The sequence below is a fragment of the Bos grunniens genome, chromosome 7 (assembly GCF_055505025.1).
Source record: "Bos grunniens cultivar Pamir isolate PY7600 chromosome 7, Bosgru_T2T1.0, whole genome shotgun sequence".
Taxonomy (NCBI): Eukaryota; Metazoa; Chordata; class Mammalia; order Artiodactyla; family Bovidae; genus Bos; species Bos grunniens.
Window position 1 is genome coordinate 101,408,790 of NC_141171.1, and position 144,179 is coordinate 101,552,968.

The 144,179-nt window shown below is 37.8% G+C and overlaps 1 protein-coding gene and 1 pseudogene across 1 annotated transcript; both read right to left on the bottom strand.

Annotated features, from left to right (window-relative positions):
- Positions 1 to 4,748: 4,748 nt before the first annotated feature.
- SLCO6A1 (solute carrier organic anion transporter family member 6A1) lies at positions 4,749 to 118,883 on the bottom strand. The gene is made up of 13 exons (XM_086413282.1): positions 118,352 to 118,883; positions 103,293 to 103,553; positions 95,478 to 95,663; positions 93,776 to 93,881; positions 81,806 to 81,927; positions 80,629 to 80,741; positions 65,784 to 65,928; positions 53,819 to 54,014; positions 36,555 to 36,708; positions 28,995 to 29,182; positions 14,740 to 14,804; positions 12,265 to 12,402; positions 4,749 to 6,649 (listed from the first exon to the last, which is right to left on the bottom strand). Exons 1-13 carry the CDS (start codon positions 118,716 to 118,718, stop codon positions 6,432 to 6,434), a joined length of 2,259 nt encoding a protein of 752 aa, XP_086269408.1. The 5' UTR covers positions 118,719 to 118,883; the 3' UTR covers positions 4,749 to 6,431.
- LOC147370041 (elongation factor 1-alpha 1 pseudogene) lies at positions 9,138 to 10,519 on the bottom strand (annotated as a pseudogene).
- Positions 118,884 to 144,179: the final 25,296 nt, after the last annotated feature.

Genomic DNA, 144,179 nt, shown 5'->3' on the forward strand with positions numbered 1-144,179 from the left:
CATGTATGGATGTGAGAGTTGGACTGTGAAGAAAGTTGAGTGCCAAAGAATTGATGCTTTTGAACTGTGGTGTTGGAGAAGACTCTTGAGAGTCCCTTGGACTGCAAGGAGATCCAACCAGTCCATTCTGAAGGAGATCAGTCCTGGGATTTCTTTGGAAGGAATGATGCTAAAGCTGAAACTCCAGTACTTTGGCCACCTCACGCGAAGAGTTGACTCATCGGAAAAGAGTCTGATGCTGGGAGGGATTGGGAGCAGGAGGAGAAGGGGATGACAGAGGATGAGATGGCTGGATGGCATCACTGACTCGATGGACGTGAGTCTGAGTGAACTCCAGGAGTTGGTGATGGACAGGGAGGCCTGGCATGCTGCGATTCATGGGGTCGCAAAGAGTCAGACATGACTGAGTGACTGATCTGATCTGATCTGATCTGATTGTTCCATATACAGTTCTAACTGTTACACTTTGTCCTGCATACATTATTCTCAGCAGACAGGCAAGGTTGACTGGTATTCTCATCTCTAAGACTTTTTCACAGTTTGTTGTGATCCATATACAACTATAAATAATAAGTTATTTTATGTTATGCACATTTATATATGTAACTTGAAATTTGGCATTTTTGTTCATTTTATTTTTAAATATTCATTTTGACAGCTCCACCTCAGTTTCACCATTTAATAGCAATTGGTTTCCATTATAAAAATATCACATAATGCATTTATGTTATCTTACCAATTACAATTTTTATTGTTCCCCTATTTCCTCATACAAACCATTACTTCTATGAACATTTCTTAGCATGTCTCTTTCTGAACATATGTAAGGGTTTTCTAAGATGTATACTCCTAGGAATGGAATTTTGGGGTTACATGGTATATACACTTTCAACTTAGAACATAAAGCAAATAAGTGTTCACAATGCTTCTACAGTTTCACACTTCCGCCATATAGAAGTGTAAAAGTGTAAAAGTGAAAAAGAGAAACTCTATTTGTCCAAATTCTCAACAAGAGATCTTGTTATGTTTTTTAAATTTTTAATTCTGATGCATACAAAATGACTCAATTTTCAATTATATTTTCTCAGGGTATATGCCCAGGAGTGGGATTCCTGGGTCACATGGTAGTTCTATAGTGTTGTATCGGTTTACATTCCCACCAACAGTGCAAGTGGGTTCCCTTTAAGATTTAATATTGTGTTGATGCCCATACTACCTAAAGCAATCTATAAATTTAATGCAATCCTTATCAGAATACCCATTATATTTTCTACAGAACTAGAACACACAATCCTAAAATTTATATGGAACCACAAATTGATCCAGAATAGCCAAAATAATCTTGAAAAAAAATAACAAAACTGGAGGTATCATGTTCCCTGACTTCAGACTATACCACAAAGATACAGTAATCAAAATCGCATGGGACTGACACAAAACAGAAAGTACAACAGAACAGGATACAGAGCCCAGAATTAAGCCCAAACACTTACAAACAACTAGTCTATGACAAAGGAGGCGTGTCATATAAAATGGATAAAAGATAGTCTCTTCATAAATGGTGCTGGGAAAACCTGCCATCAACACATAAAATGATGATATCTGAACATTTTCCCACACCATATACAAAAGTAAATTCAAATGAGTTAAAGACCTAAATGTAAGCCTCAAAGCAAAACAAAAAAACTCCTAGAAGAAAACATGCAGAACACTTTTTGACATAAATCATAGCAGGATTCTTTTGAGTCTGTCTCCTGAGGCCAAAGAAACAGAAGCAAAAATAAGCTATTCCTACCTAATTAAATATGAAAGGTTTTTCACAGCAAAGAAAACCATTGACAGCCTACCACGTGAGATAAATACTTCCAAATGATATGGCCAATAAGGGGTTGATATCCAAAATGTATAATCATTTCCTACAACTCAATACCAAAAAACCGAACAACCCAGTTAAAAAATGGGCACAAGACCTGAATACACATCTTTTCCAAAGAAGACATATGAATGGCCAAAAGGCACATGAAAAGACACTCAGTATCGCTAATCACCAGAGAAATGCAAATCAAAACCACAGTGAGACAGCACCTTGCATGAGTCAGAATGGCTATCATCAAAAAGTCTACAAACAACAAATGTTGGTGAGGGTGTGGGTAAATGGGAACTCTAACACACTTAGAAGGCAAGTGGGAGCACACCCTGGGAGGACAGTATGTTGGTTTCTCAGAAAACTAAAAATAGAACTGCCATGTAATTCAATAACTCTACTTGATATATATCCAAAGGGAAAAAACAAAAAACAAATCACTAATTCAAAAAGATACCTTCACGCAGTGTTCACAGCAGTACTATTTACAACAACCAAGATACAGAAGCAGGGACTTCCCCGGTGGTGCAATGTTAAGACTCTGAGCTTCCAATGAAGGGGCCCTGGGCTCAATCCCTGGCCAGGGAACAAGATCCTGAATGCCATAATAAATAAAAAATAAAATAACTATACTATTTTTTTAAAGATATAGAAGCAAACTAGGTTTGTATCAACAGATAAATGGATAAAGAATATGTGTATGCATGTATATCCATATATACCATGAGGGATCACTCAGACCTAAAAAAGAATTCTGTCATTTGCAAAAACATGAACAGACCTAGAGAATGTGATGCTTAGTGAAATAAGTCCCAAAGAGAAAGACAACTATTTTATGTTATCACTTATATGGGATTTGAAACAAACCAAACAAAATCTAAAGTCATAGAAAAAGGATCTGATTTGATCAGGGGCAATTAAGATGGTCAAAGACGCAAACCTCCAGTCGTAAGATACAGAAGTACTGGGGATGTACACCACGTGATGACTACAGTTAGCACTGTGTCACTGAGAGTTAAGAGGGAAGATCCTAAGAGTTCTCATCATGAGGAAAAAAACATTGGCTCTTTCTTTGTTTTTCTTCCTTCATTCCTCTTTCTTTCTTATCTATATTAGACGACGAATGTGACTGCGGTAAACTTACTGTGGTAATCACTATACCATACGTGTGACTCAAGGCATCGTGCTGTACACCTTAACCTTACACAGTGTGCGTTGTGCCCGGCTGTGTCTGACTCTTTGTGATCCCCTGGACTACTGCCTGCCAGCCTCCTCTGGTCATGGAATTTTCCAGGCAAGAATACTGGAGTGGGTTGCCATTTCCTACTGCAGGCCAGCTCTTGTGTTTCCTGCATTGGCAGGCAATTCCTTTACCACTGTGCCACCTGGAGCCCAACCTTATACAGTACTGTGTGTCAATTATATCTTAAAGCTGGGGGGAAAGGGGGAATAAACTCTTAGTGCTGAAAAGGAAAATGTTCTGTTAATAAACCAGACCTTGATGCTTTTCTAGACTATATATGTAAGGTTAAATGCTAAATGTTAAATCAAGAAAGCATCAATCTAGTTTACATAAGAATCCAGAGAAGAAAAAGATTGAAGAGACAGGATAGTCATAGGTATTAAGACTTTGGTGAAAATGCAACTTAAAGAGCACAAATAAACTCATCAATTCTAAAACATAAGCACTCTGCTGTAACACCAGGTATTGTTGTTTAGTCACTAAGTTGTGTCCAACTCTTTTGATCCCATGGACTGTAGCCTGCCAGGCTCCTCTGTCCATGGGATTTCCCAGGCACAAATACTGGAGTGGCTTGCCATTCCCTTCTGCAGGGACAGAACCCTTGTCTCTTGCATCTCCTGTATTGGCAGGTGGTTCCTTTACCAATGAGTCACTAGGGAAGCCCAGTATTAAGTAGGCTTTGCTTAAAAATGTCCCTTCAGGAAAAATCAAGCACCCAAAATAATTAGGCTGATGGAGAAAATACTGTAGAGGTAAACCATTCAAAAACCTATGCAACTTTGTAACCACAGTCCTAACAAAAATAATCACAATCTTAATGAATTTTAGCTTAGCTAAATCTCTCTAGCATTTTCACCCAGCATCACAGTCAATCGGTACTTTAAGTTTTAAGGCTGGGGCTCACCTCCCTCCTTTGAGAAGTAGTTCCTTGAGGGCACCAACTGTCAATAGAAAGCTGTTTCATCAAAAATTTAAATTTAAAATCTGATATTTAAAAATGTCTTTGCAGCTTCTTCATCTGCAGTTGCAGCTTCACCATCTGCAGTTGCAGCTTCACTGGATACATTAACACTCTAGAATGTGTACTGATCCTTGATAGCATTAAAATACTCAAAATTGATTACAAAGAAAAGTATTTCAATAGGATTTTTAGCTGGCCTTTTTCCTTAAGACTAAGGTTTTCTCATTAACATTGAGAAGCTTCCACTGATTGTTTTAAAAGCTGCTAAATTGGTGTTAACCAGTGACTTTGGGGTTATATTTTCTCTATCAATCCTCTGTGAACTAGTTTGCAGCATAGAAACACATGTTCTATTGTAGCAGAATATTATATGCAAATTCAAGTCCTAACACTACTCTCCAAATTGTTATAATCTTTACTTTTACTCTACTTACGCAAAAAATACATATATAGATATTTACACATAAACACAGAAACATACTACAGGTTCCTTCAAAATGGATCAGAATATTATTATCTTATTTCCTCATTGCATAAATTTTCAAATAATATTTTTGGACAATATTAAGAAAGAATATAAATACCTTACAATTATTAACCTGTAATTCTAGGAAAACCTATACTGTACATTGGTGTTTAAAATCCTACATACATTAAAAACATAAGAGAAACACTTTATAGGAAAGTACTTTATTATGAAAATACAAATCACCACAGATTACATTTCTACTACTTTTGCAATCACATGTGATTTTCCTTTTCTGAATGTAGCACAGCAACAGATCTTGTAGAATCTTTAAAGGAAAAACTTCTGTTTTCACATTCTGATCCTCAGATATTCTACTATCCTGCTGGTTCAAACAGAGAACAGTCAAGTTTCACATAAAGGCAAGTTTATAGATTTTCATAAATGCATGTTACAGCTAGGTAGAAAAACGTATAGGAAGATATGAACACTCCCTGCTTCACATTTCCTTCTGCCAGCCAAGACCATGAATAGGGCCATGTCTGCCTTTACACACAGGGTCACTGACTAATATGAATAACAAAGGAGAAATTTTGTCAGTTGTTCATTCTCCCAAGAGAACAAAAGCAACATTGTAGAGAAGTTTTTGTTTCATAACAATTTTATTTTTTAATAGTTGGAAAATTGCTTTATAATTTGGATAGGTATTAAATCATGTATGAAATAATTATATCAACATTTTTCTATTGAAACACATTTAAGCTTAAGAAAAACTCCACAAATGGTTGGCACGTTTTCTGCATTCAGATTTGAACATTTCTTTAAGTGAAATGATTATGATTAATCATAAAATTAAATACAAAAACACAAAAATGGATATCAACTGAGGTATCAGTAGTCTTTACCAATAAAATTCAAGTCAAGAAATTAAGTAAAACAGAGAAGTATATGATCATATTGAATTTCATGTCTACTAATAGTAAAGAAGCGTGAAAATATGTATTGTAAACTGGCCAACTGACTGTTTGGATAAATTTTCTGAGAAAACCTTTCCATTACCAAATAAAGGAAAAATGCTAATTTTTAAATAGTTTGACATGTCTCCTTTTGGAGAGCAAATATGACTTTCATGTAAATATTTATTGTATGAACTGGATTGGCACATCTAGTCTTATTTTGAAAATTATTTATAAATATGCACAGCCCAAAGGAAAAGTAGCAAGAATAAACTACATGAAACCTAAATAATTCTGCACAAAAAAGGGAACGTGTTAGTTCTTCAGTTGTGTCTGACTCTTTGCGACCTCATGGAGTGTAGCCCTCCAGGCTCCTTTGTCCATGGAATTCTCTAGGCAAGATTACTGGAGGGGGTTGCCATTTCCTTCTCAACGGGATGTTCCCAACCCAGGGGTTGAACTGGGGTCTTATTTCTGGGAAAGACTGAGGGCAGGAGGAGAAGGGGACGACAGAGGACAAGATGGTTGGATGACATCACCGACTCAATGGACGTGAGTTTGAGCAAGCTCCGGGAGATGGTGAAGGACAGGGAAGCCTGGCGTGCTGCAGTCCACAGGGTCGCAGAGTCAGACATGATTTAGAGACTGAACAACTCCCTCACTGCAGGCAGATTCCTTACCATTTGAGCCACCAGGGAAGCCCAATCCTACATAACCAAAGACCAATAATGAATATATAAGACATCACTGCAGTTACAATTAACTTTCGTGTATTTTCTACTTTCACGTCATCTTTTTCTTTCAGAGTATGACCTTTCTATTGTAAGTATTAAATATGTGTGATATCTTTTAAAAATGCAAAACATAGACTATATTATTATTTTATACTCAAAATAATAAAACTTATAAGATCACATGAACTTATTAAACATGTAGTTATATTAAATTATTTTAAATTTTATTAATATCCAATAATATCCCATTGATAGATTGACAATTGTGTAATTCTTACATAATGTTGATTCTTCTCTTTCATTTTTTTTAACTCTTGGATTCTTCACAGCTGTAGCCAAGACATCACTATTTTCCTGTGGTAGATTTCTATATAGGCTCAATGCAACAGCATTAAAGAAAATAGTAGCTACTTTGCAGGTAAAACCTGAATTTGAAAAAAAAAAATACAGTCATCAGATGCATCAATTTATGTAGAGCAAAATGTTTATGGAAAGAAAGATATTTACCAAAGAAAAGGTGAACATATTTCATCTCTAAAGTTACCAATTTTCCAATTGTAGAATATAAGTAATGTCATAAACTTATATCAAGTTACTTAAAGGAAAATGTGTTTAAATGTTTGTAAAACTTTTTAGATTTCTTAAATGTATGACCCAAGAAAAATGCAAAGTATATTACTATTTCACAGAATGTATTAACTCTAAAACATAAAAATACATTTCTACTTTCAAAACTAATTATCAGTGGAAACTGGAAACTTTTAAAGTCACTTCATGCAACTTTACTCTTTTTTGAAATATATATAATTTTCTAAATGCCAACAGAAACATTTTAGAATAACTAATTGACTATGTTTAAGTTTTTAAATTCATTTTCATTTTTCAAGTTTCAGAAAAGTATAGGCATTATATCAAAGTACTTGAAATTTGGATGCAAATAACCCTGTTAAAGTAAAAAATATTTTATAGCAACAATATCAATTATAGTGGTTTCAAAGATAAAATAGGAAACATTAATGAGTCTATATCATTTGTAATAATACATTTCAAACATTTATTTATAACAGCCAAACAGGGCAAACAGCCCAAATATCCATTAATAAGAGCATGAATAAACTATAGCATATTCAAAAATGAAATGGTATTCAGAAATTTTTAAAAAGCACAAACTCCTGCATAGAGTAACATGGATGAATCTCCCCAAAGTGTAACATTAAGCAAGACAGGTGAAATCTGCCCCGCCCCCAGCATATATTCTATTCCATTTCCATAATTTCCAGAACCGGCTAAACCAAGGTTTTGTAATAGAAATATGAAAATGGCTTATCTGTGCAGAAGGAAAACTGACTCGAAAAGGGCGTGGGATGAATTTCTACAGTTGTTTTGGATGCGGCTTGCACAGGTGCACCCAATTATCAAAAGCCTGACATGGAACACCCACGACATAACCATATGAACTCCTGTGTTAATTGTAGTGAACTCAATCTTATTTTTTTAAAAAACAGTACCACTTGATACATTTTTCACAAACTAAATAGCGTGACCAGCATTTGGATGAAGAAAATTAAGCATTGCCAACACACCAGAAACCCTTCTCATATTTCCTCAAAGTCACTGATGACAAAAGTTTAATCTTATTTGCTTTGGAAGAATATTTATAGCAGGTTAAAATTCTGTAAGTGGAGTCATACAATACATATTCATTTGCGTCTAGTTTCTTTCCTGCAACATTATGTGATTCATATTTTATGAAGTTGTGTGCTTTTAAATTTCACTGTTTCATAATATTCCATTGTTGATGTTATCACAATTTATCCATTCCATTGTTTTATGAATATGTATATATATTTAGCTTCCAGCCTCTAAGCCTCACATTTTAGATTAACTCGGTTCAGTTCAGTTCAGTCGCTCAGTCATGTCCGACTCTTTGCAACCCCGTGAATCGCAGCATGCCAGGCCTCCCTGTCCATCACCAAATCCCAGAGTTCACTCAGACTCACGTCCATCGAGTCAGTGATGCCATCCAGCCATCTCATCCTCTGTCGTCCCCTTCTCCTCCTGCCCCCAATCCCTCCCAGCATCAGGGTCTTTTCCAATGAGTCAACTCTTTGCATGAGGTGGCCAAAGTACTAGAGTTTCAGCTTTAGCATCATTCCTTCCAAAGAAATCCCTGGCACTCTCAGCCGCCACCCCTGACCTCAGACGTGGAGTAGCTCCTCTCTGCGACTTAGATTAACTACTTAATAATATTATAAGTGTGAATGCACAGCCTGATAACTGGGAATCTAAATGACATAGATTTACTTATTATTTATGTAACCATACAAAATTTTATATGCAGCAGGAGCTTTTATACTGTAAAATCTGACCTCACAAACTAGCTTACATATAAAACATAGTTACTCTTTACTCATCTGTCCTAACCTAGAAAGTGTTGCACCGATGCTTTTTAAGATGTTCTTAAAACAGATGAGTTCTCAACACAAAATTAACAAATCTGAAGCACCACCCTAGAAATACAAACCCATGAATATAAAAATTGTTTTACCAGAAACAGGTTATGAGCACCTCTTACCAAAGTAGTACTACAGGGAGTTACAATGTTGACCCAAAGAAGACACTGGTTTCTCATTAAGCTTTTTATTAATGGGTCTCAAATTCTGTGACAGATTTTTGGTCAAGTTGTTTTCATTAAAAAATACTGATTTTAAAAACTAATAACTTAAACTGCCACACACAAAACACATGGTCCACAAAAATATTCTCCTTTCCTTCTGAAGGTTTTACAATGCATTGTTATTAACCAGTCTTTGGCTATTAAACTTAAATGGCCCATTGAGACAAACAGTTCTGAGACCATACTTCCACCACTGATTAAGACTTGGGGTGGCAGGTATTGGGGATAATATTCATTCAACCTTCCTTCTGAGCTTTCTGGGCAGACTTGGTGACCTCGCCAGCTCCAGCTGCCTTCTTGCTCACTGCTTTGATGATACCCACAGCGACCGTCTGTCTCATGTCACGCACAGCAAAACGGCCCAGGGGAGGAGAGTCAGAGAAGCTCTCGACACACATGGGCTTGCCGGGAACCATATCAACGACAGCAGCATCGCCCGATTTCGAGGATTTAGGGCCATCTTCCAGCTTTTTCCAGAACAACAATCAATCTTCCCCTTCAGCTCAGCAAACTTGCAAGCAATGTGAGCTCTGTGACAGTCCAGCACAGGTGCATATCCTGCACTGATCTGGCCTGGATGGTTCAAAATAATCAGCTGGGCTGTGAAGCCAGAGGCTTCCATCGGTGGGTCATTTTTGCTGTCACCAGCCATGTTGCCATGACGAACATCTTTGACAGACACGTTCTTGGCATGGAAGCCCACATTGTCCCCAGGAATGGCTTCACTCAGTGCTTCATGGTGCATTTCTGCAGACTTCACTTCAGTCATTACACTGACTGGAGCAAAGGTGACCCCCATGCCAGGTTTGAGAACATCAGTCTCCACACGACCCACAGGGACAGTACAAATACCACCAACTTCATAGACATCCTGGAGGGGCAAACGCAAGTGTCTGTCTGTTGGGTGAGTTGGTGGCAGGATGCACTCCAGAGCTTCAGGCAGGGTGGTTCCATGGGCATTGCCATCCTTACGGGTGACTTTCCATCCCTTGAACCATGATTGCTGTTAGCACTTGGCTCTGGCATGTTGTCAAGATTTCAGCCAGGAACTGGCACAAAAGCTACTGTGTTGGGACTATAGACAATTTTCTTAACGTAGGTGCTGACTTCCTTAACAATTTCCTCGTATCTCTTCTGGCTGTAGGGTGGCTCCATGGAACCCATTTTAACTCCAACAATTAGTTGTTTCACACCCAGAGTGCAGGCCAGAAGGGCATGCTCATGCCCGCTCTTGGAGATGCCAGCCTCAAATTCACCAGCACCAGCAGCAACAGTCAGGACAGCACAGTCAGCCTGGGAGGTGCCTGTAATCACGTTTTTGATGAAGTCTCTGTGTCCAGGGGCATCAATGATGGTAACACAGAACTTGCTGGTCCCAGATTTCCACAGGGAGATAGCAGTGATGATACCATGCACGTTCAGCTTTCAGTTTGTCCAAGACCCAGGCATACTTGAAGGAGCCCTTCCACCTCGGCAGCCTCCTTCTCGAACTTTTCCACTGTTCTCTTGTTAATCCCACCACATTTGTAGACCAGATGGCCAGTCGTGGTAGACCTCCCTGAATCTACGTGTCCAATGAAGACACAACAATGTCGATGTGGGTCTTTTCCTTTTCCATTTTTGGTTAGGTTTAATGGTGGTTTTCAAGACACTTGTGTCCTGGAGGCAAACCCGTTGTGAAAGTGTTTTATGACTCTTTGATTATCCACTTTTCTAAAGAGTTCTTTCCAACATTTTGTTCATTTTTCTATTACGTTATATATCCTCTATTTATTGGTGTTCTGTGGGTTTTTTTTAAAAAGTATCTTGGACATTAGTTCTTTTTCACCTTTTTACTTTTTCCACTGTCTGCTAACATTGTGGTTATCTTTTCTGTCTCTCAGCTGTTTCTTTGGATGATCAAATTTTATTAATTTTATAGCTTGTGCTTTTTGTATCCTTCTTTACGCAGTCTTTTCCTACTTCAAGGTTGTGAATATATTCTACTGTTAATCTCTCACATTTGCTTCAGTGCATCTAGAAATGATTTTTGTGTATAACGTAAGGGAGGGATCAAGATACATTTTTCCAGATATGGAGATATAAAGTAATCTATTACCCTTTAGTTAAAAGACCACCTTTTTACCCGCCTAGTGTCTCCTTTGTCATTATCAGATGAGTGTGCAAGTGTGGGTTTACTTCTGGGTTCTCTACTCTGTTCTATTGGTTAATGTGCCGACACTCGCACTAATACCCTTTTGTATTGATTATTACAAGTTGATAGTAGGTTTTGATATCTGGTGGCATATACCTTTCAATTTTGTTTCTTCTTTAAGATTCTCTGGATAGATCTTAGTGCTTTGGCTTCCCATATGAATTTCAATTCCCTTGTCAATTAAAAAATTTCCTTCTGGGATTCTGTGACCACACCAAGGCTATACATTAATTTAGGAGAGGCGGTATTTTTAAATCTTCTTATCTGTAATCGTGATACATTTTTTTCATTTATTTAGATTATGATTTCCCTCAAATAAATTTTATATTTATCCGTGTAGAGGTTTTATACAACTTGCAACAAATTTTTTCTTGGTACTTGATTTTTAAATGTTACTGTATTTTTTAGATTATTTCTGTATTTGGTTGTGCACATGATTTCTGTGTATTGATTGTATACTAAGCAACTTTACTAAATTCATGTATTAATTCTAATATGCTGTGTTTCTTAATTTGAGTGCTAATGATACATATGCTCACTTTATAAAAATGTGTTCAGCTATACATTTATAATATGTGCTCTTTCTTTATATTTTCTATAAAAATTTTACCAAAAAACTCAAACTTGATGAAGTTGGTTGATGAATTTCCTTGCTACCAAAGAGAACCGACAGATTGATAAAATACATTTTTCCTAACTTTTTTGAGTGATAAAACTTTTGAGGATTTGGTGAATGCCACAGTCTTCCTCTATAGCAGATTCACGACTGTACAAACAGAATTTTAGGATTTCAAAATTACACAAAGTTTAACATGGGCTCCCAGCATTCCTGGATCCCTCTTGAATAAGTTTTGCCCTAGAACAGTGGTGTGCACAGAACTTTCTGTGACGATGGCAGTGTTCTACATCCGCACTCTCCTACAGGGGCACTGGATGTTTAATTGCATTAGATTAACAGAAAACAACTTTATATGTGATGCAGCATTTCAAATACTTACATAAATTCCATAGTAATTTAGTTTCTAAAATATTTTGTATATAATAAGGTTTCTTTAATAATTAAAGTATCCACTTGTTGTTAGTTTATTATGACTATGCCTTACTCCAAACAGCCATAAGTTTTAAAAAACAATTTTACTTCTTGACATACTTCAATAGATATCACTTACATACTGCTACCAATAGGTAGGCCATTTTTGTCTTGTAATAGATCCAACAATTTCCAGTGCTTCCACAGCGCTCAGTATCCCGAAAGATGCAAGAAGTTTCTCTTATTATTTTAAAAATTACTGGTCCAGGTAGAGTCCCTATCAAAAATGCAATGATGATAAATTCTCCATGAAAACACTGTAGGCTGGAATCAGAATGATTTTTATCCCAAACTTAAACTTATATACTTAGCCATCATCACTCTAAACATACCATTTTAAATTATCTAAGAATTTATTTTTTAATAGGATTGTTAAAAAATGGAAACACAATTGTGTGTTTTTGAAAATCCTTATTCTTGTAGATATTAAAAAAAAAAAAAACTAGCAGATTCTCATCTTAGAATGGTATGCATGCTCTTCTTTAGTTCAGTGGTCCTCAACCTTTTTGGCATCAGGGACCAGTTTCAGGGAAGACAGTCCTCCCACAGATGGCGGCAGGGGATGGGCCTATGACTCAAGTATGTGACATTTACTGCGCCACCACTGATCTCACAGGAGGCAGAGCTTAGGTGGTCATGTGAGCAATGGGCTATGACTGCAAATACAAAAGAAACTTCACTTGCTCACATGCCGCTCATCTCCTGCTGTGTGGCCCGGTTCCTAACAGGCCACCAAACAGTACTGGTTCATGCCCTAAGGGTTAAGGACCCCTGATCTAGTTGACATCTCAACATTTTTATTAATTTCTGAATTAAAAGTTTAAGAGGAAGTATTTAAAACAGAGATTCTAAATACTGATTTTGTGAATCCAATGTATCTCCCAAAAGATTTAAAATTCTGAAATTTTCAATGACTGAAAAATTAGTTTTAAAATGCAGTGTGTTATCTGTTATGTGTCAAGATATTGAGAGAAATAACTGAAAAAGTAAATTCTTAGGTATGTTCATAGCAGCCCTAGCTTCAGAAGACCCCAAATCTAGAGGCATACTTGTGTGCTGCCTGAGGGAAATCTCTGTATACTCACAGAGAAAACATCTTCCCAGCAACAGTATCACTTTCAGATAAAAGTGAATGAAATCTTTAAAAAAATGAATAAGTAAGTAAATAAATACCACTCCAAAGACATTAGAGATAGGTTCTCAGAACTAATATATCTGGGTTCTCAGAACTAACATATCTAATGACTAACCTTCTTGCTTAAGAACTTGTGAGTTCTCATGTGTCATGACTTTGATGCCTATCAAAGAAAGCTACCCATCACCAGATTTCCCAATCCCAGGGAGTGCCGGTACTCTGTCTACAACTGCTCAAAGTGAAATGAGGCCTATTAACTCAATTTTTTTTTTCTATTTCCCTCCATGTTTTTTCCAATCCATGATAAATCTTTGTAACACTAACTCCAAGTATATCTTGGATAAGTTGATTTCTCTTTTTCATTACAACCCCCAGAATCAAATTTAATATAACTCAGACTAAGACTTCAGCAAACACATTTATCTTTTATAAATACTTCTCTCCAGCAGCAAAGTTATCTTTTAAATGTAAATCAGGTAATATCTATCAATTGCTTAAATTTTCTGAGACCTAGAGACAGTCATATCTAAAAGATCATCACCTTGTCCCACCCTCTATCATTCAAAAATGTACCAGCCTCACTGGCTTCATTTCTGAGGTAGGAAACTGTGCCCTTGCTCTTTCTTATGCTCCCTCTACCATTCAGAATCTATCTTTATCCATTGGATCATTGTCCACCATTAAAATATGATCTAATTTTTCTCAATCAAAATAGCTATTTTGAATTCTGAATACTGAGCTAAGAATTTCTTAGATTCCCCATTACAGCCACATTTAAATTTTTCTACATTCTTGATCCTAATTACTGTCTGTCTTTGTCTTCAACCCAGTCTAATCTTGTTTCCTTACCCCACCAATATTTTAAATCAACTTCTTGAATCAGAGCTCCTAATATAGTCTTCATGTGGACTTGAAAGCTAGTTTTTGCACTTTAAAAAAGCCTGAAGTACAGAGTGCATCACCATCACAAAAATAAATTTGTTCTTTGTATGTAAATCTTTTAAAACATCAGATACAGTATCTTTGGTAATGAAAAAAATTTAAAGCACTAATCTAGGTTAATGATTTCTCAAACACGCAAGAATGTAAAATATAGTTTCTGTGGTTATATGTGCTTTGTTTCAGCTTACCAAACCATTTGTATAAGCTTGAAGAATATATTTCTGATCAAAAAGATTTTCTTCTAGTTGAGTAAAAAATTAATATACATTTTATATGACAAGATGGATTTACATTAAGTATTATCTTTTTATACTGTCTCCTAAATTCTGTAAAGCATCTCCCCATTCACTTGTTTTGTCAGTTTATCCTTATTATCATTATTATTTGTTTGAAATTCTATATATACATGTTGACACATATAAATCAAAAGAGAAACAATTCAATTCAATTCAATAATAGATTGCCAAAAATCCATACCACATATTCTCAAAATCACAAAGGTCATACCCATGGCCAGAGGACGCTGTTTGTCAGACACAATCCTGCAAGCAAATAGCAATGATATCATCAAAACAGCATTATAATTAGCTGTAGAGAATGCTTACTAGGTTCAGGGGTAATTTTTTTTCCCCCTGTGCATCCATTAGACTAAGAATCTTTAGCCAGTTGACAGAATTCAGTCTGGTTGAATTAATTACAGCTCTTCCCATTTCCCCATATTTTGCCAACCAACTTTAAAACTTCTTACACTTCTCAACGAGGAAGCATTTATGGCCCAAACTCTCTGCTCCAGTCTTTGCTGGAAAAAGTGTAGCACTACCTTTCCTACTCCTCATTTTTCATTCTGCGGGGCAGTTGTCTCAGATGTCTTCCTTTTGGACCCATGAGATTCATCCTCTACCTTTCTCTCCCTTGCTCTCTGCCTTGGGAATCTGACTTGAATGGACTTCGTCAGCAGGTTCTCTTGCCTCTGGCTACTGGTTGGGTTCTGCCAACGCTGTGCTCCAGAGTGAGAAAGGAAAGTGACGTCAAGGTCTTCAGCCCCAGGTTTCCTCCCTGAAGAGTTTCCCACGTTGACTGGGTCTCTAGGCAAAGCAGTCCCCGCTGCAGGTCTCTCCTCTTCCCACTCGTGTTCCCCTTGGGTGTGGGATGGTAAGAGACCTGAAGCTGTATACTTTGGGTTGCCTTATACCCTGCCCACATTTTAAATAGCCACTTTATTCAACCTTACTTGTTCTAACTGGAGAGTGCCATCTCTTTTCTGTTGGAAATCTAAATTTTACCCTCACTATTCAAAAGTTGAAATAAATGAAAAAATAACTTTCTAAAAATATATATAAAGAATGAAGATCTCTGTACTTTGTATGGGTCAAACTAAGTATTTGTTTTAAAAAGAAATCATAATGCATAATGTCACATATTAGTAGTTAGGAAAATAAACTAAACTAAAATAAAAGTAATCAATCTTTGAACATTTTCAAAAGTAAAAAAATCAAAGCTACATTTAAATGGATATTTAAACAAATCCTATGCATATCCTTTATTTCCTTGTTCTGGAACTTGAATAATAAACAAATATGACCAAGATTGTCACCTAGAAATGACTCAGTGTATTAAAATTCAGCATTTGGACAGTATTTTACGACTCTTTTGTAAAAAATAACTCCACCTGTATCAACCTGATAAAATTACATACTCTTCTCTCAAAAGTTTACTACTGGGAATATGAAACCAAATTTACCAATTTTTAAAGGATTTAAAAATGTTTTTAAATAAAAAATAATTCAACTGTTATTATGAGTAGATTCATTAAAGACATATAAAGGAAGTAAAGTGAATTTTTTTGGTATTTTATCTAAGGGGTAAGGCTGTGATAAGATGGTTTAAGAATTTCATGGAATAAACAAAACATGTATTAGTACTCTTTCAAAATGGAACAGGCAGTTTCCAATATCTCTGATAACTTCTAAATTTATATTTTCAGCCCATATTTTCTTAAGTTCTAGACTTCAGTTCCTATCTTACACAAAAGTTGCATCCCCCTCATGCCCCCTATCACAAGAAGTAGAATCATCATCCATGCAGCTTTCAAGCCCAAAATCTAGAATGAGGCATGCTTTAAAAAGAGTATCCTTTCCCACTTTCATCAAATCAATAATAAAATACTGTGATTTTTAAAAATAACTTTTTCCCCATCTCTGATTTTCTTAATCTCTAATTCCACTAACCTACTCCAAGCATGTATTTTTTTTTTTGCATGAAGAAAATGAAACAGTTTCCTTACTTATCTCCCCCAAATCATTTTTAATTCTTTCAGCCCACTCTCTACATAGAGCCATAGTGATTTTTTTAAGGTAAAATTTTGATTATTTCATTGCCCCCCTAGGATCCTTCAATGGCTCATCAGTCTCACTGCACGCCACCTCACAACTTTTGCCTTTGTCATCCTCTTTGCTTACGTTCTATCACACAACACTCTTACAAAGCTGTTTCTTGCACTCAGCTCAGAGTCTTGCATATATTGTTCCCACTGTGTGAAATTCTCATCCCTCACCTTGAGGACTTCGTTAAAATGTGATTTCTTTAAGGATACCCTCTCTGAATCTCCAGACTAATTAAGATTGTCGCATAATTTTCTCCTGGCATTCTTCTACATTTTCTTTGCAGTATATTTTAATGTTATAATTAAACACTTACAAGTGAAACTACTTTTTTTTTTTTTTTTTCCCGGCCTTACAACCCTCCAAAGTCCATCAGAGAAGCAGGGACCTGGTCATTTCTATTCCTCTTTCAATTCACCGTTTTCCCTGAAAGTGCTCATCCACCTTCTAGCTTAAATCCATGGTACCTATCACAAGTGAGAAGAATACCAAGACATGCTAAAATAATGAGGAATGGAAGGGAAAGACATGAAGAACTAATTTTTCTTCATGAGCGCCTTGATGGAGAGAGAACTGAAAAATCATACTTCTCTGTTTAGACTTAAGCCTCACAGCTTCAGACAGGTCAAATTAGTCCAGAGGAAAAGGAACATTGTCTTTCTTTGTTATTGTTTTGTCGCCAAGTTATGTCCGACACTTTTGCAACCCCTTGAACTGTAGCACACCAGGCTCCCCTTTCCACAGGATTCTCCAGGCAAGAATACTGGAGTGGGTTGCCATTTCCTTCTCCAAGGGATCTTCCTGACCTAGAGATCAAACCTGCGTCTCCTGCATTAGCAGGCACATTCTTTACTGCTGAGCCACCAGGGAAATGCTACCCCTCATCAAGAACTGTAGGGTCGGTTTTAGATCCCTATTACATCTCTAAAAGCCCTGCTCTCTCTGGAATTGTAATCCCTCTAGTCCTCTGCCACCTTGTGCTTTAATATATTATCTCAGCTTTTCCAGTGATCTTCTGAAAGAGCACTGGCCTGCTGCAAAGTATTTCATCCTACATCACTTCCATGACATGAATTATCACTTGATAATGACGTCACAATTTAGGTATTTGACTCTATTATTATATTTTTAAAAAATAAATTTTGTTGAATTTGTATTATGATTATATGCTTTGGAAAGCTATAAAAAAGCACATACTAGAGAGACATACTTGTTTATACCCCAGCTCTCATCTACTTCCTTTATGCACTTAATTAGAATTTTACTTTTGTTGTATTAAATTCCTACATGGGTTGAGATCTATTTCTAAGCTTAATGTCATTCTATTCATAAATCAACACTATACTGCTTCAGTGTTGAGGCTTTATGGTGCATTTTAGCTTATGAGGATAAGCCTCTGTTATTCGTGCCTCTTTGTTTCAGATTCCCAAATCACTCTTGCTTATTATTTTTCCAAAAAAACTTTAAAATCAGGTTTTACACTTCAATAATTCTATTGGTATTTTCATTATCACACTAAAATTACACATTAACTTAAGGAGAATTGATATATTGGTGGTGCTAGGTCTTCCTATTCAATAATAGGGGATATAACCTTTCAAATTGTTCAAGTCAGTTTTTGTGACATTCAAGTGTGTTTTGCTTTATTTTGAAATTATTATTTATCTTGAAACTCACAGGTGGTTGTAAAAATATTAATAGTACAAAACATCCTGTGTACCCTCACCCAGCATCAGTAAATGGTGAAATCTTATATAACTGTAACTATAATATTAAAACTAGGAAACTGACATTGGCTCATTGCTGTTAACAAAACAATAGACCTTAATTTATTTTCATTTTTCAGTTTATAAATGTTAAATTTTTAAACTGAATTCGTGTGTTTGTGTGTGTGTGTAGTTCAATGTATCTGTTATTTTTTTATATTCTGTTACCTTACTAAACACTTAGCTAAAATGTACTGGCTATTATTTCTAATACAGTGTAAAAAAGAACTGGTAATATTGCTTTTAGAAGTTCTATTGTGGTGGGGTAGATAAGTACTGGAGTTCAAATCTCATCAAAAGTGAAGGATCTTATATTTAACATACCTTTCTTTCAATTAAATCCTCCTGAAAGACTATACCCTAGTATCAATCTTAGAATTGATAAGGTCTTTAAAAAACTTACATGGACAAGGAAATGGCAACACACTCCAGTATTCTTGCCTGGAGAATCCCATGGACAGAGGAGCCCCGTGGGCTACAGTCCATGGGGTCACAAAGAGTCATACATGACTGAGCGACTGATACTACTACTTAAAAGACTTAAACCTATCGTCAAATCAGCTAAGTTTTTGCTTGGTTTACAGGGAACTGTTCCTATCTACCTTTATTAATAAAGCTATTATAAGATATTTTTGGAGTTATTAACATTCAGAGTCTCTATTATTTTTTGGTGCACAAAATCTCACATACGATTAAAAATAAATACAGGTGTTTTAAGAGACAGAGTCAAGAGAAAAGTTGAAATTTAATAATCCTACAGAATATTCAGATACTAGATACCTGATAGATATTTTAAATTTATGGGACTAATAAGTCCAAGGAAACAAATGACAAGGTAGGGAATATTATCAGAGAACTAGTCTATTAAAAAGAAATAATTCTATAACATAAAAGTACACTAATTATAGTGAACTCATGCATGAATTTAAAAGCTAATAAGATACAGAGACAGCTAGAATTAGTAACCTAGGGTACATAACTGAAAAAGCAGGTGGAAATATGATTAATACATTGGAGATCAGTCAAAAAACTTAGGCTGAAGCGCAGAGCATAAAAACAAATGAAACTGAAAGTAACAGTGAGAAGATACACGGATATAGTGAAAGGTTTACAATTTGTGTAACTGATATCCAAAAGGTAAGCAGACTAAGAATGGAACAGAAGCAGTATGTGAATAGATAATAGTTAAGTATTTTCCAAAACCAGTGAAAGATACTGTGGTAGATAATTACCTGAGATGGCTATCATTGATTCTTTTTTCCCCTAAGACATGCACATTACTCCTGATCTCAGGAAGTGGAATCTAATCACCCTCCTTTTGAAACATGACTTTTTGGACAAACAGAATGCAGAAGAACAGCATTCTTGGACTTTCAACCTGGATCAAATGAAGCCTTGCAGTTTATACTTGTAGCTTATGCCTGTGTCTCTTAGAACACTAAAACTTGGGATGTTCCCTTTTGGAATTCTTGCACTTTGTTAGCAGACATTTAAGTTACATAGCAAAGCCACTTGGCAACAGCCCCACCTATGCTCCTAGCAAAATTCAGCCTAAATTATCAGCCATCTGGGAAATCTAGCCCAGTCATGCTATCAGACAACTCAAATGTTATGTGTCATCTGACCACAAGCTCAAGAGAAACCTCAAGCAAGAACTATTCTGTTGAGTCCAGTCAACTCACAGAACCATGAAATATGAGGAAAAATGTTGTTAAGTGATCAAATTTGGGATGGTTTGTTGCTGCTCTGGACTGACTTCCCTTCAAAATTTATATGCTGAAATTCTACCTCCAGTACTTTAGCTGCTGCTGCTGCTGCTGCTGCTAAGTCACTTCAGTCATGTCCAACTCTGTGCGACCCCATAGATGGCAGCCCACCGAGCTTCCCCATCCCTGGGATTCTCCAGGCAAGAACACTGGAGGGGGTTGCCATTTCCTTCTCCAATGCGTGAAAGTGAAAAGTGAAAGTGAAGTCGCTCAGTCATGTCCGACTTGTAGCAACCCCATGGACTGCAGCCCACCAGGCTCCTCCGTCCATGGGATTTTCTAGGCAAGAGTACTGGAGTGGGGTGCCATTGCCCTTTCCGCCAGTACTTTAGAATGTCGTCAAATTAGAGACAGGGTTTTACAGAGATAATTAAGTTAAAATGAGGTCAGTTGGATAGGCCCTAATCCAATAGAACTGACATTCTTATAAGAAGAGAGAGTCTGGACACAGACATTCACAGAGTGAAGATAATATGAAAGACTCAGGGAAAGACAGCATTGAAAGGCATACTTGAAAGTATGAGAAAAAATATATATATCAAGACTTCTGGGATGCAGCTAAATTTATACTTGGGTAGAAAAGGCATATATACCAACACACAGAAGACATAGGTGAATAAAATAAAAATACTAAAAATGCAGAAGCAAAATGATAGAAATTATAAAGATAAAAGAAGAATGATTTATTAGCCACATACACACACATTCAAATTTTAATTTAAAATATTCTCACAAATTCTAGGCCCAGGCATATCACAAATAATTTCTTCTAAAGATTTAATTAAAATACATAATAATAAAACCAGATTAATAATGATGCCCAAACCTAACAAGCACATTGATAAGAAGGAAAATTCTAAGGCAAACTTCAAAAAAAAAGGCAACCTTATTCTTGAAAATGGGGCTTCCCAGGTGGTACAGTGGTAAAGAATCTGCCTGACTGAAGGAAACATAAAAGACGTAGGTTCGATCCCTAGGTCAGGAAAATCCCCTGGAGGAGGAAATGGCAACCCACTCCAGTATTCTTGGGGCTACCCTTGTGGCTCAGCTGGTAAAGTATCCACTTGCAATGCAGGAGACCTGGGTTGATCCCTTGGTTGGGAAGATCCCTTGGAGAAGGGAAAGGCTACCCACTCCAGTATTCTGGCCTGGAGAATTCCATGGACTGTATAATCCACGGGGTCACAAAAAGTCAGACAGGACTGAACGACTTTCACTTTCCAAGGGAACTACAAAAAAACCTGCAACCTGTCACAGTAATGAACTTTTATCTCCCTCTAGTGATAGCCTTTAGCAATCAATCATGTAAAGATAAAAATAGCTTCAGCTTGCCAGCAGGGAACATAATTCTTCTGAAGCAACTTTGCAGCCTTGTGGGTTTTGCCTTTACAAACACCTGCATTTTATCTCTTTCTTGGAACACATTTCAACTCTTGCTCAAACCAATGTCTTCAGAACTGGAATTCTCAGACCACAAATAAAGCCTTTATTTCTTCGCAGTTCTACTGTGGTGAATTTTTTTCTACATTGTATACAAAATTGGAAGTAATCTACCAACTAACTATTAGAAATTAACATGAAGGCAGTCACAGGATACAAGATAAAAGCACAAGAATAAATTGTATGTCCTTCAAATCAGTAATAAACAAGTATATTATATTATACTGCTGCTGCTAAGTCGCTTCAGTCATGTCTGACTCTGTGCGAGCCCATAGACGGCAGCCCACCAGGCTCCGCCGTCCCTGGAATTCTCCAGGCAAGAATACTGGAGTGGGTTGCCATTTCCTTCTCCAATGCGTGAAAGTGAAAAGTGAAAGTGAAGTCGCTCAGTCGTGTCGGACTCTTAGCGACTGCATGAAAAACAGTTAGCTAGGAATGCACCAAAGAATTGATGCTTTTGAACTGTGGTGTTGGAGAAGACTCTTGAGAGTCCCTTGGACTGCAAGGAGGTCCAACCAGTCCATCCTAAAGGAGATCAGCCCTGGGATTTCTTTGGAAGGAATGATGCTAAAGCTGAAACTCCAGTACTTTGGCCACCTCATGCGAAGAGCTGACTCATTGGAAAAGACCCTGATGCTGGGAGGGATTGGGGGCAGGAGGAGAAGGGGATGACAGAGGATGAGATGGCTGGATGGCATCACCAAATTGATGAACATGGGTTTGGGTGGACTCCGGAAGTTGGTGATGGACAGGGAGGCCTGGTGTGCTGCAGTTCATGGGGTCGCAGAGTCAGACACGACTGAGTGACTGAACTGAACTGAATGGCTAATGAATAAAAGAAAATATGTTCAATAATATTAGTCCTATGAATAAAGAAATTAAGATTACAATGAAATATCAACAGTTACACAACAGTAGACTGCTAGAAGAACTTATGCACTTATGCAAATACTTAAAAAATTTATTAAAATGCTTAACATACTATGATTCATAAATTCTGTTTATACATGGACTCAACAGAAATGTATTCATTTTTTCCAAAAGACAAGTAAAAGCATGTTCATGGAAATAGTAATCATATTAGCCTAAAGTGGGAACAACATTAACTATAGAAAGAATAAATTGTAGTATATTCACACAATGGACTACTATGCTGCTAAGTCACTTCAGTTGTGTCTGACTCTGTGCAACCCCGTAGACAGCAGCCCACTAGGCTCCTCTGTCCCTGGGATTCTCCAGGCAAGAATACTGGAGTGGGTTGCCATTTCCTTCTCCAATGCATGAAAGTGAAAAATGAAAGTGAAATCGCTCAGTCGTGCCCGACTCAGCGACCCCATGGACCGCAGCCCACCAGGCTCCTCCGTCCATGGGATTTTCCAGGCAAGAGTACTGGAGTGGGTCGCCATTGCCTTCTCCCTATAAAACCATACTATACAATATGATAACTATTACCCACGTGTGCCTACTTAAATTTAAGTCAGTTAAAACTAAATACAATTAGAGTTCAGTGCTTCACTCACACTGACCGCATTTCAAATGCACAATAGCACATGTGGCCAGAGGCTATAGTGAACATCAGAGATACAGAACATTTCCATCATTTAAAAAAATCTGATTGGATAGCACTGCAATACAGCAATAAAACTGAATTTCTGCTATATGCAGCTATATGAATGACTCATAAGCACGTCATTGAGTAACAAAATGCAGACACAAATAATTATGTGCTGTATCCTCCTGTTTCTGCATAAAGTTCAAAAACAGGACAAATTAACCTATTCATTGCGGAAGTCAAGCGAGTGGTAATCTAAGGGATTAAGGATTTAGATAAGAAAGGAGGTGGAGGCAAAGTTTTTGAAATAGTTGAATTATCTGTTTCTTGAGCTGGACTCTGGTTACATAGATGTCTTCACTTTGTAAAAATCTATCAATCTATACTGGTAATTTAGCACAGTCTTCTGAAAATGTATTATGCTTCAATAGAATGTCTGTAAAAATAATATCAATATTTTCTGCACATATCCATATACAAACTGTTTATAACTGTAGGATAGTTTTTTGATGATGAAATAATGAGCTAATGTTTTCTTTCCTTGAGGATTTTTGTTTGGCTAGTTTTCAGGAGATGAATGCTACCGATGAGAAATTTGACTGAAAACATTTTTGAGTTCTCTCTTTTTTTAGATGACAAAAGGACTTTTTCTTCATTTTTAAATCCAATAATTTTACCACAGTATATCTCAATGTTGAGATATTAGATACTCCTTAAGAACTGACAGCAAGGCAAATTATAACCAACCAAGATATAACTGGATAAACTTTGATAAAATGTCTGGTGACTAGCATCAAGTACGTTAAACTTCTTATGTTATACTACTTAGATTGACATAGATTTAACCACTTACATTAACTGGTATACTTAATTAATTAATTAATACTAGAACTAAGACTAAGTGAACATAAGGGTGAGAAAATGAAATAATAATATCTCTTGTCTCCCCATCTATTAGGCAGCCATCAAGTTTTCCTTCTTTTGATCTTGACCCTGTTCACTTCTCCAATTTTTGTTAGTTGTATGTGTACACTGGATCTCCTTTTCCTTTCTTCTATATTTGTCTCTTCTCACTAATACATTTCTGACTCTTACTTTATATTCTCCATTCTCCCCCTTCTATGCCACATTTTTGTTCTTGTTCAGTAGCTTACTCGTGTTCGACTCTGCGACCCCATGGACTGCAGCATGCCAGGCCTCCCTGTCCTTTATTGTCTCCCAGAGCTTGCTCAAACTCATGCCCACTGAGTCAGTGATGCCATCCAACCATCTCATCGTCTGTTGTCCCCTTCTCCTCCTGCCTTCAATCTTTCCCAGCATCAGGGTCTTTTCCAATGAGTCAGCTCGGGCATCCTCTGCCTTTTCTAAATCCAGCTTGTATGTCTGGAAGTTCTTGGTTCATGTACTATTGAAGTCTAGCTGGAAGGATTTTGAGAATTACCGTGTTCCATGTGAAATGAGCACAACTGTATCATAGTTGGAATATTATTTGGCATTGCCTTTCTTTTGGGATTGGAATGAAAACTGATCTTTTCCAGTCCTGTGACCACTGCTCAGTTTTCCAAATTTGTTGATATATTGAGTGCAGAACTTCTACAGCATCATCTTTTAAGATTTAAAATAGCTGCAATTCCATCACCTCCACTAGCTTTGTTTGCAGTGATGCTTCCTAAGGCCCACTTGACTTCACACTCCAGGATGTCTGGCTCTGGGTGAGTGACCACACCATCGTGGTTATTTGGGTCATTAAGACCTTTTTTTTTTTTTTTTTTTACTGTTCTTCTATGTATTCTTGCCACCTCTTCTTAATATCTTTTGCTTCTAATAGGTCCATATTATTTCTGTCCTTTATTGTGCCCATCTTTGCATGAAATGTTCCCTTGGTATTTCCAATTTTCTTGAAGAGATCTCTAGTTTTTCCCATTCAATTGTTTTCTTATATTTCTCTGCACTATTCACTTGAGAAGGCTTTCTTATCTCTCCTTGCTATTCTCTGGAACTCTTCATTCAGTTAACATATAGTTATGCTTATATTTTTATTGGATTCATGGTAACATTGTTCTCGAGCATTTTCACTGTCTATAGCAAAGTAATGCTTAATAATTTTAATTTATTTTACTATAATTATTTGGTATAGAGAAAGGAATTCTTCCTTTTTTATCCATTTTTACTTAACCATATTTGAATAAGATGCATTTTCTTAAACTAGAGGCAGAAAGTTATGGGAATGGAACATGCAACAGGTTTCCAAGCTTCAAAACTGAAGAGATCTTCTCTGTTTATGTAGAGGAGGGGTTTTAATATAATCCCTATGTGCGGTTACACCATCTCAACTCCTGCACACCTGGCCTGCTTGCAAAGAACTTCTGTTGCCAGCTCTGAGCTTCTGAGATCTCTTCATATTTCTTGCTTTCCAAGGTTATGTATTCATTTATAGAAGGTACATTTTGCTGGCACTTTTTGAGATCTGCTGTCTGGACCTCCCAGGCATTTGCAAAGCTTTTCTCCCATTCTTTCCAAAAATAATCTGCTCTGACTTATCTACCTAGGTCTTACTCCCAGAACTTTCATCTTAAGGTGGACCTCTCACCTTCCAAGAAACAGTAATATATGCTGGAGATATTGAGATCTGTCAATTCCGAGACTCTCTCAACATTTGCTGTATCTTTTTGTGATAACATTTGTGATATCTTTGTGAATCTACAATCTGGTTCCTTGTTCTACTTCAATTTTGGTAATATTTATATGCAATTACAACTCTTTTTTTTGTCTCGTAACTGTACTAAAACAACATTGTAAGTGTGCTCATGTGTGTTTGTGTGTGCATACTTATGTGTTTTATTCTTCTTATTGCTTTGTATAGTTATCAGGAGAAGTGAGAAGATTCAGAACCAGACTTCTAGAAAATTACAATCATCTTTCTCATCTCACTGCTGAGAATATTTATTCAGAAGTTTCACATGAACTTTAAATGAGGCATGATCAATACTTTAATCATTATCTTCAATCTGAGCTTTCTCTTCTTGAATTTCTTATCTCAGTTAATGGATTATCATTCATTTAGTTCCCAGACTAGATATCTGGACATCAGTTCAGTTCAGTTTAGTCGCTCAGTCGTGTCCGACTCTTTGCAACCCCATGTATTGCAGCACGCCAGGCCTCCCGGTCCAGTGAACTCCCAACTCCCGGAGTTCACTCAAACTCACGTCCATCGAGTCGGTGATGCCATCCAGCCATCTCATCCTCTGTCGTCCCCTTTTCCTCCTGCCCCCAATCCCTCCCAGCATCAGAGTCTTTTCCAATGAGTCAACTCTTTGCATGAGGTGGCCAAAGTACTGGAGTTTCAGCTTCAGCATCATTCCTTCCAAAGAACACCCAAGGCTGATCTCCTCTAGAATGGACTTGTTGGATCTCCTTGCAGTCCAGGGGACTCTCAAGAGTCTTCTCCAACACCACAGTTCAAAAGCATCAATTCTTTGGTGATCAGCCTTCTTCACAGCCCAACTCTCACATCCATACATGACCACTGGAAAAACCATAGCCTTGACTAGACGAACCTTTGTTGACGAAGTAATGTCTCTGCTTTTCAATATGCTATCTAGGTTGGTCACAACTTTCCTTCCAAGGAGTAAGTGTCTTTTAATTTCATGGCTGCAGTCACCATCTGCAGTGATTTTGGAGCCCAAAAAAATAAAGTCTGACATTGTTTCCCCATCTATTTCCCATGAAGTGATGAGACCAGATGCCATGATCTTCGTTTTCTGAATGTTGAGCTTTAAGCCAACTTTTTCACTCTCCTCTTTCACTTTCATCAAGAGGCTTTTTAGTTCCTCTTCACTTTCTGCCATAAGGGTGGTGTCATCTGCATATCTGAGGTTATTGATATTTCTCCCGGCAATTTTGATTTCAGCTTGTGCTTTCTCCAACCCAGCGTTCCTCATGATGTACTCTGCATATAAGTTAAATAAGCAGGGTGACAATATAGAGCCTTGACAATAATATATCCTTTTCCTATTTGGAACCAGTCTGTTGTTCCATGTCCAGTTCTAACTGTTGCTTCTTGACCTGCATATAGGTTTCTCAAGATGCAGGTCAGATGGTCTGGTATTCCCATCTCTTTTAGAATTTTCCACAGTTTATTGTGATCCACATAGCCAAAGGCTTTGGCATAGTCAATAAAAGCAGAAATAGATATTTTTCTGGAACTCTCTTGCTTTTTCCATGATCCAGCGGATATTGACAATTTGATCTCTGGTTCTTCTGCCTTTTCTAAATCCAGCTTGAACATCTGGAAGTTCACAGTTCACTTATTGCTGAAGCCTGGCTTGGAGAATTTTGAGCGTTACTTTACTAGCAGTAATGTAGTACTACATTTTCCCACATTTTATACCAGGAACATCAAATTAATAACCTTGCCCTTTTATCCAAGCTAAATATTTCTCAATTATCATCTATTCTTTCTCTCTTTCAGTAGAGATAAATTCTAAAATGGTTTCCTAAGTTCTTTTCTTTGTTTCCAGTTTTCCACCATCAGCTCCAGCACCCAGACTATCTTCAAAGTAATCTATCTAAAACACATATTTGATAACTTTTACTTCTGAAGTCTGCTCTCTTTAATGGCTTTCTGGTGTACACAGAATAACATCATTCATGTTAACATGGCAGAGAAAGCCTTCCACGACCAGGCCCTTATCAAGCTCAAATCTCCCTGTCCAATTCACAATCATGGTACTCTTGCAACTAACTCCTTGCCAATATAGTTCACACACTTTTGCCTCTACATTCCCTACTCATTTTTCCTGTTGAGAACTGTCCCCCGTTTGCTTGCATTATGAGAGATCACTTATCTTTATGACTCAGTTCAAGTGCCACATTGTCTTAAGCATTTTCAAATCATCCTAGATAAAAATGACCATTTTTTCTCCTTTGTTCCCAGGTCACCTTGTACAAGCTTTAATCAAGGCATTCTAAGTGCTCACTGCACTCCTTTTTATGTGTTTTTCTCCTCCTATTAAACTCTAAGCAACATAAAGACAGGTCCATACAAGGTCTTTGTAGTTTCAGTCCCAGATACAGGTGAATAAACGAAAAGCCCATCTCATTTTACAGATATGTTCAAGTTTTGTCACCCATCTAAGCTGCAAGTGCACCAAAGACAGAGACCATATATGCCCAATTAGATCTTTCACTGGCATATATTTATTCATGTTTTCTAGTCTATTTTTCTAGCAGACAACAAATTGCTTCTCACGACCTAAGGATTTATGCTAGCCTTTTGAAAAAAATAATTTGAAAATAATGACCAATTATTCTGTTACTATGATAAAAATATCAAATATACTTCATATATTCAGGAGGAACAAATGAATAACCAATGTTTGTTTATTTTAGAATAATAATCAACTTATATATTAAAATTCCAAAATTCTAGAAGCTATTTTATGTTCCCTTATTGATGACACTGGTGTTTTCTCATAGTCAAATTGGCTAATATAGAAGTAAGTAGGCAATAAACATCTATAACCAATGAATGAACATTGAAATAATGTGTTAAAATTAAGATTTTTCCTATATCTATGAAATTTCCAGGTGCGTAAAATTAATGTTTAGTTTTAAATTAAACTAAATCTGTTTTCTACATACCTTCTGCAAATAAATTAGAGGATTAAGCACATACAAGAATTTTGAAAATATAACAATTTTCCCCTTGAGCAGTTGCTACCTTGAAAAAAAAGCTTAAATTATTTACTGCAATATTCTAAAAGCTTCCTAAAATTGTCTTTCACATGTATTAAATGAATAATGATTATGAATAACATATACACACCGAAGGATGGTCAGGATGCTTGGTACACCAGCAAAAGCAGAAAATACAATTGTAGCAAAGATAAAAGCAACGAACAAAGGTAATTTATAACACTTTGGATCACATGTCCCTTTTGTAGCATCAATAAAATCACCTTGATCATCTGAGGTTGTTAATCCTTCTTTAATGCAAGAACAATTGTAGTATGTCTATAAAAATGAAGATAGGAAACAATCTTTAGAAATATAATCATAAGGTAAAAGCTCTGATAGTCATAAAATAAAAATTAAATCATTAACTGTAGGGAGACTAGGCAGTTTTATTAGTAAATATTTTTTGCCGTGTTGCTGATATTTGTTGTTTTAGTCACTAAGTTATGTCCAACTCTTTTGTGACCCCATGGTCTGTAGCCTGCCAGGCTCTTCTGTCCATAGGATTTCCCAGGCAAGAATACTGGAGTGGGTTGCCATTTCCTCCTCCAGGGGATCTTCCTGACCCAGGGATTGAACCCGCATCTCCTGCATTGCAGACAGATTCTTTACTGCTGAGCCACCAGGAAAGCCCAATTAGTAAATATGCTTACATTAGATCATATGTTGTTAATTTATAAATTCAGGACTAACGATAAATAATATCAAGGCATTTTACCTAGCAAAGAATTGTGTACATGAGAATATACAATTATAGTTACTTAGGAAATATTCCATTAATTTAAGAAATTTCACTAAAAATGTTTATATTTAATTATACAATAACTGAGAGAGATATGGGTTGAGAATGAATAAGAAAAATATAATGAACAAAATGGAATTTTAGATGGGCTTTGAAATATGGAGAATTACTCAATTACAGACAGTTTTAGAACTGTGCTGAAAAGATGAGACTTTACTCTGTATGTGATGATGACAGGGCTGTTATCTATTAGGCAGAGGAGGCAAAGTGTGCCTAGGGCCCACAATACTTTCAGGACCAAAATAGAGGTTTTAATTTTACTGTCTTTTAAAATCAGAGAAAAAATAAATGTCATAATAAAGGAATATATTATAATGTATCAAGCCTGGATCATATTTGTCTTTATACCATTGCAGTTGAACATTAAATCAAATTCTCTCTCTCTTTCTTTTGTTTTAAGTGAAAGAAGAGGTTTACAAAGACAAAAGTGCCTAAAGTCAATGTAAGTCATAATGTAGTCCCTAATGAGAACCAATAAAACCTTCAGGTTGTTATTTTAGTACTGGTAATTCAAGAAAGATGAATAGGTGACATTTTCTAAGAAGAGCTAAACAGAGCTGGAGATACAAAAACTAGTAAGCAATTTGCTAATATATTGAGAAGATTCTAAATTAAATAATTTTGTTGTTCAGTCGCTAAGTCATGTCCAGCTTTTTGTGACTCTATGTACTGCAGCACACCAGGCTTCCCTGGGGAAATAAAGATGACTTGAACCTCAGTGATTCAGAAGATGATGGTACAAAAGTCATATCAGTTGTTTAGGGAAGCTGCTAAGTGGTTGCTGGATATGTTAAACAAAAATAGAAATATCCAAAGAGTAAATCATTCTTTCCGTCGTATTTTTTTTATAATGCCCTTGTACCAAACATCATTTTAGGTATTATTAAAACAGAGTAAACATACAACAGAAATCCCTGCCCTCATGTAGAAAATTTACTTGCATAATATAAGTGATTTTTTTATATAAAAAGAACCTTTAATGGAGCACACGGTGATGAATACTACGGAGAAAAAAAATAAAGGAAGGAAAAATCAGAGAGATGATAAGGATGAGTTTTACACAGTCAGGTAATGCCACAAAGATACAGTGATATTTAAGCAGAGGTTTGAAGAAGGTAAAGAAGTGAGCCATTGTGGCTATCTGAAAGAAGTATATTCCAGGTAGGAAAAACAAAATAGAAATTAAAAAGCCTTGGGACTTGAGCTTGCTTGACAAGTTCAAAGAAAACAAGGTGGAAAATTTGGTTGAATCAGAGTGGACATAAAGAAAACTAAGAGAAAACAAGATCAGAGTAATGAGGAAAGGATTTATACAGAAATTGGTAGGTAATTGCAAGAGCAGTTTAGAACTTTGGTTTATATTCTTAGCAATATGAAACCATTAGAGGGGTATATGTATAAGCGATATATTTAAAAAGACTACTTTAGCAGCTATATTGATATTACTGAACTGTGAAAGCAGAGAAAAGTTAAAAGGCTATTGAAATAAGATGCAAGTCAGTGGTGACTGGGGCCCAGGTATCAAAGAAAATGATGAAGATAATCAGATACAGCATGTATTTTAAAAGTAGATTTGAAGGGCCCTAGGGTAGGAATGCTTACCAGAAGGAGAAAGTCATATGGAGAAGGCCTCCCTGAAAGAAACTAAGATTTGCAGGAAAGGGCGGTCAGTCCAAGGCACAGAGAGGGAACCAAGAAAATAAACACAATGGCTTTACTTTCTCCTACCCCATCTTTCTGATTTTCTACTAGGACTTCTTACTAGCATATAGTCCAGTCAGAAGCTAGAGGGCAAAGGAACTCTCATCCTATAGTCCAGTCTTCTGGAACAATGAGTAGGGTAGAGAAGGTGCAAAGTAGAGATCTAGTGTAACAAACAATTGCAGGCCATGGAACCTAAGCTGACCAACAGGAAAAGTGAAAATATGAAGAAAGTTTAGTGAACAGATGATAGAATTACAAGATATTAGGCTCTGTGGAGTTATAACCAAAGAGATATAACCAAAACGGCAAAAGTTAAATTAAAAATGAAACATTAAAAAATATTCAATCCAAATAATAAAAGAGGAAGACAGATCTAACTCTACAATATCAATAATTACAATAATTGTCAGTTGTCTAAAAATGCCAATTGAAAGACAGACATTAACAGAAATGTGGAATAAAGCAAAAGCATATTATCCATGGGCTATGGGAGACACTTTAAACTGTTGGAAAATAAAATGATAGAAATAAGATGCACCATGAAAACAGCAAGAAAATCTACAGTGACTATTTAATACACAAAACATACTTCAAGAAAAAAAGTATTATCAGAGTTGGAAAGGAACATTTTGTAAAGATAAAAGAAACAACTCATCAAGAAGCTGTGACAATTATTAATGTTATGCACACAGTGAGAGAGTCTGAAAATGCATGAAGCCAAAATAGAGAAATAGATGATGGTATAATTATGTTGATATATTTTTATATATAATGTTTAGGATTTCATATATCATTACAAAGTATGCAAAATGATAAGAATAATCGGCTTAAAACTAGAAGAACAAACATAAGTAGGCTACTACAAATAGTAGACCTGAAAACAAGAACTTTAAAACAGTTATAATTAATATTTTCCAGAAAATAGAATGTAAATAGATAAAATATCTTAAGGAATGTACAGTTTCTCCAGGGGTTTGGATTCTGCAAAAACACAGTGTTAGAACTGAAAAATACAATGAGTAAACTTACCACCTCAGCTAATGGGTTTGACAGCACAGCAGACATTGCAGAAAACAGAAATAGCAACTGGAAGACAGGCCAATAGAAAATATCTAAACAGATAAAAGGAGATGGAAAATAGAAAAAAAAAAAAGCAAAAAAAAAAAGGATGGGACGCAGTAGAAAAGTCTATTTGTAGTCTAGTGTTAGGCAGAATTCTAAAATGGCACCTATGAATCCCACCCCTCTATTTTATAAACCTGCATAATTACTAGGTTGATGGAAACTGGTGAATTTTAATCCTCTTACTAAGTTTATGTTACATGGCATTGCTAAGAGGTGGTAAACCTCACCCAATCAGATAGTGTATATAAGCAACTGGGCCTTTCCCGAACTCAGAGATTCAGAGCATGTGTCATAAGTGAGATTCCTTTGCTGGCTTTGAAGATGGAAGGAGTCATGTAGCAAAGAAGGGGGGTGGCCTCTGAGACCTAAAATCGGCCCTTAGCAGACAGCTAACAAGTAAAAGGAGGCTTCATTTTTTACAGTCCAAAGGAACTAAATTTGGCCCATAATCTGAATGAGCTCGGAAGTAGGTTTTTCCCCCCAGAGCCTCCAGAAAGGAATATATTTCAGCCAATACCCTGATTTCAATCTGTGAGACTCTGAGCAGAGGACTGAGTGATGCCATATCTGGATTTCTGATCCTGTCAGCTAATAAATGAGTATTATTTAAAGACACTAAGGCTGTAATAATGTGTTACACAGCGATATTAAGCTAATATACAGTGCTTCCCCCTCCAATAAAAGAGGAAAAAATGAGGGAGAAACAATTACCAAGAATTTTCCGACTGTACAAAACAGCAACAAAAAGGGTATGGTGTGTGCTGTGTCTGACTCTTTGTGACCCCATGGACTGTAGCCCGCCAGGCTCCTCTGTCTATGGCGGGGGGTGGCCATTTCCTGCTCCAGGGGCTCTTCCCAACCCAGGGATCCAACCCAGGTCTCGTGCATTGCAGGCAGATTCTTAACCATCTGAGTCACCGGGGAAGCCCATAATTTACATAATTTATCAAAATTACATATGTCTGCAAGAATACTGAATATGTCACCCAAGGATACTGGAGTGGGTCGCCTATCCCTTCTCCAGGGGATTTTCCCAACCCTTTGATGTGGGGTTTCCTGCATTGCAGGTGACTTCTTCACCAGCTGAGCCACCAGGGAAGCCCAACAAAAAGGATATGTGTCCTTAAAAGTATATGGGGAAATAAAATATATATGACAAAAATAACACAAAGGAGGCAAATCAGTAAATGAAATTAAAATATTCTAGGGGTGTTTCAACTGGAAGAGACCCTAAGCCTGGCTTCTTGTAATCCTTAACACTTTGGACAATACTGACCTCCCTTCTCTATAAATAATTAGAATGAGGCTCCTGTTGAATGAGAGCAGTCTCTAGAAGAAGCTCCCTGAAACTGCTGTTTTATGATGAAAGCCATATCAGCTGCTGAAAAGAACTGCTGCTAAGCTGCTAAGTCACGTCAGTCGCGTTCGACTCTGTGCGACCCCACAGACGGCAGCCCACCAGGCTCCCCCGTCCCTGGGATTCTTCAGGCAAGAACACTGGAGTGGGTTGCCATTTCCTTCTCCAATGCATGAAAGTGAAAACTCAAAGTGAAGTCGCTTAGTCGTGTCCGACTCTTAGCAACCCCATAGACTGCAGCCTACCAGGCTCCTCCGTCCATGGGAGTTTCCAGGCAAGAGTACTGGAGTGGGTCACCAGTGCCTTCTCCGGCTGAAAAGAACTAGTCCCAGTGAAAAGATCATGAAGAAAAGCTAGAGATTTCTTTCATATCTATGTAAGGATAGTTGAAGGTCTTTGATAGCATGGAAAATAGCAATACATGTGGGTCTCAAAGAGACAAAACACTTGGAATATTATCAACATGAATAGCAGATATCTGTTTTCAGTTTTGGTAAAGCTGTGATTCTCTACAGAAAATTAGAAATCTTCAGAGGTGTAGTGTTTCCTACCACTCCTCTTGTAAATTTTTGCATAAATCTAACTGAAGAGCACTCAATTCTAACACATTTGACCCTGATCATACTTTGAATATGAACATTTAATCAGAATTATTTCAAAGTTGACATATTTTCATTGAAAAAAAAATTTCCAGAAGGAATTCCACTAACACAATTTAGACACAATAGTTTTTTATATATGTTTAAAGTTTTTTAAATATTTCTCTTATTTAATTTTCATTTTGTTAAAATTATGTTTATTGGTATCAGTTCTTTCCCCTTGAAGTTAATGTATGTTTTATCCATTAATTGGCTTCATCTGTATCAAATGGTACTAATCATAACATTTGCTATGGTCAGTTTTCCTTCAGAGACTTTATTGCGTTTCAAAGCTAATTGTCTTGGGTAATTTGTAAAATCTAATTTTTGGTCATGGAGAAGGCAATGGCACCCCACTCCAGTACTTTTGCCTGGAAAATCCCATGCATGGAGGAGCCTGGTAGGCTGCAGTCCATGGGGTCGCTAAGAGTCGGACACGACTGAGCGACTTCACTTTGAGTTTTCACTTTCATGCATTGGAGAAGGAAATGGCAACCCACTCCAGTGTTCTTGCCTGGAGAATCCCAGGGACGGGGGAACCTGGTGGGCTTCCGTCTATGAGGTTGCACAGAGTCGGACACGACTGAAGCAACTAAGCAGCAGCAGCAGCAGCAGCAGCATTAGCAGCAATTTTTGGTCAAAAATATTTCATTCTTTTAATTTTTATTCAGGATCAAATGTTATCACAGAGCACCAGCCTGGGCTCCCTGTATCATGTGGCAGCTTCCCACCAGCTATCTATTTTACAGATGATAGTGTATATATGTCAATACCACTGATATAAAAAAAAATGTTATCACACAGTTTGAGTCACTATTTTATGAATTACTTCATTATTCCTTAAGAATTAATTATTCCTTAGACAAATTAAATATAAAGATTTTTATGAAATAGAAACAAATCCCTAAAAGGGATTCCCCAGAAAAAGAAAGAGGGGTTAGAGCATTTCAGTGAGTGGACTTCTTGGCTCTTGAATATCCCATGGAATCAAAACACCAAAGTCAAACAGTTCTGCTTTATACTGTGGTTACAATATGAACACTTAAAAAATCATTTATTTAAAATAAGATTTTCCATAAGTTAATAAATTGTTGAAGATGGGTAACATATAGGAGTTCATTATGCTTGTCTACTACATTTAAAGTTTTCTATAGTAACCTATTTTGAATGGTTTAAAATATTTTAAATATATTTTAAAATATATAAATCATTTAAAATATGTAACAGTTTTTAGAAAATATAATATTTATAAATAACCATCTTAAATTTTAAAAAATTAAAGAATCATTTTAAACATTTAAGAAAAAAATTTTTAAGGGTATATAATCTTTTCAATATAAATATTCAATAAAAACTGAAGATACATTGTTAAATCATAGGCCAGAAAAAATACAACAATGAGGAACTAAAGTTGGTCAGGTATGTTATTATCTTGTAATAAAATTATCTGTTTGTGACAGCAAAAAAGAATATTGTGGTGTAGATATGAATAAATAAAGTACTAATAAAGTACTTTATTGCCCACTTGGGAAGATGGTATAACGTCCATATGTGAGGAAAAATGCTCTTTGTTTTTCTCTTCCCCTCACAAAGACTAGCCAGAGAGAGAGGAGCGAGAACCATTGAATAAAATGATGGATCCCAAAGTCATTCCTGGGCTTCCCTGGTGACTCAGATGGTAAAGAATCTGCCTACAATACAGGAGACCCGGGTCCCATCTCTGGGCTGGGAAGATCCCCAGAAGAAGGGAATCTTGAGTATTCTTGTCTGGAGAATCCTATGGACAGAGGAGCCTGGCAGGCTACAGTCCATGGTGTCACAGAGTCGGACTCCATTGAGTAACTAACACTTTCACTTCACTTACGGTTCTCCATAAGTCCTATGAATTGTGACCAATAAATCCACAATTTAAGAAAAATTTAAGAAAAGGGAAAATAAGGAGAAAAAAAGGATTTTATAGAGAGCAAGAGTAAAATGTAAACATCTATAAGATGGAGAGAGAGAAGCATAATAGAAGATAATAACCTTGCTAGCCTTTAATGTTTTAGACTGTGTACAACCTGCAAAGCAAGGAGAAAAATATCCAATATCATTTCTTCCACATGTAGCAGAATAAAATGCAGACGAGCATTTACAATGGGAATTGCAAGGAGCTGTCAGGTTTCCCAACTGCCCTATTCTGTAAAAAAAAGAGATTGAATGTAGTTATAATACTAGTGTATTATACATATTAACACACACATTGAGATATCAATGAGACCAATAAAATATGATTCTTAATTTTAACAGATTTAGGAATAACTTATATACAATAAACTGTACATATACAAGGTATAGAATTTGCATACACTTGTGAAATCATCACTGCAATCATGTTAAAGAACACGACCATCACCCGCAATGGTTCCCTCATGCTCCTTTGTATTAATAGTTCCTCCACCCCATGGCATCTGCTGATCTACTTTCTGACACTATTCATTACTTTCAATTTCAAAGCATTTTATGAAATGGAATCATACAGTATGTGCCCTCTTTTTGTCTGACTTCTTTCATGAAGTTGGTCTTTACATGGTCTTTGTATGGTCATATGTTTCCATGTCTCTTGAGTAACATCAAGGACTAGAATTTTTGTATCATATGGTAGGTGTTCATTTAACTTTTTAAGAAACTGTTAATTAGTTTTCCAAAGTGATTGTGTTATTTCATAATCTCAGAAAGAGTGTATAAGATTTCAACTGTTTCCTATATTTCTTGCCAACACTTGGAAGAGTCTTTTTCATTTTAGACATTCTAACAAAGATATAGTTTGAGAGTCCCTTGGACTGCCGGGAGATCCAACCAGTCCACTCTAAAGAAAATCAGTTCTGAATATTCACTGTAAGGACTGATGCTGAAGCTGAAACTCTACTTTGGGCACCTGATGCGAAGAACTGATTCAATTGAAAAGACCCTGATGCTGGGAAAGATTGAAGGCAGGAGGAGAAGGGGACAACAGAGGATGAGATGGTTTGATGGCATCACTGACTCACTGGACATGGGTTTGGGTGAACCCAGGGAGTTTGTGATGGACAGGGAGGCCTGCTGTGCTGCAGTCTATGGGGTCGCAAAGAGTCAGACACAAATGAGTAATGGAGCTGAACTGAATATGAGTTTCCCTAATGACTGATGCTAGACATCTTTCCATGCACTTATTTTCCATCTATATTTATTATTTGGTTAAATATCTGTTCAAATCTTCTCCCCATTTTTGTGGCTTTCTTATTAAGCATTGAGAGTTGTTAATATTAGCAAGAAATCAAGTTCTTTGTTAAACATATGATTTTCAAATATCTTCTCATAGTCTATGGTCTGTCTCTGCATTACTTTAATGGACTCTTTCAAAGAGCATGTGTTTTTTATTTTAATTAACTCCAATTTATCAATATATTTCTTTGCGGATCACATATCTGGTGTCATATCTAAGAAATCTTTGCTGAACACAAGTTCACGTAAATTTTTTCTCATATCCCTGGAACTGTATATTTTACATTTACAATCCATTTTAAATTATTAGCATTGTATAATATACAGATCAAAGTTTATTTGTTTAAATATAGATATCTAAGTGTTCCATAAACTGCATATGCACTCTATCATAAATCAATTATCTATATATGTATTTGTGTACTTTTGGACTTTATTCTGTTCCACTGACTTACTTGTCTATATTACACCAATACTACTTTCTTGATTATTGTGGCCTTATAATAAGTCTTAAAATTAAATAGTGTTAGTCCTCCATCTTTGTTCTTTAGAATTGTTTGTTTGTGGTTCTTCTAGGTCCTTTGCATAACTATATGAATTTAAATATCATCTTTCCAATATCTAAAGAAGGAAGCTCACTAGGATTTTGGTTGTGGGTACATTGAATACCCACATTAATTTTTGTATTAACATCTGAAGATTAACATCTTAAAGATATTGAGTCTTTTAATCCACCAACATTGAATATCTCTTCATTTTAAAATTTAGGTCTTGGAGCTCTCTGTACACGTTAGAAAGTAGGGAATTCAGTTTTATTTTTCTCCCTGTAGTGAATCAGTCTTTCCAGCATCTTCTTTTAAACAACATGTCCTTCCTTTGTCATTAAATTGTGATGCAATATTTATTGTATATCTAATACAGAGAGCTCCAAAAAATTAAAGACCTCAAGGCAAAAAGTTATAAGCTAATGGTAAATATTGTGGATTAATGTCTTTCTGACATACGAGGCAAGGAAGGACTTCTAAAGAAAAGTACAAGAAGAAATCATAAGGCCAAAGCTAATTAAGTTAACTGCATCAAATTAAGAAATTGTATTCACTGAAGCACATCATGATCAAAGTTGACAAACAGACGACAAACTAAACATTATTTGTTCTATCTAAAACTTATTTTTTTAAATGAATATCTAACATATACAAGGAACTCTTAAAAGATTAAAAAACAGGAAGCCCAAAAGAAAAAAAATAAATAAATAAATAAAATTTAGGTCTTTAATTTCTCTCAGCATGTTTTACAGTAATCATTGTATAGAGTTTTTACATCTTCTATCATATTTATCTTTAAAATCTTCTTTTTCTTGATACTATTGCTAATGGTATTGTTGTTTAATATCAATTTCAAATTGTTTGTAGGTAGTGTATAAAATACCAAAGATTTTTGAATACTGATCTTTTCTTCTACAGAATTTTTTCTTGCTTAATAGTATTGTTAACGTTATTTTTTAAGCTTTTCTAGTTTTATTGAGATATAATTTACACTTTATAAACTTAAGGTGCATAGCACAATTATTAGACTTACATATGCCATGAAATGATTACCACAATAAGTTTAGTGAGCATCCATCATCAATATAAAATTAAATAAAGAAAAAAAAATGTCCTTGTAATGAGAACTCTTAGAATTTACTCTAACAACTTTCATCTATAACATGTAGCTGTACCCCACTCCAGTACTCTTGCCTGGAAAATCCCATAGATGGAGGAGCCTGGTGGGCTGCAATCCATGGGGTCGCTAAGAGTCGGACACGACTGAGCGACTTCACTTTCACTTTTCACTTTCACGCATTGGAGAAGGAAATGGCAACCCACTCCAGTGTTCTTGCCTGGAGAATCCCAGGGACGGGGGAGCCTGGTGGGCTGCCGTCTATGGGGTCGCAGAGAGTCAGACACGACTGAAGTGACTCAGCAGCAGCAGTGTCTATTACATCCCTAGTACTTATATATAAATGGTAGTTTGTACATTTCCACTGCCTTCCTTCAGTTTCTGCTTAAAACCCTGCCTTAGTAACAAATGTGATATATTTTTCTGAGTTATTAGTTGAGTAGTTGGTTGGTTTTTGAAGCATAATTGGCCTACGACACTGTTAGTTCCTATTACACAGCATGGTGATGTGGTTTCCTATGCATTTCAAACTTTCCATCACACTAAGTCTAGTTACAACACATCAGCACACACAGATATTACACAGTTACTGACTATAATGCCCACACTGCACATTTCATATCCGTGACTCACTTATTTTGCAACTACAAGTTTGTACCTCCTAACTCCCTCACCTATTTAATTCCTGCCCTCAACTCCCTTCTCTCTGGCAAGCAGTTGTTTGCTCTCTGTATCTATACCACTTTGTTTCTGTTGTGTGATGTTTGTTCATTCATTTTTAAATAGATTCCACACATAAGTGAAATCATACAATATTTGCCTTTGAACATATTTAACTTATATTTAAATACCCTCTATTTCCATCTTTGTTGTTACAAATGGCAAGATTTCATCATTATTTATGACTAATATTCCACTGCATGTGTGTTGCATCTTTTTTTATACATTCATCTATTCATAGGCACTTGGGTTGTTTCTATACCTTGGCTATTGTAAATAATGCTGTCATAATTACTGAGGTGCATATATCTTTTCTAATTAGTGCTTTTCTTCTCTTCACCTAAATACCCAGGAGTAGAAACTAAACTTGTACGTATGCTTTGTATATATTGGATATAAATCCCTTATCAGATATATCCTTTGCAAATACCTTCTCCCATTCAGTAGACAGCCTTTTACCTTTTGCTGGTGCTTTCTTTTACTGAACAAAAGATTTTTAGTTTGATGTAGTCCCATTTGTTTATTTTTTTATTTGTTTTCTTTGCCTGAGGAGACATCCAAAACTATCACTAAGACTGAAGTTAAAGAGTGTACTGCCTGTTTTCTTCCAGTACTTTTGTGATCTCAGGCCTTACATTTAAGTCTTTAATCCATCTTGAACTTATTTTTGTTTATGGTATGAGAGAGTAGACCAGTTTGATTCTTTTGCATGTAGCTGCCCAGTTTTCCCAACACCGTTTGTTGAAGAAGCTGTCTTTTCCCCGTTGTATATACCTTCATTGTTGGAGCTTAATTGTCCATATAAGATTGCTTTTATTTCCACTGATTTATGTGTCTGGTTTTTGCCTGTGCTATACGTTTTGATGACTGTAGCTCTGTAGTATAGTTTGAAATCAAGGGAGCATGATTTCTTCTTTCATGAGATTATTTTGGCTGCTTAGGGTCTTTTGTTTCCTTACAAATTTTAGCATTAGTTGTTCTAGTTCTCTGAAAAATGTCATTGATATTTTTAGGGATTGCACTGAATCTGAAGTTCTCATTGCGTAGTATGGTCATTTTAACAATATTAATTATTTCACCCATTCAGTTCAGTTCAGTTCAGTCACTCAGTCGTGTCCGACTCTTTGTGACCCCATGAATCGCAGCACGCCAGGCCTCCCTGTCCATCACCAACTCCCGGAGTCCACTGAGACTCACGTTAACATGGTCTATCTTTCCCTCTGTGTATCATCTTCTATTTCATTCATCATTGTCCATTATAGTCTTCTGAGTACAAGTTCTTTACCTTCCTAGATATACTTCTAGGTGTTCTGTTCTTGTAATGCATTTAAAATGGAATCGTTTTCTTTTCCTTTTAATTTTTAAAATTGTATTTGTTTTTGGCTGTGCTGGATCTTCATTGCTGTGAAGTTGCGGTGAGTGTGGGTTACTCTTCACTGCAATGTGCAGGCTTCTCATCTCAGTGGCTTCTCTTCTTGCAGAGCACAGTCTCTGAGGCACACAGGCTTCAGCAGCTGTGGCCTCAGTAACTGCGGCTTGTGGACTCTCAGTGCACAGGCTCAGTAGTTGTGTCACAGCTTAACTGCCTCACAGCATGTGGGATTTTCCCAGACCAGGGATCAAACCGGTGTCCCCTGTATTGCAAGGTGGATTCTTAACTACTGGACCACCTGGGAAGCTGGAGATTGTTTTCTAAATTTCTGATAGAAATTAGTTAGTGTATAGAAATGCAACAGATTTCTGTGTATTAAATTTATACCCTACAACATTACCAAATTCACTGATGAGCTCTAGTAGTTTTTATATCCTGTTTTGAATCCTTTCCAGCCACTCTATATATTTTCATTAGAGTATTTAGAACATTTACATTTAAAGAAATTATTACTAGTATGTACTTTACCGTCATTTTGTTCACTTTGGGGGGTTTGTTTCTGTGGGTCTTTTTTGTTCCTTTCTCTTCTTTCGCTCTCGTCCCTTATGATTTGTGACTCTTTTTCGTGTTATGTTTGGATTCTTTTCTTGTGTGTGTGTCTGTGTAACTAAGAGATTTTTGATTTGCAGTTACCATAAAGTAGGTACCCACAGACAGAGACACATGTATCATTATTTTGTTATTTATCTCAAGTTCAAACACATTTTAATAACCCTGCATTTTTGCTCCACCCATGTTTCCTGTTTTTTACCTAGATTACATCTTTTTGTGTACCCCTTAACTATTTATTGCAGATATAATTTGATTAGTTTTGTCTTTTAGTCTTTCTACTGACTTACATGTGGTTGATTTACTGTCTTCCCTTCATATTGCCGTCACCAGTGAGTTTTTTCCTTTTCTAATTTTCGTGTTTCTAGTAATGGCCTCTCCTTTTTCAGTTAGAGAAGTCCTTTTAATATTTCTTAAAAAGCTAGTTTGGTGGTGCTGAACTCTTTTAGCTTTTGCTTATCTAACTTTTTATCTCTCCATCACATCTGAATAAAAGCCCTGTTTGGTATAGTATTAGGTTTTTTCCCTTTCATCACTTCAAATACATTAAGCCACTCCCTTCTGGCCTACAGAGTTTCTGTTGAAAAGTCAATTGATAGCCTCATGGGAGTTAATAATACTACTTTTAATATTGATTTCTACAGTTGTAGGTAGCATATATAAATGACATAGATTCTTGTAGATTTATTAGTATCTTACAAACTTGCTAAGCTCATTTTATTACAGTGTTTTTTTGGATTTTCTACATAGGCAATGGTGTTGACAACAGAGTTTTGCTTCTCATACCTTTTATTTTTTTCTTACATTATTGCAGTGGTTAGAAGCTTTATTTGGATTTTAAAATTGTCTTCTACTTGAATTTTTATCATATGGATTACTGGTATAATAACTGTGTTAACATTCTTCTCTGATAAGCTTAACATATACATCAGTTATGGGTCTGTCATTTTGCTAATCATTATGGGTTGTATTTTTCTGCTGATTTGAATTTCTTTTAATTTTTCAAGGGTATTTAGGTCTTGTAAATTTCACCATTTTGGAAACTAGATATTTTTGTATTTTTATAAATAAGCTTTGTTCTGGAATGCAGCTAATTTATAGGTAAATGCTTTTTGCCTTTTTGAGCTCTTGCTTCCAAGATTTGTTAGAGCCAAAGTAGTGCTCAGTTTAGAGCTAATTATTACCCGTTACTGAGGCAAGATCCTTCTGTATTCTATACGCTCTGTGATTTTGGAGGTTTCCCAGTCTAACTGGTCAGAACAGGCACTAACCCCAACAGTGTGTGTGTGGTGGGTTCTGCTTGCTTTAATTTTCCTTTGTAGCCTTAGACTCAGGTACTTTACTCGCATATATGCTAGTTAGTACTCTGCTTCATACTTCATCCTCTGTAGACACGCTGTGTCTTCTCGTATACTATCCTCTGAATTCTAGCTGCACTGATTTTTTCTGGACTCTCAGCTTAATTGCTTCAACTCAGGGAGTTTGACAGAATCTGTATGGTTCCCCCTTCCTGTACCATGACCTCAAAACCCTCTTAAGGCAGTAAGCTGGAGGAATTATAAGGCTCACCTTAAATTTTTCCTACCTCTCATGTATCACTGTCTTTCACTGACCAAGTCCTCTGTCATGTAAACCACTGTCTCAATTTTTGTCAAAATTTTGGTTGGCTTTTGTAGTAGGGGAAATGTGTTATTCCATCTTGGCTGAAAGTGGAAATCCAGAACAATTGCTAAATATAAATTTATAAGGAAATAAAAGGATCTTAATTTACATTATTAGTCATTTGAAAAAGTAGCTATATTTAAAATCATTTTTAAGACTATCATTTTTTTATTTATAAACTATGTATTTGAACCAATATAGGCAGCATGAACTGATTCTTGGTAAAGTGCATGAATTTATTGAGAGAATGTCAAAGAGCTCATAGAAATATGTAAGAAGCCTCAAAAAGTAGATTCTAAAAACCATCGTGAACCCTAAAAAGGCAAGCAAAAGTACATTATAGGACTAATCTTCTTAGCGAGATGTCCCCCGTGCCTCCACCCCCGGGATCTGATGCACTGCAGTATCCAGTTTTACACTGGCTGCTGCAGGTAATCTCTGGCTGATCATGGGCTTTTTTCTTACTTTCTCAAAAATCAAAATCTTGAGGGAGCAGTCCAATCAGATGAGCCTAACTCATACACCTGCTCATGAGAAGACTAGTTTGTATCTCCTTTTGGTTGATTTAAAGGGCTTCCCAGATAGCTCAATTGGTAAAGAATCTGCCTGCAATGCAGGAGAGCCCGGTTTGATTCCTGTGTCGGGAAGATCCACTGAAGAAGGGATAGATGAGTCAAGGCCCTGACTCACATGTACACTGAATAAGCCCCAAACAGGAGAGAGGATGAATATTAGGCACCAGGAAGGTATAGTTTTTGTATAAATTTGTAATATATATTGTTGCATTTAACTTGCTAATGTTTTGTTGATGCTACTGCATCTAAGTTTATGAGAGATATAGTTCTGTGTGATCCTTTTTTTTTTTTTACTGTCTTTGGCTTTGCTATCAGAACAATACCAGCCTCATCAATCAAGTTAGGAAGTATTCCTTCCTTTTATACTTTCTAGAAGATACTGTGTAGAATCACTGTTAATTCCTTAAATATTTGGTAGAATTCTCCAGTGAAATCATCTGGGCCAGCATATGTTTTAGGGGTACTTTGTAAACGGTGGATTCACTTTGCTTAATAGTTCCTTCTATAACTATTCAAATTATCTATACTTCATTTTGGGTGACTTTTTTTTCTGTTTTCGAGAATTAGTCCATATTACCTGTCAAATTTATATGCATGGAGTTACTTTTGGTAGGCCTTTATTCTTTAAATATCTATGAAGATAGATATTGCCTATTTTATTCCTCATAACAGTAAACTGTATGTTTTCTGCTTTTTTTCTTTGTTAATCTTGATAGTGATGTGTCAATTTTATTGATCTTTAAAAGAATAAGGTGTTTTTTTTTTGTTTGATTGATTTCTACTTGTATTATTATTTGCTTTCTTCTGATTCTTTTGAGTTTATTTTGCTCTTAAGTTCATGGGTAGGACCTTAAATTATTGAGGTATTTCCTATTTTTTACTGTGTGCATTTAGTACTATGAATTTCCCTCCCAGTCCTGTTTTAGTTTGGTCCCACAATCGCGGTATGTGGTATTTTCATTTTCATTCAGGTAAATGTATTTTCTGTTAATTTCTCTTCAGACTTCTTTGATCTGTGGGTTCTTAGAAGTGTGTTATGCGGTTTCCGAGTGTTTAGAGACTGTCTCATTATTGTTGTTTGATGACAGTTTGATTCTGCTGTGGTATAGTGCTCTGTATAGTTTCAGTTCTTTTATACTTTAAAGGTCTGTTTTGTAACCCAAAGTATGGCCTATTTTGCTATATATTCCATTTGTATTCAGAGAATAGGTATTCTGCTTCTGTTGACCGGAGTGTTCCATAAATATAAATTTGTTTAAGCTGACTGACTGTGCTATTCAGTACTTTTTTATCTCCCTTGAGAGAGGAGTAATAAAGTTTTCAAGTATATTTTTGGATTTATCTTTTTTCAGTTTTACTAGCTTTTTCCTCTTAGATCTTGAGTCTCTGTTGTTAGCTGTACACTTAAGTATAATTGTTTGCTCTTTGTAAATTGACCATTTATAATTTTGCAATGTTTCTTTATCCCAGTTTCTTTATCAATGTTTCTTTATTCTTGATTCTAAAGCCTGATACTAATATATTTATTTTAGATTTCTTTTGTTTAGTGTTTGTATGTTATGATTTTTTCATCTTTTGACTTTCAATATGTATGTCATTATTTACTGTAGATTTCATGTAGACTGAGTTTAGCTTAGGTTTACTTTTTTAAACAATCTGACAATCACTGCCTTTAAATAGGTAGGTTTAGATTAGGGATCAATGAATACACTCTATAAGGAGCCAGACAGCAAATATTTAGGCTTCACAAGACTTGTGCTGTCTCTTGTATATTCTCAGGTATCTGGGAGCCAACTGTGATCTTCCCAGAGACTGGGGAAGACATCAGACACCACCTTTGACTTCTCACTCTAGCCCACTACAAATGGCCAGTCTCCCTGGAAGGAGCAAGTACACATATCTGCCATCCCAGCTTTTCTGACTGCTGCCCAAGGAAGGAACAGGTCCTGGGATCACTTGGCTGTGATAGCCAAGGGGCCTTGTATTCACAGGACTGTAAACAAAAGAGCAGTTATTAATAGGCATAAGAACACCCCTCCTGCAGTGATAAACTCAAGCTTAGCACAGAGGGAGCAGGCAGGAAAAGCCTATCTCCCAGTTTCTCTCTAAAAGTAACCTAACTACATATTTTCTCCTCCACTGCTTAAGGATCCAGCTTCCCATCTGCCTGCATCTATGTGCCAGCTGCCATCCTCTCCCTTGGGCCACTGACACATCCCAGCCATCCTTAACTACTGGGGGTGACTACAGACAAAGAAGGACACCTGGGCAATCACAAAGATTTGATGAACAGCCAAGAACTCAGGGTTGGTTAAGTGATAAGGCTATTTAGTCAGTATAATTATAGATAAGGTTACTGTTATAGATATAGAGCTATGGGCTTCCCTCATATCTCAGTCGGTAAAGAATCTGCCTGCAGTGCAGGAGACCCAGGTTCGGTTCCTAGGTCGGGAAGATCCCCTGGAAAAGGAAATGGCAATCCACTCCAGTATTCCTGCCTGGAAAATCCCATGGACAGAGGAGCCTGGCGGGCTACAGTCCATGAGGTATCACAAGAGTCAGACACTACTTAGCGACTAAACCACCACTGTTATAGATAAGGTTCATCTAGTTATTATAGTCATTAAAATATAACTACAATAATTTGTTTATAGATATACAAGGTAAAAGGTACAAATTTTGACATCAAAAACATACATAAAATGCAGGGGGAAAGTGAAAGTGTAGAGCTTTATTATGCATTCAAGGTTAAGTTGTTATCAGCTTAAAAAGACTGTTATAAATATGCTTTCTATAAGCCTCATGGTAACCACAAAACAAAAACCTATAGAAAATGCACAAAAGAGAGAGGGAAAAGAGTCTAAGCACTAAATAAAATCACCAAATTACAAGGGAAGAGTAAGAACCAAGAAGAAACACAGGAACTACAAGACAGCCAGGAAACAGTTAACAAAATTGCAGTAAGTACATACCTATCAACAAAGACTTTAAATGTAAATAGACTAATTCCCCAATTAAAAGACATGGAGTATCTGAATGGATTAAAAAAACAAGCCCCATATTTATGCTGCATACAAGAGACTCACTTCAGATATAAGGACACATACAGACTGAAGTGATGGAAAATTATATTACATACAAATGGAAACCAGAATAAAACTGGGATAGCTATACTCATATCAGACAAAAAAGACTTTAAGACAAAGACTGCACGAAGAGACAAAAAGGTCATTTTACAATAAAAAGGGATCAATCCAACAAGGATATAACACATGTAAATATTTATGCACCCAACACAGGAACATCTAAACACATAAAGCAAATATTAATAGACCTAAAGGGAGAAATAGATGGCAATACAATAATACTAGAGGACTTTGACGTTCCACTTTCAGCAATGGATAAAACATTCAGACAGAAAATCAATAAGGAAACACTGAAATTAAGCCACAGGTTTGAAATACAAGACTCACCAGACATTTACAGGACATTCCATGTGATAATAACAGAATACATATATTTCTCAAGTGCACATAAAAATTCTCCATATATTATGTCACAAGTCTTCATGAATTTAAGAAGACTGGGATTATATCAAGCATCTTTTCCAACCACAATAGTATGAAACTAGAAATCATTTACACGAAGAGGACTGGAAAATTCACAAATATGTAAAGATTAAACAACATGCCACTAAACAGCCAATTGGTCATAGAATAAATCAAAAGAGAAATTTGTAAATACCCTGAAATAAAATTGAAAGCATACCAAAGCCAATGGGACACAGCAAAAGTATGAAGGTTCTTTAAAAACTAAAAGCAGAACTACCACAAGATGCAGAAATTACCCTCCTGGGTATACATCCAAAGAAAATGAAAACACTAATTTGAAAAGATAGGAATACATACACCCCAGTAAATGTTGATAGCATTATTTACAGTTGCCAAGATATGGAAGCAACCTAAGTGTCCATCAACAGATGAATGGATAAAGAAGATGTGGTATTTATATACAAAGAAATATTACTACTCAGTTATAAAAAAGAATGAAATTCTGCCATTTGCAACAACATGGATGGACCTAGAGGGTATTATGCTTTGTGAAATAAGTCAAACAGAAAACAAGTAACTCTATGTTATCACTTATATGTGAACTCTAAAAAAATAAAGAAAGCTGAGCACTGAAGAATTGATGCTTTTGAACTGTGGTGTTGGAGAAGACTCTTGAGAGTCCCTTGGAATGCAAGGAGATCCAACCAGTCCATTCTGAGGGAGATCAGTCCTGGGTGTTCATTGGAAGGACTGATGTTGAAGCTGAAACTCCAATGTTTTGGCCACCTGATGCAAAGAGCTGATTCATTGGAAAAGACCCTGATGCTGGGAAAGATTGAAGGCAGGAGGAGAAGGGGACGACAGAGGATGAGATGGTTGAATGGCATCACCGACTCAATGGACATGAGTTTGGGTGAACTCTGGGAGTTGGTGATGGACAGGGAGCCTGGCGTGCTGCGGTTCATGGGGTCGCAAAGAGTCAGACACAACTGAGAGACTGAACTGAACTGAACTGAAAAAATAAAATGAATAAATGTATGTAACAAAACAGAGAGACTCAAAGATACAGAGAACAAACTACTGGTTACCAGCAAGGATAAGGAAGGAGGGAGGGGCCAGATAGGGTATAAGACTGAGAGATACAAACTACCATGCATAAGAAAGCAATAAGGATATATTATACAGCACAGGGAAATAAGCTGTTATTTTATAATAACCTTAAAAGGATTATAATCTATAAAAATACTGAATCACTATTTTGTACACCTGAAACTAATATAATATTGCATATCAACTAGTTTTCAGTGAAAAAAAAAAGCAATTCTAAGAAATTCATATCAATTAAACTTTAGACGAAGAAAAAAGAATGATCTCAAATAAACAATCTAACTTTATACTTCAAGAAACTAGAAAAAGAATAAACTAATAAGTCCAAAACTAGTACAATAAAGAAAATAAATATCAGAACAGAAATAAATGAAAAAGAGCAAAAGAAACGATTAATAAAACTGAGTTTTAAAAATAAAAGATAAATAGAATAACATAGCTAGACTTGCAAGAGAAAAAAGGAATTAAATAGATCTAATTATAAATGAAAGTAGAGACATTACAGCTGATGCATTATAAATATAAAGGTCATAAGAGACTATTGTGAAGAATTATACAACAAAAATTTGTTCTTTCTGGTTTTCATCTTTCCTGTTTTTTTGCTTTCTCTGGTTTTCGGTATGAGATTTCATCTTCTCTCACCTGTTAGCATAGCATTTATATTGCTTTTTAAAAATGTTTTAATGGTTTTTCCTAGAATTCCCAATATAAATTTACAAGTTATTTAAGTTTACTTTCAAATAACATTATAACACTTCATTGATATTACAAGTACTTTATAAAAATATATTCCCAATTCCTCCCTCCCCTTTTATAAGACTGCTGTCATTTATTTCACTACCCATAAATTATAACCACTGAATACCTTAATGCCATGATTATTTTGAAGAATTAACCTATCATAACAATTAAAATAATAAAAATAAAAGAACATAGTCTACCAACATTTATATTCACCTCTAGTGTTCTTTGTTTTATATGGATCTATTAATGCATCTAATAAATCATATCATTTTTTCTGAAGAAATTCTTTACACATTTCTTACAAAGCAGGTTTACTGGTGACAATTCCATTATATTTTGTTTAAGAATATTTCTCCTTCACTTTTGAAAGATACTTTCATTGTTTATACCATTCAAGGTTCACTTTTTTCCAATCCTTCACATATTTCACTCCATTCTTTTCTTGCTTGCACGGTTATAAGTAAAGTTTTATTTCCTCTGGCTTTTATTCAAGATTGTTTTTGATTCTGCAGGTTGAATGTGATATGCCTACATGTAGATTTTTTTGTAATATTAATCAATTTTGGTATTCCTGAGCTTCCCAAATATATGGTTTGGTGTCTGTCTGTCATTAACTATGGAAAATTCTCAGCCATTATTACTTCACCTATTTCTTCAGTTCTTTTGTCTCCTTCTTCTCTTTCTGGCATTTCCGTTATAATTGTGTTACATCTTTGTAATTGCTTCATTGTTCTTGGATATTCCGTTTCTGTTTTTTTCATTCTTTTTTCTCTTTGCTTTTCAGTTTGAAAGTTTCCGCTGATGTGTCTTCAAGGTCGTTAATACTTTCTTCAGTTCAGTCCAGTTTACTGATGAATCAATGAAAGGAACTCTTCATGTTATTATACAGCCGTTTTGCCTTTCTAGAATTTACTTTTGATATTCTTCTTAGAGTTTCCATTTCTCTGCTTGCATTATCTAGATTTTCTTTCATGTCCACTTTTTCCATTAGAACCCATAGAATATTAATCATAGTTACTTTATGTTCCCAGTCTGATAATTCCAAAATCTCATTTCTTTTAGAGCCAACAACAAATGTTATTAATTATCCTTAACCTGAGACTGTCTTTCATCTTCTTTCTTGAAGAATATTTCCACTGGATAATAAATTATGTGTTGAAAGTTCTTTTCTGTCAGGACTCTTAAGACATTGTTCTCCTATCTTTTGAACCTATGGCTTCTGATGAGAAATTCACAGTCATTGTCTCACTGCACCTATAATTATTATTTTAACATTCTCACTTGATAATGTCAATATCTGGATCCCCTGTGGGTCTGTCCTATAATCTGTTTTGTCTCATGATTTTGTGGCTGTCTGGTGTTTTTTTTTTTTTTTTTAGTATGAGACTGTTGTCTACAACACTTTACAGCTTTGTATGATATTATCTTTCTTTCAGAGTGTCAAGTCTTTCTGCTGCTACAGTGCTGGCTGACCAAATTAATCCAATTAGAGAAAAATTAACTCCTGGCTGGTTACAGTACTAGAGGGAGCCCCTCACTCCTAGATCTTAACCTTACAGAGGTATCAGTTAAGAACATGGTGGTTACCATGGTTCCTTCCCAACAGCACATTCTAAAATTGAACTCTTATCTATAGGGCATCACAAGACCAGTGAAAATTTTCTTTGCTTTTTATATTATTTTTACTTTATCTTAGCCTCTTAGCTTCACTGTTATGTAAATGTGCTGAGTGAAACCCTAAAGAGTGTTATCTTATTTGTTTCCATTTCTTCTTACTGATGTCGTGTCCCATTCCATGGCCTAATTTTTGTCTCTTTAGGCTCAAAGTTCTGTCAAAGAATTGTGCCAGATTTTGGCCATCTTACTATTAGGTTGGTGCAAAAGTAATTGTGGTTTTTAGCATTGTTGAACTTCGCCCTTTGATACTGGAATACATTCTTAACTAAATGTGGTTAAACATTATACATCATTCTAATGTGCATCTCTCATTTTACATCTTTTGCTAATGAATTACTACTTGCTATTTATTTTGGAAATGATGTTAGACAAAAAACAAATTTGAGAAATTTTCTTATTCGAGTTCGAATAAACTCGGGTCATAAAGCAGCAGAGACAACTCACAACATCAACAATGCATGTGACCGAGGAGCTGCTAGTGAACGTACAGTGCAGTGGTGGTAAAGGAAGTTTTGCAAACAAGGCAAGAGCCTTGAAGGTGAGGAGTGCAGTGGCCGGCCATCGGAAGTTAACAATGACCAACTGAGGGATCATAGAAGCTGATCCTCTTACAACTACATAAGAAGTTGCCTAAGAACTCAATGTCGACCAGTCTATGGTCGTTTGGCATTTGAAGCAAACTGGAAAGGTAGAAAAGCTCAATAAATGGGTGCTCACGAGCTGACAGCAAATCAAAAATATTGTCATTCTGAAGTGTCATCTTCTCTTATTTTATGCAACAACAAACCATTTCTCAATTGGATTTGATGTGTGATGAAAAGTGCATTTTATACGACAACCAGTGATGACCAGCTCAGTGGCTGGACCGAGATAAAGCTCCAAAACACTTCCCAAAGCCAAACTTGCACCAAAAAAAGATCATGGTCACTGTCTGGTAATCTGCTGCTGGTCTGATCTCCTACAGCTTTCTGAATCCCAGTGAAACCATTATACTTGAGAAGTATGTTCAGCAAATCGATGAGATGCTCTGAAAACCGCAACACCTGCAGATGGCAGTGGTCAGCAAAAAGGACCCAATTCTTCTCCATGACAATGCCTGACAGTACTTTGAACCAATGCTTCAAACTTGAATGAATTGGGCTATGAAGTTTTGCCTCATCTGCCATATTCACCTGTCCTCTTGCCAACTGACTACCATTTCTTTAAGCATCTCAATAACTTTTTGCAGGGAAAATGCTTCCACAACTAGCAGGACTCAGGAAATGCTTTCCAAGAGTTTGTCAAGTCCCAGAGCATGGACTTTTATGTTACAGGGATAAACAGACTTATTCCTTGTTGGAAAAAATGTGTTGGCTAATGGTTCCTATTTTGATTAATAAAGACATACTTGAGTCTAGTTATAATGATTTGAAATTTAGGGTCCAAACCGCAATTGCTGTTGCACCAACCTAATAGATGCTTTTCACCCAGACCCTTTGCCAGAATTCCCCAGTTTCTTGCCAATGTCCAGAAATACTAAATGTACTCAGGGAAAACAGTAATTGCAGAAGGTTGCTTCTCCTTACAAGGTTTGCCTTTCCCCAGGATTTTGGTGCTTTAGCAGCTACTTGCCTAAGCAACTGTCTGATATCTTTAAACAAATCTTTTAAAACATTGTTTCAGCTTTTCCAGGTGTACTCAGTGGAAGCACTGGCCTGCCGTGTAGTTGAAGTAGAAGTCTAATTTTCTTTACTTATTTTATCTGCTTAGTTTTTCAGTTTCTAATTCCAGCTCTGTTTCTCTTCCTTAACATTGCTACTGCTAAGTCACGTCAGTCGTGTCCAACTCTGTGCGACCCCATAGATGGCAGCCCACCAGGCTCCTCTGTCCCTGGGATTCTCCAGGCAAGAACACTGGAGTGGGTTGCCATTTCCTTAACATTAGATAACATTAAAATAATCTGTGCCCAGTTCTTTGAATTTTTTCAGGTTTAACTAAAAGGAGACCTTACTCATGCATACTTTCAGATGCCTTCGGTTCCATTCTTTGACAAGAAGGCTGACATACCAATTCAGACAAAGGTAAGCCTGGCTTCATACAGTTAGTATGGTCTCCTATTTGCTACTCACTTTAATACAGATTTCTACTTCTAGGTTCTGATTCATTTCAATATCTTCTTTCTTTATATGAATGCATAAGCTGTTACACCACAAGCTATCCTTATGATATTTCTGCCCTAACAGTTAAAGGTGAAACTATGCTTTATGTTTCTTTTACATGTTCAGTAATGCCAAGAATGTTATGAACCTATTAGGGTGACTGGGTAAATAATTATTGACTAATAAATATGTGATTGGTTTGGATATGAAAGTACAAAATTATACTTACCCACCATAATCTTCAGTGATCCCAGCAAACGGTATTGGATCACAGTGTACAAAAACTACAAATGCAAGCAGTACAAGGGATACAGCAGATGTAACTATTACAAATCTCATAAGGCCTTTAGAAGATATGTGTAACTTGGAAATAATGATACCTCCCAGAATCTGGCCAAGTGCACCTCCTGGAAGTAAAACAAGTCCTAAAAGAAAGGAGGAAGAGAAAACACAGTTAAAAATAGTAGATGTATGGCAGACACCAACACAATATTGTAAAGCAATTATCCTCCAACAACAAAAAATAGTCAGCTAAAGACAGGACAGAAAATTCACACATTGATGCAATCTCCTCTGCTCTAAACATGCAGCAAACGTAAGTTTAACTAAGAAGCCAAGAGAAAATTTAAAGACACAATAAACAACAAACCTTAACCTTAGGAGAAATACAAATTTGTGCATGGGGCTGATACTACAGGCCTAAAGGACCTAGAATAAGAGGTTCCACAAAGTGTTTTACAGCAGTTATGAGCAATACAATAAAATCAATGCCAGAGAAACAACATTTGAAAGTCTGCAGCCAACTATGATAAATTTAAATAATTAAAGTGATATTAGTCCTGGGCATAAACATGTACTATAATTATGGAGAAATGTAAAAATAAAAAATATTAAATCATATAAAGTAATAAGGTAAGAAAACTTTGTAACATCAAGACTGAAATGAAAACTGTAAAAGCTGCCAGAGAGTCTGTTACTTGCCAAAGAATTATAATTATAGTTTATTTTTAAGAAAGATAAAATTAATAACCTAGACATACATACACACATGCATACATACACACAATCCTGAGCAGTGGAGTTAGTGAACTGCAAGTGAGCAGCTAAAATTTCCTAAACCAACTGATGGGGATAAAATGAATAAAACATGAATCCACTGAGAGAAGACAGAATAATGGGGGAAGAGGTAGGAAGCAAAAGAGAAGTGCAAAAAAATAAAATATACAATTAAAAAATGAAAAATTAAACATGTCAGAATTCACAATAACGATGTATGAATAAAACAACTATTAAAAAGACAGATGATGAAATTTGATATTTTTTAGAATGGAAAATTTGAAAATAAATAGTAAAAAAAAATGTACCATGAAATGTAGATCATGAACATGTTTATAACTAATGACATCACATTAAATAAATTATATAAATACTGCCTAGATTTCAAGGAAATTAAAAATCTATAAACAAAGTGTTTTAAATCAGCTGTCTCAGAGATGAAAATTTACTTTACAACACTGTTAAAGACATGTAAAATATTAATTGATTTGAACAGGAGTTATTAAAAAGAGAAATAAAAGCCTATGTCTACAAACAAAAAATCTCTGTTTTCAACAAAGCATGGCTTAAGTAAAAATATGCTGATGAGAATTTAAAATGCTTAGAACCAAACAATAATACAAATTACATCTAAATGTATGAGGTGCTATCAAATAAAATCTATAAGTAATGACATCTCCATCATAATTTGTTAGGAGAACTAAATGAGTTAATACTTAAGTGCTCAGGACAGAGTACAGTCATGCAGCAAACATTATATGAGTGTTTGTTTAAAGGTAGAATTTACAGACAAATGCATTTATTAGAAAAGCAAAAAGTACAAATAGTGTAGAGGCAATATTTATTAAGAAATGTGTGGGAACTTGAAGTGAATCAGAGAGTGAGCAATAAGGCTATAGGTAAAGAAGTCAAGAAGAAGTAAACCACATTGCAACTCATAATCTCTGAAATTAAGGGTAGGTATTAATATGACTGAAAGCAAGAGTGAGGTAGACTTAAAAAAATAAGAGGTTTGGATGGCAGTCTACATAAAATGCTTGATCCCCGATTCCTATCCCTAACCACAATGCCAGAGGACCCTAGGTTTCTTCATTTTGAACCCAACAACCATAGAGTTGAGAAAGCCAAGTACATCTGTGAGCATAAAACTGAAAACACAATTTAACTGAAAAAGTATTGGCTGCCAGGCTCATTGCCCTAGGCAATAAGAAAATACTGAACACTGAAAGTTCAACAGTTAAAAACTGGGTCCTTGAGGACTGCCCTAAAAAGAAACAAAATGGTTGAAAATTGAATTGCAAAGCACAGAACTTCCAAGCAACTTTTTATGCAAATATTATATTGATGTACAGAAAAACACACAAATTGAAATTGTACATTTGATGAATTTCCAAAGTGGACTTAACTCTGTAACCACACCCAGGTTAAAAAAAATTAATCAAACATTTACTAGAAGGCCAGAGGCTTTTTTGTGCACTTACAAGATTTTATAAAATATGAATTATAAAGTATGCATACATTATAGCTTCTTTTATTGGACATAATATTTGAAAAATCCACCCATGTTTTTGTATATAATAATAATAGTTCATGCCGTATCACTGCTGAATAGTATTCTAGTATGTGCATACAACACAACTTATTTACTCACTGTAATGTTAACAAATTGTGCTGCTACTTTAAAAAATTCATGTATATGTTCTTTTTGTAAACATTTGCATTTCTGTTGAATATATTCTTTTTTTATATATATGATATTATACATGTTTCAATGCCATTCTCCCAAATCATCCCACCCTCTCCCTCTCCCACAGAGTGTCTCTTTTGCTGTCTTGTATACAGGGTTATTGTTTCCATCTTTCTAAATTCCATATATATGTGTTAGTATACTGTAATGGCAGCCCACTCCAGTACTCTTGCCTGGAAAATCCCATGGATGGAGGAGCCTGACAGGCTGCAGTCCATGGGGTCTCTAAGAGTCGAACACGACTGAGTGACTTCACTTTCACTTTTCATTGGAGAAGGAAATGGCAACCCACTCCAGCATTCTTGCCTGGAGAATCCCAGGGACAGGGGAGCCTGGTGGGCTACCGTCTACAGGGTCGCACAGAGTCGGACACGACTGAAGTGACTTAGTAGTAGTAGTATACTGTGTTTTTTATGTAGTATGTTTTTTATGTAGCAGTATGTGGTGTTTTTCTTTCTGGCTTACTTCACTCTGTATAATAGGCTCCAGTTCCATTCACCTCATTAGAACTGATTCAAATGTATTCTTTTTAATGGCTGAGTAATACTCCATTGTGTATATGTACCACTGCTTTCTTATCCATTCATCTGCTGATGGACATCTAGGTTGCTTCCATGTCCTGGCTATTATAAACAGTGCTGCAATGAACAATGGGGTACACATGTCTCTTTAAATTCTGGTTTCCTCAGTGTGTATGCCCAGCAGTGGGATTGCTGGATCATAAGGCAGTTCTATTTCCAGTTTTTAAGGAATCTCCACACTGTTCTCCATAGTGGCTATACTAGTTTGCATTCCCACCAACAGTGTAAGAGGGTTCCCCTTTCTCCACACCCTCTCCAGCATTTATTGCTTGTAGACTTTTGGATCGCAGCCATTCTGACTGGCGTGAAATGGTACCTCATAGTGGTTTTGATTTACATTTCTCTGATAATGAGTGATTTTGAGCATCTTTTCATGTGTTTGTTAGCCATCTGTATGTCTTCTTTGGAGAAATGTCTGTTTAGTTCTTTGGCCCATTTTTTGATTGGGTCATTTATTTTTCTGTACTTGAGCTGTAGGAGTTGCTTGTATATTTTTGAGATTAGTTGTTTGTCAGTTGCTTCATTTGCTATTATTTTCTCCCATTCTGAAGGCTGTCTTTTCACCTTGCTTAGTTTCCTTTGATGTGCAGAAGCTTTTAAGTTTAATTAGGTCCTATTTGTTTATTTTTGCTTTTATTTCCAATATTCTGGGAGGTGGGTCATAGAGGATCCTGCTGTGATGTATGTCGAAGAGTGTTTTGCCTATGTTCTCCTCTAGGAGTTTTATAGTTTCTGGTCTTACATTTAGATCTTTAATCCATTTGAGTTTATTTTTGTGTATGGTGTTAGAAAGTGCTCTAGTTTCATTCTTTTATAAGTGGTTGACCAGTTTTCCCAGCACCACTTGTTAAAGAGATTGTTTTTAATCCATTCTATATTCTTGCCTCCTTTGTCAAAGATAAGATGTCCATAGGTGCATGGATTTATCTCTGGGCTTTCTATTTGTTCCATTGATCTATATTTCTGTCTTTGTGCCAGTATCATACTGTCTTGATGACTGTGGCTTTGTAGTAGAGCCTGAAGTCAGGCAGGTTAATTCCTCCAGTTCCATTCTTCTTTCTCAAGATTGCTTTGACTATTTGAGGGTTTTTTGTATTTCCATACAAATTGTGAAATTATTTGTTCTAGCTCTGTGAAGAATACCATTGGTAGCTTGATAGGGATTGCATTGAATCTATAAATTGCTTTGGGTAGTATACTCATTTTCACTATATTGATTCTTCCAATCCATGAACATGGTATATTTCTCCATCTATTAGTGCCCTCTTTGATTTCTTTCTGGCACCCCACTCCAGTACTCTTGCCTGGAAAATCCCATGGATGGAGGAGCCTGGAAGGCTGCAGTCCATGGGGTTGCTGAGGGTCGGACATGACTGAGTGACTTCACTTTCACTTTTCACTTTCATGCATTGGAGAAGGAAATGGCAACCCACTCCAATGTTCTTGCCTGAAGAATCCCAGGGATGGGGAAGCCTGGTGGGCTGCCGTCTATGGGGTCACACAGAGTCAGACACGACTGAAGTGACTTAGCAATAGCAATTGATTTCTTTCACCAGTGTTTTATAGTTTTCTATATATAGGTCTTTAGTTTCTTTAGGTAGATATATTCCTAAGTATTTGATTCTTTTTGTTGCAATGGTGAATGGAATTATTTCCTTAATTTCTCTTTCTATTTTCTCATTATTAGTGTATAGGAATGCAAGGGATTTCTGTGTTGATTTTATATCCTGCAACTTTACTATATTCATTGATTAGTTCTAGTAATTTTCTGGTGGAGTCTTTAGGGTTTTCTATGTAGAGGATCATGTCATCTGCAAACAGTGAGAGTTTTACTTCTTCTTTTCCAATTTGGATTCCTTTTATTTCTTTTTCTGCTCTGATTGCTATGGACAAAACTTCCAAAACTATGTTGAATAATAATGGTGAAAGTGGGCACCCTTGTCTTGTTCCTGACTTTAGGGGAAATGCTTTCAATTTTTCACCATTGAGAATAATATTTGCTGTGGGTTTGTCATATATAGCTTTTATTATGTTGAGGTATGTTCCTTCTATTCCTGCTTTCTGGAGAGTTTTTATGATAAATGGATGTTGAATTTTGTCAAAGGCTTTCTCTGCATCTATTGAGGTAATCATATGGCTTTTATTTTTCAATTTGTTAATGTGGTGTATTACATTGATTGATTTGCAGATATTGAAGAATCCTTGCACCTGTGGGATAAAGCCCACTTGGTCATGGTGTATGATCTTTTTAATGTGTTGTTGGATTCTGATTGCTAGAATTTTGTTAAGGATTTTTGCATCTATGTTCATCAGTGATATTGGCCTGTAGTTTTCTTTTTTTGTGGGATCTTTGTCAGGTTTTGGTATTAGGGTGATGGTGGCCTCATGGAAGTTTACCTGCCTCTGCAATTTTCTGGAAGACTTGGAGTAGGACAGGTGTTAGCTCTTCTCTAAATTTTTGGTAGAATTCAGCTGTGAAGCCATCTGGACCTGGGTTTTTGTTTGCTGGACGATTTCTGATTACAGTTTCAATTTCCATGCTTGTGATGGGTCTGTTAAGATTTTCTATTTCTTCCTGGTCCAGTTTTGGAAAGTTGTACTTTTCTAAGAATTTGTCCATTTCTTTCACGTTGTCCATTTTATTGGCATATAATCGCTGATAGTAGTCTCTTATGATCCTTTGTATTTCTGTGCCGTCTGTTGTGATCTCTCCATTTTCATTTCTAATTTTACTGATTTGATTTTTCTCCCTTTGTTTCTTGATGAGTCTGGCTAATGGTTTGTCAATTTTATTTATCCTTTCAAAGAACCAGCTTTTGCCTTGTTGATTTTTGCTATGGTCTCTTTTGTTTCTTTTGCATTTATTTCTGCCCTAATTTTTAAGATTTCCTTCCTTCTACTAACCCTGGGGTTCTTCATTTCTTCCTTTTCTAGTTGCTTTAGGTGTAGAGTTAGGTTATTTATTTGACTTTTTTCTTGTTTCTTGAGGTATGCCTGTATTGCTATGAACTTTCCCCTTAGGACTGTTTTTACAGTGTCCCACAGGTTTTGGGTTGTTGTGTTTTCATTTTCATTCGTTTCTATGCAAATTTTGATTTCTTTTTTTATTTCTTCTGTGATTTGTTGATTATTCAGCAGCATGTTGTTCAGCCTCCATATGCTGGAATTTTTAATAGTTTTTCTCCTGTAATTGAGATCTAATCTTACTGCATTGTGGTCAGAAAAGATGCTTGGGATGATTTTAATTTTTTTGAATTTACCAAGGCTAGATTTATGGCCCAGGATGTGATCTACCCTGTAGAAGGTTCCGTGTGTGCTTGAGAAAAAGGTGAAATTCATTGTTTTGGGATGAAATGTCCTATAGATATCAATTAGGTCTAACTGGTCTATTGTATCATTTAAAGTTTGTGTTTCCTTGTTAATTTTCTGTTTAGTTGATCTATCCATAGGTGTGAGTGGGGTTTTAAGTCTCCCACTACTATTGTGTTATTGTTAATTTCCCCTTTCATACTTGTTAGCATTTGTCTTACATATTGCTGTGCTCCTATGTTGGGTGCATATGTATTTATAATTGTTATATCTTCTTCTTGGATTGATCCTTTGATCATTATGTAGTGACCTTCTTTGTCTCTCTTCACAGCCTTTGTTTTAAAGTCTATTTTATCTGATATGAGTATTGCTACTCCTGCTTTCTTTTGGTCTCTATTTGCATGGAAAATCTTTTTCCAGCCCTTCACTTTCAGTCTGTATGTGTCCCCTCTTTTGAGGTGGGTCTTTTGCAGACAACATATATAGGGGTCTTATTTTTGTATCCATTCAGCCAGTCTTTGTCTTTTGGTTGGGGCACTCAACCCATTTACATTTAAGGTAATTATTGATAAGTATGATCCTGTTGCCATTTACTTTATTGTTTTGGGTTCGAGTTTATACACTGTTTTTGTGTCTCCTGTCTAGAGAAGATCCTTTAGCATTTGTTGGAGAGCTGGTTTGGTGGTGCTGAATTCTCTCAGCTTTTGCTTGTCTGTAAAGCGTTTGATTTCTCCTTCATATTTGAATGAGATCCTTGCTGGGTACAGTAATCTAGGCTGTAGGTTATTTTCCTTTATCACTTTAAGTATGTCTTGCCATTCCCTCCTGGCTTGAAGAGTTTCTATTGAAAGATCAGCTGTTATCCTCATGGGAATTCCCTTGTGTGGTATTTGTTGTTTTTCCCTTGCTGCTTTTAATATTTGTTCTTATCTTTGTTAATTTGAATATATTCTTAAGAAAGGAATTTGTGTATATAACTAGGAGTTGAATTCTTGGGTCAGAGGATATGTATCAGATCAGATTAGTTGCTCAGTCATGTCCGACTCTTTGCGACCCCATGAATTGCAGCACGCCAGGCCTCCCTGTCCATCACCAACTCCCGGAGTTCACTCAGACACACGTCCATCGAGTCAGTGATGCCATCAAGCCATCTCATCCTCTGTCGTCCCCTTCTCCTCCTGCCCCCAATCCCTCCCAGCATCAGAGTCTTTTCCACTGAGTCAACTCTTCGCGTGAGGTGGCCAAAGTGCTGGAGTTTCAGCTTTAGCATCATTCCTTCCAAAGAAATCCCAGGGCCGATCTTCAGCATGGACTGGTTGGATCTCCTTGCAGTCCAAGGGACTCTCAAGAGTCCTCTCCAACACCACAGAGGATATGTATAGGTTCAGATTTTTATGACACTGCCAAACAGATTTATAAAACGATAAACCAATTTACACTCTCACCAGGAGTTGATAAAATGGCAATTGCTCCACATTCATACCAACATATCTTTCCCTTACATTTCAGCAATTCTGGTGACTGGGTACTAGTTTTGCCTTGTGGTTTTAATATGTATTTCCCTGAAAAACCACTGAAGGTGAGTACATTTTCACATGAATATTGGCCAACTGGTATCATCTTTTATATAATGCCTGTTCAAATCTTTTGTCCATTTTTATTGGATTATCTACCTTTTTATTACTGTCAGATTTTTAAATATATTCTGGACCCAAATGCTTTGTAGAATATTTCTATTGAAAAGATTGTTTTATATGCATTTTCACTCTTCATGCTGACCTTTGATGAATGTAAGTTCTTAATTTTAATGTAATACCACATTTTTTCCTCCATATTTATGTAATTTGTGTCCTGTTTAATAAATCTTTATCTTCTCTAAGACACGAAGATATTTTCCTACATCTTTCTAAAAAGCTTTATTGTTTTACCATACACATTGAGACCTGAAATCTACCTAGAATTGGTATCTATGTATGTAGTTACATAGAGGTCAAGATTTGTCTTTATTTAAATGTACCGATTTAAACAATAAGTGTATTCAAATAATTTTAAATTTAAAAAATATTTAAATTTAAATTTTTGTATTTAAAAAATTACTACTTTATTTATTGGGCAACAATTCTCTACTACCCTCTGATGCTATATATCCTACAAGTAAATGCGGTGACTGCTTTTTGTCCTACATTTTCACAGATATTTCTATAGTATGCTGTAGTTTCAATTTCAAAGTGTAGAATTGGTAACTGTATTTTGCACACTGGTACTGCATACGCTTCTAAATTCTAAGAGTGACAGAGGAGCACATAAATTGCTGTCCTTTTCCTCATGTATGGTCCAACAGGAACAACCCAGGACCCCAGGAGGAGAAAGGAAAGTCCCAGCTTCCATTAGGGACTTAAATGAAGCAGTGTCTCATCAACAGACCTTATGTCCAGTGAAAAAAAGTTTCCAGGGGCTTGAGGTTTACAGTGGATTAACCACCAACTGAATTCCATTGTCCCTACAGCCTTGAATGGCCTGTACATGGTGATGTCACTAAATTTTGGGCACAGACTGATGGCACTGGATACATTGTCTTGGACACTGCCAGTCTTCTTTTGCGCCCCACTAGTACCCAAAGAAGACTAATTTTCATTTGTGCTAGAAGGCCACAAACATACATCTGCAGTACTCCCTCAGGAGTACCTAAATTCCTCTCCCATTTACTACAAGGGGCAGATTTATTTTGACTGCCACTACCTACGATGCCCAAAGCTTTCAATGATAGAAGATACTCAGTTGGTTGTAGGGTGAGAGGCCTGACTCAATGGCTCTGACTTTGGTGTTATTGTACCATCATCAGCAAGGAAGACTGATCAAGCCTAACAAAATCCAGAGACTGCTCATCAGGTTTTGGGGCACTCTGCAGACAGAATCACAGCGCTCTATCCCTCTGGAAGTTAAGGAAAAACTGTCTCCCTTTCCACTAACCAAAAGCCAGTCTAGCATTGGATTTTGGATTTTTGAGTATTGAACACAGTAGACAACTCACTTACGGTTTCTCTTTGGTCTATTATATTAGCTGACCCACAGACCTACACTGAATGCTAATCAGAAAGCTGTGGTATGCTCCATACTTTGAGGTGAAAGTGAAAAGTGAAAATGAAGTCATTCAGTCGTGTCCGACTCTTTGCAACCCCGTGGACTGTAGCCTACCAGGCTCCTCTGTCCATGGGATTCACCAGGCAAGAATACTGGAGTGGGTTGCCATTTCCTTCTCCAGGGGATCTTCCCAACCCAGGGATCAAACCCAGGTCTCCCGCATTGCAGGCAGACGCTTTAACCTCTGAGCCACCATACCACAAACCTAATAAACCGATTTCAGCTGCAAGGCTCTGTGACTGATGATTTTGTGTGCTGGAGCCTCTGGAAAAAGGGAGGAAACCGCCACTCAGAAGCATTATTGCTTGTATAAGAGTCACAGACTCCCTGAAACAGCTACATTTAAAAGCAACTCTTAGCTTTTTCTGGGGAAGAAAATGGGAACCCACTCTAGTATTCTGGCCTGGAGAATTCTGTGGGGAGAGGAACCTGGTGGGCTACAGTCTACGGGGTCACAGGGAGTTGAACACGACTGAGTGACGAACACTAACACTTAGCTTATTACTGGTCTCTTGGCATAATCAAAGTCCTGACTCACAGAAAACTTGATTTTGTGGACTGATATTCTCATTTGGAGATGAACCAAAACAGACTCACCACTAACCATTTGACAAGCCTTACTTGTCAACTGGAATTGGTGTGGTCCAGCCACGGAGGTGGTCATAAAAGAGCCACAAATGTTTAAAGAAACACCACCACTAGACCGCATAGCCCTCAGAATACTGTGGGAATTTCTTTCAAATGAAGTAACTTTCTTTACTCTGGGAAGATTTTCAGAGGGACTACTGATACACTATCTGTACACACCTTGAAGGCAGTTGTCTCTACTACTCGACAAGTAATCCGACTAGAAAAGGTGGTACAAAAAAACTTCTCCCTAATTTTCGTTGAAAAATCAATGACACCTCATCCCTGGAAAGCACTCTGGTCAGCCTCAGTCACTGAGCAGCATTGTTATGGATGAGTGAATTGCCCAAAACTTCATCCTCGCAGGCCCCGGTAGAATATATGCAATTACTAACCCGTTCTGTTATGCCTGAATGAATACCTCAGGCTAAGTGGAAAAGTCAATACAGAAACAAGCAGAAATTTATCTTACTGTCTAAGGTAGATCCTGAGGACCAAGAAATTTGGTCAGCTGGCTGCATCCGAACTTTGCTAGCATGATTGAGGCCAATACTGCAGGTGGCCTTATCCTGTTCTTTGGAGTCTTATTGATATTAGCTTTAATTAAGTACTGTATGAAAAAATACTGAATGATTAGTCCCTATCTGTTAATTATATTAATCATTGTCAAACAAAATGGTATACCCGTGGAAAAATCTGTCATATGGCCCCTGAAACTGTGTCGTGTTTGGCTTTTGGACTATGTGCAATTCAACAATGGTGTGCCCTTTACCACAAAATCTACTCCACAATGGGCTGAAAGTCAAAACTTTTGCACGTATTAACATTTGTTTTTATTTGGCTTACATGTTTTATGTTCCTTTTTTTTCCTTTCTTATTTTTTTAAATTGTTAATAACATATTTGAAGTTAATGTACTCTTTACTATTCTCTTACTGGTTACCTGCAAGTTACAGTGTGTATCCCTGATTTTTTACAACATAAAATAAATGATCACATTCACCATTTTCCCATTAATGCTAGAACCTTAAAACATTTAATTCCACTTGCACCCTCTTTTGGAGAACCAATTCTCAACATCTAATAAAACTGATGTACTTAATAGCAGCGTCTCTTTGATGTCTAAACTTAGATCAACTTTTACAGAGGTGCACAAGGAACATGTATACGAGTCTATTTGTTACTTCATTGTTTGGAAAAGTGAAATAGTTGGAGGCAACTTCATGTTGATGTATATGATACAGAAAAAGAAACAGCATTCATAAAATAGAATCCCATAGCAACCTTAAAATGCCTTAAATAGAGGTCAATATGAATCTGATGAACACAATTTCAGATAAAAGTAACAGAAGAGCACATACAAAATGATATATAGATTTTAGAAATAGACTGTATGTAGACAGGTACATAAGAGGTAACAATATATAAATGTGTGAGAAGGAAGAACTCCAATTTTAAAAGAGGTGTAAGTTACCTCTGCAGAGGGAGGAAAAGAAATGTGATAAAAGAGAAATGCAGAAGTCCTACAAATTTCTATATGTTAAAAACTAGTGATGCAATGATGGGAAAATGTTCATATTTTAAAAATTTGAACAAGCAGCATTCAGATATTTAAAATTTAAGCAAACACTACTGCTCCTTCTACTTCCCACTTAGTTGAAATTTTTCATAAATACATAAAAGAAAACTTTACATAAAAATTTCACAATGAGTACAATGAATGGAAATGTCTACCTGCAAGTGTAGTTGCCTCATTGGGTGATAATATAAACTGATTTTCTATATATATAGGCAAAAATTCAGATGCTCCAATCATAACTAAAGATTCTGAAGCTCTGGACAGAGATAGGTACACAAATATTGGATTCTTGATCAGAATCTGAAATAGAAATAAGTTACATATGAATTATTTTATTTTATTAGGTAAAGAAAAATAGATATACCCACCTGTATATTAGTGACTGATCCACAAAAAGTTTACCTTTTTCAATAACTGACAATACTATATGTATATAAAAATTGAAACAGAAACTTAAAATTCACCAATATACCATAAAAGGCATGTAGTGTTTGAACCATTTTTATTTGCTATTTGATCTCCATAGCACCTATAATTTTGATTTGTGACTCTGGCAGTGTGCTAGGACTGCTAGAACTAGAATATTAATTTTCAAACTGATTTCTATATTTCTTAGATATGTATATATCTTTGAGAATGTTCAATGATGTTTTATATTTGTATATTTTTAAATAAACTTAAATTGTCTTTTTCTATCCCTAAACACTATTTCTGAAATCTATCATTTTCTGCGTATTTGTCAAATTCATCTTCTGGGTTATATTTAACACATTACGTAGTGTAATACCACTCCCATAAGGTTAAATGCTTAAGTCGACTTGAGCTTCCTACTGGTGTGAACAAGGTGACATTAAACATCCCTGTGCAACCCTTAAAGAAATAGGACAGAGTGTCTTTGTAAATATATATACTAGACAGGGATTGCTAGGGCTCTGGGATTTGGTCTACCTCATGCCATTATTTCTCCAAATTTTTCTCCAAAATTATCAGTTTATACTCCCACCGTAATACAAGAGAATTCCATTTTCTTCACGTAGCGACTGGTACTTTTCTAAAATTCATCAAAGCAATATTTCTGATTTCATATTCCTTTCCAGAACTTCGCCATTCTCCAAGAAAGAGGGTTGAACTTCAAAAGGCCTGACTGACTGCCTCACAAAGCAAGTAATGCTGCACAACTTCTGAGGCTGGGTCAAATAATGACAGTATGACTTCTGCTGGGAACGAACTCTCTCAGGAGTCTGGCCGTGGAACGTGGTTACCGTGTTCTGAGAAAAACCAGGCCAGACGGGGAGGTCACGTGTGGGCATTCTGGCAAACAGCCAGAATCAAAAGCTAATATCTGGAACAAACCTTCAGATGACTTCATCACCCAGACTTACTTTACTACAATTGATCAAAACAGATGCTCTTTTATTTTAAGCCACTAAGTTTGGGAGTGGTTTGTCATGTAGCAACAGATAACTGGCATACCCCACATATTCACAAACACTTTAATATTAGTTGGCTTTCAAAATTTCACCATTCTGATGAATGCATATTATTACAGTGCTATTTTTTATAATTCTCTAACTTCAAATATAACTGAGCATTTCTTCATATAATTTCTTAGCTATTTAGTATTCACTTGGGAGTATGAACTGGCTGTTTATATGCTTCCTGAAATTCTGTAGATTTTCCAAGAACTCTCATTTATTCTAAATACTAATCTTGTGTTGGATTTAGTTATCTGTCACTAACCTTTTAACACTGTCTACAGCTTCCTTCATTGAACAGAAATCTTAATGTAATGTACTTAAGACATCTTAATTACATTAATGTCTTAATGCAATCTAATCCATAAATAAGCTCATATTTGACACTATTACAAATCTTGTCTATTATTTTCATATCCTTATATTGCAAGGTGTTTCTTTCGTTTTAAACCTTGACTTTGTCATTTTTTATAGTCACATTATACTAACCTAGAAATTATCTTTTTGCATAATATGAAGTAGACAGCCAACTTCACTTTACCACACAAAGAACCGAGTTAGTCATCATACCTACTGAACAATTATCTTCGGACTGCCTCCTCTATCATATGACAAGTTCTTATATACACTAATCTGTAGCTGGGTTTTCTGTTCCACTGGCTTGTTTGTTTGTACTGAGGAAATAATACCTTTTCTTTTTTAAACCACTATGGCTTTATATCAGGTCTTATTGTGTACTAGAATAAATATTCTTTGTTTCACTTATTCATGCCCTTGTGTGCCCAGTCACTCAGTGACTTCCCTGCCAGGCTCCTCTGTCCATGGAATTTCCAGGCAAGGATACTGGAGTGGGTTGCCACTTCCTTCTGCAGGGGATTTCCCCAACCCAGAGAAGAGCATGACCTTGCACACCAGAGTAACACCCACTTTTCCCCACAGCCAGTCCCTCCCATCAGAAGCTTGTACAAGCCTCTTACCCTCATCCATCAGAGGGCAGATAGAATCAAAACAACAATCACAGAAAACTAACCAAAATGATCACATAGATCACAGCTTTGTGTAACGTAATGAAACTACGAGCCATGTCCTATAGGGTCACCCAAGACGGATGGGTCATGGTAGAGAGTTATGACCAACTGTGGTCCACTGGAGAAAGAAATGGCAAACCATTTCAGCATTCTTGCCTTGAGAACCCCATGAACAGTATGAAAAGGCAAAAAGACATGATACTCCTGGAGAAGAGCAGAGAAATAGCTCCAGAAGGAATGAAGAGGCTGAGCCAAAGCAGAAACAATGCCCAGTTGTGGGTATGTCTGGTGATGAATGTGAAGTCTGATGCTGTAAAGAACAATACTACATAGGAACCTGTTAGATGCTTGAATCAAGGAAACTTGGAAGTGGTCAAACAGGAGATGGCAAGAGTGAACATTGACATTTTAGGAATCAGCAAACTAAAGTGGGTTGGAATGGGTGAATTTAATTCAGACGACCGTTATATCTACTACTGTGGGCAAGAATCCCTTACAAGAAATGGAGTAGCCGTCATAGTCAACAAAAGAGTCCAAAATGCAGTACTTGGGTGCAATCTCAAAAATGACAGAATGGTCTCAGTTCATTTCAAAGGCAAACTGTTCAATATCACAGTAATCCAAGTCTATGCCCCAACCACTCAATGGCACCCCACTCCAGTACTCTTGCCTGGAGATTCCCAGGGACGGCAGAGCCTGGTGGGCTGCCATCTATGGGGTCGCACAGAGTCAGACACGACTGAAGCAACTTAGCAGCAGCAGCAGCAGCAGCACGCCCCAACCACTAATGCCAAAGAGCTGAAACTCAATGGTTCTATGAAGATCTACAAGACCTCTAGAACTAACACCCAAAAAAGATGTCCTTTTCATCATAGGGGACTGGAATGCGAAAGTAGGAAATTAAGAGATACCTGGAGTAACAGGCAAGTTTGGCCCTGGGATACAAAATGAAACAGAGCAAGGCTAACAGTTTTGCCAAGAGAACACCCTGGCCATAGCAAACACCCTCTTCCAACAACACAACAGATGACTCAACACATGGACATCACCAGATGGTCAATAGTGAAATCAGATTGATTATATTCTTTGCAGCCAAAGATGAATATGCTCTATACAGACAGCAAAAGCAAGACTGGTAGCTGATTGTGGCTCAGATCATGAACTCCTTATTGCAAAATTCAGACTTAAATGGAAGTGAAGTGAGTGAAAGTCGCTCAGTCATACCCGACTCTTTGACCCCATGGACTATACAGTCCATGGAATTCTCCAGGACAGAATACTGGAGTGGGAAGCCTTTCCCTTCTCCAGGGGATCTGCCCAACCCAGGAATGGAACCCAGGTCTACTGCATTGCAGGCAGATTCTTTACCAACTGAGCTATGAAGAAAGTAGGGTAAACCACTAGGCTATTCAAATATGACCTAAATCAAATACCTTATGATTATACAGTGGAAGTGAGAAATAGATTCAAGGAATTAGATCTGATTGAATGCCTCTGTCTATGGACGGAGGTTTGTGACATTGTATAGGAGGCAATGATCAAAACCATCCCCAAGAAAAATAAATGCAAACAAGGCAAAATGGTTGTCTGAGGAGGCCTGACAAATAAATGAGAAAAGAAGAGAAGTAAAAGGCAAAGGAGAAAAGGGAAGATACATCCATCTGAATGCAGAATTCACAGAATAGCAAGGAGAGATAAGAAAGCCTGCCTCAGTGATCAGTGCAAAGAAATAGAGAAAAACAGTAGAATGGGAAAGACTAGAGATCCCTTCAAGAAAATTAGAGATACCAAGGGAACATTTCATGCAAATATGGGCTCAATAAAGGACAGAAATGGTATGGACCTAATAGAAGCAGAAGATATTCAGAAGAGATGGCAAGAATACACAGAAGAACTGTAGAAAAAATATCTTAATGACCCAGATAACCATTTTGTTGTGATCACTCACCTAGAGCCAGGCATCCTGTAGTGTGAAGTCAAGTGGGCCTTAGGAAGCATTACTATGAGCAAAGCTAGTGGAAATGATGGAATACCCATTGAGTTATTTCAAATCCTAAAAAATGATGCTGTGAAAGTGGTACACTCAATATGCCAGAAAATTTGGAAAACTCAGCTAAGGCCAAAAATTTGAAAAAGTCAGTTTTCATTCCAATCACCAAGAAGGGCAAGGCCAAAAAATGTTTAGACTACTGCACAATTGAACTCATTTCACATGCCAGTAAGGTAATGCTCAAACACTATTGAACTGAGGACATCCAGATGTACAAGCTAGGTTTAGAACAGGCAGAGGAACCAGAGATCAAATTGCCAACATACACTGGATCACAGAAAAAGCAAGAGAATTTCAGAAAAATATCTACTTCTGCTGTGTGGATCACAACAAACTGTGGAAAATTCTTTAAGAGATGGGAATAACAGACTACCTTACCTGCCTCTTGAAATATCTGTATGCCTGTCAAAAAGGAACAGTTAGAACTGGACATGGAACAACAAACTGGTTCAAAATTGGGAAAGGAGCACATCAATGCTGTATATTGTCACCCTGCTTATTTAACTTATATGCAAAATACATCCTGTGAAAAGCCAGGCTGGATGAAGTTCAAGCTGGAATCAAGATTGCTGGGGGAAATATCAATAACCTCAGATATGCAGATGACATCACCCTTATGGCTGGCTGAAAGCAAGGAGGAACAGCCTCTTGATGAAAGTGAAAGAGTCGAGAGTGGAAAAGCTGGCTTAAAACTCAATTCAGAAAACTAAGATCATGGCATCTGGTCCCATCTTTCATGGCAAATAGATGGTCAAACAATGGAAACAGTGACAGACTTTATTTTGGGGGGGCTCCAAGATCACTGCAGATGGTGACTGCAGACATGAATCTAAAAGATGCTTGCTCTTTGAAGGAAAAGCCATGACAAAACTAGACATCATATTAAAAAGCTGAGACATCACTTTGTCAACAAAGATTGGTATAGTCAAAGCTATGGTTTTTCCAGTAGTCACATATGGATATGAGAGTTGGACTTTAAAGAAGGTGAGAGCAGAAGAATTAATGCTTTCTAACTGTGGTGTTAGAGAAGACTCTTGAGAGTCCTTTGGACTGCAAGGAGATCAAGCCAGTGAGTCCTAAAGGAAATCAATCCTGAATATTCATTGGCAGGACTGATACTGAAGCTGAAGCTCCAATACTTTGGCCACCTGAGTTCACTGGGAAATACCCTAATGCTGGGAAAGACTGAGGACAGGAGGAGAATGGGGCGACAGAGGATGAGATGGTTGGATGGCATCATCGACTCAATGTACATAAGCTTGAGCAAACTCTGGGAGATAGTGAAGGACAGGGAAGCCTGGCATGTTGCAGTCCATGGGACTGCAAAGAGTCAACACAACTGAGTGACTGAACAAAAACAACAACAAATATTGTGTATCTTTCAACTTATCCTAGTCTCCTCTAATACCATTACATAGAGTTATAGATTTTTTCATGAAGTTCTTGAGCAGCTTTGTTAACATAGTTCCTGAATTGTTTATAGTTTTGTGATTACTTTTTACTTTGTTAATTTTAAAAGTACTATTTCATGAATAGTCTTGTTTATTTGAATATTTTATTTTGTTTTATTTTTTAATTTTATATTTCTCATGTTGCATATTCAGACACTGCTCAATTACTGGGTTACATCTCTTTTATAGGTCCTTCTAGTTCACAAATGTAATTTATTCATAATAATTATTGAGAATTGAACACTAAGAATAGTCCTTATTCTAATGAAAGTTAAAGCAATATTTCATGATTCTGGATGAAATGGAAGACTGTATTAGATATAACGAGCAGAACAAGAAGCAGAGAAATCTAGTTTTTGTCTGGGTCTGCAACTGATTTTTGAAGCAACAGTGAGCAAATCACAATCTCTATATGTCTCATTTTTAGCAAGTATTATGTAATAGTAGCCAGAGCAATGGCCTCAGAGCCAAATACATGAGGTATTCTTATGCTTTTAACCTCAGTTCAGTCCCCTGTACATGTGTGTGTAAGTGTGTGTCCAAAGTTATACAGGTCCTAGAAAAGTTACTCATCATTTCTCCCTTATTTTGCTCATCCTCTTTAAATTACTGGTAAAGTAGAAATTATAATATCTAACTTATGGTGATTATGAGAATTGAGTCTGTGTAATAATTTAAATAATATCTGATACATATTAATAGTAGGTGCCCAGTAAAGAATACATATCAATTTCATCATTTATAAAGTAAGAATAATCACATCAGATTACTAGATTTCTTACTTATAAACTTTAGTGTGTCTTAAATCATTTGGAAGATGGTTATAAAACATATATCGCCAGGTCCTACTTCCAAAGTTTCTGGTTCAGTAGATCTGGAATGGGGCCTAAGAATTTATGTTTCAGCAAACTCCCAAATAATGATGATGATGCTAATCTGGGAACAAGGGCATGAGACAATTTTTGTGTTTAGGCTGACATGAATGGACTCATTGGCTAACTCATAATGCAACTTATTACAGTGTTACACAGGAAATAAAGTCCAAGCAGACTCTCGGTAGCTCAACAATGCAGTGCTTGTAAAGATATAGGACATCATTCAGAATAAGATGGCAGCCCACCATGACTGCTCAACAGTGGGAGTTCCATTGCTTTGTCCCGATTGCTTCAAAGGCTGGAATATTCAGCTTCTTTCTGTCAGTTTATTGCATCTATGTCTACTTCTGTTTTGGCTACTGACTATTCTCTCTCCATTTGCTTCTTCATCTCAATGGCCTTTGATAACTCATCTTCTCTATGTCCATTTACCAAAGGCATGTTGCTCAATTTTCCCTCTCTTTCTCCTATGTATACTCCCTGAGAGAGAAATTGATGAGATAAGTTACTTCATAGCAAGGTGCCCCTACTGGTTATTGTTCTCAAGATATGATACTCAGTAAGTTTTAGGGAAATCTAAAGATTACTGACTTGGGCTCAAATGCTGACCCAGATCTACTTTTGGCTAGAACAATCAGAATATATCATACAGAGTACAGCGACTAATGCACAAGGAAACACTTCTGGGCACCTTATTCAGAAAGGGACTATGAACAGAGAAAATCATCAGCATACCAAGGATTCTCTTACAGGTTTTCTTACCTAAAAAATCCAGCCTATTTCTTTTCTTAGGTATAACATATGGGGGGAGTGCAAAAAAGAAAGCCAGATATATAAATTGGTATCTAAGTGGTTTGCTGTAGCAAAATGAGGGTTTTCTGGTACTGGTTGACACACAAAGGGAGAACCTGAATTAGTTCCACAAAATAGAAGACAGTTCTGTGCAATTAGCCATGTCTTGCGGTACTGTGGGTCTTAGTCCTAGTCCTTCTCAGAGTTTCTCAACAACCCAGGGTCTTTACTATACTAGAGGAAGCTCATGCTGGTCTGGAATTTCAAACTAGGTTCAGTTCAGTACTAGGTTCAGTTCAGTTCAGTCACTCAGTCGTGTCCGACTTTGCGACCCCATGAATCGCAGCACGCCAGGCCTCCCTGTCCATCACCAACTCCCGGAGTTCACTTAGACTTATGTCCATCAAGTCAATGATGTCATCCAGCCATCTCATCCTCTGTCTTCCCCTTCTCCTCCTGCCCCCAATCTCTCCCAGCGTCAGAGTCTTTTCCAATGAGTCAACTCTTCCCATGAAGTGGCCAAAGTACTAGAGTTTCAGCTTTAGCATCATTCCTTCCAAAGAAATCCCAGGGCTGATCTCCTTCAGAATGGACTGGTTGGATCTCCTTGCAGTCCAAGGGACTCTCAAGAGTCTTCTCCAACACCACAGTTCAAAAGCATCAATTCTTTGGCACTCAGCTTTCTTCACAGTCCAACTCTCACATCCATACATGACCACTGGAAAAACCATAGCCTTGACTAGACGAACCTTTGTTGGCAAAGTAATGTCTCTGCTTTTCAATATGCTATCTGGCTTGGTCATAACTTTCCTTCCAAGGAGTAAGCGTCTTTTAATTTCATGGCTGCAATCACCATCTGCGGTGATTTTGGAGCCCAAAAAAATAAAGTCTGACACTGTTTCTACTGTTTCCCCATCTATTTCCCATGAAGTGATGGGACCAGACACCATGATCTTTGTTTTCTGAATGTTGAGCTTTAAGCCAACATTTTCACTCTCCACTTTCACTTTCATCAAGAGGCTTTTGAGTTCCTCTTCACTTTCTGCCATAAGGGTGGTGTCATCTGCCATATCTGAGGTTATTACTATTTCTCCCAGCAATCTTGATTCCAGCTTGTGTTTCTTCAGTATTCTTGCCTTGAGAACCCAATGAACAGTATGAAAAGGCAAAATGATAGGATAAAAGAGGAATTCCCCAGGTCAGTAGGTGCCCAATATGCTACTGGAGATCAATGGAGAAATAACTCCAGAAAGAATGAAGGGATGGAGCCAAAGCAAAAACAATACCCAGTTGTGGATGTGACTGGTGATAGAAGCAAGGTCCGATGCTGTAAAGAGCAATATTTCATAGGAACCTGGAATGTCAGGTCCATGAATCAAGGCAAATTGGAAGTGGTCAAACAGGAGATGGCAAGAGTAAACGTCGACATTCTAGGAATCAGCGAACTAAAATGGATTAGAATGGGTGAATTTAACTCAGATGACCATTATATCTACTACTGAGGGCAGGAATACCTTAGAAGAAATGGATTAGCCATCATGGTCAACAAGAGTCTGAAATGCAGTACTTGGATGCAATCTCAAAAACGACAGAATGATCTCTGTTTGTTTCCAAGGCAAACCATTCAATATCACAGTAATCCAAGTCTTTGCCCCAACCAGTAACGCTGAAGAAGCTGAAGTTGAACGGTTCTATAAAGACCTACAAGACCTTTTAGAACTAACAGCCAAAAAAGATGTCCTTTTCATTATAGGGGACTGGAATGTAAAAGTAGGAAGTCAAGAAACACATGGAATAACAGGCAAATTTGGCCTTGGAATATGAAATGAAGCAGGGCAAAGGCTAATAGAGTTTTGCCAAGAAAATGCACTGGTCATAGCAAACACCCTCTTGCAACAACACAAGAGAAGACTCTACACATGGATATCACCAGATGGTCAACACCGAAATCAGATTGATTATATTCTTTGCAGCCAAAGATGGAGAAGTTCTATACAGTCAACAAAAACAAACTAGTTTGGGTACTCCTATATGTGCTTACTTAGCTGGGAGTTGAAACAAGAGCAGGACTAGTAAAATATAAAGTATTGGGTATAGAGGCCTGAGAAAAGTAGACTGAGATTCAGGACAGGGCTCAAGCAGCAGTGGGATACAAATGTTAATGAAGAAACCAACGCAGAGGAATGTTGCAGGGAGGAAACAGTTCCTAAAGATGGGTCATATAATATCCCAGTTAATTCTGGAAATTTTCCTATCATGTGGTAGAAGCATTAATCTACTGCCTACCCTAATCCAGGTTGCATGATGGGAGACACTGGTCCTGCCAGTAAAAAGGCCTTGGTGTCTATGGACAAATAGAAGGAAAACAAGTTGAGGAGGACACCAATAAATGTTTAACTTCTCAAGAGTTTTACTTGTAATTTACCTTCTCATGGAAGTCGTGGATCGGGAGGTGTCTGGAACACTGACTAATGTGCAGGGACCACCTTAGCAAGGCTCACACTGGGCACCTGCTCTGGCTGCTCTTGCTTCAGGACAACTACCCTCTCAGGTGAAGGCGCCACTGCAGGGAATGAGGGGAACACACACCTGTAGCGAACGGAAACAGCTCAGACCTGATTCTCAGGGCTTCTCCTCCAGCACCTCAGGACCCAACCTTACCCCAGATAGGGCAAGGATGGTCACTGAGCCTAGGACAAGCCCTAGCTCATACCTGACTGGCTCTATCCATGCCAGCTCCAGCCCCACCTCCCACCAAGGTGATAGCTGGCCGGTGTACCCTGGGGGAATACATGACCCTTGCACATTTCAGATCCAGCTCTCCCACCAGAGGCCCTGGGAGCACACACACTGTACAGGGATGCTCTCACATAGGGACACCCTTTCGAGTCTGGGATAGTTAACTGCTTTACCTAATTTCATAGAGATATTCACAAGAAAGTTAAACACCATGAGAAGACAGAGGAATTTGTTTCAAATGAAATTATAAGAAAAAAAAACTCTAAAAAAAGAATTAATGAAATTATAAATAAATAATTTCTCAGATAATGAGTTCAAAGCATTAGTAATAAGAATGCCAACTGAACTTCAGAAAAGAATAGATGAACACAGTGAGAAATTTAACAAGGAAATTGAAAATATAAAAAGAGCCAGTCAGAGCTGAAGAATACAAGAATTGAAATGAAAAATGCACTAAAAGGAATTAACAACAGACTAAAGGACATGAAAGAATGCTTAAGTGATCTAGAAGGCAGAATTATGGAAATCACCCATTCAGAACAGCAAAAAGAAAAATAAATTTAAAAAGTAAGGGCAGTTTAAGGGACATGTGAGATTTCATCAAGCATAATATTATGTATATGCAGGTCAGGAAGCAACAGTTAGAACTGGACATGGATCAACAGACTGGTTCCAAATAGGAAAAGGAGTACGTCAAGGCTGTATACTGTCACCCTGCTTATTTAACTTATACGCAGAGTACATCATGAGAACGCTGGGCTGGAAGAAGTACAAGCTGGAATCAAGATTTCTGGGAGAAATATCAATAACCTCAGATATGCAGATGACACCACCCTTATGGCAGAAAGTGAAGAGGAACTAAAAAGCTTCTTGATGAAAGTGAAAGTGGAGAGTGAAAAAGTTGGCTTAAAGCTCAACATTCAGAAAACGAAGATCATGGCCTCTGGTCCCATCACTTCATGAGAAATAGATGGGGAAACAGTGTCAGACTTTATTTTTGGGGGCTCCAAAATCACTGCAGATGGTGACTGCAGCCATGAAATTAAAAGACGCTTACTCCTTGGAAGGAAAGTTATGACCAACCTAGATAGCATATTCAAAAGCAGAGACATTACTTTGCCAACAAAGGTCCATCTAGTCAAGGCTATGGTTTTTCCAGTGGTCACGTATGGATGTGAGAGTTGGACTGTGAAGAAAGCTGAGCACTGAAGAATTGATGCTTTTGTTCTGTGATGCCGGAGAAGACTCTTGGGAGTCTCTTGGACTGCAAGGAGATCCAACCAGTCCATCCTAAAGGAGACCAGTCCTGGGTGTTCATTGGAAGGACTGATGCTGAGACTGAAACTCCAATACTTTGCCCACCTGATGCAAAGAGTTGACTCATTGGAAAAGACCCTGATGCTGGGAGGAATTGGGGGCAGGAGGAGAAGGGGATGTCAGGATGAGATGGTTGGACGGCATCACTGACTCGATGCACATGAGTTTGGGTGAACTCTGGGAGTTGGTGATGGACGGGGGGGCCTGGCGTGCTGCAATTCATGGAATCGCAGAGTCAGACACGACTGAGTGACTGAACTGAATATTATGTACATTATAGGGGTCCCAGAAGGAGGAGAGAGAAAGAACAGGGTTAAAAATGTATTTGATGAAATTATGGCTGAAAAATCCTGAACTTCAAGAATGAAACAGGTAACCACGTACAAGAAACACACAGAGTCTCAAAAGAGATGAATCCAAAGACATCTACACTAAGACTTATCATAATTAAAATGGCAAAAGTTAGAGATGAAGAGAATTCTAAAGAAGAGCAAGAGAAAAATAAAGAGTAATTTACAAGGGAATCCCCCCACATTGCTATTAGTGATCTTTCTGCAGAAGCTTTGCAGGTCATGAGGGAGTAGCATAATATATTTTACTGTTAAAAGGGAAAAACTTACAACCTAGGATATTCTACCCAGCAGAGTTATTGCTCAGATTTGAGAGAAAGATAATGAACTTTTCAGACAGAAAAAACAAAAAGAAATCATGAATACTAAACTGACCTTAAATAAAAAGTGTCTTCTAAGTTGAAAAGAAACGATAATAAGAATTTATGAGAAAAGAAAAATCCCACTAGGAAAGGCAAATATATAGTAAAGGCTATGGACCAACCACTTAAATAAGCTAGTATGAAGATTAAAAGACAATGACTGTAATATCATCTATAACTACAATATCTAAGGGATAAATATGGAAATGTAAATATGACATCAACAACACACAAAAAAAATGGATGAGGGAAGTTAAAACCATAGATCTTTCAGGATGTGTTTGAGTTTAAATAGAGAACAGTTTAAAACAAGTAGAGTTACCAGTCAACATATATGAAGCCACATATATGTAATCACAAATCAAAAACCTATAATAGATACACAAAATTAGAAAGAAAAATACAAGTATACCACTAAAGAAAAATCATAAAAATACATGGGAAAAAACAAAAACAAGAAAAACGGAGAAGAACTATAAAAACAATCAGGAAAAATAACGAAATGGCAATGAGTACATACCTATCAATAATCACTTTAAATGTCATCAGAAAAATGCTCCAATCAAAAGACAAATGTTGGCTGATTAGGTAGAAAAAACAAGACCTATCTATGTACTGCTTAGAATTAACACTTCGGACCTAAAGACACATACACAAACTGAAGGTGAGGGGATTGTAAAAAGACAGTCATGGAAATGAAAAGAAAGCTGGGGTTAGAATACTCATATCACACAAAACAGACACTAAAACAGTCTATAAGAACAAACAAAGGCATTATATAATGACACAGATCAATGTAAGAAGATGACATAACATCCATTAACATATGTGCACCTAATATGTGAGCACCTAAATATACAAAGCAAACACTAACAAACATAAAAGGAGAAATGAACAAGAATACAAAAATAGTAGGGGACATTAATACCCCATTTGTATCAATTGACACACCATCCAGACATAAAGTCAATATGGAAATTGTGGTCTTACACGACACATTAGACTACTTGGCTTAACAGACATCCATAGGACATTCCATCCCCAAACAGCAGATATACATTCTTTTCAAGTGCACTTAAAGTGTTCTTCAGGTCAGGTCATATGTAGGCCACAAAATAAGTCTCAACAAATTTAAGAGGACAGAAACTATATTGAGCACTTTTTCTAACCACAGTGGTATGTAACTAGAAATCAGTTATAGGAAAAAAAAAAAATGGACAAAGCACAAATGTGGAGACAAAATAACATGCTACTAGAAAATCAATGGGCCAGTGAAGAAATCAAAGAGGAAAATAGAAAAGATACAGAGAAAAATGAAAATTAAAAAGACAAATTTCAAAAGCTATGGGATGCAACAAAAGCAGTTCAAAGAGGGAAGTTCATAGCAATACAGTCCTACCTGAAGAAACGAATCTCAAAACAAACAACTTAACCTACCATCTAAGTAGAAAATATCAACAAAATTAAGAGCTGCTTTTTTTTTTTAAAGATAAGCCTTAAGCTAGGTTCATTAAGAAAAAAAGATAGAGGATACAAATAAACAAAATAAGAAATTAAAGAGGAAAAATTACAACTGATATCACAGAGATACAAAAATTATAAGAGAATACAGCAAATAGTTAAAGGCCAACAAATGGACAATCTAGAACAAATGGATAAATTTCTAGAAACATACAATCTTCCAAAACTGAATCTAAAGAAGAAATAAACAATCTGAACAGATCCATCACTAGTAGTGAAATTGAATTTGTAAGAAAAAATTCCCAGCAAACAAGTCCAGGACTGGACAACTTCATAGGGGAATTCTACCAAGCATATAGGTAAGAGCTAATACTTATAGATAAGAGCTAATACTTCTCAAGCCATCTCAAAAAATTTTGGAGGGAACACTGTCTAATTCATTCTACAGGGTCACCATTACCCTCATACCAAAATCAGATAAAGACAAGCACATAAAAATAAAACTATGGGCCAAAATTTCTGACGAATATAGATGCAGAAATCCTCAAAAAAAATAGCAAATTGAATACATGTTTGTTAGTTTTGTTGCTTTGACGTGTAGGTTCATAAAAGCAAAACTCAGTCATGACCAATGAGAAGGGCTGACAGGAACTTTACCTGGGTAAGGTCCTATAGGCCATTCTGAAATAAACATTTCTAAACGGAAAAAAAAAAGTTGTTTGTGAGAGTATTTGTTAACTTCTGAAGTTCTTTTCTAAGTTATTAAAATATAATAAAAAGATAATGCTAATACCTCTGTCATCTTATTAAATGGATTATTTATTTATATAGAGAAAAAATAAATCCATTATAATATAAAAGTTAAAAGCAATAGAAGAAGGAAAAATACTTTGTATCAATCTTTGACACTAACCAAGTTCATAGTGAAGCCACATAGGTGAAATGGATCCTATTTTCCATTACCTATAAAATGAGTAGGTTAATTAAGACTTCAAAAGTTCCATTCAGATTCAAGTTGAACACTTTATAGTTTTCTCAAATCCACAACAAAAATATCGTACATGTCAATTTAATTTGCTTGTTCATATAAAATACATTACCCCAAAAGTAGCAAATAAGTCCTTGATATTAGGTCCAAATTCCTGATCTTTTGTTTGATCTCTGTCCAAAATATGAGGCTGTTTACGTTTTCCAGCTTTTATCCTTGCTGTGCCTATACGTTAACAAGGAGAAGAATCTTATAACATGTTCAAATAACTAACACACATATAATAAGCATTCATACATATTCCAACATAGACCCAATTGGTCCTGAAATGGTAAGTGAACTATTTTTGAACAAGCTAAAGTCAAGCTGGTGGCCCCTGGTGGCTCAGACGGTAAAGCATCTGCCTGCAATGCGGAAGACCCAGGTTCAATCCCTGGGTTGGGAAGATCCCCTGGAGAAGGAAATGGCAACCCCCTCCAGTACTCTTGCCTGGAAAATTCCATGGACTGAGGAGCCTGGTAGGCTACAGCCCATGGGGTCCCAAAGAGTAGGACACGACTGAGCGACTTCACTTTCACTTTCAAAGTCAAGCTAATAAACTAAAAGACATTCTCTTCTAAAACAGTACTGTCCTAAAGAACTTTGTGATAAGGAAAATTTCCCATATCTGTACTCTCCAATATCTCCAATACCGTAGCCATTAGCTATGATGTGGCTATTAAATATTTTAAAATGTAGCTCCTATGATTGAGTAAATGGATTTTTAATTTAAATTGAAATTTAAATAGCTACATATAGTGACTACAGTATTTGACAGCATAGCCCTAAAATATAAAAGCACAAATTTGGTATTACTAAAAATATTTTGTACCAATTAAATTTACTACCATTAGGAAACGATTTGATTTCTCTAATGTTACATGTATATTCCAGTGTTTTCCAAAGACTTATAATAGTTAGTACTTTACCTTATAACGTAAATCCTGATAGGTAAATAGGATTAAATATGCTTCTTTCATTAAGAAAATTTTAGATTGCATGAAGCATTTTTAGACAGGAATGACAAACAAAACTATGTACTAATGACAGTCTGGTACATAAATAAAATAATTACTTGGTGGCATGCTTTATTTGTTCAAATAATACTAGCACATGTCACTGTTTGTCCATTACAGAAAGAAATGTACACAGAAAGTAATGAAATTCAGTCATATTCTGAGAACTGGGGATCAGGGTAGGGTGAGGAATATACTCTCCTTTAATTTAATGAATTATATTTTTATAGTCACCTCGTAAACTCTGTGGAAAGCATGAAAATGGTATTAATGTAGACCATGCAATAACTGCAATAATTACAAAATAACTCCACCAACTCTGCTGCCAACGTTCTTTATCATCACTGTCTCCAACACTTTAATAGAGAAAATGAAAAATTTCAACTTTGTATAGTTTATTACAAAGCCATAATTAAACAGAGAGAGAAAGAGCATTTTCTGTTAGTCTTTGTTATTGCTTTGTTTTGCTGATATTGAGTGGTTGTGAGTTCTCCAATTTTGTGGTTCTCTTCTGTCATGTAGGATGCTAAATTTTGTCCTTTCCCCACTTTTCCCCTGTCTGCTCAGGTGGTGAACAGTAATTCTTTGTCCCTTTTAAACTTCTTTCTCTGACAGAAGTTACACATTTAGAAGACTCGCTTTAAATCTCATCTATTTTTTAAAAAATCATTCTTACCCCCTTTAAATCATGTGCCAAATTCTTTAGAACAAGGTTGGCCCTTTAAATTGCACAACTAACACTTTACCTGGGTATCTGACTCATTACCATTTCTTGGTAATCTTTTTCTTATAGTCCCTTCTCTGACCTCTCAGATTGAGCGTGTTTTAGCCTTCTAGTGATCCTAACTCATCACGCTTTGATAGCCTTTGTCTTCTATCCCCTCTGCGGTTTTTCTTGGTCTATGTTTGCAAACCATAAAGCTTTGCAGTGGGCAGAGCAAGATGGAGATGTGAAGGGTCCTCTGCTGGGATTTTGTTGATTTTTTTACCCTTTTCAGTCACAGTTGCTTTGTAGTTTCAACATTCTTTGTTTCCAATTATGTTCAGGCCATGATTTTTGTGGGGTATTTTCATGTTACGACATTATTTTATATCATTTAGGGAGGAGACTTGGGGAAGCTGATTACCACATCGCTGCCATTATCTTCAGTTCCACACACATTTAAGATGCTGTCCAACCAGCTGTTGTGGGAAAAAGTCCACATCCACAAGAACCAGCTTTGGTGGTACTCTAATGCCAGCAAGATCTGCTGCCAACAGAACCTGGTGAGTAGCCTGCATTTAGGCCTCGACTTCCACAGAGTATGGAGAATATTCCCAGTTTATTCATTGATGGGACAACTTCCTATCCATTGCTACATTATTCAGGGATACAAATACCAACTTGCAATGACACAGGGTTACAAATTTGATGTCCAGAGTTCAGTAAGGATATATACATGTGGATATGTTATGCCCAGGGAGTTTCAACTCCAGATTATCACTGGGCTCTGTTTCCTTGTTAATTATAATATTCATAAAATTTATATTTTTCTCTCTTTTAAAGTATTTAAAAAATTACAGCTTTTTGGAAATCTTTCTTTTTACATTTGAACCCATCTATGTATTCTAACTATATGTATGCATTGGTTCCAATTATTACCATGCAACTACTCTCATTTGACACACAAATCCAACTGTTACAAGTCAAACATTTTATTATAACCCATAATTATCATATGTATCTGGAAGAGCAATTTTGTAAAAACAGCCCCTTATTTGATGAATGAGGACTTATTTAACATTATAGAAAATAATACAATAAAGCTTTAGTTATTGAAACCCTTCAGTATTGGCATGAAATAAAAAAATATATCAGGGAACATACTAGAGATACAGAGACAGGAAGAAAATCTATATATACAGGAAAATTTTATTTATCATAAAGATGGTATTAAAAATTAAATTAATATTTTAAAAAATCATGGACTGACTAAAAAATGTTATAAGCATAAATAAATATTCCTTTCAGGAAAAAATATAAATGTGTCCCATTTCTCATATTATATGCAAAAATAAACTGAAATTGATGTTAAATTTAAATGTACAATCAAATCCAGACAAGGACACTACAAGTAAAGAAAATTACAAGTCAATATTTGTGATGAACATCAGTGCAAAAATACTCAACCAAATACTAGAAAACTGAACTAAACAGTACATTAAAAGGATCACAACCATGATCAAGTGGGATTTGTTCCAAGGACAAAAGGATGATTCAACATCTGCAAATCAATCAGTGTGATTCACCACATTAACAAAATGAAGGATAAAAATCATATGATCATGCCAATTAAAGCATAAAAAGCATTTGAGAAAATCCAACATCCATTTATGATGAAAGACACTCAATGGATTGGGTATACAGGGAACATTTTGTTGTTTAGTCTCTAAATTGTGTCTGACTCTATTGCAACCCCATGGACTGTAGCCTGCCAGACTGCTCTGTCCATAGGATTTCCCAAGCAAGAATACTGGAATGGGTTACCATTTCCTTCTACAGGGGATCTTCCCGACCCACAGATCAAACTGCATTGGCATGTGAATTCTTTACCAATGAGCCACCAAGGAAGTCCATAGAGGGAACATGCTGCTAAGTCTCTTCAGTCGTGTCCAACTCTGTGCGACCCCATAGACGGCAGCCCGCCAGGCTCCTCTGTCCCTGGGATTCTCCAGGCAAGAACACTGGAGTGGGCTGCCATTTCCTTCTCCAATGCATGAAAGTGAAAAGTGAAAGTGAAGTCGCTCAGTCGTGTCCAACCCTCAGTGACCCCATGGACTGCAGCCTTCCAGGCTCCTCCGCCCATGGGATTTTCCAGGCAAGAGTACTGGAGTGGGGTGCCATTGCCTTCTCTGAGAGGGAACATACCTCAACATTAAAAAGGCCATACATGACAAACACACAGCTAACATCACACTGAAGAGTGAAAAGCTAAAAACATTTCTTCTGAGATCAGATAAAGGCAAGGATGCTTACCTAGCCACAGCAATTAGGAAAGAGAAAGAAATAAAAGGCAACCAAATCAGAAAGAAGTAAGTAAAACTGTTTCTGTTGTAAAATGGCATGATATTACATATAGAAAACTCCAAAAACTCCACCTAAAAACCTGGTAAGGGCCCCAAGCTATGACACCATTCTATTAAGCCAGATATTTCTGGATAATGGTGTGCAGATTAAGACCAGTAATTGCCATGCTGTCATACTGCCTTTGTCTTATCATATATCCCTAGTCAAAGACTAGAGAGATAACCACAGGAATGAGATACCAGAGGGAAGAATAGGGCATCTATATGAATGGTAGTGATAGCACAAGCGCTTTTGGTAGAATGAATATTGTTATGAATGAATATTTGTGTCCCCTTCAAATTCATATGTTAAGATTCCTTGTAATGGTTTTAAGAAGTGGAGCTTTGGGGAGGTGATTAAGTTATGATGGTAGAGTCTGCATGAATGTGACTAAAAACCCCAGACAGACTTCTTGCCTATTCACCCATGAAAGGACACAGGGAGAAAATAGCTGTATCTATGAACCAGAAAGCAGGATCTCACCAGACACTGAATTTGCCAGCACCTTGATCATGGACTTCTCAGCATACAGAAATATAAGAAGTACATTTCTGTTTCTGTAAGCTCAGAGTATGAGATTTCTATTCAGTTCAGTTAGGTTCAGTCACTCAGTCATGTCCAACTCTTTGCGACCCCATGAACCGCAGCATGCCAGGCCTCCCTGTCCATCACCAACTCCCGGAGTTCACCCAAACCCATGTCCATTGAGTCGGTGATGCCATCCAGCCATCTCATTCTCTGTCATCCCCTTCTCCTCCCATGCTCAATCTTTCCCAGCATCAGGGTCTTTTCAAATGAGTCAGCTCTTTGCATCAGGCCAAAGTATTGGAGTTTCACCTGTCCAAATAGACAAAGACAGTAGAGAAGAAAATTCTTGCCTAGGATATGTGCTGTTGTTCCTGTTGTTGCTGAGTTGTGTCCCACTCTTTGTGACCCCATGGACTGTAGCACAACAGACTCTTCTGTCCTCCACTATCTCCTGGAGCTTGCTCAAATTCCTGTTTATTGAGTAGGTGATGCTATCTAAGCATCTTATCCTCTGATACTCCATTCTCCTTTTGCCTTCAATCTTTCCCAGCATCAGGGTCTTTTCCAATGAGTCAGTTCTTCACATCACATGGCCAAAATATTGCAGCTTAAGCTTTGCCATCAGTCTACCAGTGAATATTCAGGGTTGATTTCCTTTAGGGTTGGTTGATTTGATCTCCTCGCTGTCCAAGGGACTCTCAAGAGTTTTCTCCACCATCATACAATTCAAAAGAATCAATTCTTTGGCACTCAGCCTGCTCTACAATTCAACTCTCACATATGTATATGACTACTGGAAAAACCATAGCCTGGACTATATGGACATTTATCAGCAAAGTGATGCTTCCATTTTAAATACAATGTCTAGATTTGTCATACCTTTCCTTTTAAGAAGTTCAGTTCCATTCAGTTCAGTCGCTCAGTCACGTCCAACTTTTTGCAACCCCATGGATTGCATCACTCTAGGCCTCCCTGTTCATCACCAGCTCCTGGAGCTTACTCAAACTCACACCCATTGTGTCAGTGATACCATCCAACCATCTTATGCTCTGCCATCCCCTTCTCCTCCTGCCTTCAATCTTTCCCAGCATCAGGGTCTTTTCAAATGACTCAGTTCTTCACATCAGGTGGTCAAAGTATTGAAATTTCAGTTTCAGCATCAGTCCTTCCAATGAATATTAAGGACTAATTTCCTTTAGGATAGACTGTTAGATCTCCTTGCAGTCCAAGGGACTCTCAAGAGTCTTCTCCAACACCACAGTTCAAAAGCATCAATTCTTCGGCGCTCAGCTTTCTTCACAGTCTAACTCTCACATCCATACATGACTACTGGGAAAACCATAGCTTTGACTAGATGGACCTTTGTTGGCTAAGTAATGTCTGGTTTTTAATAAGCTGTCTAGGTTGGTCATAACTTTTCATCCAAAGAGCAAGCATCTTTTAATTTCATGGCTGCAGTCACCATTTACAGTGATGTTGGAGCCCAAAAAATAAAGTCTGTCACCATTTCCACTGTTTCCCCATCTATTTGACATGAAGTGATAGGACAAGATGCCATGATCTTAGTTTTCTGAATGTTGAGTTTTAAGCCAACTTTCTCACTCTCCTCTTTCACTTTTATCAAGAGGCTCTTTAGTTCTTCTTCACTTTCTGCCATAAGGGTGGTGTCATCTGCATATCTGAGGTTATTGATATTTCAAGGAGTAAGCATATTTTAATTTCATGGCTACAGTCAACATCCACAGTGATTTTGGGAGCCAAGGAAATAAATAAAATCTGCACTGCTCCAGTTTTTCCCCTTCTATTTGCCACTAAGTGATAGAACTGGTTTATTTCTGCTTTATTGACTATGCCAAAGCCTTTGACTGTGTGGATCACCACAAACTGTGGAAAATTCTGAAAGAGATGGGAATACCAGACCACCTGACCTGCCTCTTGAGAAATCTGTATGCAGGTCAGGAAGCAACAGTTAGAACTGGACATGGAACAACAGACTGGTTCCAAATAGGAAAAGGAGTACGTCAAAGCTGTATATCGTCACCCTGCTTATTTAACTTATATGCAGAGTACATCATGAGAAATTCTGGGCTGGATGAAGCATAAGCTGGAATCAAGATTGCCAGGAGAAATATCAATAACCTCAGATATGCAGGTGACACCACCCTTATGGCAGAAAGTGAAGAAGAACTAAAGAGCCTCTTGATGAAAGTGAAAGAGGAGAGTGAGAAAGTTGGCTTAAAGCTCAACATTCAGAAAATGAAGATCATGGTATCCAGCCCCATCACTTTATGGCAAATAGATGGGGAAACAGTGGAAACAGTGGCTAACTTTATTTTGGGGGGCTCCAAAATCACTGCAGATGGTGACTGCAGCCATGAAATTAAAAGATGCTTGCTCCTTGGAAGAAAAGTTATGACCAACCTAGACAGCATATTAAAAAGCAGAGACATTACTTTGTCAATAAAGGTCCATCTGGTCAAGGCTATGGTTTTTGCAGTAGTCATGTATGGATGTGAGAGTTGGACTATAAAGAAAACTGAGCACCAAAGAATTGATGCTTTTGTTGGAGAAGACTCTTGACAGTCCCTTAGACTGAAAGGAGATCCAACAAGTCCATCTTAAAGGGGATCAGTCCTGGGTGTTCATTGGAGGGACTGATGCTGAGGCTGAAACTCCAATACTTTGGTCACCTGATGCAAAGAGCTTACTCATTTGAAAAGACCCTGATGCTGGGAAAGATTGAAGGCAGGAGGAGAAGGGGATGACAGAGGATGAGATGGCTGGATGGCATCACCGACTCAATGGACATGAGTGTGCATAAACTCTGGGAGTTGGTGATGGACACGGAGGCCTGGCGTGCTGTGGTTCATGGGGTCACAAAGAGTTGGACACAACTGAGCGACTGAATTGAACTGAAGTGATGGAACTGGATGCCATGATCTTAGCTTTTTTCACATTGAGTTTCAAGCCAACTGTTTCACTCTTCTCTTCCACCTTCATTAAGACACTTTTTAGTTCCTCTTCACTTTCTGCTATTAGAATGGTATCATTTGTATGCCTGAAGTTGTTGATATTTTTTCCCTGCAATCTTGATTCCAGCTTGTGATTCATCTAGCCTGGCATTTCACATGATGTACTTTGCATAGAAGTTAAATAAGCATAGTGACAATAATTCAGTAATTCCATGGCCAGTTCTAACTGCTGCTTCTTAACCTGTAAACGGTTTCTCAGGAAGCAGGTAAGGTGGTCTGGTACTTCCATCTCTTTTAGAATTTTCCACAGTTTGTTGTGATATGCACAGTCAAAGCTTTCAGTGTAGTCAAGGAAGCAGAAGCAGATGTTTCTCTGGAAGTTTCTTGCCTTCTCCATCATCCAGCAAGTGTTGGCAATTTAATCTCTGGTTCCTCTGCCTCTTTGAAACCCAGCTTGTACATCTGGAAGTTCTCAGTTCATACACTGCTGAAGCCTAACTTGAAGGATTTTGAGCATAACCTTGCCAGCACATGAAATTACTGCAATTGAACTGTAGTTTGAGCATTCTTTGGCATTGCCCTTCTTTGGGATTGGAATGAAAACTGACCTTTTCCAGTCCTGTGACCACTGCTGAGTTTTCCAAATCTGCTGATGTACTGAGTGCAGCACTTTAACAGGATTATCTTTTAGGATTTTAAATAGTTCAGCTGAAATTCCATCACTTCCACTAGCTTTACGTGACTTAACTCTGCAGGATGTCTGTCTCTAGGTGAGTGACCACATCAAGGTGGATATCCAGGACATTAAGACCTTTTCTGTTCAGTTTATGTGCTCTTGCCACCTCTTCTTAATCTCTTCTGCTGCTGTTAGGACCTTACCATTTCTGTCCTTTACCATGCCCACCCTTGCATGAAATGTTCCCTTGATATCTCCAATTTTCTTGAAGAGATGTCTAGTCCTTTCCATTCTGTTATTTTCCTCTCTTTCTTTGCTCACTTAAGAACGCCTTCTTATCTCTCCTTCCTATTCTCTGTAACTGCATTCAGTTGGGTATATCTTTCTCTTTGGCCCTTGCCTTTTACTTCTCTTCTTTTCTCAGCTATTTGTAAAGCATCCTCAGATAACAACTTTGCCTTCTTGCATTTCTTTTTCTTTGGGATGGTTTTGGTCACTACCTCTTATACAATGTATGAACCTTCATCCATAGTTCTCAGGCACTCTCTCTACCAGATCTAATCCTTGGAATCTATTCATCACCTCCACTGTATAATCATAAAGGATTTGATTTAGCTCATACCTGAATGCTGCTGCTGCTGCTAAGTTGCTTCAGTCATATCCGACTCTGTGCGACCCCATAGACGGCAGCCCACCAGGGTCCCCGTCCCTGGGATTCTCAAGGCAAGAACACTGGAGTGGGTTGCCATTTCCTTCTCCAATGAATGAAAGTGAAAAGTGAAAGTGAAGTCACTCAGTCGTGTCCGACTCTTAGTGACCCTATGGACTGCAGCCTACCAGGCTCCTCCATCCATGGGATTTTCCAAGCAAAAGTACTGGAGTAGCCTAGATATTTTCCCCACTTTCCTCAATTTAAGCCTGAATTTTGCAATAAAGAGTTCGTGATCTGAGCCATAGTCTGTTCCAGGTCTTGGTTTTACTGTCTGTAAAGTTTCTACATCTTTGGCTGCAAAGAACATAACCAGGATATGTATCTTCCCCTATAAAGACAAATCTCTAGGTTAATGGAGGGCCAACCTGATGACAAAGTAATCAACCTGATAAAATCTTGTCTCCTGATGAAAGTATCATATCAGGAACTCACGGTCTACTGCTACTATTGATGAATTGGGCAATCAGCAGTATTCATAATTATATCCTGGGAAATATTCTTGTTGACAGATTGTCCTTAGTGTGAAGAAGTCCAAGTAGTGCATTTATGCAAAGTCATCATTACTCTCACCAGCTCTTTTTACATGAGCTTACTGAGGAAGAATTTAGAGTGGTTAGAAAAAAATGAGAGAGGCTGATTAACATTCACAGGATGGGTCACCTTGTCCAACTGCTAAAGAGCCTCTTACAAAATGCATACCATTTTCATGTGCTAGTTGCAAGAGGTTCATCTACATATTCTCCTGGTTACATAATTTTTATACTGCTCTAAGTCCCAACCATACATTAGTATAAATTTATACCTCAGTATAAATTTAGTATCAGAGGATAAGATGGTTGAATGGCATCACCGATTCAATGGACATGAGTTTGGGTGAACTCCCGGGGTTGGTGATTGTCAGGGAGGCCTGGTGTGCTGCAATCATGGGGTCACAAAGAGTTGGACACAACTGAGTGACTGAACTGAACTGAACTGAATACCTATAAAAAATTAGTATAAATTTATACCTCCTGGGTGGCTCAGCTGGTAAAGAATCCTCTTGCAGTGCAGGAGACCCCATTTGATTCTTGGGTCAGGAAGTTCCCCTGAAGAGGGCTACCCACTCCAGTATTCTTGGGCTTCCCTGGTGGCTCAAAACGTAAAATATCTGCCTAAAATACAGGAGACCTGGTTCAATCCCTGGGTTGGGAAGATCCCCTGGAGGAGGGTATGGCAACCCACTCCAGTATTTTTGCCTGGAGAATCCCATAGACAGAGGAGCCTGGCAGGCTACAGTCCATGGGGTTGCAAAGTGTTGGACACGACTGAGCAACTAAGCATAGCATGCCTCAGGGTATCCCTTCTATGCTAAGTGGTCAACAGCCTGACATTCACTAGAATGATTTCCTGTATTTCAAGGCCACTGTTGAGCAGCCACTGTAATATAGTGGCTATCCTTTTTCTCATTTCAATAAGAGAACTTTATATTCACACATGTAAATGTTTCCTTTTCCCTGGAAATGTTTTCTAGTATTATTAAAAGAAGCTATATGTATTACAGAATGCAAGAAAAATTCAACATATAATTATCAGTTAATGTGATATACCACATTAACAGAATAAAGGACAAAAGCACATGATCATCTTAAAGGATTCAGAAAAAGCATTCAACAAAGTTTAACACTGTTTCATTATTAAAAAACACTCAACAAACTATGAACAGAAGGAAATTACCCCAACATAATAAAAGCTATATATGAAAAGCCCACTTCTAATATTGTATTCAATGTGAAAAACTGAAAGTTCTCCCTCTAATATCTGGAACAAGGTAAAGATACCTACCTAGTTTTACCACTTCTATTCAACATAATACTCAAATTCTAACCAAAACAAATAGGCAAGAAAAAGAAATAAAAGCCATCCATATTGGAAGGAAGAGGTAAAATTATCTCTGTCTGAAGATGATATGAACTTCTAAGAAAATGCTAAACACTCCAAAGAAAAAAAACTGTCAGAACTAATAAATGAATTCAGCAAAGTTGCAGGATACAAAGTTAATACAACTCAAGTGTAGTTCTATACACTAACAATGAGCAATACGCAAGGCAAAGACTTGTACACTGAAAACTCCAAAACATTGCTGAAAGAATTAAAGAAGATACAAATAAATGGAAGAAAGACATGCTCATAGATCTGAAACTCAGTATTGCTAAAATGCCCTTAATACCCAGAGTGACCTACAGATTCAATGCAATCCCTATCAAAACTCCAACAGAATTCTTTACAGAATCAGAAAAAAATCCTAAAATTTCATATGGAATCTCAAAAGACCCCAAATAGTCAAAACAATCCTGAGAAAGAAAAAACAAAGTCAGAGGCTTCATATGTCCTGGTTTCAAAATATATTACAAAGCTATAATAAACAAAACAGTATGGTACTGGTACAAAGTATGGTACTGGTTCCAGAATCTAGAACACTGGAAGAGAATAAAGATCCAAGTAATATATTCTCATAAATATGAGACAAATCATATTTTATAAGAAGAATAAGAATATACAACAGGGAAAGGAGAACCTCTTGAATAAATGGTGCTGGAAAAACTGAATATCCATGTGCAAAAGAATGAAGTGGGATCCTTTCCTTACAATATATATGAAAATAACTCAAAATGGATTAAATATCTAAACACAAAACTTGCAACAATAAAGCTCCCAGAAGATAATATAGGAGAAAAGCTTCATGGTTTTGATTTTGGGAATTAATTTTTGATATGAAGCCAAAAGCACAGGCAACAAAAATAAGATTAGAGCAATGGGACTACATTGAACTTAAACTGGACAGCAAAGGAAACAACAGAGTGAACAGAGAAACTACAGAACAGGAGAAAATATAGGCAAACCATTTATCTGGAGTAAGGCTAATATCCAGAATATAGAAAGAATTGTGTCAACTCAATAAGAACAAAAATCTGATTTTAAAAATGTGCAAAGGACTTGAATAGATATTCCTCCAAAGAAGATATACAAATGATCAACAAGTATTTGAACATCACTAATCATCAAGAAAATGAAAATCAAAACCACAACAAAATATCACCTCGTACACACTGGTCATTTAAAAAAGAGAAAATAAGTATTGGCAAAGATATTGAGAAACTGGAAGTATTATGCACTATTAGTGGGAATGTAGAATGATACAGCCACTGTGAAAAACAATATGGAAGTTCCTCAAAAAATTAAAAATAGAAATACCATACAATCTAATAATCTGGGTATATATATATCCCCAAAATATTGAAGATAGAATCTCAAAGAGATATTCACACATCCATGTTGAAGTAACCTAAAGGTCAACTGACAAATAGATAAAGAAAATGTGGTTCATACATACAATGAAATATTATTTATCCTTAAAACAGAGGAGCATGGTAGGCTGCAGTCCATGGGTCACAAAGAGTCGGACATGACTGAGCGACTTCACTTTCACTTAAAACAGAAGGAAATACTGTTATATGCCACAACATGGATGAGTCTTGAAGACATTATCCTAAGTGAAATAAGCCAGTCATAAAAAGAAAATTACTTCATGATTCTATTTATGTAAAGTATCTAAAGTAGTCAAACTCTTAGAAACAGAAAGTAAACGGGCTGAGGGGAAGAGGGAAATGCTGCATAATGAACAACATTTCTTACTTGTTTTTTTTAGATTTTTTTTTTTTTTGGCTGTGCTGCACTGCATGTGGAATCTTAATTCTCTGACCAGGGATTGAACCTGTGCCCTCTAAAGTGAAAGCTCAGAGTCTTAACCACTGGATTGCCAGGGAAGTCCCAACTGTATAATGGATATAGAGTTTCAGCTTTGCAAGACAAAAAATTTTAGAGATATGCTGCACAATATTATGCATATAGCTAACATTATTGTATTACACACTTAAAAATGGTTAGAATGGTAAATTTTATACTATGTGTTTTTTAACACAATTTAAAAAACTATATGCAGAATTAGTAGTAAGGCTGTCATCATAAGCCACTTTTTAAATTACATTTCAAACAGCAAAGTGTATTTAGATGTATTTATATGTACCTATATGTGCATACTAGTCACATTTATATGCTTTTAAAAATATAATGATTATAAATGAAATATACATTTATAAGCTACAGTATCTATTCAATAAATATTTTATACAATGTAAACCAGAAAGAAAGGAAAAAAAAAAAAACAGCTTACCTTCTCCCAAAAGTACTATTCACAGTTAGCACAGAGACCTTAATTAGGGGTGCTCCTATAGTATAACCCAAAGAATATCCAAGTATTCCTACAGCTTCCACAATGCCTATAAAATGAATATTGAATGTCAAATAACTATATAACCCAGCTTTGTTGCAAAATGATAAAAATTATCTAATGGAAATGGGTTACTTCTGAAAGCTTCATTGCATACTTTGTTAGTCTCCAAAGAAACAGCACAAATAGAATATTGAGAGAGAAAGAGAGACAGAGACAGAGATTTCAAGGAATTGGCTCATGAAATTGCAGGGCTGGCAAGTCCAAATTTGTAGGACAGGCTCTCAGGCTGAAAATTCAGATAAGAGTTAATGTTACAGTCTTGAGTGCATAAGGTTATGCACAGGGCAGGCCAGTAGGATGGGAAAACTCAGACAGAGTTTGTACATTGCAGTCTGAAGACAGAACTGTTTCTTCCTTGGGAAACCTGTCTGTTCTGCAACGCTTCAACTGATTGGATGAGGCTCACCCATATTATTGAGGGTAATCTTGACTCAAAGCGTAGTGATTGTAAATACTGGTCACATCTAAAACATATCACAGAAATATCTAGCCTGGTGTTTGACAAAAGAACTAGTTGTCATAACCTAGCCAAGCTGACACATATAATTAATCATGCATATTACTCAATGCACATAGAGAAATTCAGATCATTTTATAATTCACTGTAACATTTAATCTACATTTAATATAATTTAAATAAATATACATATATTCAATATAATTCAAAAGTATTTCACTTTAATTTGTGGTACTAAAGCAAGATGATATTTCAATACAAATGTCATTTTTGCATCCTTCACTTTAGCTGCCAGGGAGGCAGGAGGTAATAATAAAGTAATCTATTCTCTGTAATATATACATGTATGCTTTTAATTGCTATTCTGTAAAATTAAAAGCAAAACAAACAGATTTGTGCTACCATCAGCCAACACTAATAAACTGGTGCAATTTTGTTCTAAAAGCAAGCATAAATATGAATGTCATCTATTTTAGTTTATTGACATGACTTTCCTTATCTCGGGTGGAAAATTATTATTTTGGTGTAAAATGTTACTTTCTGTTAAGTCACCTTCACAACAGGTATGTAAAAACAACTTAATTTTTTTTCAAAAAGGAAAGTTAGATAACCCTGTACAAATAATCTACCGGGACCAGAAGCTATTACAATATAAAGGAGTACAGATTACTGTGACATATACTCAGGGTTACTTTTTGTATGACACACTAGCATGAAATATTATAAAAGTGGATTCTACATTGTAGCTAATTAAATAGCATGTCACTCCTCTCCTTGATAGGATGAACAAGATTATAACAAGAACTGTTATAAATTCATTAACTTCAAAATGTCAAAGCCCTCCAAAAAGACTGAGTTGGTATATGTAGAGAACTTAGTACAGTAATAATTATTTCAGCACTGCACTGAATCTAGTTCTGAGGAAGCATAAAACGATGTTTTCATTCCCTTAAGGACATGACGGCAGCAAATCCCACTATATCTTCAAAGTTTAAGCATACAAATATTCAAGCAATTTAATCTAGTAATTTGAGTTATTTATTTCCTAGAGAAATTAACTACAGCCTTTATAGTTTGATAGGATGAAAATACACAAAAATCATATTACAAGGGAAAAAAACTTGCCTAGATAAATACCAGCTGAGTGTGTGGCAACGCTGTTATAAATAAAGGTTACTCCAAGGATATAAAGAGGTATGGCTGCGATTCCCTGCACACTCTGCCCAAGGATGAAGAAAGTCATGTAGTTTGATCGGAATGAGAATGAAGCTTTCGAGCAAGGCTTGACAATCTTCACTTCTTGGCAAATATCTTTTGAAAAGATAATTACATTTTTGTTAAATGGGTCAAAAGTTAAACATACAACAAATATGCAGTGTCTTCTATGAAATGTTTTACCTTTTATAAGCTATTTCTACCATAATGCTTTAATTTTAGTTAACATCTCATTTATATTGAATGTAGTAGTTCTACAGTAAATCATTATGTTCTCAGAAAAAAAACAATGATAAAAGAAAATTTGTGGGAATACTGGAAAAGACGCACATATTATAAACCAAATATAAATCTTTATTGCATGATTATATGTGTATACACATTTATATGTACATAAGTATATATACATAGCCACACATACACACATATTCCTCTTAAATCTGGCATCTGGTACCCCTGAGTTTCGACCCCAGAAAAAAAGTATTTCTGATGTCCTAAGTTATCTGAATTACTAAAGATTACTTTCTGAGATTAATTGTAGATCAACTTTTTCAGCAATCTTCATGTTAACTTCACGTCACTAAATAGTTTTCCATTTTAACCCCCCTAACTTCTAGATACAGGTGCATAAGGACAAGGCATTATACAATAAAATGTCTCTCTATTAGAGTTACTCATTATATAGCAAAGTACTATATTTTAAATTCTTTGAAGTGACATTCCATTTCTTATTCTTTCTCAAATTCACATGACTGTAGCTGAATAGTCAACAAATGTTTGTTGGAATTACATTTGTTGTTAGATTGGTAGATCCAAGCAATGCTATTAGATCATTCTGATTGTGTCTATTTTGATTCAAATGTGTCTATTTAACAAAATATTCTTAAAATATTAGTTCAGTTCAGTTCAGTGGGTCAGTCATGTCTGACTCTTTGAGACCCCATGAACCGCAGCACGCCAGACCTCCCTGTCCATCACCAACTCCCAGAGTCCACCCAAACCCATGTCCATTGAGTCAGTGATGCCATCAAGCCATCTCATCCTCTGTCGTCCCCTTCTCCTCCTGCCCTCAATCTTTCCCAGCATCAGGGTCTTTTCAAATGAGTCAGCTCTTCACATCAGGTGACCAAAGTATTGGAGTTTCAGCTTCAACATCAGTCTTTCCAATGAACACCCAGGACTGATCTCCTTTAGAATGGACTGGTTGGATCTCCTTGCAGTCCAAGGGACTCTCAAGAGTCTTCTCCAACACCACAGTTCAAAAGCATCAATTCTTCAGCGCTCAGCTTTCTTCACAGTCCAACTCTTCCACCCATACAGGACTACTGGAAAAAAACATAGCCTTGACTAGACGGACCTTTGTTGACAAAGTAATTTCTCTGCTTTTTAATATGCTGTCTAGGTTGGTCATAACTTTCCTTCCAAGGAGCAAGCATCTTTTAATTTCATGGCTGCAATCACCATCTGCAGTGATTTGGGAGTCCAGAAAAATAAAGTCAGCCACTATTTCCATTGTTTCCCCATCTATTTCCCATGAAGTGATGGGACCGGATGCCATGATCTTAGTTTTCTGAATGTTGAGACTTAAGCAAACTTTTCACTCTCCTCTTTCACTTTCATCAAGAGGCTCTTTAATTCTTCTTCACTTTCTGCCATTAGGGTGGTGTCATCTGCATATCTGAGGTTATTGATATTTCTCCTGGCAATCTTGATTCCAGCTTGTGCTTCCTCCAGCTCAGCGTTTCTCATGATGTACTCTACATATAAGTTAAACAAGTAGGGTAACAATATACAGCCTTGTTGTACTCCTTCTCCTATTTGGAACCAGTCTGTTGTTCTGTGTCCAGTTCTAACTGTTGCTTCCTGACCTGTATATAGGTTTCTCAAGAGGCAGGTCAGGTGGTCTGGTATTCCCATCTCTTTCAGAATTTTCCACAGTTTATTGTGATCCACACAGTCAAAGGTTTTGGCATAGTCAATAAAGCAGAAATAGATGTTTTTCTGGAACTCTCTTGCTTTTTCAAAACTGGTAAAAGCACAGATTGCAAAATAGTACACAAGTGGAATTTTTCAGCTGGTCAAGTATCCACATGTCAAATGGGAGGAGGTCTCTAGAACTGTGATCCAAACTACAAATGTTTCAATTTTACATAAATGTGTTAACTAGTGGTGATATCACAATCAATCTGACATTTTCAACACCCTAGCCTCTAAGTTTCTTGAATTTCACTCTGTCCATGTACTTGTACTCCATTTACCTTAGCTATTCATTTTAAACTTTTGGAAACAATAACTACAAACCTTCCTCAATCGCAATTCCAAGCATCCTACACTCAAACTATTTCCACCTTTCCAGATCACTCCTTCTAGCAACCAAGTTGCTACACTCCTTAAAACCCACCCGGACCTATAATCAACCCACTGAGCCCAGTCTGTTTCACTATCTCAGTGTCACCTCCATCGCCTTACTTTTTTCATAGTCATCTTAGCACTTTTAAAACCTTTGTTCGCTTTTATATCATGCAATCCCTTAGTAAAATTTCAGCCTTTCAGTCAAATTAAACTCTGTTCCCTACTCTACACCTACATGTTTAAAGCTGAATGTGGCTGGAGGGAAACACACAATGAGGCAAATCTCACTTTGAATGCATGATTGTTAAATTCAACTAGGCCCTTCACCCTCCTGATAATTAAATATGTCCCTAATTGACCACTCTTGGCTTCTCCTAGGAAATTCAACTTGATTTCCTTCTCCTAAGGATCGTGGGCCTGAGATTCAAATGTCCAACATTTGAAAACAAATGTTTTTCCATCAGTAGGATACAACTAATCTTTTGGTACCCTTCTTCATCTTAAAAAATATCCTTTGATTGGACTATAATTTCAAGAAGGGTGGCAGGCAAGAAATGTAATAAATAAAACTTTTAATTATATTAAATAACAAATTATGATTATAGTTTGGTGGAAATATATCTGTTGCAGTGTTTATGGTGAGGGCCATGTTAAAGTGGGTTGAGTGAAGAATATGAGATAAAGCCAGAAAGCATTCTGGAATTCTTTCCAAATTTTTCAATGAAAATGAGGAAGTTGTGCTAAGGGATACTGTTGGTTATGTCTCTTGTTGTTTCAGTTCTTTAAGAATAGGAAAAAACCTGAGCGTGTTTAAATGCCAATACATGAGAAGCAAAAGAGAAGAAGTTGCAGAAAGAGGGGCCAGGAGACCACCCATGGAATAAAGTCCCCATGGAGTTAAAAGAGCACAGGATGTTTAGTGGGAGGACAGCTCTTCCATTTTAACAGGAAGGAAGAAAGAACAGTGCCAATATGAAGTTATAGGTGAATCACGATGGTGTGATCACTCACCTAGAGCCAGACATCCTGGAATGTGAAGTCAAGAGGGCCTTAGAAAGCATCACTACGAACAAAGCTAGTGGAGGTGATGGAATTCCAGTTGAGCTCTTTCAAATCCTGAAAGATGATGCTGTGAAAGTGCTGCACTCAATATGCCAGCAGATTTGGAAAACTCAGGAGTGGCCACAGGACTGGAAAAGGTCAGTTTTCATTCCAATCCCAAAGAAAGGCAATGCCAAAGAATGCTCAAACTACCGCACAATTGCACTCATCTCACACGCTAGTAAAGTAATTCTCAAAATTCTCCAAGCCAGGCTTCAGCAATATGTGAACGGTGAACTTCTTGATGTTCAAGCTGGTTTTAGAAAAGGCAGAGGAACCAGAGATCAAATTGCCAACATCCACTGGATCATGGAAAAAGCAAGAGAGTTCCAGAAAAACATCTACTTCTGCTTTATTGACTATGCCAAAACCTTTGACTGTGTGGATCACAATAAACTGTGGAAAATTCTGAAAGAGATGAGAATACCAGACCACCTGATCTGCCTCTTGAGAAATTTGTATGCAGGTCAGGAAGCAACAGTTAGAACTGGACATGGAACAACAGACTGGTTCCAAATAGGAAAAGGAGTTCGTCAAGGCTGTATATTGTCACCCTGCTTATTTAACTTCTATGCAGAGTACATCATGAGAAACGCTGGACTAGAAGAAACACAAACTGGAATCAAGATTGCTGGGAGAAATCTCAATAACCTCAGATACGCAGATGACACCACCCTTATGGCAGAAAGTGAAGAGGAACTCAAAAGCTTCTTGATGAAAGTGAAAGTGGAGAGTGAAAAAGTTGGCTTAAAGCTCAACATTCAGAAAACGAAGATCATGGCATCCAGTCCCATCACTTCATGGGAAATAGATGGGGACAGTGGAAACAGTGTCAGACTTTATTTTTTTGGCCTCCAAAATCACTGCAGATGGTGACTGCAGCCATGAAATTAAAAGACGCTGACTCCTTGGAAGGAAAGTTATGACCAACCTAGATAGCATATTCAAAAGCAGAGACATTACTTTGCCAACAAAGGTTCATCTAATCAAGGCTATGGTTTTTCCAGTGGTCATGTATGGATGTGAGAGTTGGACAGTGAAGAAGGCTGAGTGCTGAAGAATTGATGCTTTTGAACTGTGGTGTTGGAGAAGACTCTTGAGAGTCCCTTGGACTGCAAGGAGATCCAACCAGTCCATTCTGAAGGAGATCAGCCCTGGGATTTCTTTGGAAAGAATGATGCTAAAACTGAAACTCCAGTACTTTGGCCACCTCATGCGAAGAGTCGACTCATTGGAAATGACTCTGATGCTGGGAGGGATTGGGGGCAGGAGGAGAAGGGGACGACAGAGGATGAGATGGCTGGATGGCATCACTGACTCAATGGACATGAGTCTGAGTGAACTCCGGGAGTTGGTGATGGACAGGGAGGCCTGGCGTGCTGCGATTCATGGGGTCGCAAAGAGTCGGACAGGACTGAGCGACTGATCTGATCTGATGGGAAAAAATTTAAGGGAAATTTCTATTATGGCAGTATTTTCCATCCAACACAAAAGGTAAGAGTTAAGTTAGATGTTATAGACTGAATGTTTAGAGTTTCATATACTGAAACCCTAATCCCCAATGTGATGACATATGGAGATGGGGGCTTTTGAATAGTAAGTCGCACATGAAGGTAGGACCCTCATGAGTGGGATTGGTACCCTTATAAGAAGAGAGGACATGTGAGGGCTTGCTTTCTCTCTCTGTTATATGAGAACATAACCTGGAAATGAATCAGCTGGCACCTGGATCTTGAACTCTCAGCCTTCAGGGCTGTGAGAAATGTTTTTGCTATAGCAGTCTCTGATGTTTTTGCTATGGCCGCACAAACTAAGACATGAGGAAAATCGAAAATCTTTGTTGTGAATTACAGAAGGGAATTAAAAAAAAGTCAGTGGAATAGATCCATTTGAGAATATAACTGAGGTTGAAAGTAGCAAATTCATTGTGGGACTAAGCAGTCCTCTTGTGTGATTTTTTCTCTCTAAAATACTCATCAGCAGGCCAGGTAGAGATATAAAAGAGAGGTATACGGTTGGATCAAAAGTTTTCCAGACCAGGAACAAGAAAGGACAATGAGGCAGAGAGCTTAGTATAATCATTAGAGTGTGTTTGAAATACTCTAACATGTCATATTAAGGGACACAAAACAAGCTACGAATGAAAGAAAGTAACAACAGGAGAACCTGATAAAGGCAGAAAGTAGATGTCAATGTACTAAGTTTCAATGAAAGGAGAGAACTGAAGTCTCGGTTGCATGAGTGAGCTAGGAGAACTAGTGGATATAATCAGAGAGGCAAGACAAGAGATATTTAGGAAGTTCTTAGTAAACTGACAATGCGCTGAAACCATTGATATGCTAGGTATTCAATTATATGTAGAGATTTAGAAACTAAAGACCAGAGTGTGATACAACTGTTTTCATGAACTAGAGGGGAAAATTAGTTTTTAACTTCTCAAGGATTTGGTGGAGTAGGATTTCTACATGTTAATTAGGACATAGGGGATGAAGACCAATTTATTATGAGTACTTAAAACTGAGACAGGGTAGAGGGGCAGAGAGAGGGAGTGTGAGGTAGCAGTAAATGGACTACTTCAAGCTTCAGACCAGTCATACAGGAAGATGAGTATGGCAGGTGACTGGGGAATACAGAACAAATAGAACAGGAGAAATATTCAGAAAAGAGGAAGAGATGGACTGTCCCCAAAATAGGACGAAAGAAGATAAAGAAATTAAAAATATATACATGTGTAAACTGAATTGTGGGCATAGTGCAGAAAATTAGTTATGTAAAAACTAAACTTCTAAACAAAATGGGCAAAACAGCTACATAGATAGACAGATGAAATGAGCACTTCTACTTGCAAAGATCATTCTTTTACTTTATTTCTGTTTTTCTAATACCAAGCAAAGGGTTACCCAGTCAACACATTGAATGAGTGTTGTTAGATAAATTTCATGTTCCTAATCACAAGCAGAAAATAAAATATGTAGAATCTAGATAATATAAAGAAGATAAAGGAAGAATGACTATACTATATCTACTCTCATTACTCCTGAGGACTCATCAAGCAGCATTTTTAATATCTCAAGCAGTGCTTCCTAACTTTTCATCCTTTCTGACCAGAACAGGGTTAAAGGAAAAATAGGAGCAAAATGTTCTCCATTCCCTTCTTTCCATAAGTCTTGTGGAAATTATGACTTATGGATGACATGGAAATTAGCTGTCTAATTCGATTAGCTGTCTATTCTATAAATACAATAAAGATATTACAAATATATCCTATAAATTAATAAATGTATTTATTCTATATACATTCTGTAAATATACAGATTATAAATATATGTGAACATTATATACTTCATAAATTAGTGATACATGATACATATTTATAATATGAGTTATAGTATAATAATATCTTAATACATAAATTATTATATTTAATATGAACTATTTATTTATGTTATAAACACACAGCATAAACACACATCATAAACATACTTTTAAATATCATAAACATGTATATACACATATACACACATACACATGCATAAAGATATCCTCATGCCTTTTCCATCATTTCTTGCTTAAGCCCAGTCTAAAGGTTACAAATGGGTAAATGCATTTCAACACTTTTACACACCTATACATAAGAAAGTATCTGACATAAAGATGTCAAAAATAGCGCTTTAAAACTTTAAATAGTGTTTTTTATCTACTGGGGGTAGATTTAAAAAATGTGGAATAAATCAGAAAAAATTAAGAAAGCAAAGATACCACCTATCTTTTCAAAATCCTACGCCAAAGGGCAGCACCCATTTTTGAAATGGTAGAAATAGCTAGAAAAGTTCTGACTTTTTGAGTATGTCTGTGTAAGTGTGTATCTTTGCCTTTGTATTTAAATACATGTGTTGAGGTCAAAATAAAGGGATCAGTTAAAATATATTGTAGAAGATGTAAGAAAAAGTTCTCAAAAGATTTATAATATATATGAAAATTAACAGAAGAAAAACAACTTCACGAAATAATTATCCCAAATATTGTCCTAAATATTCTTTCATTTTCCTAGGCCCTTCTCTTAGATGAAAGGATATGTGTTCATGAGAAGATGGAAGAACGGCATATATGTTATTAGGGAGCCACCATTAATTAGCTAAGTAAACTTGATCACATAAACAGATACAGATGAATGAATGTACAGACAAGTATGACTGTTTACATTAAATTCCTAGAGTCAATGGTTTAAATGAATAATGATTTGATGGATGACAGTATCTTTTAAAATCTTACCTTCAAATTCTACATTCATTTGAGAATCTTCAACACTAAAGTACGGAAAAGCAAATAAGAGTGATCCAGACCCTACTAAAAAGGAGGAAACTGTAATCCATCTTGGTATGTTTCCTTTTCCTCCATAGTATGCTATAAACACCACTACCAGGCAAGATGAAATATCATAAGTCAGTGACAAGAATATATTCTCAATGATGCTCAAATTATTTTCCTTCTTAAAACTGTCGGTGCTCAGATCTACAAGACCAAACACAACACCTAAAATGTGAAAAGAAGAAAAGAAGCAATAATCTGCATTAAATAATCTTTATAAAGACAAAATAGATCATCATTATAATCATTAAAAAACAATTCACAATGATTTAAGTTTATTTTAAATTACTCTGAATGCTTAAGATCTATAAAAGCCTAATAACTTCTTTTCCAAAAGTCTAATAAGACTTCAGTTCAGTTCAGTTCATGTCTGACTGTTTGTGACCCCATGGACTGCAGCACACCAGGGCTCCCTGTCCATCACCAACTCCCGGAACTTGTTTAAACTCACGTCCATCAAGTCAGTGATACCATCCAACCATCTCATCTTCTGTTGTCCCCTTCTCCTGCCTCCAGTCTTTCCCAGCATCATGATCTTTTCCAATGAGTCAGTTCTTCACATCAGGTAGTCAAAGTATTGAAGCTTCAGCTTCAGCATCAGTCCTTCCAGTGAATATCCAAGACTGATTTCCTTTAGAATGGACTGGTTGGATCTCCTTGCAGTCCAGGAGACACTCAAGAGTCTTCTCCTAACCTCTATGATTTGCTATTGAACTTTTTTTGTAACTATTTTTAAACAGTATTTATGAGTAATTTACTAAAGAATGTGTTCTTTTTAATCATTTCACTTAGTACTGATCTTTATTTCAATGTATTATGCTTCAATTATTTAAAAAACAGTAAGTAACAATCTGATGAATAAATTTTTATCTCCCATCCAGAATAGGAAATGAAACTTTACTGAAATAGTTGAAACTCCACATGTACTCCTTAAACACATTCTTCATTCGCATGCCACAATCCATATCCTATATTTGAAGTTTACCATTTCTGAACCATTTTAACACTTTTTTTGACAATGCATATATACATCCTTAGACAATTTAGAGTATCATTTGTCATGTCTTTGAACATTAAGTAAATGGTATCATATAGGTACATTTCTATAACTCAGCATCCAACTGGGGAAAATAAACATACTAAATATTTTAAACAGAAAAATTGATCTAGGGGTTGGTTATAAAAGTAATACATTTGTTGGAATGAAAAGAAGAAAGTTACTAATCAAAACTCATGAAATATATGCCACTAACTGGAGTGGTGACTGGAGTGGCAACAGCTACTGCTGCTGCTACTACTGTTGGAACTGCAATCACTGCCTCTTGCAGGAAGCCACGACCCACACACCTAATAATACTATGAAAGCTGGCTACCTCATAGTCACGTGCTATTTCCATGGCTCTTGCAGTTGCTTGAGACAGTGCTCAAAAGTACCTGACCACTGCAGCCTCCACTATTGTTGCTGTTGGAGCTCTATTCACTGCTGACTATAAATCCAGGAGCCTCACTTATCCAGTACTGCTGCCGTTGCCAAAATTATCACCAGAATAGAGAGAGAGAAAAAAAGAGAAAGGCTTCCCCTGCCCCTTTTTCAAATGTTCTGCAGCAGCCTTTTACTGGCAACACCTAAGTGGAAGCCAACTGTCAAGAAAGTCTGGTAAATGTAGTTTACAGGCTGCCAGTCCCCTTGGAAACAGGAGAGAGTCCAGAAGGGCAACAATGGAGTTTATGGGCAACAGACAAACAACTTGAAGAGTTGTCTCCCTCTGGACTACTCAGGACACATTTTCACCCTTCTTTCCATATTTAAACTTCCATACCAAATTAGCAGCAACATAATCATGCTTCTGCCAAATGTGTCTCAATAATAATTCTTACAAACAAAAATGTTCTCACTCTTTCCCCAGAAAGGTCACTCTTACCCTTCTTCAATCCAATCACAAACCTGAATGCATTTCTTCACTATAAAAATGAGTTGCAAGGTATAAATGGTATGCTGCTGCTTAGTCGCTTCAGTCGTGTCCAACTCTGTGCGACCCCATAGACGGCAGCCCCACCAGGCTCCCCCGTCCCTGGGATTCTCCAGGCAAGAACACTGGAGTGAGTTGCCATTTCCTTCTCCAATGCATGAAAGTGAAAAGTGAAAGTGAAGTCGCTCAGTCGTGTCCGACTCTTCTCGACCCCATGGACCGCAGCCCACCAGGCTCCTCCGTCCATGGGATTTTCCAGGCAAGGGTACTGGAGTGGGGTGCCATTGCCTTCTCCATAAATGGTATAATTAAATAAGTAAACAAAGATGTAGGCCTAACTAAAACTTTGAGGGGACGAGACTGCAAAAGAAATAATAATCGGACTTAGAACCACAGTTTAACAGACCTAAATTAGCAAGAAACAAGATATAAACATTTTTCTGTACCTAAAAGAATTTTTTCAACTCTCATTTTAGATGTGGCCAAGGAGGATAATGGCCAAGGCAAAGAATGCCCTGTTAGTAACTATGTTCATCTCTGGGGCTGGGGCATTAGTTCCTCCTCTAATTCATGAATATTTTGCAACCTAAAGTTCTCTTCCACAATACTATTCTGTTAAATAGTAAGGGAAAGAGAAAGAGAAAAACATAAAAATTGAAATACACACAAATGTATATATGTTGATGGCACCCTACTCCAGTACTCTTGCCTGGAAAATCCCATGGACGGAGGAGCCTGGTTGGCTGCAGTCCATGGGGTCATGAAGAGTCGGACACGACTGAACAATTTCACTTTCACTTTTCACTTTTATGCATTGGAGAAGGAAATGGCAACCCACTCCAGTGTTCTTGCCTGGAGAATCCCAGGGACGGGGGAGCCTGATAGGCTGCCATCTATGGGGTCGCACAGAGTTGGACAGGACTGAAGCGACTTAGCAGCAGCAGCAGCAGCACACATAAAACAAGAGAAAAATGCACAGTTGCTACATATTTTATTTAAATCTGAATATACCACAGTTAAAATTCATAACTTCCTTTTTCCATTATTCACCCTTTCTTCTTCCTCTAGGTCTCAAATAACACATATGTAGGTTACTATCATAAAGTATATGCCTCCCTCTTTAGGATAGTACCCAAACTTTTGATTGCTGTCTCCTAGCTGAAGCCTCATCTGAGTCTTTAATAGGATAATATAACAATCTATAAAGCTAAGGGTTTCTAGTTCATGAGCTGTGTAGTAAGGCCAGTGAATTCCATGAACATGAACGTCTTGATGTACATCTTTGGCTGTAAGATGAGTTCCTTCATTAAAAGCAATGTGATAATACATAAGATGATTATGATGGTGCATGAGGCACAGTCCAATTATAGTTGTTCTGGCAGAACCGTGGTGCTAAAAGAACCCAGATCTAAACATCTATTTCAGTAGGGAGAAATTAAACAAACAACATAATCAACCTGCCTCTAGGTAGCTGGTTTGTTTCTCTAGGGAATGAAGTTATTTCCTGGATTGTATTGAATTTTCCTGGTGGCAATTCAGGTACTCAAAAACGCAATAGTCAGATCAGCTCTGATGAAGATAAATCCTTGCATTCAGCTCTCATATAAACTTTATCTCAAATGCAATTATTGCTATAAATATGAGCCCATTGAGAACACATACAATGGCAGGGAAAAGAGGCTGATTAATATTCACAGAATAGTTTATCTATCTATGTCATTATTGATAGCTTCCTCTGCAATGGATTTCTTTTGGTGAACCATTCAAATAGGATAACTTTGCCCATTCAGAGACACATACTACTTACCTAACACTTTCCTAGTCACCAAATGGTCATCAAACCATTAACAATGGCAGCATGGTATCTAAGCAATACAGACAATCAGACATACTCTCTGATGTTTTGCCCACTGGAAAGATTTCCTTTTTCCTGTTTTTCAGGGCTATGCTGCTACATATAACATTATATTGTAGCATACATTGGCCTTCAAAAAAACCACAGGTTCACCAAAGATTATGTTCTTTCTTAGCAGTAGATGGTAGAAATGAAGAAACTTTTCCTTCATTTTAGAAGAGGTAGCCCTGCAGCATATCAGTCATATGCTGATTTATCAGCATATCCCTAGAAGCATCGCTGAAGTGGCAGGCAAATTTTGGGTATATAAGATATTATCTCCCATGACAGATTTTATGTTAGTCCATTCTAAGAAGGCTGGAATATGATTCTAGCTATTAGTCTAGTAGCAATGAGAGGTAGGATGGGTCAAGAGAGCAATCAGTATTCCCTTAACTCAGGTGAAGTAAATTCAATGTCTGCAAGCAAGCAATTGCTTTTTTGAGACATAGAAGAATGGTTGCCCATACTGGGAAAGGAGGTTCAGGATTCAGGGTTTATAGTTGTTGGATTCACGGAAATCCACACTAATGCTTTTGGCCCATTTCTCAGGGTTCCACTCCCCTCCAATCAATGTCCCAACTCTCACACCTGAGATCACATGAATTTATGAATTCAACTTATGCTGTAATTCTGCAAGTGTGGATAAGGGTTGCTCCAAACACACAGTATGAGGCTAAAAGGGAAAATTCTCACAGGACCATCAGAGAACCTCACACATTTTCTAATCGTGCCCTAAAATTCTCATTTTCCTTCTGTAACTTTTTCAGTGAAGTGAGAAAACAGTCAATCCCAAAACCTTGGCAGTCAATAATACTGCCATAGGAGTTAACTGCAGAAGCTATTGGTCTCCCAAAATTTTGACTCTAATAATAACTTTACCCCAGCAACATTTTAAATAACTCTTTTAAGTCACTTCATGTCTTGACTTCCAGTGTACCATTTTCCACAGCCACAAATACTGTTTTTTTCATTACTTTCAAGCCCAGTAAGGTCAGATAATCAATTTTGGATTCCTATCTTTGAGGGTTGATTTGTTTGTATTTTTCCTGCCTCAATGCCTGGTATGGAGTACTACATTTAAAAGCCATATAATTTTTGCATTTATAGACAAGCTAGTTTTATTACATTAATGAAGCCAAAAATTTAGTAAAAACCCTTTTCAAATATGTTTATACATCATGATATTTACAAGATAAAGGAATATTATTCCCGTTGCACATCAATACCTTAACTGATTTCTTAGCCACCTTAATTCATAATTTTTCCAAAGAATATGTTTTTTAATGTGTTCTTATTTCTAACTGAAAGAAAATGGACTGGAATGGCTGAATTTAACTCAGATGACCATTATATCTACTACTGTGGGCAAGAATCCCTTAGAGGAAATGGAGTACCCATCATAGTCAACAGAAAAGTCAGAAATGCAGTACTTAGATGCAGTCTCAAAAATGACAGAATTGATCTCTGTTCGTTTCCAAGGCAAACCATTCAATATCATAGTAATCCAACTCTATGCCCCAACCAATAACATTGAAGAAGCTGAAGTTGAATAGTTCTATGAAGACCTACAAGATCTTTTAGAACTAACACCAAAAACAGATGTCCTTTTCATTATAGGGGACGGGAATGCAAAAGTAAGAAGTCAAGAAACACCTGGAGTAACAGGTAAATTTGGCCTTAGAATACAGAATGAAGCAGGGCAAGGCTAAGAGAGTTTTGCCAAGAGAACGCACTGGTCATAGCAAACACCCTCTTCCAACAACACAAGAGAAGACTGTACACATGGACACCACCAGATGGCCAACACCGAAATAATATTGATTATATTCTTTGCAGCCAAAGATGGAGAAGCTCTATACAGTCAGCAAAAACAAGACTGGGAGCTAACTGTGGCTCAGATCATGAACTCCTTATTGCCAAATTCAGACTTAAATTGAAGAAAGTGGGGAAAACCACTAGACCATTCAGGTATGACCTAAATCAAATCCCTTACGATTATACAGTGGAAGTGAGAAATAGATTTAAGGGATTGGATCTGATAGAGTGCCTGATGAACTATGGACATAGGTTTGTGACATTGTAGAGGAGACAGGGATCAAGACCACCCCAAGAAAAAGAAATACAAAAAAGCAAAATGGCTGTCCGGGGAGGCCTTACAAATAGCTGTGAAAAGAAGAGAAGTGAAAGGCAAAGGAGAAAAGGAAAGATATACCCATTTGAATACAGAGTTCCAAAAAATAGCAAGGAGAGATAAGAAAGCCTTCCTCAGAGATCAGTGCAAAAATAGAGGAAAACAATAGAATGGGAAAGACTACAGATGTCTTCAAGAAAATTAGAGATACCAAGGGAACAATTTCATGCAAATATGGGCTCAATAAAGGACAGAAATGGTATGGACCTAACAGAAGCAGAAGATATTAAGAAGAGGCAGCAAGAATACACAAAAGAACTGTACAAAAAAGATCTTCACAACCCAGATAATCGCAATGGTGTGATCACTCACCTAGAGCCAGACATCCTGGAATGTGAAGTCAAGTGAGCATTAGGAAGCATCACTACGAACAAAGCTGGTGGAGGTGATGGAATTCCAGTTGAGCTCTTTCAAATCCTGAAAGATGATGCTGTGAAAGTGCTGCATTCAATATGTCAGCAAATTTGGAAACTCATCAGTGGCTACAGGACTGGAAAAGGTCCAGTTTACATTCCAATCCCAAAGAAAGGCAATGCCAAAGAATGCTCAAACTACTGCACAATTGCACTCATCTCACACGCTAGTAAAGTAATGCTCAAAATTCTCCAAGCCAGGCTTCAACAATACGTGAACTGTGAACTTCCAAATGTTCAAGCTGGTTTTAGAAAAGGCAGAGAAGCTATAGATCAAATTGCCAACATCTACTGGATCATCAAAAAAGCAAAACAGTTCCAGAAAAACATCTGTTTCTGCTTTATTAACTATGCCAAAGCCGTTGACTGTCTGGATCACAATAAACTGTGGAAAATTCTTCAAGAGATGGGAATACCAGACCACCTGACCTGCCTCTTGAGAAACCTATATGCAGGTAAGGAAGCAACAGTTAGAACTGGACATGGAACAACAGACTGGTTCCAAATAGGAGTTCCAAATAGGACTGGTTCCAAATAGAAGTACGCCAAGGCTATATACTGTCACCCTGCTTATTTAACTTCTATGCAGAGTACATCATGAGAAACGCTGGGCTGGAGGAAGCACAAGCTGGAATCAAGATTGCCGGGAGAAATATCAATAACCTCAGATGTGCAGATGACACCCACCCTTATGGCAGAAAGTAAAGAAGAACTAAAAAGCTTCCTGATGAAAGTGAAAGAGGAGAGTGAAAAAGTTGGCTTAAAGCTCAACATTAAGAAAACTAAGATCATGGTATCTGGCCCCATCACTTCATGGCAAATAGATGGGGAAACAGTGAAAACAGACTTTATTTTGGGGGGCTCCAAAATCACTGCAGATGGTGATTGCAGCCATGACATCAAAAGACGCTTACTCCTTGGAAGGAAAGTTATGACCAACCTAGATAGCATATTCAAAAGCAGAGACATTATTTTGTCAACAAAGTTCCACCTAGTCAAGGCTATGGTTTTTTCAGTAGTCATGTATGGATGTGAGAGTTGGACTATAAAGAAATCTGAGTGCCAAAGAATTGATGCTTTTGAACTGTGGTGTTGGAGAAGACTCTTGGGAGTCCTGTGGACTGCAAGGAGATCCAACCAGTCCATCCTAAAGGAGACCAGTCCTGGGTGTTCATTGGAAGGACTGATGTTGAAGCTGAAGCTCCAATACTTTGGCCACCTGATATGAAGAGCTGACTCTTGAAAAGACCCTGATGATGGGAAAGACTGAAGGCAAGAGGAGAAGGGGAGAACAGAGGATGAGACAGTTGGATGGCATCACCGACTCAATGGACATGAGTTTGGGTAAACTCCAGGAGTTGGTGATGGACAGGGAGGCCTGGCCTGCTGCAGTCCATGGAGTCGCAAAGAGTCGGACACAACTGAGCAACTAAACTGAACTATTTCTAATTGTTCTTATAAGATTAACTAATTCAACAAAGATGCTTTTATAGCTTTGCAGTGAGTTAACTCAGAAGGCCTGGGTTACACAAAAAAGGCCTGGCTTCAGGACTGGTCTTTGGCGGGCTCCTGGGAGAGGACTCTGAGCCCTTGGAATATTCTGCCATATAAGAGTACTTTTTATATGCTGGAGGCTTTGGGCCACAAAGTACCATTTTGGTCAGATAGTTTATGTTAGCAACATGACTTGCAGTGAATGCCTTTTCTCTTGTGTGTAAGGGGTGGGATAATAGAGTCTGAGTAGCTGAGGTCAGTCACACAGATATTGCATGTGTACATGACCGAGACCTCCCTTCAAAAAAAAACAAAAACCCTGAATACCCAGGCTCACATGGTTGAGCTTCCTTGGTTGGCAGCTCTTTGCAAGTGTTGTCATATACACTGTTGCTGAAAGTATTAAGCAGTCCCTGTGAGTCCACTGGGAATGGACAATGGAAGCTTGGCCTGGTTTCTTCTGGGCATTGTCTCATGTGCCTTTTCCCTTTGTTAATTTCAATCTGCATACTTTCACTATAATAAATGATATTCATGAGTATAACATCTTTCTCTGAGTCCTTCTAGTGAATCACTTAGCCTGAGTGAGGTTTTAGAGATGTCCAAAGTAATAGTTAATAAATTTTAAAGTGGTTAAGGCCTCCAAATGGCTCTTTATTGCAAAGCATAATATTTTCATTGAGAAAACACTCTTTATAAGTATGTAAGTATCTAACAAGCTAAAGAAAACACTACTAAATAAAGAATATCTTCAGTTATATCTTTGCACTGAAATATTTCAGCCTAACACTCAGTTAGAAAATCCTTCTTTGACAAATACTTTACAAGACAAAGTTCTTCAAATAAGTTGTCTCTGTTTGTGATTATTTTGAATATTTCACCAAGTTTAAGTGTCCAAAGTAATAGGTCTCCTTAATTTCAATTCAATACATGAAAATGAATCATTGTAACTTACTAAATTTTAAAAACAAAAGCCACATGAACAAATGCATTGTCCCCAGTTTATATAAACATGTGTGTGTGTATATACAAAATCTAATTTCAGAAGATGGAAAAGGGTGTAAGCAGCATTCTAATTTATGAGATCAGGGAGTAAACATAAAATTTACCTTTGTAATTCTGCTGAAGTGTATAGCAAAATATCCTTCTTGAGGTTTATTAAACTCTAATCATTTTCTTGAAAGATTAGCAGCAATTATCATTAAGGTTTAAGCATTTAACTGTGACTACTACAGTAAATCTTATTAAAATAACTGAAAAAAAATTGACAAAATCTAACACCTTTTCATAATAAAAACACTTGATGAAAACATGATTCAAAAACACATGAAACGCTCCTTTGAGAGAAGGAGAAGGAGAACTTCATAAATTGGTGAAGTACATATATGCAAAACCTACAGCATACTGAAAAATTTAACTACCACCTGCTCTATACAGAGGTAGCATATGATCCAGCAATTTCACTCCTATAAATTCCAGGGAAATGAAAACATGTGTCCAGGCAAATACTTACACACAGTTCCAGATCCACGTTTAAGGAGCTAAGAGGTCACCACTATATCCTAAGTAACAAACCGAATAGACTGCAAAAATAACACTCTTCTTGGATACATACAAGATGGGAAGACACAGGGCAAACTTGATAAAATTTTGAATTCAAATGTCATCATAATTCATTAACCCATACATTTAATTTTGTGTTTGATTTCCAGAAATATTTGGTTAAAAAAAGTGATAGCTTATTTCAGGGCTTTCATGGGAGCCCTCAACTTTTCAGACAAAAACTTGAGCTGAGAGTTAACAAACCCAAGTCTGTCATTTTTCCTTCACAAGTGCTTCAGTTCAGTTCAGTTCAGTCACTCAGTCATGTCCGACTCTGCGACCCCATGAACTGCAGCAGGTCAGGCCTCCCTGTCCATCACCAACTTCCGGAGTTTACCCAAACTCATGTCCATTGAGTCGGTGATGCCATCCAACCATCTCATCCTCTGTTCTCCCCTTCTCTTCCTGCCCTCAATCTTTCCCAGCATCAGGGTCTTTTCAAAAGAGTCAGCTCTTCACATCAGGTGGCCAAAGTATTGGAACTTCAGCTTCAACATCAGTCCTTCCAATGAACACCCAGGACTGATCTCCTCTAGGATGGACTGGTTGGATCTCCTTGCAGTCCAAGAGACTCTCAAGAGTCTTCTCCAACACCACAGTTCAAAAGCATCAATTCTTCGGTGCTCAGTTTTATAGTCCAACTCTCATATCCATCACATGACTACTGCAAAAACCATAGCCTTGACTAGACGGAACTTTGTTGACAAACTAACGTCTCTGCTTTTGAATATGCTATCTAGGTTGGTCATAACTTTCCTTCCAAGGAGTAAGCATCTTTTAAAGTCATGGCTGCAATCACCATCTGCAGTGATTTTTGAGCACAGAAAAATAAAGTCAGCCACTGTGTCCACGGTTTCCCCATCTATTTCCCATGAAGTGATGGGACCAGATGCCATGATTTTGTTTTTCTGAACGTTGAGCCAACTTTTTAACTCTCCTCTTTCACTTTCATCAAGAAGCTCTTTAGTTTTTCTTCACTTTCTGATAAGGGTGGTGTTATCTGCATATCTGGGGTTATTGATATTTCTCCCGGCAATCTTGATTCCAGCTTCTGCTTCCTCCAGCCCAGCGTTTCTCATGATGTACTCTGCATAGAAGTTAAATAAGCAGGATGACAATATATAGCCTTGACATACTCGTTTATTTGGAACCAGTCTGTTGTTCCATGTCCAGTTTTAACTGTTGCTTCCTAACCTGCGAACAGGTTTCTCAAGAGGCAGGTCAGGTGGTCTGGTATTCCCAAAGGGCACTCAAAACATTCCACCCAACACCTGGGTCCTTATAGTCATCATTACTATCATAAGGTAAACTATAGCATCCACTCAGCTTTCAAGGTACATGCTCACCTGGCATTTTATCCCAGTCAAGCACAGGTAATACCTTGATTAATTATGATACCACCACATGCCAAGAACTACTACCCATTTTCCACTGGCAAAGAGCTCAGCATTTCACTCAAGATTAAAGGCCCCCAAAAAAAAAACCCTAAAATTCCAGCTTATGAGTATATATCTTCTGGCACTACTCCAATACCAATTCCATACTATTCTGAATCCGATCAGAAGAGAGAAACCACACAGTAATTTGAACAAGAAAAGTTTAACATAAAGAATCATTAGCTATAATGGGGGATTTGCAAAACAAGGCATTAGGTAGTTACAAGTAAAGTGAAGTGAAGTGAAGTTGCTCAGTCGTGTCTGACTCTTTGTAACCTCATGGACAATAGCCTGCACCAGGCTCCTCTGTCCATGGGATTTTCTAGGCAAGAGTACTGGAGTGGGTTGCCATTTCCTTCTCCAGGGGATCTTCCCAACCCAGGGATCGAACCCACGTCTCCCGCATTGTAGACAGACGCTTTACCATCTGAGCCAATATAGAAACAGCCAGTATGAGGAACAGTCACTTCCCTTAGGACTGAGAGAAAGCATTCAAGGGCTAAAAGCCAGACCTTGTGAATAGGGCACAGCTGTGGCTTACTGAATGACCAAGAAGTCACTGTGATGCCATGCTAACAAAACTAGCAGGAAATCTATACTCTAAAACTTCGTGGTAGGTCTCCTATGTGCTGGGGAGATCTCTTCACGAGAGATGCCAGAGGGAGCTGCCAGCCACTGAGGGCTTCTGGCCACCGTGTACTACAGGAGAGGGATACCAGAGAAGATGCAAACACGCAGGAGCCTGATGCTAGAGAAAGCTGTACATGCTGCAGAGGCTCGCCAAGCAAACACCCTGGAACCAAGAAGCAATATTTCCTGTGCAGTGGCTCTCCAGTACCTCCGACTGCCAAAGTTGAACACAGTTACAGCTTGGGAGTGAGGGGTGGAATTTAGAGGGCCCAGGTCCATTTTCACAGAGTAGGCAAAATGGATGTGTGGAACTGAGAGGCAGTCAATTGACAAGTTGATTCTGAAAGACTCAGGTAGGTACCAAATCTTACATAAACTCTTTCAGAAAAAAAGAAGAGAAAGGAATGCATCCAAATTTAATGAAGCCAGTATAACCTGATACTAAAGACAGGCAAAAACATTCCAAGAAAACTACAAACCAATATCCTCATTAAAAAATATTCTTAGCGAAATTTTCACAAACTGAATCCAGCAATCTAGAAAAAAAAGAAAATAAGATAGCAATAAGGGTTTATCCCAGGAATACAAGGTTGATTAAACATCCAAAAATCAAAAAACACAATATATAATGTTAGTAGAATAAATAAATAAATGTGATGGCCTCAATTGATACAGGAAAAAAACACTTGATAAAATTCAACACCATTGATGATAAAAAAAATTCCCAACTAACTAAAAATAAAAGGGAACATCTGCAAACCGGTAACAAGTATCCACAAAAATTCTGCAGTAAATATATTTAATTGTGAAAGGCTAAATGATTTCTATCTAAAATCAGGAAAAATAAATGAATATCTATTTCAAAACGTCTATTCAACACAGTACTGGAGGTCCTAGTCACTGTAAGAAAGCAAGAAAAAGAAATAAAAAGCATACAGACTGGGAAGAAAGAAGTAAAACTGTCCTGATTCACAGATGACATGATCATGTAGTTAAAACTTCTAAAGAATCTGCCAAAAGGCTCCTAAAAGTAATAAATTACTATAGCAAACCTGCAGGAGCGAAGACCTAAGTAAATAGGTATACAACAGTCAGGTATCAGAACACTCGATATTGTTAAGATCTCAATTTTGTCACTCACCATTCTGAAGCAAGGCTTTCCTGTATCTGTTTGTTTACCAAAACACTCATTCATTCATTTCCTTATTCAAAAAGTATTCTACATCCCCAGCTATTACTGTACCTATTTGTCAAGGCATAATTTAAATCCTTCTTTCCCAAAGAAATGTCTTTGATGATTTCTCAAGACAAACAAATTGATGACTATTTATCAATCTTTGATCCTCTCATATGGTTCTTATCATATACAGCCTCTTTACTGAAGTTATTTAGATACAGCATTTTAGAGCAAAAAGAGACCATGTTTGGCAGCCTCTGTGCTGTGATTCATGGGGTCGCAAAGAGTCAGACACGACTGAGAGACTGAACTGAACTGAACTGAATATCATCAGTGTAAAAAGGTTTGTGAAGAATATACATGTCATGGGAGTGGTGAGTGTTGTGGCCAAGTAGAAAATATATGCCCCCTCTATTGTTTAGTCGCTAAGTCGTGCTCAACTCTTTGCAACCCCAAAAGCTGTAGCCTGCCAGGTGCCTCTGTACATGGGATTTCCCAGACAAGGATCAGATCAGATCAGATCAGATAAGTCACTCAGTCATGTCCGACTCTTTGGACACCATGAATTGCAGCATGCCAGGCCTCCCTGTCCATCACCAACTCCCGGAGTTCACTCAGCCTCACGTCCATCGAGTCAGTGATGCCATCCAGCCATCTCATCCTCTGTCGTCCACTTCTCCTCTTGCCCCTAATCCCTCCCAACATCAGAGTCTTTTCCAATGAGTCAACTCTTTGCATGAGGTGGCCAAAGTACTGGAGTTTCAGCTTTAGCATCATTCCTTCCAAAGAAATCCCAGGGCTGATCTCCTTCAGAATGGACTGGTTGGATCTCCTTGCAGTCCAAGGGACTCTCAAGAGTCTTCTCCAACACCACAGTTCAAAAGCATCAATTCTTCGGCACTCAGCCTTCTTCACAGTCCAACTCTCACATCCATACATGACCACAGGAAAAACCATAGCCTTGACTAGATGGACCTTTGTTGGCAAAGTAATGTCTCTGCTTTTCAATATGCTATCTAGGTTGGTCATAACTTTCCTTCCAAGGAGTAAGCATCTTTTAATTTCATGGCTGCAGTCACCATCTGTAGTGATTTTGGAGCCCAGAAAAATAAAGTCTGACACTGTTTCCACTGTTTCCCCATCTATTTGCCATGAACTGGTGGGACCGGATGCCATGATCTTCGTTTTCTGAATGTTGAAGCTTTAAGCCAACTTTTTCACTCTCCACTTTCACTTTCATCAAGAGGCTTTTGAGTTCCTCTTCACTTTCTGCCATAAGGGTGGTGTCATCTGCATATCTGAGGTTATTGATATTTCTCCCGGCAATCTTGATTCCAGCTTGTGTTTCTTCCAGTCCAGCGTTTCTCATGTTGTACTCTGCAGACAAGGATACTAGAGTGGGTTGCCATTTCCTTCTCCAACGTGACCCTCTAAAGGCATTCAGATTCACATTTTTCGTCCATCTGTGCGGACAAACATTAAACACCTTAGAGTTTGGGTTCTCTGATATCGTCTGATGTCCCACACCACCTCTTTAATTCACACACGAGGAAACAAGATCCTGGAGGGAAGTGGCTCCGTCAGGGCGTCTCAAAATTGTGGGTAGAAGCAGAAACCACCTGGTGGTCACATTCTTTTCTACCTTATTTTAATCCTCTAAGTGACTCAGCCTTGAGTGAAGGAGGTTCTCTGGGTTGGTGACCAAACACACCTGGCGAAATGACTCAACGACACCCTCATCCCGTCAAGCTACCTGGAGGCCAGGCCCCACTGCGAGGAAGAAATACGTCAAATCGGGGCCTGAGTAGCTGAAGTAAACCAGGGCGGGGCCCTGTGAACCTCCGCTGATTTCAGATGCTCCTGGAGAACGCTGGCGGGTTCATCCACATGGAGCTGGGCCTCCCCTCCACACCCGGACCTCCCCACCTCGCCAGGGTAGGGGGCTCTCTGCCCTCTGGCGCCCCCCTCAGCCCTCCCCAGGCGCCTCGCCCCTCATCTGCCTCCTCAGTGTAGGGGGCCCTCTGGCGCCCCCTTCAGCCCTCCCCAGGCGCCTCGCCCCTCCTCCGCCTCCTCAGTGTAGGGGGACCTCTGGCGCCCCCTTCAGCCCGCGCCAGAACGCACTCTCCTCAACGCAGCCCCCTCGGCGGGCTTACATTGAGCAGTGACCAGAATGCAGAAGAAAATCAGGAAGCAACGAACGTTGTTAAAACGCTGACACCAGGGGAAAACCAGACAGCTCCAGCCGCAGGGCCCCTCCAAACTCCCTTTCCGGTGTCCGAGTCCGGTCTTGGCGCCGCGCCGCGTGGCCCCGGTCTGGCCGCCTCCTTGTTTGCTGAAAGCGCCGAGCTTCAGGAGGCTAACCGGAAAGATCCTGAGGTGCGGGCGCTTCGGCCCGGCCTTCTCGGCCTCGGCCGCCGGTGGCCCGGTGCTCTTGGAGGGCGCGCCCTGCTCGGCCTGCGACTGCACCTGCTCTGGGGCCTGCGCCACCTCCGGCTGCACCTGCACCAGGCCCCGCTGCATCGCGCTGAGCCGGGGCCGTGGCTGGTCTCAGCCAGAAACAAGCCTGCCGGGCCTGGAGGTCGGGGACCTGTTGGCCACCAGGGCCTCCTGCAACCCCAGCCTTCAGGGGGAACGTTTCTTCTTGGGCAGGAGGCAAACGTCCCGCGGGGAGGTTGGCAGTTGCCCCAGGAGAACGTCCGGGGCTGCTTCCTGCTTTGCTTCCACGTGGGGCAGGGGGTGGGGTGGAGGGAACGCTAGTCCTACTGCGTGTGTGTGTCTGTGTGTGTGAGAGAGAGAGAGTAACTCAGTCGTGTCCGACTCTGCGACCCCATGGACTGTAGCCCACTCACCAGCTCCTCTGTCCATGGGATTCTCCAGGCAAGAGTACTGGAGTGGGTAGCCATTTCCTTCTCCAGGGGATCTTCCCAACCCAGGGATAGAACCCACAGTTTCCTGTTTTGAGGCCGATTCTTTACTGTCTGGGCCATCAGGGAAGTCCCCTCACTTTTGCTAGATTCTTATAACTGCTCACATGGACAGGGGCCCCCAGAGGAACTCGGATGAAAGAGATCCATTAGCGCCTTCAATCCACAACGATCCAAGGATACTGCTTCTTAATACTTAACTCGTTAGGAGGCAAGGGAAGGGGAGTTCTGTTTAGTGATGAGACAGTGAAACCGTCTCCTGGTCTCCTCACACTTATTTTATCCTGGTGTTTTGTGAACTGGGTGACCTCACTAGAAACAATCTGCTGCTGCTGCTGCTGCTGCTGCTGCTGCTGCTAAGTTGCTTCAGTCGTGTCTGACTCTGTGCGACCCCATAGACGGCAGCCCACCAGGCTCCCCCGTCCCTGGGATTCTCCAGGCAAGAACACTGGAGTGGATTGCCATTTCCTTCTCCAATGCATGAAAGTGAAAAGTGAAAGAGAAGTCCTTGCTCAGTCGTGTCGGACTCTTCGCGACCCCATGGACTGCAGCCCACCAGGCTCCTCCATCCATGGGATTTTCCAGGCAAGAGTACTGGAGTGGGGTGCCATTGCCTTCTTCGAGAAACAACCTGAACATTGTTAAATAACCGGGGAATCAGAAGACATGGGGTGGGGGAGGAATTTTCTTTTCCATTAGAGCGGGCTGGTTTTGTACCTGGAAAATAAATCACATGCTAGGTCCCATCCCCCTATGTAGGGAAGAAAATAATAATCCTTTCTGTTCTTAACGAGGTATTGAGATTCTGGGACAATAATTTCTGTGTGAAAAACACCTAGCAAATGGATGAAAACCAGCAAAGATGAAAAGACAATGTACTTTCCCAGGTATAAATTTTTTTCTGAAAAGAAAGGAGGTAAGAGAATATTACCAGGATAAGAAATATGTTTTTATGTAAAAATGCAAATTCTTACTGGGTTTTTTTTTTTCCCATAGGCAAAAATATAAGTTATTTGGGATATAACATTTGGGGAGGATGACTTTCCAGGAGAAAATTAAACTTTCTTTCCTCCCATGGATTAAATGTTTTGTTATCAAAAACAACCACCTGGACAACAAGTTTTTGTGCTAGCATGGTACTGGGGCTGCTGTAATGGTACTGAGGCTCTGAGAAGAGCTGGGAAGAAGGCAGCCCAGACACCACTGCTGACCTGAGGCCGGGCTTTCCTCAATAGATCTATATGCATATGGGTGAACGGAAATGTTATTTTGCCTATACTAAGAAACTTACCTTGTCAAATATGTGTAACTCCATACAGAGGAGCAATGTCCTAGTTTTCCCATCTTCATCTCAATGATGAATATTCATTGGAAGGACTGATGCTGAAGCTGAAGTTTCCATACTTTGGCCACCTGATGTGAAGAGCTGACACATTGGGAAAGACCCTGATGCTGGGAAAGATAGAAGGCAAAAGGAGAAGAGGGCAGCAGAGGACACAATGGTTAGAGAGCATCACCAACTCAATGGACATCAGGTTGAGCAAACTCTGGGAGATAGTGAAGGACAGGGAGGCCTGGCGTGCTGCAGTCCATGGGGTTGCAAAGAGTCAGACACGACTTAGCAACTGAACAGCAACAATCATACTCAAATAGAATTCTCCCTTCATATTGCTTCATGACATTAATAAGCATAAAGGAAACAGGGGGTAGGAAAGGGGTACTCTTTTTCTTGTGCTTTGGTACCAGACTGGGCACTGCCTGAAAGAAGGAAAAAGTCAACACTGATCAAAATAAATGATGCTAGTACTTTTGCTTCTACTCAAAATACAAAGAGCCATACTGAATGTTACCCCCAAGCTACCAATGACAATAACCAAAAGAAAAAAGCAAAAAGAAAACTAGAAATAATATTTAAAAAATTATCACTTTTTTGAGCCTATCAGAGAACTATATATTTCCAAAGCAATCAGGTGAAATGACTCCAAGGGTAACATACCTGGGAAGAAGGATGAGGCTCACAAACCGTTTCATCTTTGGCAGAGTTTGAGAACCACTGATGCAAGAATGCGGCCACCTGTATAGATCCCTTTGAAATATGATATCAGTTCAGTTCAGTCGCTCAGTCGTATTTGACCCTTTGCCACCCCATGGACCGCAGCACTCCAGACCTCCCTGTCCATCATCAACTCCCGGAGTTTACTCAAACTCATGTCCATTGAGTTGGTGATGCCATCCAACCGTCTCATCCTTTGTCTGTTAAGAAAAAGAGGGTGAAAAGCCTCAAGAATAATGTTTATTTATGACACGTACCATCCTGTAAACTTTCTTCCCTCTCCTATGGTCTTGATTCCTGTGCTTTGAGTAGTAAATATGAACTGTAAACCCTGAAATATCAAAGTCCTAAAAGAACCCTATAAGAACTACACAATAGAAACTTTCTCCATACTTCTTACTGATTTGATGTTTTGGTCACAGGTTAGTTGAGAGAGTGAAAATGAAGTGGAAAGGGATGGATAAAGTAATAAAATGTAGGTAGACAGCTCCTGAAGGGCAATATCAGCTTTCAGAATTATGTGAAGTATCAGCTTTCAGAATGTTACTTGTCCTTACATTTAATACTAAGAATGAAGTTGATGCTTACACTACCTCAAAAAGACATACCATCAACACTCTGAGTGTACAGAAAACAGTGAATATATCCTTTAGAACTCAACTGATCAACTGCCTTCACCCTGTCTCTTTATTTCTTTTACCCTCCTTCTTTCCCTTTCTCCCACTGTACTTGTTCTGGATCATTTTTCATTTGATATCAGTCATCTTTAGAGAGAGTTCTAGACATTTAGCTCCAGAAACTTCAAGAGACTCACAAACTGTTTCACCTTTGGTATGGTAATCTCCACGAAGATTACCATAAGAGTTGTCGAATTTACCTTTATTTTATTAGAATTCCCAGGTAGTATTGTTTAAGGAGTTTTCTCCTTTTCCTGTCTAATAAAAGGAATAGAATAGATCCCAAGCTAGTCACAAGGGGAATTCTAAAATTCTTCACTTAAATTAAAGCACAATAATCTTTTCCTTGTGTCAGTGAGCTTTGAGGTTAACTAGTTAGACCTTTCTCATCAGTCTTTATTTTGAGAACAAATACCATTTTATTTTCCATCCTTCGTAACTTTTCCAAAGTTGTACAATTTTGACTTAAGATATTTTTTTTTAACTTCAACGTTTTTTCACATAATATCTTAGTATTCTGTCTCCTAATATTTCTCATTTGATTCCAAAAACCTCTTCTAAGACTTTCAAGTGTGTCATAATGGTAAATTATAAAAATAATACCACAAGTTGTTACTATGCAAGTGACAGACTGGTTTCTTCTTAGATAGGAACATTTTTAACTAGTGATTTGAAAGCTCTTTTCCAAACAATTAAAAGCATGTTTTCATTGTAGAGTCTTGGTTTAGTACTAACAGGTTTCAAAAAAAAGGAAACCTGTCCATGAGTTTGTACAGAGAATTGTACATTTGGACAAAGTCTATTTCACATTTCTGTGTGATTTTTTTTTCATAACTTTTATTACATGGAAAATGAAGTTCAACCTGTATAAATTTAAAAACAATCAAAAAGAAATATTTAAAAAACAAATCATTCTGCTCTTCATAACCCTCAAATTTCGAACTAGATTACATGATGATAAGTAAATATAAAAATCTTTAAATTAAGATAATAATGTGATGGAACTAAATATGCAGCAAATGTATTCAAATAAAATATATTTAAGCTAATATATTTTAACAGAAAATAGTTATTATAATAAATGGAAAACATACTACATTTGAAATCAGAGACCTAGGTCAATATCTATCTTCCTTACTTATTAACATTGTCTTTGACAAGTCACTTAAATTCTCTTAACCCAGGAATCTTTATTTATAAAATGAGATTCTTCCTATCCTACTTATTTCATATGGTTGTTGTGAAAATCAGAGATGACAATACAAATTAAAATGAATTATAACTACAAAATATATACATTGTAAATTTAAAAATAAATTTTAAAATAAAATTTTTAAGTAATTTAAATTTAAAAATATAAAAAGAAAATGTTAACAAAATTACCACAATTCTTTCTTCAATGTCTACTGCCAGGATTTACTTCTAATTTAAAATAAAGTCATTATTTACCACACTAAGATCTTAAAGGGTAATAAACTGCTTTGTTAGGATATGTTTCCATTTCTAGAGTCTAGGATAACTTGTTGGATTTTCAAAACTGAAAAGAAGAAGGAAGCAAAAAGAACTGTAATTTGTTGCCTGCCTACTCTCTATCAATCACTGTGCTAGGTATTTAGCATTTCACTCAGTTTTTCAGATATACTGGCTCAGGAAAGTTAAGGCTTTTGCTTAAAATATCATGTGAAATCAGGAGGAAGTATTTCTATATTTGATCTAATTTCAAGGGTTCTTGACAGGGGCTATTGCGCCCCTGGGGTTCACTTGACAATGTCTAGAGACATGTTTGTCTGTCGCAACTCAGGGTAAGGAGTAGGATTCTGCTGAATATCCCACAATGCACAGGAATAGCTTCCACAACAACTATCAAGCTCTTAATGTCAATAGTGCCAAGATTAAAATGTCTTGCTCAGATTTCAAAGCTCATGTTCACTCTACCATGTAATGTTGAAAATAAAAGCTATTTCCATGTTTCTTCCACAACACTGAGCTGTCACAGATGCACCAGGTTCAATCTTAGATACATTCTTTCTATGTTTTGAGTCTGTTTGGGAAGCTCCATTTTAAGATCCCACTAAATTATCTTTTTATTCAAGCAGCAAAGAAGGTTTCTGGAAAATGTTCATGCTAATCAGTCCAAGGAAAATGACTTGAGGTCAGAGAGCAAGGATGATTTGGGGAAAGGCTGGAGGCCTGTTACTCAAATCACATCCTGGCTTCTTCTCCCTCGCCCCCACCACTCAGCACTGTGTCCTAGTGAGAGAGGAATGCAGCAAACACTAAAGGAGCTTTTCATGAAACTTGAGGGCACTAGGAAGCTCTGTAGAAGTATAATACCAAAGAGAGGAAAGAATACTCTTCCTATTTGGAGTTGCTTCTCGGAAAATGATGCCGAAACACGAAAAAAGCAGTACTGTGCCCGAACCTAAGTTTGGGTCAGAAGAACTTCATATTTACAAGCAGATCACATTGGAGCTTAATGGTGTTCAAAAATTTGTAGCTTCAAAATACTTTTATAGAGGTTTGGCAGCCAACAATAATTCTAGAGCTAGAAAAGAGAGGTCTATAAGGCCAATATTTTTGTATTCCTTGACTCTGTGAATGGTACCAACATCCACTCAGTTACAAGTCTCGGTGAAAAAAAAAATGAAAGTGTTAGTCACTCAGTTGTGTCCAACTTTTGCAACCCCATGGACGATAGCTGTCAGTCTCCAGGAAAGAATGGAATTCTCCAGGCAGGAATACTGGAGTGGATAGCCATTCCCTTCTCCAGGGGATATTCCCGACCCAGAGATCAAACCCCAGTCCCCTTCACTGCCGCCAAATTCTTCACCATCTGAGCCACCAGGGGACAAGCCTTGGTAGTCATGTGTAATTTCTTCTTCTTTGTAACTCCTCGGAACTCTTCAAACCCAGTGATAGAAGAGGATTTCTAGTATTGCAATCTATTTACATGCTTTACTCGCAGAGACTCTATGTAATATTTAATTTGAATAAAGGAGTCCATGGTTGAAAAGTTATTTGAAACCTGTGATTTTCCAGGTTGAGATCTGCAAGGCACTCCCTGCTCTGACTGCTGCCTTCTGACTGACTTTATATGACTTTGATCATCAGGTTCCAGCTCTACTCAGTTCATTGTGACTTCCCAGAGAGTTCATGCTACCATTTCAGTTTGACATAAATCTCCATTAAAACAAGCATCTCAGGGACTTCCCTGTAGGTCCAGTGGTTAAGATTTTGCCTTCCAGTGCACACGGTATGGGTTCGATCCCTGGTTGGAGAGCTAAGATCCCATGTGCCTCGTAGCCAAAAAACCAAAACATAAAACAGAAGCAATACTGTAACAAATTCAATAAAGTCTTTAAAAATGGACCACATCAAAAAAATTACTTAGCACAGAGATCCTGGTACATAAGAAGCATGCAGAAAATATTAGTTAACATTACAAAACAACAAAACAACCCAAAATCAAACATCTCATTGTTTTTGTATATATGTTTCTCCACTAAACCAAAAGCATCTTGAGGGCACAGTATTTAGCACTTTGGAGAATTTAATTAATATTTGATTAGCAATTGATTAATTAACTAATTAAAAGTGAACGCTACATGAAGCAAATGACCAAACCAGTGGAAACTATTAGTAATAGTTAAGAAAATCTTTAACGGAGCATGGAGCATATTACTGGGGTGAAGATAAAATCAGAGAAATATTGTCCTTGGATTGATTTACCCTGGAAAAGCTGTGCAGAAAACAAAAGAACATTCATTCCATGAACAGAAGATTTTATAAGAACCATTTTTAGCTAGAAATATTAGACCAGCTATGATTCTACAAATAACATATTAGCCTTTAATATCTGCATATATCTAGATTCTCAATTGCATTGCTGACTTGGATAGCAATGCCTTATCAAGGAAACTAACAGAGATGATCTCTTTTCTTTTGATGCTGATTTATTGATCTTTGACTTGTCTTCAAGGTCATTTGAGTCACCCTTTATGCAAAGATACAACTGTATGATCATGCAGTCATATTTCAAATAGCCAATGATGTTTAAAGTATCCATGGAGGAAAAAAAATGATTTACCCCGTTAAGAATGTAAATCTGGACATCACTACTGAAAGCAGTAGGTGACAGACTTAAAGAGATACGTCCTTTTCACTGTGCAAGACAACATGTGTTAGAAGGTCATTGCAACAGCACCAGTGTTATTTATTAGCACAACTGAACCCTAAAGGAAAGAGGAAGTCCAAGGGGGAAGTTCTGCCCATGGCTTAACTTTTGTGGTGGGTGTTCTGACTACAAAATTTTTTAAGTCTAAAGGAGTGTCAAAAAGAAATAATGATTCCTTACAAATTCTTTTTTAACTTTAGCCAGAAAATGAGACCTTTTAAGTTTCTAAGTCTCTAAGAAACAAAACTTATAAAGCAGTGCTGTCCAATAGAAACAACATCTCAGCACATGTGTAACTAAAAATTTTCTAGTTGAGAGGGAGGGGACTTACGTGTACCTATGGCTGGTTCCTGCTGATGTTTAGCAGAAACAAACAAAATTCTGTAAAGTAACTATCCTTAAATTAAAAATAAACATTTTAAAAAGATTTGTAAAAGAAAAGTACAAAAAAGAATTTTCTAGTACCACCATTAAAAATAAAAATGAGTGAAATTCATTTGAATTATATATTTCCTTTAAACAAAGATGCACAAAATACTGACCTTTCAGCATGTAATCAATATTTTTAAGGCATTAACTATAATAAGATAATTTACACTCTTTTATTCCTACTAAGACTTCAGTATTTAGTGTGTATTTTACACTTGGAGCACATCTCAGTATGTACTGGCCACATTCCAAGCGCTCAGTAGCCACATGTGGCTAGTGGCTACTATGGCGGGGAGTGCAGTTACAGAGGTTCATTTTTAGTTTGAAAAAGCTAAGTCTCTAAGTTATTTTAGGGCTAGAATTTAAATCACAGAATTAACAATATTTTTTTTAGTTATTCATTATTTAACCGATGTTTTTGTGTTCTTTCATAATTTAACATAAAATGAGGCTTTTTCCATTTTTATAAATGAATTGGTTTTTCAAAGTCAAGCTAAATTACTTAGTTGTGTCTTTTTTTAATCTCAGGGTTTAGTCAAGTCGAGAAGTGTCTAATCACAAGATTTATTACGTAAGAGAGGGCATTGCCATCCAGTTGCAAGAACTGTAGCCAAGTATTTAAAAAGAAATAGTGGCTCTTTCCTGCCTTATCGATTTAACCTCAGTAAATATCATACTCATAAATCCATGTTGATTCTGTTTTTATGGTGGCACAATATCTACAAAGAATTTCATTGTATGAATTTAATATAATTTATTTAGCCACTCTCATATTGATGAAATAAGCTTGTTTCCAATTTTTGCTCTGACAGTACTGAAATGAATATCTTCATATGTAGAATACTTTCCCAAAAGACAGATTGCTGACTTAGTAGCTTTTCATAGAAAATGTAAATAAGAATTATAAAACATATCCCAATTGTAGTAATACTAAATATGAATAAACTATCTTTGAACCTATAAAAGTATGGATATTAAAATTCTTTTGCATGTTTTCTAGAAGTTAACAAGTTACTATTGCTTAAAATTTCAATATAGGTATTAAAATATAGCTGCTGAATAAAGCAGCCCTTGATAAATTTAGCAAACCAAGACCTTGAGATATTTCAAGATATCAGCTTGAATAAAACAATGAATGTTTATAATGTGCTGTTAAATACCTCCCATATAAGATTTATTTTGGCTAAAATCTCTAAACCTGTATATAGGAAGAACTAAGGAAAGTTATGACCAACCTAGATAAGCATATTGAAAAGCAGAGATATTACTTTGCCAACAAAGGTCCATGTCGTCAAGGCTATGGTTTTTCCAGTGGTCATGTATGGATATGAGAGTTGGACTGTGAAGAAAGCTGAGTGCCAAAGAATTGATGCTTTTGAACTGTGGTGTTGGAGAAGACTCTTGAGAGTCCCTTGGGCTGAAAGGAGATCCAACCAGTCCATTCTAAAGGAGATCAGTCCTGGGTGTTCTTTGGAGGGACTGATGCTGAAGAGAAACTCCAATACTTTGGCCACCTGATGCAAAGAGTTGACTTATTGGAAAAGGCCCTGATGCTGGGAAGGATTGGGGGCAGGAGGAGAAGGGGATGACAGAGGATGAGATGGCTGGATGGCATCACTGACTCGATGGACATGAGTTTGAGTGAACTCCGGGAGTTGGTGATGGACAGGGAGGCCTGGCGTGCTATAATTCATGGGGTTGCAAAGAGTTGGACACAACTGAGCCACTGAACTGAACTGACTCACTAAAGTAACCTGTTAAGAGTAATTCATATAACTCTTTTTGACAAATGAATCATAAATCAGATACGTGATGGTACAGATTACTGTAACATAGTTTAATACAGGAATGACCTCAACTATTAAGGGACATAGAACTGTGTTCAGTTCAGTCACTCCTTGCAACCCCATGGACTGCTGCACGCCAGGCCTCCCTGTCCATCACCAACTCCAGGAGCTTACTCAAAATCATGTGCATCACGTTGGTGATGCCATCCAACCATTTCATCCTCTGTTGTCCCCTTCTCCTCCTGCCTTCAATCTTTCCCAGCATCAGGGTCTTTTCCAATGACTCAGTCCTTTGCATCAGGTGGCCAAAGTATTGGAGTTTCAGCTTCAACATCAGTCCTTCCAATGAATATTCAGGACTGATTTCCTTTAGGATGAACTGGTTGGATCTCCTTGCAGTCCAAGGGACTCTCAAGAGTCTTCTCCAACACCACAGTTGAAAAGCATCAATTCTTCAGCACTCAGCTTTCTTTATAGTTTAACTCTCACATTCACCCATGACCACTGGAAAAACCATAGCTTTGACTAGATGGACCTTTGTTGGCAAAGTAATGCTTTGCTCTGCTTTTTAATATGCTGTCTAAGTTGGTCATAGCTTTTCTCCCAAGGAACAAGTGTCTTTTGATTTCATGGCTGCAGTAATCATCTGCAGTAATTTTGGAGCCCCAAAAAATAAAGTCTATCACTGTTTCCATTGTTTCCACATCTATTTGCCATGAACTGATGGGACTGGATGCCATGATCTTAGTTTTCTGAATGTTAAGCTTTAAGCCAGCTTTTTTACCCTCCTCTTTCATCTTCATCAAGAGGCTCTTTAGTTCTTCTTCACTTTCTGCCATAATGGTGTCATCTGCATATCTGAGGTTATTGATATTTCTCCCAGCAATCTTCATTCCAGGTTATGCTTTATCCAACCCAGCATTTCTCATGATGTACTCTGCATATCAGTTAAATAAGCAAGGTGACAATACACAGCCTTGACGTACTCCTTTTCCTATTTGGAACCAATCTGTTGTTCCATGTTCAGTTCTAACTGTTGGTTCTTGACCTGCATACAGATTTCTCAGGAGGCAGATCAGGTAGTCTGGTATTCCCATCTCTTTCAGAATTTTCCACAGTTTGTTGTGGTCCACATAGTCAAAGGCTTTGGCATAGTCAATGAAATGAAAGTAGATGTTTTTCTGGAACTCTCTTACTTTTTTGATAATTCAGGGGATGTTGGCAATTTGATCTTTGGTTCCTCTGCCTTTTCTGAATTGAGCTTGAACATCTGGAAGTTCACAGTTCACGTACTATTGAACCCTGGCTTGGAGAATAGAACTGTGTGCTCCTTTAGTAAACTGCCTCCATTTGCTTAGCTTAGTAAATGATTCTTGCTTCCTCTCTGATTAAGAGTAGTGAATTTTCACTACTTTTTGTTTCCAATATGTTGCCTTTCATAGTTTATATAATCAAATTTATTACATATTCTGCATAAAATATAACATCCTCAGGTTCTACACTGAAAAATGCAATGTACTATTAAAAATATTTAAAATGTGGGTGCTATTTAAGTACTACTTTTCTCACCCATTGAAGATATATTGTCAAAGATATAAGGTTAATAAGCAAGGAAGATAGATTTTTGACCTAGGTCTCTGATTCCAAATATAGTACGCTTTTCCTTTACAACTATCTTCTACTGCTCTGTGCTAAGTTGCTTCAATGATGTCCAGCTCTTGGTGACCCTATGGACTGTATCCCACCAGGCTCCTCTGTCCATGGGATTCTCGGGCAAGGATACTGGAGTGGGTTGCCATGCCCTTCTCTAGGGTATCTTCCCAGCCCAGGGATTGAACCCATGTCTCTTGTATCTCCTGCATTGGTAGGTGGGTTCTTTACCCCTAGAGCCACTTGAGAAGCCCCATCTTCTACTAGATGAAATATATTATTTGAACACAGTGCTGCATATTTAGTCACAGCACATATTATCTTTATTAAAAGATTTTTGTATTTACTTGTCATCATGTAATCCATCTCAAAATTTGAGGATAATAAGCAGACTGGTTTGTTTTTAAATGTTTCTTTTTGGTTGTTTCTATATTTATACATGTTGTATTTAATTTCCTATGTAATAAATATATTTCAGTACATAGGAACTTTGAAAATAATTTCTTAATAATTTGATAATCTCATGTCTCATTGATATATTGAAGCTCATCAACCAGTACCAATAGGAACACCTCCATAAGTCTGACTGAAGCAGGAGAGAATGCATACCTAAAGGGGGGAAGTAGGCAAGGGTCCCAAAAGGGTTTGGAGTGCTAGAGTTAGTCACAGTAAACCTTGGCAAGGATCACTCAGAATCTGCAAACTGGGCCAGCCTCTGTCACAGTCAATAACCGTATTTTCAGAACTCAGAAGACGATGGTGGGTTGGATCACTTGGTCTGTGGTACTTTCGCATAACATAAGTGTTCAAAGGAATTGGTATTAAAAAGAGTTTAACCATGGGAGACCAATATAGATAGTCTGTAACCACGGTTTGATAGTGTTAGTCAATCAGTCATGCCTGACTTTTTCCAACCCCATGGGCTGTAGCCCACCAGGCTTCTCTGTCCATGGGATTCTCCAGGCAAGAATCCTGGAGTGGGTTGCCATTTCCTTCTTCAACAATTTGATAGAGTTAATCTGATTTACCAGTGCATTTTACAAGTCAAAGCTTTTGTCTAAATGCCTACTTCTCCCCTAACAACTTCACAGCCAGCACGGATTCCCTTTGCCCCTCTACCTCATGCTTCCATGCTTAGTCACTCAGTCGTGTCGAACTCTTTGGGACCCTTTGGACTGGAGGTCACCATGATCTTCTGTCCATGGGATTTTTCAGGCAAGAATACTGGAGTGGGTTGCCATTTCTTCTTCCAGGGTATCTTCCCGACCCAGGGATCGAATCCGTGGCTCCTATGTCTCCTGCATTGCAGACAGATTCTTTACCTGCTGAGCCATAGGGAAGCCGGACTTCATCGGAGGCACTGCACTCCAGTGTTCTTGCGTGGAGAATCCCATGGAAAGAGGAGCCTGGCAGGCGATGGTCCCTGGGTCGCAAAGAGCGGGACCCAAATGAAACGAATTCGCACTTCTGCACACGTTTTGAAAGATTTAGTCTGCTGCCATCTAGTGGGCGTATACTTTCATTTTTATATTAAATGTTAAAGAAAGGGTTTCGACGTTTAAAACAGACCACATGCTGTCACATTTTTAACTTACCTTTCTTTGGAGAAAATATCTTCAATTCCTTTCACAAAATGATTTAATGTTCCTAATCATGCCCCCAGGATTCCATGAGAGCTGAACTGGAGTTACTGAATATATTCAGGGTAAAACAGTATATTTTTGTTTACACCATGCCAACTTTTTAAACAGCACACAGTGTATTTAAAACTTGAGTTTTAAAGCAAAACATTTTTAAAGAAAAAATTTTAACTCTTTGAATCAGGATTTTAAAATTCTTTTAATCAGGAATACCTGATTTGCACAACTTTAAGGCAGGGATTGATTACATACATACTGATAAGCAATGGGGCTAAATTGGCCCATAATTAGATTTTAGCTCATTGATTGACATTTTATGAAACTGATAATTTGACAGGAGGAAATATCTATCACCATCACCCTTCTCTCACGTCTACAAAAAGAGAGGTCTCCTATACTCCTCGGGAAAGAAACATCGAGATTACTTCTGCTCACTCCTGTCACCTCATTACTTGACTCTCCCCCAAGAAGGACTGACTTATCAAACTGGTGAAAGTAGGGAAAGGACACTGAACGTACAGAACCCTGACCTGCAGTGTCCGTTCAGTCTGCCTACAACAATGTAGCAAGCTCAATTCAGTGGGAAGAACAAGAAGCGTATTTCACTTTGCAGTTCCAGCTGTGCTCTTCAATATGGCTTTTCCAATAGTACAGCTAATATTCTGTTCCTTACTGTATTTCTGCATCTTCTTTACTGTATTCAGAACTCAAAGGCAAAAGAGGGTGGAATTAGTACTACCACAAAACCCAGTATTTGCATTTATATGTGTGAAAAAGTGAAAGTTAGTCACACAGTCATGTCCAACTCTTTGCAATCCCATGGACTGTAACCTGCCCAACTCCTCTGTCCATGGGATTCTCCAGGCAAGAATAGTGGAGTGGGTTGCCATGCCCTTCTCCAGGGGATCTTCCCAACCCAGAGGTTGAACCCAGGTCTCCTGCATTGCAGGCAGATTCTTTACCAACAGAGCCACCAGGGAAGCCCCTTATATGTATGAAATGGGATAATTGAATTAGAGGAAGAGAAATCTATGGTAAAATGTTTCTTTCTGTGGGATTTAAGGATGAGGCAATGGCACCCCACTGCAGTACTCTTGCCTGGAAAATCCCATGGATGGAGAAGCCTGGTGGGCTGCAGCCCATGGGGTCACAAAGAGTTGGACATGACTGAGCGACTTCACTTTCAGTTTTCCCTTTCATGCATTGGAGAAGGAAATGGCAACCCACTCCAGTGTTCTTGCCTGGAGAATCCCAGGGATGGGAGAGCCTGGTGGGCTGCCGTCTATGGGGTCGCACAGAGTCAGACACGACTGAAGCAACTTAGCAGCAGCAGCAGCAGCATAAATAGAGAAAGATCATCTTTGGGAGGCCAAGCGAGAATTACTGTAAAAGTAATGAAGTTAATGTAGAATCTGAGAGAGTGGCTATTTATTTAGCTTGACAAAGTTGACCATCCTCAAATACAGATATTTTCAAGAAATTCAGAGCAAAACAGAGATTTATATTCCTAGAAAGTTTTCCCCCTGACTCAGTGTCCTGGAATATATTATAAAAGCACAAATTGGAAGGAATAAAAACATAACATTGTTGGCCTAATATGTATTTTGGGGAAACAGACTCTTGGAGGAGACAAACAGAACCTTGTGTGCACCAGGACCCAGGAGAAAGGAGTAGTGACCCCACAAGAGACTGACCAAGACTTGCCCGTGAGTGTCCAGGAGTCTCTGGCAGAGAAGTGGGTCGGGGGGCGGGCTGCAGGGCTGGGGGCACCGAGTGTAGCAGTGGGTGCATGGGACCTGTTGAAGGCAGTCGCCATTATCTTCATTACCTCCACTGTAGTTTGGCTTCAGGTCAAATAATGGGGAGGGAATATATCCCTGCCCATCAACAGAAAATTGGGTTAAAGATTTACTGAGCATGGCCCTGCCCATCAGAACAAGACCCAGTTTCCCCCTCAGTCAGCCTCTCCCATCAGGAAGCTTCCATAAGCCTCTTATCCTTCTCCATCAGAGGACAGACAGAATGAAAATCACAATCACAACCAACTAACCAAACTGATCACATGGACCACAGCCTTGTCTAACTTAATGAAACTATGAGCCATGCAATGTAGCGCCACCCAAGAGGGCAGGTCATGGTGGAGAGTTCTGACCAAACAAGGTTCACTGGAGAAGAGAATAGCAAACCACTTCAGTATTCTTGCCTTGAGAACCCCATGAACAGTATGAAAAGGCAAAAAGATAGGACACTAAAAGATGAACTGTCCAGGTCGGTAGCCCAATATGCTACTGGAAATCACTGGAGAAATAACTCCAGAAAGAATGAAGAGATGGAGCCAAAGCAAAAACAATACCCAGGTGTGGATGTGACTCGTGATGGAAGTAAAGTCCGATGCTGTAAAGAGCAATATTGCATAGGAACCTGGAATGTCAGGTCCATGAATCAAGGCAAAATGGAAGTGGTTAAACAGGAGACGGCAAGAGTGAACATTGACATTTTAGGAATCAGTGAACTAAAATGGACTGGAATGGGTGAATTTAACTCAGATGACCATTATATCTATTACAGTGGGCAGAACCCCTTAGGAGAAATGGAGTAGCCATCATGGTCAACAGAGAGTCAGAAATACAGTACCTGGATGCAATCTCAAAAATGACAGAATGATCTCTGTTCGTTTCCAAGGCAAACCATTCAATATCACGGTAATCCAAGTCGATGCCTTGACCAGTAATGCTGAAGAAGCTGAAGTTGAACGGTTCTTTGAAGACCTACAAGACCTTCTAGAACTAACACCCAAAAGGGATGTCCTTTTCATTATAGGGGGCTGGAGTGCAAAAGTAGGGAATCGAGAAATTCCTGGAGTAACAGGCAAATTTGGCCTTGGAGTGCAGAATGAAGCAGGGCAAAGGCTAATAGAGTTCTGCCAAGAGAATGCACTGGTCATAGCAAACACCCTCTTCCAACAGCACAAGAGAAGACTCTATACATGGACATCACCAGATGGTCAACACCGAAATCAGATTGATTATATTCTTTGCAGCCAAAGATGGAAAAGCTCTATACAGTTAGCAAAAACAAGACTGGGAGTTAACTGTGGCTCAGATCATGAAGTCCTTATTGCCACACTTAGGCTTAAATTGAAGAAAGTAAGGAAAACCACTAGACCATTCAGGTATGATCTAAATCAAATCCCTTAAAATTATACAGTGGAAGTGACAAATATATTCAAGGGATTAGATCTGATAGACAGAGAGTGCCTGATGAACTATGGACAGAGGTTCGTGACATTGTACAGGAGGCAGTGGTCAGACCATCCCCAAGAAAAAGAAATGCAAAAAGGCAAAATGGTTGTCTGAGGAGGCCTTATAGCTGAGAAAAGAAAAGTGAAAGGCAAAGAAGAAAAGGAAAGATATTCCCACTTGAATGCAGAATTCCAAAGAATAGCAAGGAGACATAAGAAAGCCTTCTTCAGTGATTAATGCAAAGAAATAAAGGAAAACAACAGAATGGGAGAGAGGCACCCCACTCCAGTACTCTTGCCTGGAAAATCCCATGGACGGAGGAGCCTGGTGGGCTGCCGTCTATGGGGTTGCACAGAGTCGGACACGACTGAGTGACTTCACTTTCACTTTTCACTTTCATGCACTGGAGAAGGAAATGGCAACCCACTCCAGTGTTCTTGCCTGGAGAATCCCAGGGACAGGGGAGCCTGGTGGGCTTCCGTCTATGGGGTCGCACAGAGTCGGACATGACTGAAGCGACTTAGCAGCAGTAGCAGCAGCAGCAGAGATCTCTTCAAGAAAATTAGAGATACCAAGGGAATATTTCATGCAAAGATGGGCTCGATAAAGGACAGAAATGGTAGGGACCTAACAGAAGCAAATGACATTAAGAAGAGGTGGCAAGAATACACAGAAGAACTATGTTAAAAAGATCTTCATGACCCAGATAACAATGATGGTGTGATCAGTTCCCTAGAGCCAGACATCCTGGAATGTGAAGTCAAGTGGGCCTTAAGAAGCATCACTACGAACAAAGCTAGTGGAGGTGATGCAATTCCAGTTAAGCTCTTTCAAATCCTAAAAGATGATGCTGTGAAAGTGCTGCACTCAATATGCCAGCAAATTTGGAAAACACAGCAGTGGCCACAGGACTGGAAAAGGTCAGTTTTCACTCCAATCCCAAAGAAAGGCAATGCCAAAGAATATTACAACTACCACACAATTGCATTCATCTCACATGCTAGCAAAGTAATGCTCAAAATTCTCCAACCTAGGCTTCAGCAATATGTGAACCATGAACTTCCATATGATCAAGCTGGATTTAGAAAAGGCAGAGGAAAGAGAGATGAAATTGCCAACATCTGTTGGATCATTGAAAAAGCAAGTGAGGTCCAGAAAAACATCTACTTCTGCTTTATTGACTATTCCAAAGCCTTTGACTGTGTGGATCACAATGAACTGTGGAAAATTCTTCAAGAGATGGGAATACCAGACCACCTGACCTGCTTCCTGACAAATCTGTATTCAAGTCAACAGTTAAAACTGGACATGGAACAACAGACTGGTTCCAAATCAGGAAAGGAGTACATCAAGGCTGTATATTGTCACCCTGCTTATTTAACTTATATGCAGAGTACATCATGTGAAATGCCAGGCTGGATGAAGCACAGCTGGAATTAAGATTGCCGGGAGAAATATCAATAACCTCAGATACACAGATGACACCACACTGATGGCAGAAAATGAAGAAGAACTAAAGAGCCTCTTGATGAAAGAGGAGAGTGAAAAAGCTGGCTTAAAACTTAACACTCAGAAAATGAAGATCATGGCATCTGGTCCCATCACTTCATGGCAAATAGATGGGGAAACAATGGAAACAGTGACAGACTTTATGTTTAGGAGCTCCAAAATCACTGCAGATGGTGACTGCAACCATGAAATCAAAAGATCCTTGCTCATTGGAAGAAAAGCTATGATCAACCTAGACAGCACATTGAAGAGCAGAGACATTACTTTGCCAACAAATGTCTGTCTAGTCAAAGCTATAGTTTTTCCAGTAGTCATGCATGGATGTGAGAGTTGGACTATAAAGAAAGCTGAGTGCCAAAGAATTGATATTTTTGAACTGTGATATTGGAGAAGACTCTTGAGAGTCTCTTGGACTGCAAGGAGATCCAACCAGTCCATCCTAAAGGAGATCAGTCCTGAATATTCATTGGAAGGACTGATGTTGAAGCTGAAACTCCAATACTTTGGCCACCTGATGAGAAGAACTGATCACTAGAAAAGATCCTGATGCTGGGAAAGATTGAAGGTGGGAGGAGAAGGAGATTACAGAGGATGAGATGGTTGGATGGCATCACTTACTAAATGGACATGGGTTTGAGTAAACTCCGGGAGTTGGCAATGGACAGGGAGGCCTGGCGCACTGCAGTCCATGGATTCACAAAGAACCGGACACGAATGAGCAATTAAACTGTAACTGAACTGTCTCCTCTCAAGGGTGCTGGTTCTGCAGGCTGCAGTTCCCAGGCTTTATTATCCACTGCTCTCTGTTCGGTTTGGCCAGTGGGAAGGTGGGAGGAAAGAGGAAACCACAACATTTCTCTCCTTCTCTCTCTACCTTGGCAGTTCCTCTGCCAACAGCTGCCTCTTCCCCCATGGATCCAGTGTCTGCCATTTAAGCCCAGCCCCTGGGCTTCAGGAAAGCCGCCTCCTTATCTCCCTTCAGGGCTGGCGCGGCTTCCTGCTGGTGCTAATCATGTGCCTCACTGTCCGCTATTTGGTTTCTCACTCTTGCCATCACCTATTTAACCAATTCCTGGTATTAACTTCTTTCAAAAGAAACTGTAGAGTGGTCTCAGGTTTCCTTTTTTTTTTTTTTTTTTGCCCCCCCCTTAGGACTCTTACAGCATATAAAATATGTGCATATGCATATATGTGTGCATATGTAGTCTGATTTTGATTCTGAGTCTATCTCCAACTTCCTTCTGGGAAAGCATTTTTGGTGAGGCTGAGGAAAGTAATAGAAACTCTTTGGGGATCATAATGTGGTATAATTCAGCATTAAGGAGTCCATCTCGGTGAGAGAAAAGATGTGACTTGCAGATATTTTGGTTAGAAGGCTGTAAAGAAACTTGTCAGCCGTCACCCCACCACATTTATAGAATCCACGGACTAAGAGGAGGAACCCTCCACAAACGGGAGAAGGCCCAGGAGGACAGACAATGAAGACGGACAGACAATGAAGACGGACAGACAATGAAGACGGACAGACAATGAAGACGGACAGACAATGAAGACGGACAGACAATGAAGACGGACAGACAATGAAGACGGACAGACCGAGAGGCTTCCTCACTGTAGGCACACCCGGTCTCTTCTTCATATTCATTGTCTCCTTAACCCAGGTAGAGAGAGAGGATGTAGGAAAACCAGGCTTTTACCAGGTTCATTCCCTCCATGAATTTCGAAGACATCTTTAAGTAATAATAACACTCTCTACAAATCTTCAATGTCAAAATATAATTTTCAAAAAAACAAAAGCATCACTTACCCAAATAAAGTCCCATATTTGTTTTACCTCATTAATGAGGGAACCAGAAAGACGGTGAAGCTAGTGCAAAAAGAATTGGAAAAAAATCCCAGTATTTATAGTGGTTTATAGAGAAGACAATAATGGGGCTAATTTCAATACAAAACTAGTTAATATCCTACGTGGCAACAAACCCACAACTTCTGAGGTTCATCTTTTTACAAGGTAAAAGTCATTTCATCTCTTGAACAAAATTCATTTGTATTGCTGTCAAAAAAAAAAAAATCATGTGTGTCAGCTTCTACAAGTCAGCAACAATTTCTACAGGGATGTAGAATGTCCTAATCACTATTAAAATAGCAGTGAAAATAGTTATTAACTCCTAGAGAGTTAGATCACAACTGAGTGACTTCACTTTCGCTTTCACTTTCCTGCATTGGAGAAGGAAATGGCAACCCACTCCAGTGTTCTTGCCTGGAGAATCCCAGGGACCGGGGAGCCTGGTGGGCTGTCATCTGTGGGTCGCACAGAGTCGGACACAACTGAAGCGACTTAGCAGCAGCAGCAGCAGCAGCAGAGAGTTAGATAATACCTCCATGGACCAGCTAGACAATTCCTAACATAACTCCAAAGAAATAGTAATCTCTTTTTATGTGGTTCTAAGATTTGGATACTTTTTCTTAGCATTTTGCTAGTTACCTAAGTTGCCGCCCCATTCATGCAAAGAAGATATGGTATACCTTTTCTGGAAGTTACCACTAACTGATCTTTAAGCAGCTTTCTCCAAGCTGTTACACTTCACTCTCAACAAATAATTTCAAGTACAGACTCCAGCTAGAGGGACCACCAACCATTCCTATTTGCCTGAATCTGAGCAGTTTCCTGAGACATGGGACTTTGGTATTAAACCTGGGTGAATCAGACAAGTTGTTTATCCTAACACAAGCTCATCCCCTAATTCCACAAGGTAAAAAAAGATGTATATCATGTAACATAAACCAAAATGCCACTAAAGTCTGGATATCAGAAGACAGAAATATCAAAGAACTCAAAACCATACATTACACATTCCTGCTGGTTAGAGTCCCCTGGTCAAACCATCCCAGTGCAAGTGCACGTGGACACCTCTCCTTCAGCCCCTAGTCTCCTGTCACATTTGATCCAGCTCCTGACTTATGAATCAATGACTTCAACATCGACACTCTTGCCTGGAATTCAGGACCAGGACTCCCCTAAGTCTCCAAAAAGGGAGAAAATAGGAAATTTTTCTTTCTGAAAAGGAAACAAACTTCAGAGATATGGTTCCAATTCTAAGTAGAAAAAAAAAAAAAACTTTTATTGATAATGCAGAGTAATTTCACTGCTTACTATATTAATAACACATCCCTTCACTTCAAACTGGGATATTGGCTTACCATAGGAAAAGCCCTATTACACTGCTTAAATTTCTTCCCTGAAACAAAGATTGCTGACCTCAAAGGTAAATTCAAGCTTCTCCATCTATAGAAAAAAAAAAACTGTCTTCAACTTTAAAGTAGTAGAATTTTTTCCTTCCTAATATGAGATAGTTCATATTTTTTCAGTGATAACTGCAAAAATACATGCTACCAAGCAAGCTCCATCACAATGCATGTATGTATCACTTACAATGTATGTATGTATCACATACAATGTATGTATGTATCACAATGTATGTATCTTCCCCTTGGATGGTCTGTGACCGCAACAGTGATACCTTCTGCCTTCTGAGGTTAGGTCATGAAGCCTTTTGATACCTACCATCCCCAATGCAATAGATTATATTCAGGTGTGTGTGTATACATACGTATGCAAATTATATATATATTTATTTATTTAAAAACTTGTTTAAATTGTGACCCAGGACACGTAACAGCTAGAAATTTGTTCAGAGGTAGAGAGGAAGAGAAAAATCCCCTGTTCTTGTCATCCTTAATTATTTCTAATGATCTGTCAGCTAAAAATTCTATTAGGTCTTCCTTCAATTTTGTTGAAAGCAAAGAACTGGAACTCACCAGACTTTCAAAAAAAACATAATTTTGCTCATTAGCATCACTCAACAATAACAACACTGTTTCATGTAGTCACTTCATTTGGCCCTGGAGGATTTCCGCATTAAATGAAAGCAGCCCCATAGCATTCTGGATGGCTAAGAAGTGTACCTAGTTTAGAATGTGATAAAGAAGAGTTGTGGGAAAAGATAGAAAATAGGCATGACACTCTAACATGATCACTTTTGGAGCCACAAGTTCTCGGGCACAGCACTGTTGAGTTCAGGATCAGGAAAGTGATTCCTTTAAGACTGTCCACACTCTTTGAAGGGTTCATGCAGCTGGTGCAGGCCACCATATTAACTTACTTTATCCTTAGAACCACACCATGAAGTAAGTGCTATTAGAAATCCATTTTACTCATTAGAATATTTGGAGAAAAAGATGTAATATCACTTGTCCAAGGTCATAAAACTTACCAGCTAGCATAGCTGGGATTTACATTCAAGTTGTCTCTAAAGCCCGCATTCTCAGGCACTCTCTTGAATATCTCTTATACACACTGTAAATACGTGTATATAACATCTTGCTTTAAAGCCACATATCAGGAAAAAACAGGAAGGAAAAATTAATGTTAGCTGAGAGTAAAGGAAACTTTTAATGAACTCAAAGACTATTTCTTCTAAATGCCTAATACTGTATACTTAATTTAACATTACTATTTATTTAATTCATAGAAATTTACAACCACGAATATTACATCATTTGGTTGAATTTTCCCTCTTTATCTCGTACTATCCTTTGGTAATAATTTTTAGAGCCTACAGTTTTTCTACTTGCTAAAATCTTTATTTTACTCTTCCTTCTTGCTGGCACCAGAAAAATCTTCCAGGAAGGAAAACATGAATACAAATCAGTATCTCTCTTTCCCAGTTCTTGATTCACATTTATCCCATTGTCTCAAGAGCAAAAATAAAGAAAATGTTCAATTACTGTCTTTGGGAGATATGAATTCCTGAAACTATGTTATTGCAATTCTTAGAAGAATTTTTTTTTTGTTTCTCTTTTGCTCACCAGAAAAGGAATAGATCAGCTTCTTGTTATTTTTTTTTTTCTCAAATAGGGAGTGAGTGACCATTTCACTTTGTATCATATATGATTTATCAATTTTTCTTAGCAATATCCCAACAAATTTTTTATGAACTACTTTTGAAAGAATCCATTTAAAGTATACTTAATGCTTACAATTGAATATTTGAGCAGTAAATTAAACTAAATTCCCATTGAGAGTAATTTATTTTTTCTGCACGACAATAAAAGCCAAGCTGACTTTTGGAATTGTTATCTTCAGATTCATGCTTCCATTAATTTCTAAATGTGTGTTTTGATTCATAAATTTATGAGGGTATCTGTAGAAAGAATCCAAAACCTAGATTGGAACTGTGCCATAAATCTAGGGTATTCCATATTGAAGCATAATCTCTGGGGAAATCATCTTACTGCGAGTAATGTTAACTTTATGAGCTTCAGGAAACTCCATTTCCCACAGACACAAAGACAGTAGATTTAGCCACAGTCTGTTGCATTTTAATAGTAACTCAACAGGCTACTGCAAATTTTTTGGTAGAAATCAGCTCTCATTTAGAGTTCCAGTAAAGAGTCACTTGTCAGAGATAATGGAAACAAGAAAAAGGATAATAACAGTATGAGCCACATACTGGTAAGTACTGCCTATATTGTACATTCTGTCTGCTCTTGTCGTGATGGTTCAGGCCATGACCGTACCCATGCTTGGGGATGGAGAGAGGGACTAAACACAACAATTTGACCCTGAAGTGGGGGAAACTGTCATTGAGAGTTTAGTATCTTAAATACACAGAGAATCAGGCTCATTATTCTGTTACTTTCAGATGTGAGATGCTATTGATCATTAGTGCATCCAACATGGTAATAAATCTCTTTGACTATAAACCATGTAGTAGAGACTTCTGCTGCTGCTGCTGCTGAGTCACTTCAGTCATGTCCGACTCTGTGCGACCCCATAGATGGCAGCCCACCAGGCTCCCCCGTTCCTGGGATTCTCCAGGCAAGAACACTGGAGTGGGTTGCCATTTCCTTCTCCAATGCATGAGAGTGAAAAGTGAAAGTGAAGTCGCTCAGTCGTGTCCCACTCTTTGCGACCCCATGGGCTGCAGCCTACCAGGCTCCTCCATCCATGGGATTTTCCAGGCAAGAGTACTGGAGTGGGGTGCCATTGCCTTCTCCAGAGAGACTTCTACAGCCCATTAAATTTCCACTTTGAGGGGGAGGAGTTAGTCTTTTCATGTTTACAACTTCGTCCTAGATTTTCAGGCCATGAATCTTGGCGGGCAGAAGTCCCACTTCGGCACTGTAAATATTTGACATCTCTGAACCTCAGTTTCCTTATCTGTAAAATGTGGAGAACAATACCTGGCTGACTTCATGCTGGGTGTGAGTTAAAGCTGAGTGCATTAAAAATTACTGTGTTGTAAATGCACTGTGTGTACTGAGTAAACCAGGACAATGGTGGATGTTATCAGAATCAACTAGAAATCTTTAGCCAAATGCCTGGTGCAGAACACAACGCAAACAGTTGGAACTCAATGTACGCAAGGTGCTGTTATCATTCTAGAGGCATGGAACTTCTCATTCAATGTTATTTAAGTTGGAAACACAGGTCACACATGAACCCAAGTATTAGTAACCATTGATCTTTTTGTCAAGGAACAAAAATGTAACCCCATTCTTTCACCTTGTCAGTTTTCTACGGGCACTCTCTTGTTCATGTGTAGATCGCTAGAACCAAGGCTACATATCTCGCTGTAAAGATAATGATGATGGCATGAATAAGGCAAGGTTTGGGAACCATCCAGTGGATCAAACACAAGAAAGGAAGGCAGTGGGCAGAACTGTGACAGACTGAGTTTTACAAAAGCCGAGAGCAAAGGAACCTTTGTCAGGAGTCCCGGAGAGGCACATCAATAATATTAACAGCACAGGTCTGAAGGGCTGCTTCAGCACTAAAATCCTAACATTAAAGAGGCTGTTGGAGATTACTGGTATTCTTTCTGGCTGCTAGGTCGTAAGTATAGCTTTGCTGAGTTTGAAGAATTCACCAAATGGTAACACTCAGTTGGGGGTGGGGCCAATTGGAGAAGCACTTTAAGATTTCCACCAACTGTCCATTCTAAGAGTCTGTGTATGCCTTTTGTATTAGTTTTCTACGGTTTCTTTAACAAAAGACCACAAACTAGGAGACTTAACTCACAGAAATGTTCTGTCTCAGCATTCTGCAGACCAGAAATCTGAGACCAAGGTGTCAGTAGAGTTGGTTTCTTCTGAGGCTGTGAGAGAATCTATTGCATGTCTCTTTTTAGCCTCTAATTGTTTGCTCATAATCTTTGGCTTATTGCTTGGCTTGTAAAAGCCTCACCTTGAGCTCTGCCTTTATTTTCACAGGGTTTTCTCCCTTTGTGCACATATGTATGCAAGTTCCCATGTTTATAAGGGCTCCAGTCACACGGGATTAGAGGCTGACTCTACTACAGTCTGACCTCATCTTATTTAATCACATCTGCAATGACTCTAGGGCTTTCCATGTGGCTGAGTGATAAAGAGTCCATCTGCCAATGCAGGAGATGTGGGTTCAATCCCTGGGTCAGGAAAATCTCCTGGAGAAAGGAATGGCAACCCTCTCTAGTATTCTTGCCTGGAGAATTCCGTGGACAGGGGAGCCTGGCAGGCTACAGTCCATGGGGTCGCAAAGAGTCTATTTCCAAGTAAGGTAATACCCTGAGGTGCCAGGGGCTAGAATTTCAACGTATGAATTTGGTGCTGCGGGATAAAATTCAACCCTTAACAGGATCCTTGGAATTATCACCTACTGCTATGTTTCCCTGGGCCAACCCATGGGCATACATCATGTATGGGAAAAGGAGTGTGAATGCACTGAAATAGGAATATATGTGTGAGTATAGTGCAGACAGCCAGTACTAGTATATCTTTGCAGTGGGACAGATTAGCCAAATAATGAAGGAATCATTGGAGAACTTTGTGGGAAAGCAACCCTGAGTGTTGGGA

What these genes read in the sequence shown, in the direction of transcription:
- SLCO6A1 (XM_086413282.1), bottom strand. Translation starts at nt 118,718, where the DNA reads ATGCAGCGGGGCCTGGTGCAGGTGCAGCCGGAGGTGGCGCAGGCCCCA. An exon ending in AATAGTACTTTTGGGAGAAG is followed by an intron (nt 81,928 to 93,775) that starts GTAAGCTGTTTT and finishes TCTCTATTAAAG; the next exon opens with TGTTGGAGACAGTGATGATA. An exon ending in ATCACTGAAGATTATGGTGG is followed by an intron (nt 36,709 to 53,818) that starts GTAAGTATAATT and finishes TTTTTTTTACAG; the next exon opens with AATAGGGCAGTTGGGAAACC.